Here is a 142743-nt window from a genome sequence, read left to right as displayed (position 1 = left end):
TAGTGATAGGACACTTTTTTTTTTTTTTAGTCAGTCTTGCTCCTTATGTAAAGAATGGCTTGTGGGGGGCTTAAGAGTGAAATAGGGATACGTTAGGAGACGGCTATAGTACTCAAAAGTGGGAGATGATAGTGGCCTAGCCCAAATAGCAGGGGAGATATTACTGGTTGAACTGTGCCCCCCCACAAATTCATGTTGGAGTTCTAACCCCCAGGACCTCAGAATGTGACCCTATCTGAAAATAGGGCTGTTGCAAATGTAATTACTTAAGTTGAGGTCATTACGGTTGGTGCGAAAGACTCCTTCTAGGAAGGGGAATCCTGGACACAGAGACATACACAACAAGTGTGCCCTGTGAAAATGAAAGCAGAGAGCAGGGTGACAGAAGCTCAGGAACGCCAAAGACGGTGAGCAAACCACCGGAGGCTAGGTGAGATTCTCAGAGCCTCAAAGAAACCAACGCCGCCAGCACTTCGATCTTGGACTTCGAATCTCCAGAACTATAAAAATAAATTTTGATTGTTTAAGCCACTCCGTTTGTAGTAATTTTATAATCAGCAGCCCTGGCAAACTAATAAAGAAGTTGAAGAAAAGTAGACTAAAGACAAATCTGAGAGCTCGAATTAACAGGACTTTGCTGTGGTCTGAATGTTTATGTCCCCCCACAAATTCACATGCTGGAGTCCTAGTGCCCGATGTGATAGTATTTGGAGGTGGGAACTTTGGAGATGATTAGGTCATGAGGGCAGAACTCTCATGAATGGGATTAGTCCCCTTATAAGAGATCCCACAGAGCTCCCTAACCCCTTCCACCGTGTGAGAATACAACATGAAGTCTACAACCCAGAAGAGGGCCTTCATCTGACCACACTGGTACTCTCATCTCCAACTTCTAGCCTCCAGAACCATGAGAAATAAATGTTCATTTATAAGCCACCCAGTCTGCCATATTTTCTTTCGGCAGCCTGAACAGACTGAGACAGACTTCCTCATGGTTTAGAAGTGAAAAGGGTGTGATGACGAAGAAAGAGAAATCAAGGAGGACTCTTACATTTCCGGCTTAAGCAACTAACTGGGTAGATAGTGGTATCAGCCACTGACATGGTGAAAACTTGGTATTAAGCATGTAAATCTCCCACAGGGCTTGTAAAAACAAATTGCAAGGCCCCAGTTTTTGATTTAGCAAATCGATGTGGCACTCAGAACCACTACTCTCAAGATATCCAAGTGGAAATGCCAAGTAGTCAACTGGATATGCCAAAATGGAGCTCGAGAAGAAAGAGTTCGATGGGAACATATGAGATCATTCGGGGGGGATGTAAAGAGAGGAGAAACACCAACATTCAAGGATTAAAAAGAGAAGCAGCAGCCAGCAAAAACTGAGGTGAGGTTGACAATATCCAGAGACATGAGTGTCACAGAAGCCAAGACGAATAAAACAGTGAATTTGTTCTCTTCCCCAACTACACGTGCCTGGTCTTTCTGACTGGAGTCCGTATCTCCCTTCTTTTTTTTTTTTTTTTTTAAAGATTTTATTTATTTGACAGAGAGAGAGACAGCCAGCGAGAGAGGGAACACAAGCAGGGGGAGTGGGAGAGGAAGAAGCAGGCTCATAGCGGAGGAGCCTGATGTGGGGCTCGATCCCAGAACGCTGGGATCACACCCTGAGCCGAAGGCAGACGCTTAACTGCTGTGCCACCCAGGTGCCCCCGTATCTCCCTTCTTAAATACATAATAAGGAAGTACTTGACTGTTCCACCTGGAACCTCCAGCAGAATACTCAGCCCTTGACACAGCCCTCAGAGAAGGGTAGTTCTCAACCAGGGCTGAATCTGTCCCTCCTCCCACCCCCCAGACTACACTGGACAATGCCTGGAGACATTTTCAGTTGTCATAACTAGAAGGGTACAACGATCTGCTGATGTAGAAGACCAGGGACGCTGCTAAAACCCCCTACAAGGCACAGGATGGCACTCAACAAAGAATTATCCAGTCCAAAATGTGAACAGTGCTAAGGCTGAGAAACCCCGACTCTTTTAAAACTTTTATTCTCATTTTATTTTATTTTAATTCCTTTTTTAACTATTTTTTTTTAAAGATTTTATTTATTTATTTGACAGAGAGAGAGAGGCAGTGAAAGAGGGAACACAAGCAAGGGGAGTGGGAGAGGGAGAAGCAGGCTTCCTGCTGAGCAGGGAGCCCAATGTGGGGCTCCATCCCAGGACCCTGGGATCACGCCCTGAGCTGAAGGCAGATGCTTAACCACTGAGCCACCCAGGAGCCCCTTAACTTCTGTTTTTTAAATAATACATCACAAATTTCTAATTCATATTTGGCCTTTCAAAAGAAAGAGAAAAAAATTCTGTAGATTTTCCAACGTCATTTCTAAAATTTTGGGGTTTTTTTCCTGTTTCTTTAACTTAAATTCAATTAATTACCATGTAATATATTATTGGTTTCAGAGGTAGAGGTCAGTGATTCATTAATCTTATGTAATACCCAGTGCTCATTACATTATGTGCCCTCCTTAATGCCCATCACCCAATTTTTAAAAGTGCATTTTAAAACACAAAAGTAGACGAAATAAGATTATGTATCCTTGTTGTTTTGGAAGGCTTTAAAATTTTTCTTTTAATTGGTAGACTGAAACTATCAAGTTAATGGCACAGTCCAGATACAAACTTTTTTCCCAAATAGAACAGTCCTCATTTTGTAATTTCCTCATGATCACACTGTGTTTACACATTCCCGGTCAGAACACAGGTGATACTGTGTCCTTCTCATAGTATCACACCAGCATGTGATGTCCATCTATCCCTCACTGGTAATATTAATTCTGGTCACTCAGTCAGGTGTTTTGCTTGATTTTTCTACTTTATAATTACAACCAGGAGCAGTTTGTAGGGAGACACTTTGACCACACAAATATCCTGCTCCTCATCTAGTTTCCCCTTGCATAATGGAAAAGCCCAGCAACAACCACCATTACCAAGTCATCAAAATTAGTAGCACCAGAAATGACACAGACATCATGAGCCCAGTGATACAATATACTGAAAAAGGCAAGGCGCCATTTCTGGGGTCCTTCTACCAGGAATGAATGACCTCAGTCCAATCATGAGACACACCAGACAGGCACCAACTGAGGGACATTCAGCAAAATAACTGATCAATACTCTTCAGGGTTATCAAGATCATGAGAAACAAGATAGACTGAGGAACTGTTGCAAACTGCAGAAGATTAGGGAAAAATAACAAGTGCAATGTACTATGCTGAGTGGGATTCTTGGGGGAAAAAATGACATCAGTGGAAAAACTGCCATTATAGAGTTTGAATAGGGTCTTTAGGTTTGCTAATGGTATTGTACCCATGTTAATTTCTCGATTCTTAAAATTCTGACTAAGGCTATGTAAGATGTTATGGGAGGGATACACAGACATTCTTTGTATTATTTTACAACTTTTCTGTAAGTCTAAAAGTAACTCAGAATAAAAAGAAAAAAAAAATCTCCCAGGATTTAGCATCCACCGGTTTCTTGCCTGATCCAACCTTCATCATGACAGCTGCAAAATGATGATTTTCTAACGCTAGCACAGTAAGCAAGAGACCTTCCTTCTCTCCATTTAGTTATCAGTTTGGAGTCACAGATTAATTTTTCAGTGGCTTATAATTCATAACTGAACTTAATTATTTTGATGTTCTAATGGCCCCAGATGTAGGCGATGGAAGCCCCTCCGAGCTAGCTCACATGTCCTTGTGACAGGCCCTCATCATTTTTTCTTTACTTTCTGGCCTAGCAAGATGTTCCAGGCTCATCTTGTATCTACCATGTCCACTCTTGAAATCAACCATTTCTCTGAAAAGCCCTGGTTCCTTTTAGGGAGGAATGATTATTAGAGACCAAAGATCTAAGTCATGACTGTGCTTGTTACTACTGTGGCATTTTTGTTGCCACATCTTAGCTCTTTCAGCGAACAGAGCTAAAATAATATATATGCGTGTACGTGCAAATACATACAAATACACGTGTGTGGAGATATGCACACACATACACATATGGGAGAAGTCATTAAGTTCATATCAACACTTACATTTCTAATTTATCCCCAGAAGGTTCTTTCTTGCCTTCCTATATCCTGTATTTGTCCCTTCTGCCACAGTAAAAATGCTGACTCCCAACGTCAATACATTTACTCATTTGCTGAACCCTGCAATACATCTACAGTCATTTCAGAATTGCTTTGCCCATATTACTACATTAAATAATCCTACTGAAAAAGTTCATGGTTTATTTGTATTTCTCCCTTCAATCCTCTGCCCAAGACTGAGGGTATATAGTCAAAACTTAGATTAATTCTTTTTTTCTCTCTACCCCTCCACCTTCAGTATGGTTATAGAATTCTTCAGGAGTTTCTTTCTTGTAAGGATACACAGATGTATGTATGCTTTATTGCCCTTCTTTCTTATATAAAAGGTGGAATAATACACATTTCTCATTTTGCCTTTTTAACTTAGTATCTCCTGGAAATCACTATCAGTACATAGTGAACTTCATTCTTTTTTTACAGATTCAAAGGACAACCCTGCGCATAATACAATTTCCTATTGTTGGAGGAAGATCTTTAGGGTATGCCTAGAAGTGGGATGAGTGGGTTGAGGGGAAAATGTATTTAAGTAGTTTTGTTAGATAGCATCAAATTCTAATCATGGTCTTACCATTTTTGCATTCCTACCAGCAATGTATGAGTGACTGTTTCCCCAATCTCACCAAGAGTGTATAGACACGGTGTTCATTTTTTTTCTACTCTGACAAATAAGAAATAGTAGCTATTTCAATTTAATTTGTATCGCTCTTACGACTGGAGCATCTTTTCTTATGGTTACAGCCATTTTTATGTCTTTTTGTGATTATCCTCTTCATTCCTTTTGCTCTTTTTCTATGGGATTTTTGGCCTCCCCCATTCAATTATTATTATTTATGAATTAGGTATATTAATCCTTTATCTGTGGTACATTGCAAATACCTTCTCCCAATCTCATTTCTGTTTTGATTCTGCGTATGGTGTTTTTGGTCATGTAAATTTTACTTATATGTAGGTAAATTTATCAATCTTTCAGTGTAACTAGATTTTGAGTCCTAGAAAACCCTTCTCTCACTGAAATTAAAAAGAGGAATCTCAACCGTTTTCTTCTAATATTTCAATTTAATTTTTTAAAAAGATTTTGAAAGAGAGATCGCACACACAAGGGGGGACAAGGGGGGGAGGGACAAGCAGACTCCCCACTGAGTACAGAGCCTGAAAGGGAGGGGGCAGGGCTTGATCCTAGGACCCTGAGATCATGACCTGAGGTGAAATCAGGTGCTTAACCAACTGAGTCACCCAGGCACCCTAGACTTTTTTTTTTTTTTAAACATTTAGACCCGATTCATGCGGAGCTTATTCTTGAACAGAATACGAAGAATAAATCTAATTTCATCTATTTTTTTCTAAATGGCTATCTAGTTGTCCCAACACCATTTATTAAATATAATCTTTGCCCCAATTATTTGGAATACCACTTTATCCTATACTAAATTTTACATGTAGTTGGGTCTATTTTGAGACTTTATTATTCCATTATCTGTTCTTCTCTTCATGTACCCATACCACACTGAATTAGAGAGGATTTTTGGTACATTCAGTAACTGGTAGGGCTGGTCCTTCCTCAGAGATCCATTTCAGTGTTTTCCTAGCTATTTTTGCCTATTTTTCTATATGAACGTTTCTACTATGTGTATGAAATGCTATTGATTTTTACATAATTCTATATTCTGCTACCTTGCTGACTTCTTGTTGTAGATGGTTTGATCACAGATTCTTTAGAGTTTTCCAAGTATACTAGTATGACATCTGCAAAGACAGATGGTTTTATATCTTTTCTTCTTATTCTTATGCCTTTCATTGTTTTCTCTAGTTTAACTGCATTGGCTAACAGACCAGGACAACATTAAATCACGGTGGAAAGAGTAGGCATGCTGCCTGGTTCCTGGTCTCATTACCATGCCTCTAGGGTTTCCCATTAAGATGCTGACTTTAGGATTTATACATACATTTTACCATGTTAAGGAAATAGGCACCCACTCCTATTTTCTCAAAGAGTTTTTATCAGGAATGGGTGAATTTTGTCAGAGGCTTTCTTAACTTATGAAGATAATCAACAGGGTCTTTGGAGTAATATACTTCTTTTTTAAAAAAAGATTTTATTTATTTGACAGAGATAGAGACAGCCAGTGAGAGAGGGAACACAAGCAGGGGGAGTGGGAGAGGAAGAAGCAGGCTCATAGCGGAGGAGCCTGATGTGGGGCTCGATCCCATAACGCCGGGATCACGCCCTGAGCCAAAGGCAGACGCTTAACCGCTGTGCCACCCAGGCACCCCGAGTAATATACTTTCTAACACTGAACCAACTTTGTATTTCTGGCATAAACTCCACTTGGTCATGATATATTTTCATCTGGTATTGGAATCTGTTCCCTAGTATTTAAGATTTTTGCATCAATGTTCATAACTGAAAATACCCTTTGATTTTCTTTTTCTATGCTATCTTTAAGATTTTATTTATTTGTCAGAGAGAGAGAGCGAGCAGCAGGTGGAGGGAGAAGCAGGCTCCCCGCTGAACAAGGAGCCCGATAAGGGACTCGATCCCAGGACCCTGGGATCATGACCTGAGCCGAAGGCAGATGCCCAACCGATTGAGCCACCCAGGCGTCCTATATGCTATCTTTATCAGATTTAGGGTATCAATGTTATGCTTTATAAAAGCATCCAGAAGTTTTCCCTATGTAAATTTTTTTGTGTTATATATGCTGTCAAAAAATGCGGTAGCATTGAGACTGTCTATTTCTAATCTCTGATTTCTAAGAGTTTGGTAGAAGTCTCCTGTGAAATTATCTGGGCCTGGTGTTTCTGTGTGAATTAACTGCTCAACTCTTTTTCTTCTATGTAAATTGGTCTGGTTAAGGTTTCCATCTCAAATTGGATCAATTTTATTAAACTTTATGTTAATTATCCATTTCCTCTAGATTTTCAAATTTATTTGAATAAATGTATACAAAGTAGTCTTAGTATTTTTGACATTTTCTCTTTATTAATAGTTATTTCTGGGGCGCCTGGGTGGCTCAACTGGTTAAATGTCTGACTTCAGCTCAGGTCACGATCTCTCGGGGTCCTGGGATCAAGCCCCACCTTGGGCTCTGGGAGGAGTCTGCTTGTCCCTCTCCCTCTGCCCCTCCCCCTGCTCATGCTGTCTCTCAAATAAATAAAAATCTTTTAGAAAAAGGTTATTTCCCCCTTCTCAGTCCTTATTTTGTATATTTGTGTTTACATTACTTTCTTGATTAGATAATAGTTTTATTTTTTTCAAAGAATCAAGATTTTGATGTATTAATTTGATCTACTGGTTTTCTATTCTCTACTTGATTAGTTTCCACTTTTATTTTAGTTTCTTCTTTATGTCTTTCTTTTGTTTACTGCTTTCAAAAATTTAATTCATTTATTTCTTCTTAGTTGATTTAGGTGATTTTTAAAAGCATTCCACAGACTGATATGTAGTGTTCTCATTATTTTTTAGAAATCTTGTAATTTCGGTTAGTATATTCCTTTTTATCAAAAAGTTGTTTAGAAGGTATTTTATTTCCAGGTAGAAAAACCTTTTTGGGGTACCTGGATGGCTCAGTCAGTTAAGTGTCAGCTCTTGATTTTGGCTCAGATCATGATCTCAGGATTGGGGATCAAGCCCTGCATTGGGCTCCACACTACATGCGGAATCTACTTAAGATTCTGTCTCTCCCTCTGCCCCTCCTCTCTCTCTCTCTCTTGCTCTCTCTCAAACAAAACAAACCACCTTTTTATTTTTTATTTCATTTCTCATTTCTAGTTTTTACTGAGTTGTGATCAAAGAGGGTGTTTTATATATTTCTACCTTATGGGACCTATCAATATTTTCTTTGTGCTCTAGTTAGGACACATGATCAATTTTTGTGAACATTTTACATGTTTAGAAAAATATATATATACAACACACACACGTATATATTTCTTTAAAGATTTTTTTAAGTAATCTCTATGCTCATTGCGGGGGGTCAGACTCACAACCCCAAGATCAAGAGTTGCACACTCTACTGACTGAGTCAGCCAGGCACCCCAAAGATATATTCTCTTATTAAAGTATTCTCCACATATTTTAAATACTCTTCATATTTTCCATCTCTTTACAATCTTTGCTTTGTTTAGGTATCCTGAGGTCTGTATTCTACTTTCACTAATTTCCTCTTTAGCAGTGTTTAGTCTACTGTTAACTATCAAGGTTTTCATTTCTACAAGTTTTCTGATTGTTTTCCAAATCTATCCCTTCTTACTTTATGGATTCTACTTCTTCATTGACATATTTGAATATGTTAAAAAAATCACATTAAATATTTGTGTGAAATATAAAGTCCCTTTTAGATTCCTCTAGTCTCTCTAAATCTTCAAATGTGAATTTTCCCATTGCTAGATATGTCAGTCTGTCTTGTCACAGACTTCTTTATGTGTTTTATACTTTCTTATTTTAAGCACATCTTCTTTGGACATTTTATTACATAAACTGAATGTATATATTGTTGGAATACTTAAATTTGTAGAAGAGATAAAAAAATGACTAATACACTGGTCAACAGAACCAAGATACACAAAGATCTTGATGGAGTGAAATGAATTTAAAAAGATAATTAACAGATATAAATGTAAAATTTTGTATACGAGTCCTGAAAAGTAACTACAGAAAGTCAGAGATGAAGGAAATAGCCTAATATCAACATGTGCTAAAATGGGGTTTTTGGTTGCTTGTAAAAGCAATGAGACAATAGAATGATATTGTGGCCAACAAGTTGATTCCGCATTAACGGAGAAATAAGAGACATGTTAGTCCATTTTACTCTAGTGGTAGAAAACATGTGCTCAATTTAAGGTATAAAACTTTTAAGGGGGGGCGCCTGGGTAGCGCAGTCGTTAAAGCGTCTGCCTTCGGCTCAGGGCGTGATCCTGGCGTACCGGGATCGAGTCCCACATCAGGCTCCTCCGCTAGGAGCCTGCTTCTTCCTCTCCCACTCCCCCTGCTGTGTTCCCTCTCTCACTGGCTGTCTCTCTGTCACATAAATAAATAAAATCTTAAAAAAAAAAAAAAAAAAAAAACCTTTTAAGGGAAATGTTAACAGAAATGTTCAGAAGACTGTCCATATTGGTGAAGGAACATTGCTAAATTTACTCAGTATCTATCAGATATTAGATGGTTTACATGCATTAACTCATCTCATCTTTACAAAAACCAAGCAAGAATCAGAGAAGTAATTCACAGCATCTATTTATATCGTGAATTTTGTTCTAGTTCTTAGTTTTACTTATAATGTTAAAGCCTCTTCACACTCCTTTTGGAAGCATATAAATTCTAAATATAAATTCTAAATCAATAACATTAATTAAAGCTGGTTTTAACCAAATCTTAAATGCCTATAGAAAGATTCCAGCTGAAACTCAGGCAATGGGCTGCTTCAAAAAGGTGCCACAAAAGCAATCCTGCGTAATTAAAAACAAACCAACCAACCAAAAACAGAGCCATAGCCTATCCCTACATCAATTCCCAATTAGTGTCACATATTAACAAAGATTACAAGCTAGATTATACTTAGCTTCAATGACCACAACACAAGCATGCAAAAATTCCTTTAAAAACCTAACACTCGAAGTCTTAACTTATTCAGACATATATACTAACGTTTAAGGTTAAATGTTAAGCAGGGATTCCTTTCCATGCAGGAATCTGAATAAGCTGAGATCACTTATGGAAAAAGGGAAGTATATCAGGAGAGTAAGACTCAAGTAATAACTTAAAAATATTTTACTGCTTATAAATTTATCTTTTTTAAGGGAAAATATTAATAAAGGAGTGTCAATAAGCAAAATGCCTCACATCAGTAATTATAGTCTGGATATCATCTTCAAATAGGATTGTTTGAAGAACCTTAAAAGTACACTAATTTGTTTAGATACATACAGTTGCATAAATGTTTAAATATTATATAGTTGTAGACAAACATTGTCTATTTCTTGTCTACTTCTCTTCCTCTCCCCCATTTCTTTATATCTGAGTTATTATCAAATAAATCCTTGTCTCCTAAGGAGAGTGGAGGTAGATGAAGTGGCAGAATAATTTTTCTAACATGTCCTTGGAATTTGTCATCATGCTTAACATTTGGTTTTAGCAGAACATGCTTCCTAATACTCACATCATCTTCTTTCAGGGTTTGAAGAAATTCCTGCAGTCTATCTGCTGTTTTTTCTGCTGCTAGAGATATTATTTTCTGGTCCATTGTTGCACATACCAGGGAACTGTAAGGGAAAGAGTCAGAGCTGGATGAAACTTTCAGAAGTAAACAAGCTTGATTATTTTCTTTCCCTGTTAACTATTTCATACATATTATAGACGAGGTACACAGTAGGCACTCATTAGTATGAGTAGGTGATTCTTATCCAAAATAATCTGGAGAATTTCCTGGAATTTCCATATTAGAAACTTGTATTTTTTTTTTTTTAAAGATTTTATTTATTTATTTGACAGAGAAAGAGACAGCCAGCAAGACAGGGAACACAAGCAGGGGGAGTGGGAGAGAAAGAAGCAGGCTCCCAGCGGAGGAGCCTGATGCGGGGATAGATCCCAGAACGCCGGGATCACGCCCTGAGCCGAAGGCAGACGCTCTACCGCTGTGCCACCCAGGCACCCCTAGAAACTTGTATTCTAAGCAAGCAGTTTCAAAAGTTTTGCCCACATTTTTATGTATTTTTTTTAACATCTATGTAGCACACTGCCTAGAACAAAGCTGCCACATAATAGTATATCAAATAATTATAAACATATACACAAGAACATGTATTATAAACTTATAATATTTGATAGATAAATCAGCAACACTGTAAATGCAAAGTGCCAATTAAATGGTATAAAAATGGCTCTGCCTGGGTGGCTCAGTTGGTTAAGCTCAGGTCAAGATTCCAGGGTCCAGAGATGAAGCCCTGCATCAGCTCCTTGCTCAGCGGGGAGTCTGCTTCTCCCTCTGCCCCTCCCCCCACCGCTTGCGCTCATGCGCTCTTTAAAAAATGAACATTTTGGGGGTGCCTGGGTGGCAGAGCGGTTAAGCGTCTGCCTTCGGCTCAGGGCGTGATCCCGGCGTTCTGGGATCGAGCCCCACATCAGGCTCTTCTGCTGTGAGCCTGCTTCTTCCTCTCCCACCCCCCCTGCTTGTGTTCCCTCTCTCACTGGCTGTCTCTATCTCTGTCGAATAAATAAATAAAATCTTTAAAAAAATAAAAAAATAATAAAAAATAATAAATGAACATTTTTAAAAAATGGTATAAGAACAAATGAGAAGCTAACAAGACTAATTAAATAAATGTGTGCCCAGAGGTCAAGAAGGCTTCCCAGCAGAGGGCTTGAATTGGAACTTAGAGATTAAATTCAGATAAAATAACCAGATGGGATGCTTTATACACTACTGGGAAGGAGAATGTTATGAACAAAGGCTTTCATATGAGAATTTGAAAAACCTGTTTAGGGAAAATGAGGGACAGAGGTACGAAGTTCAAGGAGGGGAGCAATGAGTATGAAGGCTAGAAAGACAGGCTGGGAATAAACTGTGCAAGATTTTTTTTTTTTTTTTTTTTTTTAAGATTTTAAGTAATCTCTACGCGCAAGGTGGGGCTCGAACTCACAATCCCAAGATCAAGCGTCGCATGCTCTACCAACTGATCCAGCCAGGTGCCCCTAAACTGTGCAAGATCTTAAATGCCAGATTAAGGGATTTAGACTTTATTCTGTAAATAACAACCAAAATTTTTGGATCAAAAGAAAATCTGCCTGATTCAGATTCTGCCTGTTTCAAACTAAACAAGTGTTTGAGCAAACGATCTGGCAGCGACACCTAGATTAAAGTGGGGAGAGAGTAAGGACAAAGAGCAGAGACTAGAAAGTTATGGAGGGCTATTTTAGTGATGGACACAAAGGTCTGTGTTAGGGTGGACTCTGGGGTGTGGAAAGGAAGAGATGAAACGCAAGACTACTGGGAGGCAGGATCGAGTGAGCAGCTATGGGAGTATTACCGGAAGGGAAATGTAGACTAGTGCAAAGACGACCTGCTCCCCCTCCTGTATTTCTTCTTGTTTCCCATCCCCATAAAATGTACCATCCTCCACTCAGCTACTGAAACCAGAAGCTTGGACAACATTCTTAATAATTTCACCTTCATCCTTCACATCCAGTGCAAGTCCTGGCAACGTCACCCCTAAACATCTCTCAAATCTGTCTACTTCTCAGATCCACTACTGCCACGTCACTCCACAGCCACCACCATCTCTCACTTGAACTACTACAAAAGCTTTCTAACTTGTCCCCAGGCAGCAACTAATCTTTTTGAAACACAAACCAGATTACCCGTCTTACACTCCTTCCACCTTCATCCTCACCTTTCGAGCCTTCCCCCTGCTCTCCTGTCAGTCCAATATCCAGAAGTCAGGATAAAAAATTCCTGCAGGGTCTGGCCTGCACCTAAATCCCCTTCATCAGTATATACTCCAGCCACAGTGAATTGCTTTCAGTCCTTCCAACCCCCAAGTTCTCCTACCACAGGCTCTTACACTTGACTTTTAGTCTGGAATTTCTATACATACCCCTCCTTTCATCCCCTGCCCCCCAATCTTTTAATTCCTACAAGCACTTCAGATCTCAGCTCAATCTACTTCCCCAGGAGCTCAGCTTAGGTTAAACACTCCCCTATTTTTTATTTATTTAGAAAGAAAGAGAGCGAGCGAGCAGGGGGAGAGGGAGTATCTCAAGCTGACCATCCGCTGAGCCCTACCGGGGCTCCATCTTATGACCCCGAGATCATGACCTGAGCAGAAACAGACTGAGCCACGCAGGCGCCCCTAAATACTCCCCTATTATACACTTTCGAGGCAACAGTAATTTCTCTTACCGTCACTACACCTTTAACAGGACATTTGTAATTACTAGATTAAGGACTGTTTCTTCCACTTGACTAAAACTCCATGAGGACGGGGCGAGGGGATGGGGGGCGGCATGTCTGGTTTTGTTTACCCACCGAACCTCCAGTACTTAATCACAGTACCTCCCTTGTAATAGGTGCCCAATAACTACTTGCTGAAAAAATGTAATGTAGGGAGTGTAAGACTCCCTACAATGAATGGCAAGCCCCTGGGCCTAGCCCTTTACATTCATTACCAGCTCCAGACCCCAAGATCCCATGCTCTTAATTACTACCCCCACCCTCGTCAAGGCCTGGGCGGGGGGGAGGGGGGCAGAGAAAATGCACAAAGGGGATACTGACCACGAGAGACGTGCAGCCAGAAGCGGAACACGCTGAAATCTATCTCACTAGGTGCATTTGCTAAATTCGGCCGAAAAACCAGAGACGAAGAACTACCAGGCGAGTGCGAGGCGCGCAGCACCTCCTTCGTCCAGAGGCTCTGAGAATAGCACGGCTCCGGGACTGGAAACGCCCGGGTTTTGGTGCCGGGGCTCCCCCGAGAGCAACACGTAAACACAAACTTGGAAGCGCGGCGGCTAGCGAGGCGGGCCGTGACCGGGCCAGACGTGAAACGGGATTAGATATCTCAGACGCAGGAGCTGAACCCTGACGGAGAGAAGACTCTACCAGGAGGGCGGAGAGTGTAGCCCGCGCGGGAGGACGGAGCTGCGGAAACCCAAGGACGCGGCGGCAGACAGGCCAGTGAAGACACCAGAACGCCAGCTCGCAACAGCAGTCCTCCCAGACCCGCTCCCTCCCTCTGGCGCTGAGTCCGTGCGCCGGTCAGCAAGCGAACCCGCTCCCCACCGTTACCTCGGTCTCACCGCCGCAACAACTTACAAAAAGCCCGCTCAACCGCACGCCGCCGCACTTCCGTCACGGGACACGACAGGCCCCGCCCCCGCGGCTTACTTCCGCTGTCCGGGCGCACGCGCATGGGGTGTACCATTAAGGCAGAGCGGCCGGGAGTCCTCGGACGTTTCCACTCCTATCACGGGGAGGCGCCGCAGATGGACTCGCATTCGGGACCGCAGAGAGCATGCGCAGTGTTGCCTGAATGTCCCTGGAGCGTGGTGTCGACTCATTAACACCAATCGGTTCCTGTTAGGGAAAGAGTGAGCGCGAGATGGGCAGGATCAAGAGAACTACAGGTCTTTGCATTGGAAGCACCTGCAAGGCAGATGAAGGTGTCCCACTCCTCGTGCTAGGGGAGGTGCCACTAACCCCCAAGATGTAAGTCCCATCGGGCCAGGGAGCTTTTTGTTCCCCCCCGCCCTTGCAAAACCTCAGCATTTAGCGCGTAGCCTGGCAAAGCAGTAAACGCTCAGTAAATGTTAATTGCACAACCGACAGTAGAGCAAAGAGCAATGGGGGGGGGGGACAGATCTAGAATCTTATTTTAGGTTGAAGGAACAGCTTGGGCAAAGGGCCTGAGAGCAACAAGCAAGCAAACAAGCCCTTGATTAGTTCAGGAGGTGAAGGTACTTGGGGTTGGGGTGAGAAAGCAGGGTCTGGGAAGTCCTTTTCACCTCAGGGGTTGTGTGGAATAGCTGAAGTGGAAGGACGTGACTGCATTCACACTGTAGAAAAATCTCTCTAGCAGATGAGTGCCGCAGAGATGGGGGTGGGGAGGACTGAAGGCAGGACCCTTTAGAGGCTATAAGTTGCCCTGGAAATAGGTTTTTAAGTGGGGTCAGGCGGAAAGGAGTGGACTGCATGTGAAAGAGATTAGGAAGTCCAGTGCACCGGCTTGGGGGGGATGGGGGAGGAGCTGAGGAATATCCAGGCTTGAGTGACAGGCGGGGGTGGATTGAGACTGCCAGAGAACTGACACAGAGAGAGCAAGGAAAGGTGCAGGTTTTGGGGAGGGGGTGATGAGGAGGCCTTCATGTGAAGGAATGCTAAGATCAGAGGCATTCAGTGTGGAGCCTGACACCCCCCCCACCCCCCCACCCCCCCACCCCGCCACACACACACACCCAGTCCCCAGGGGTGGGATGGGTCTACTTGGCCAGTATTGGAAGGAACAACTGCTACAATAGAGGGATACCTCTCAGCTGTCCAGGCCTGCTCCTTGCTTATGACCCTTCCTAAGCAACTTTCACTTCTCTCGTTTCTGGCCCAATATTGAGCTGCGATACCTGGCTAAAACACAGCAGCTGAGTTGGAAGATGATTCCTGAAAGGAATCCTTTAGCTTGCCAAGGTCACAGATGACTTTATCTCATCTTCTCCCCACAAAGCCTCCCTTCTGGGCTGCTTATGGGACTGGGCCGTACAGCCACAAATTTGTGTGGTTGTGTGGGGCAACAGGCTCATTTGCCGTTTTGAGCCGCCAGCTGTGCATTCCAGGTGCACTTACTTAACTGCCCATGTGCGTGACTACTCAGTGGCATTGACAGCTCACCGTCTTTCCTCCCCCTTGTTGCGTGAATGTATCGTCTGTGTTTTCCACTAGCACTAATGGGTGTTACACACGCAAAGGAAAAGAACAGACTCAAATGAATAACCAGTGTTTCCCACCCTGGGGCACGCTTCCTTACTAAGCAACAAATCTCATTCATCTGCTTCAACCAACTAGATTCCTACCCTGGGCAGCTGGTGATACATTGACTTTAGAAGCAAAGCCAATTAAAAACAGGTTTGCAATAGTGGAACTAAATGTTCTTCAGACCTTGTCAGCAGTTGCCATTTGTGTGATAACATTATAACTACTGATATTTGCAAAAGTCCAGAGAAAAAGGACAAATGGAGGCCCCTTCCATTCAGGATACTGGGTCCTGCAGTGTGAGGGGCTTCATATGTCTGCCTGAAGATCCACACCATGCCTCCGCCCTAGAGCTGCCGTTGGCTACCCTTTGGGCCTACGGTTGTGCACACCAGCAGGCTTACCCTGGAGAAGGTGGACCTAGGAAGGGGCCTCTATAGGCCAAGGAGCGAGTTTGGGGATGTTTGGGAAGGTACCCAGAGCTTGGTCTGAAGGAAGTCATGGTGGTTACACCCTCTAGGTTTCTTGATCTGCTCAGCACCTAGGAAGGGGGCTAATAAGGCAGCCACCCAGCCCAAGAGCTCCAGTTGCCTGGGTTTAAGGGCGACATTGTTTAAGAGAATAATCAAGGTAACACGTAGCAAAAGCCTAGCACTTAGAAACGCTTCATAGCGTTATTTCCCTCCAGCAATCCCACATTTGGGTCTATATACAGAAGAATTGAACTCAGGGCCTCAAACACAATATTTGTACACCCATGTTCACAACAGCATTGTTCACAGTAGCCAAAAGGGGGGAACAGCCCAAATCTTCAGGACAATGAATGGATACACAGAATGTGGTATATCCAGACAAAGGAATATCTTCAGCCTTTAAAAGACAGGAAACGCTGTCACTTACTACAACGTGGGTGAACCCAAAGGACATTCCGCTAAGTGAAATCAGCCTGTCACAAAAAGACAAGTACTGTATGATTCCATTCACAGGAGGTATCAAAAGGAGTGAAATTCATAGAAACACAATTAGCATCATGCTTGACCAGGGTCTGGGGAGGAGAAAAAAAAATAGGGAATTACTGTTTAATAGATACGGAATTTCCGTTTTGCAAGATTAACAAGTTCTGGAGATCTGTTTCACAATAATACGAATACTTAGCACTCTTGAAAATGGTTACATAATTAGCCAAAAGAAAAGAAAAGGACACTATTATCTGGGCAGCTCATAGGATTGTTAAGGAGGACCAGCCTGAGTCTGCCCTCAAGAAATTCCAGCTTGCTAGGGTTTGAGGTAGAGGTTTAACAGCTTACTGTGTGTACCCCCAGTGCCTAGAAAAGTGACACACAGGGTACTTCATAACTATTTATTAAATGGGTACAAAATCATGAACTCATCCTTAGAAAAACATGGTTTTAAATTATCTCAATGGAATGTTACATTTCAAACCCAAAATTTTGGCTTAAAAATATATTACTACTTTTAAAGCTTCTTGTGAATTTGCAATCATTTGAAGATTAAAAGCTCAAAACAGAGGCACCTGGGCGGGACACCCGGTTGAGCATCCCGCTCTTGGTTTTGGCTCAGGTCCTGATCTCGGGGTCATGAGATCGAGCCCTGTGATGGGCTCCACACTCAGGGGGGGAATCTACTTGGGACACTCTCTCCTTTTAGCTCTGCCCCTCCCTTTCTCTCTCAAATAGACCAATAAATCTTAAAAAAAAAAAGAAAGAAAAGAAAAGAAAAAGTTCAAAACAACAACAAACAAAAATGTTAGTTCCCTTCTCCTACTCAGTCTCTCTTTTTCTCAAGAGTCCTGGAAGATGGGGTGGGGGGTGGACAGTAATCCTTAAAAACTGGCCCCTCACAATTGGTGATATTTGATTAAGGCTTGTAGATTATCATAGTACACTGTATATTAACTAACGAATTTAAATAAAGGTTTGCAGATTATCCAATTGTATTATATCAACGTACCTTTTGTGATTTAGGTCATCGTACTGTGGTTCATTATGAGAATGTCCCTGTTTGGTTTTTTGTGGGGTTTTTGGTGGTGGGGGGAATACATCCTGTCTGTTTTTCCTCGTGTTGTTGAACCTTACCTAACCTAAAATAACCTTTGAGCAAGCATACCGATAGATTTTATTTATCCTCATTGCTCTCACCTCTGGTGCTGCCCACTCCCCCGCTGTCACAGGGCAGACCCTTCTCTGGGGCAGGAGCATGGCTCCATGTCACCTGCCGCTTTTTAGCTTTGTGGGGCAGCCCATGCTGCCCATGAGAGTCAGCGCACTCTCATTCCCACCGTGTAACTGTAAGGAAGGTACAGAATGTCCCTCCACCCGGGTTTTCCCATTTTCCAAAGGAGGGATGGAAGCCAGGGCATTCCTTAGGGTCCTTCCCCGCCAGGACAATTATTACTGGCCAAAAGGGAATGGCAGTAACCAGACTCTTGCCCCCAGGAAAGTGAGGTGGTGTCACCTTCCCCAGAAGCTAGGGGGCAGGTGTGACTTTCCTGAGCAGTCACACCTGTGTCGTTCTCACTTCTGGAGGAGGGAGCACCGCTTGTGTGTTGCATGGTAAGAGGGCTTTAGAGTGACCAGGACCCCACTCCCTACTGACTATGAGGCTTTGCGCAGGGCCTCCCACCTCTCTGACTCTCAGCTCCCTATTCCGTCAAAAAGGGGAAGATCCTTGGGGCGCCTGGGTGGCTCAGTCGTTAAGCGTCTGCCTTCAGCTCCGGTCATGATCCCAGGGTCCTGGGAACGAGCCCCGCATCGGGCTCCCTGCTTGGCGGGAAGCCTGCTTCTTCCTCTCCCACTCCCCCTGCTTGTGTTCCCTCTCTCGCTGCCTCTCTCTCTGTCAAATAAATAAATAAAATCTTTAAAAAAAAAAACCCAAAAAACAAAAACAAAAAAACAAAAAGGGGAAGATCCTCTCTACCTCACATCTGGAAGGACTGGATGAGATACTCAGGTAAGGTCCCTGTCACAGTCCAAAATGGGGGCACAGCCAATCCGAGTCCCCTCCCTGCCCGCCTCCAGCCTGGGAGAGGTAGCGGGGGAGCCCACGGTTGTCTGCCAACAGGGCCAGCACAGGTGTCTGGGCCAATGAGGGCAGCATCTCCCCTCACACAAGGGCACTATTGTTCAGCACAGAAGCTAGACAGGAACGTGACTCTTGGGGGTGGGGGGGGTGGGGGGAGGGCAGGGCAGAGGCAGGGCTGTGAGCAGAAAATAATGCCATGGGCAGCTCTGCTCCCTGAAAAGGGCCTCGTGGCCTGCTAACATCCTGAAAAGCTCTGTGTCGACCCCTCTTGCCTGGGTCTTCAACCCGCAAGTGTTCTTGGTGCACTGGAGTGTCCTTCACGGTACCCTCTATCAGCGGGCTCTGACTGAGGCTGTGCTGGGCCTTCCATCCTTCCTTCTGGAAGGGGAGCCAGAGCGCTCACCCACCCACCCTCATCTCCCACGAAGCTCACGCTCTGGGAAGTACCTGGGGAAAAGTCCCAAATCACATCTACGTTAGTCTGCTAAAGCCGCCAACAGAGTACTACAGACTGAGTGACTTACACAACAGAAGTGTATTTTCTCACAATTCTGGAGACTTCCGAGATCAAGGCATCGGCAGGACTGGTTTCTCCCGAGGCCTCTCCCCTTGGCCCGTAAATGGCTGTCTTCTCCCTGTGTCTTCCCATCGTCTTCCCTCTGTAACTGTCCATGTCTAAATTTCTTCTTCACATAAGGACACCAGTCATAGTAGATTAGGACCTACCCTGGTGGCCGCATTTTACCTTACTTACCCTTTAAAGACCTTATCTCCAAATACAGTCACATTCTGAGGGGGGATAATACTTCCCGTATGTGAATTTGGGAGAACACAATTCATCCTGTAACACCATTTTACGGGTGTCCAGCATGGATGTCCTCTGAGAGCAATAGTGGCCTGATTCCCCCTCCCTCCCCTGTCCTCCTTTCTCCACTTCCTGCACCCCCGACCCACGCCACCATTGGCCTGCCCCAAAGAGGAAGAGGATGGTGGCAAGAATAATCCTCAGTCTACTTCTCTACCAAGCCTCAGCGCTGGTGGATCGTGAGAGGTCAGGCAAGGTCGTGTGCTGGGCACAGGCAGGAAGGGAAGAGGGCCAGAAACTCTAGGGCAGTGGTTTTCAAACTTTTCTGTGCATAGGAATCACTGGGGGCCGGGGGGGTCCTTGTTAACCTGCAGATTCTGAGTCAGCCTGTCTGGGGAAGAGCCTAAGACTCTGCATTTCTAACAGGCTCTCAGATGATGCGGATGTTCTCGGTCTACAGGCCACACTCCAAGGAGTAGCAAGGTCTAGACTAGCACTGTCCATTAGAGATACAATGGGAGCCATTAAAATTAAATTAAAATTAGAAAATTTTAACCAAAAAAAAAAAAAAAAAGGAAAAAGAAACAAGTGAAATTAACTCATATATTTTCAACCTGATATAACCCAAAGTACTACCACTTCGGAACATCAAGTCATGTAAAAATCCTTAATAAGCAATTTTATGCTGGGGCACCTGGGTGGCTGAGTCGGTTAAGCATCTGACTCTTGATTTCAGCTCAGGTCATGATACGGTGGTCTTGAGGTCAAGCCCCTTGTCGGGCTCCATGCTCAGCAGGGAGAGTCAGCTTGAGATTCTCGCTCCCTCTCCCTCTGCCCCTCCCCCTGCTCATGCACACGTGTTCTCTCTCGCTCTCTCTCTCTAAAATAAATAAATAAAAATATTTAATTAAAAAAGAAGAAATTTTATGCTCTTTTTTGTACTCAAGTCTTCAAAATACAGTGGGTATTTTATGTTTCCGGCACATCTCACATTGGACTCCAAATACTTGATCGCAGAATTTACAGTTGAAAAAGTAGGATCACGCACTAAGTTATTCCAAACATACGTTACAGTTTTCCAATAACTGAATCTAGTGCCAACTTTTCAATTTAAAGTTAAGTTTGTTGGGGCGCCTGGGTGGCACAGCGGTTAAGCGTCTGCCTTCGGCTCAGGGCGTGATCCCGGCGTTGTGGGATCGAGCCCCACATCAGGCTCCTCCGCTATGAGTCTGCTTCTTCCTCTCCCACTCCCCCTGCTTGTGTTCCCTCTCTCGCTGGCTGTCTCTATCTCTGTCGAATAAATAAATAAAATCTTAAAAAAAAAATAAAAAATAAAGTTAAGTTTGTTAAAGTTACAATTCAGTTCTTTGGTGCCATTATTCCAATTTCAGGTGCTAAAAAGCTACGTGGGGCTAGCGGCTTCTGTATTGGACAGTGCGGGACGAGACCCCCAGGGAGCAGAATGATAGAAATGAGGGGTTCTCCAGCTCCAGGGAGGACTTGGGAGGAAACAAAGTCAGACAGCAGCCTGAGCAGGAGCCCAGGGGAGGGGCTGTCAGAAGGAAAGAGATTAAGGTTACTTAGCTGCACCCCAAGATCCAAGCCCAGGCATTGCAGTTTGCTCTAGAGAAAGGGATATAAAGAGACAAGTGGAGGTCAGGCACTGCTCCCACGGACTGCCCTTCCGTGACACTCTCATAAGCCCCAGGATGTCTGGAGAGGGCATAGGAAGGTGAAGGGCTCCCAAACCTATCCGAATAGGAATGGGTTGAGAACCAAGAGCTATTTCTGGGGAAAGCCGAAAAGCATTTCTGGGGATGGATTCTGGAGAATGTCCTGTGCACAGGACCCTGTCCCAGACACCCCCAGGAGGCAAAATCAGGACCGAGGGTGACATTATAGAAGGCTGTTTGGGGGTCAGACCAAGGATGAGTTTTAAAATAAGGAGGATCGCTCAGCAGTAAAAACAGGGAGCTCCCTGCCCTTGGAATCCCAGGGAAAGAATACTCTAAAGAAATCATCCCGTGCTCCCCCCTCCACCGCCCCCTCAGCAGTGAAATACCAAAGCAGAGACTGGGAAGCCACCTGCCGAGGGACAGCAGGGGGATTTCTTGTCTTACAGAGGGTTGGATAATGTGGGTCCCTCCACCCAGATGTGTACTGACTGGGTATTTGGAGTAACTGCCAGCATTTACTGCTCATTGACATTTACTAAGTGTCGGGCACTGAGCTAAGCACTTTCATCCTCACTAAAGCCACGAGCCTGTCCTCTAGTTATCCCAGCTTCTCGGAGGAGGACACTGAATCAGAGTGGTGAAGTTAATTCTCACAGCTAGGAGATGCTGGAGTAGGATTTCAAAGTGGGCAGCCTCATTCCAAAGCAGGCTCCTACCACTCGGCCATACTGCCTAGAAGGCGGCTCAGCCTGTCTTGCCCTCTTCCCGCTCTGCCTTAACCAACCGGCCCGCTCACTGCGGAGGTGACATCTGCCACACCCACGGGAGAGTGACAGGCCTGGATCTGTCACGCCTGCCACTGCACCCACAATCACATTTAAAATTTCCCTCCATCTCTTGCAGGTCTTACTCTGGGATGTGCTTTCTCAGAACCCCCTGCAATGAGAGAGAGAGCAAGGAGGAGGGAATGGGGCTGGCCCTGATCCCACCCCCACTGCCCAGCTTCCACATGGCTGAGCAGGAACTCAGGAGCAGAAGCACACAAAAGAGGGCTTTGAGGTGGCTGCAGCCAGGCCCAGGCCAATCCCCTCTCCCCCCTGGTGCTTCACTTGCCCCAATCTGGGCCTCCCTGTAAGCCTGATTTAACGGAAATTGTGGGCCTTGAGAAGTTCCTTGTGACACACTAATCCCAGCCTGCTGACTGGACCACGCCCCCAGTGGAGGCAACCTCCAGGCTCCCCGAGGAGGAGGAGGAGGACGCAGGCACCAGGTACCCCTAAGGAGAAGCTGGTAGGTAAGTCAGCAGCAGGGGTCTGGCTGGGCCAGGGAGCCCAGGACTGGGGTGAGGAGTCAGGGTGGGGAGACCTCATCCCTGGCTGCCTGTAAAACAGGTCTCCCCGTAAAACTGAAACCAACTGGCCATTCCCCAGGTGCTGCTAGATCAACCTGATGGCAGATTTAGCAAATAAAAATAAGGACACCCAGTTAAATGTGAATTTCAGATGAACAACAAAGACTTTTTGAGTGTAAGTATGTCCCAAATATTGCATGGGACATACTTATGCTTCAAAAGCCTTTGTTGTTCGTCTGAAATGGACGCAGAATTGGGCATTCTGTATTTTATCAGGCAACCCTAGATGGCAGGGAACAGCCTCTCCATGGAATGGGGGTGAATGTTTTTTCATTGTATACAGTTCATAAATCAGGATTTTAAAAAACTCAAAATTAATTAGATTGGGCATATTTTTTAAAAAATTGCTGTATTGATTTTAACCCTCTATTTTGAGGTTCTAGGATCTTGTCCTAATGATCCACTTAACTGGCTGGGGGTGTCCAGCCACTATCTCTCCTGTCTAAGCTCAATTCTATCAGCCTCTCCATTCCTGTTCCAGCAAAACCCAAGTGAGGGAGGCCACACCAGTATTTCAGTCTGTCTCTGCGTCCACACAGTTGGAAGTCTACCTGCCAGGGAGAAAGCTTAGATTTGGTTCCTGCTGGTGGGCTCCCTGCCCTGGCTGGGGCTGGGGAGTGGGAGAGGCAGGGAATTAGGAGATCCTCAGATATTCCCTGGGATCCTCCCTGTCTCTCTGGGCATACTAGGGCGATGATCAGTATGATGCTAGGAGAGGGAAGGGAAATCACGGTTTAGAGCAAAACACTGGGCTAGGTACCTTACAGAAATGACAGGCTCTTCACTACAACTCTCTTCGGTAGGTACAGTGATTATTCCCAATTTGCAGATGGGGAAACTGAGGCTAAGAATGGTTAAATAACTTGCCTAAGGTCATGCGGGTGGTAAATGACAACTCTCGGTTCAAACCCAGGTTTCTCTGACCCTAAAGGGTTTTCTGTAACTCCTAGGGAGCTTACCTGGAGAGGTCTTGGCTCTAGCTGTCAAAGCGATGGCTCAAGTCCCAGGTGACAGATGGCTCTTTTAAAGGCACTGGGGATGTTTAGGTGGGAGAGGAAAAATATCTGGACACGGGAGAGCTGTCTCCAAAAATACTCAGTGGGTTGAGCAGGTTGTCATGTGGGCAATGGATGAGATTTTTTCTGGTGGCCAAGCATTGCCTCTGTGCACGTCATTTAATTTAACCTTCATTACCCTCCCCCCACCTCACTTTTACAGGGGACAACCAAGACTCAGGTTAAATTACATAGCTTGCAGGTGGAAGAGACAGAATTTGAACCCAGGTCCAACTTTTGCCACAAGAGGCTGGGTCCCGGTGCTCATGGGAAGTCACAGCTTGGGCTCAAGACCTGATCCCTGGCTGTTTCTGGTTGTGTGACAGTGGACAAGCCACTTACTCTCCCCGGGGGTCTGCTTCTTCCCATGTAAGATGGGAAGACTAATGCCAGCTCTGGCTCTGAGAGATGGATTTGAAATTACTCAGTGCATCACAGAGCACAGAACACACACCCAGTATTCTGGTTACGTAACTAGTCATCACCCCTCCTGAGAATGAATGCACCGGAGAACGGGCCATCCACTAGGCTGGGAAGTTTCTGAGATCCCTCTTTGGGCTGGAGATGGAGGGCCACAGACAGGAGGAGGGATTGCCTTACTCTGCAGTGACCGTGTAACTTCAGAATGGAGGCCGAAGCCAGGTTTTTCCCTGGCTGGACCAACTCATCTTAAGATCTAAGGTTTGCGGTATTTTTGTGTATATTCCTTCTCAAAGAAGTCTTTCCTGATTGCAGCCCAAGGATCATTTTCTTCAGGGCCATGGGGGAGGGTGCTGCTTTAAAATGCAGATTCCCGGGCCCCAGCTCGGACTCTTGAGTCAGAATCACGGGGTGCAGGGCCCAGGCACCTGCATTTCTACCAGATTCCTCAGGTGATTCTTATGCACTCAGAAGTTTGAGATCTGCTGTTCTGAGACAGTAAGAGGACGGTCTGTCCAGACTATGCCCCCTTGACTTCCTGTCCTAGGGAGGAGGCCGCCTGGAGAGGCCAGGACAGAAGCGAGACCCTTATTTTTCTGAGGACTCTGAGCCTTCCAGAGGCAGCATGTCAGAGGGCGTGAGTACCCCTGTGCTTTGGTCTCCCCTCCATCTGCCTTTCCTCCTCCCTCTCTCCCACCCCGTTTCTCTATTGTTTGGTCCCCTCAGGACCCTTATGGGCACTCACCTGTAACCCTTTGGGGTCCATGACCCCACCCAAAGGGAGAAGGCCTAATAGTGATCTGTATGAAAGTATTAGCTTAGGGTCTGAGCAGACTCATTGCCCTGGCTTGCTCAGGCTGATGGGGGGGGGGGGGCTCTCCCTGCTTCTTCCTGACTTCTCTCTGCCTAGGTGGGCACTTTCCGCGTGGTCCCTGAAGAGGAACAGGAGCTCCGGGCCCAGCTGGAGCGGCTTACAACCAAGGATCATGGACCTGTCTTTGGCCCATGCAGCCAGCTCCCCCGCCACACCTTACAGAAGGTGAGGTGGCCCGGGGTGCAGGGTGGGGCAGGCTAGGGTGGGCTAACAATGGGGAATGTCGGACAGCATCCTTTCTCCTGTAGGACAGGTCCAGCCCCAGCTCTCCAGGCTATGCTGGACTGGCCTGTTCTAGGGGCCATCCTGGAGGTCGGGGCCATGGCAGCAACACTGGGCAGACCGGCATTCAGGCCAGCCTAATCCAAGACTACAGGACCCCCAGAGTCCCTTGATATCAATGCCAGGATCCCTCTAGGGATCATCCTAGACTCAGATATGAGGAACATTGGTTTGCAAGTGGCCCAGGGGAACAGGAATCCAATTGCTGCCCCCACTGGATAGGCAAGAGGCCTGAGTTCTAGAATTAGACCTAACTTTCAACTTGCTGTGTGAACTTGAGCAAGTTGCTTTCCCTCTCTGGGTCTTGCCTATTGTATCTCTGAAAGAAGGCTGTTGGACCAGCTCAGGGAGGATCAGACTGTGCTCTGTGGAAAGTGGCAGAGCTGTCTTAGGGTCGAGCTGAGCCTGGGCTCCTGGAAGCTTCCATCTCTGCTGGCCTAGGCATCTCAAGGGAAAGGTGCCCTGAGTTCCCCCAGACCTGAGTCCCCCTCCTTTGCTTTCCCTCTACTCCTGCTGTCCAAGGAGAGAGCTGCCTGAGGCCTGAGGAAGAGTTGTCCAGACGCAGCCAAGGGGAGGAATATGAAGATCTGGGGCAGGGAGGCAGGCTGTGGTGGGTGGGGTATCTTTGTTTTTGAAAAGATCAGGATCAAGCCTGGGAGACTGCAGAAAGAAGTGACTGAAAGCCCAGCCCGAGTGTGAGCCCCCCCCTTTCCTGCCTGGGTCACCTCTACCTCTAGGGGCCTCAGTCTGCTCATCCTGAGAAATGGAATGTGAAGACCCACTTCACGGCGATGGGTTGTGGCCTTCGGTATTTCAAGGCCTTAGCAGGGCGCTACGTAAGGGCTCCAGGAAGGGGAGGCTGCTGTCCTTAGAAACGTTGACCCCCTTGGCGGTCTCCTGCCCACACACCCGGGATGAGCAGCTTGACCCACGGCTCTGCGGAAGTAGCCGGCCGTCTCCCAGGTGCTGCCAGGGCAGGAGCTGCTCTTGGGGGCAGAGGAGCGATGGCCTCGGCGGCAGCCCCCCCAGCCCTCGGCAGGTCTGGCCCTGGTAGGACGCTCCTCGCGTGGGCTTCCTGCTCCGCACCCGCGCGCCTCTCTGTGACTTGCTGCCGCCACCCCACCCTGTTCCAGGCCAAGGACGAGCTGAACGAGAGGGAGGAGACCCGGGAGGAGGCGGTGCGAGAGCTGCAGGAGCTGGTGCAGGCGGAGGCGGCTTCTGGGCAGGAGCTGGCCCGGGCGGTGGCCGAGAGGGTGCAGGGAAGGGACAGCGCCTTCTTCCTGCGTTTCATCCGCGCGCGGAAGTTCCACGTGGGGCGCGCCTACGAGCTGCTCAGAGGTGAGACCCCGCCTGGGGGGACCGCCTCCCGAAGGCTGGGGCCTGGAGGTGGTGAGGGTGGCGTTGACTCTCACCCAGGCACTGAGGGGACTGTCCCCTGCATTCCCCACTCGTTCCCTGCCCTGTGAGTCACTCTCCCTGAGCCTCCTATCCTTACCCGGAAAATGAGGTGTGAACTCAACAGCCTCCACATTCCTCAAGGTCTGGCTCCCCCCTCCTCTCTCCCAGTCCTGGAGAGCCTTCCCCTCTCCCCCACCCCAGCCTAGGCTTTGGCAGCAGGAAGCGTGGGTGTGTGCCCGACGCCCGGCAGGTACCTAAGCTTCGTGCAGAGTGGGACTGGAGAGGGTGCCAGCCCTGGGAAGGAGCCCTGAGGACAGAACGGCCCAGGCCTGCTGGCTGGCTGAGGACAGGTTTCCCATGGAAATCCAATCAATCCTTGGCACTGGGAAAGATTCTCCTTTTCTTACCCCTCCATTCATTCCTCCCCTCCCCCTCCCTCCTTCCTTCCCCAAATGTGAATTCGTAGCCACGCTGGGCCAACCACTCTTTTAGGCCAAAGGATGCAGCGGAGAACGAAGCAGACACGAACTGCCTTCACAGACTTCATAAAGGCAGAAATAATAAACCCGAGAAATAAAGTTACATAGACTGTTTGGTAGTAAGAAAGAATAACGAGGAAAAATAAAGGAGGTGGACGTACAGACTCCAGGGCTGGAGTTCTAGGTAAAGTGCCCGAAGGCTCTAGGGCAAAGGGAACTTCTGAAGAAAAATGCAAAGGAAATGAGATACCTGGAGGGAAGAGTAATTGGGCAGCGGGAACAGCAAGGTGGTGGGGGTATACCTGGAGGGTGATAGGAAAGGTGAGGAGGTCAAGTGACATTCTCTAGGCAAATGTTCCCCGAGCACCTCTCCTGGGCCTGGGCCTTCTAGGGTTTGGTGGTTGAGAGGCGGGGGACTCGTTCAGGACGGGTAAAGGTGGGGTTTGTGGGTGGGAGAAGTGCTTCTGGAATCAGGAAGGGCATTTGGGTTCTGCGTGGGGTTGGGGTTTGATCTTGGGGTTTTTTCTACTCAGCTAACCCTGTGCCCAACTGGAAAGCTTGTACTTCTGCTCATGGGCAAGAGAAAATAACAAGTAATAATCGGCCTCAGATTCAGGATTACACCTCATGTTTGCACCATTTACAAGTTCATCCCTAGAATCTCGTTTGATTACTGCAGCACTTGGGTGAGATAGGCCATCGTATCCTCCTGTGTTTTGAAGAGGAGACAAGGGGCTCAGAAAGGTTGCGTGTCCTGCTTGATCACACACAGAACGTAGGCGGAGGGGTGGGGCAGGAGTCCAGGTCTCTGGAATCTTGCTGTGTGCCACGCCCCGAGGGGCTGGCTCCCTGAGGGGCTCCTCTGCTCTCCCTCCACCAGGCTACGTAAACTTCCGGCTGCAGTACCCCGAGCTCTTCGACAGCCTGTCCCTGGAGGCCGTCCGCTGCACCGTCGAGGCAGGCTACCCTGGTGTCCTCTCCACTCGGGACAAGTATGGCCGAGTGGTCATGCTCTTCAATATCGAGAACTGGGACTCCGAAGAAATCACCTTCGATGAGGTCAGTGGGGCCGACCTTCCCGGGCAGGGGAGAATTTGCAGGCAGGCCCACTGGCCCATACGTGGCTGCCCCCTGGTTCCCCTGCCAAGTAGCAGTGACAGCTGTGGGTCAGCCCTGCCAAATGCTGAAAGCTGAGAGTGACACAGAGCACGGGGATTAACAGACTGTGGGTTGGGAGAGATTCCGGAAAGCCCAAGTTTCAACCTATTAAGCAGCCAGAGTTCTCTGCATGTATTTATTTATTTAACCATATGACTTGAAGAGTATTCTTTGTTATTTCTTTTTTTTTTCTTGTGATTTTATTTTTTTCTTCATGGTACTCTGTAATCTCCATCACCTATTTCCCCATCCCCCCATCCACCTCCCCTCTGGGGACTATCAGTTTGCTCTCTATAGTTAAGAGTCTGTTTCTTGGTTCTCTCTCTTTTCCCTTTTGCTCGTTTGTTTCTTAAATTCCACATATGAGTGACATCGTATGGTGTTTGTCTTTCTCTGACGGACTTATTTCACTGAGCATCATACACTCTAGCTCCTTCCATGTCATCGCAAGTGGCAAGATTTCATTCCTTTCTATGACTGAGTGATAGTCCATTGTACATATGCACCGCATCTTCTCCATCCATTTCTCTGTCGATGGACACTTGGGCTGCTTCCCCAGTTTGGCTGTTGTAGATAATGTTGCAATAAACATAAGGGTGCATGTAGCCCTTCGAGTTCGTGCTTTTGTATTTTTTGGTCTCTGCATTCATATAGACGTGTGTGATTTTGCTTGTGGAGCCCTTACGACAGCTACCCTGAGTGGGGCAAGTAGTCACGGGAGAACTTTGCCATGTGCCTCCAAGCCTTAAAAAAAAATTGTACAGACTCGCTTTAGAAGATGCTGTCTCATCGTCCCAGCATCATTTATTGAGAGTTCCATCTTTTTTCCCAGTGACTTGAGATGCCATCTTTATCACTGTCTCTATTTTCATACATATTTGGGTCTATTGCTGGACTTGTATTCTGTGCCAACGGTCTCTGTCTATTCACGCTCCCATACCACACGGCTTTATTTACAGAGATTGTGTAGAATGTTTCATATGTTAGGGTTAGTTCTGTCCTCGTGGCTCCTCTTCTTCGGGGCTTTTCCAGCTAGTCGTATATGTCTACTTTGCCCTACAGACTTTAGAATTAACTGGTCGAGCTCCAGGAGAAATGTATTTTTACTGGGAACAAACTCGGGGAAAATGAGCATCGTTATGAATGCAAGATCCATCGGCTGCCATACGACCCACGAATGAGGGGTGCCCTCCCTTTTACATGCCTACTTTTGAACATTTATTTTTATTATTTTAATTAATTTAAGTAATCTCTGCACCCAATGTGGGGCTCAAACTCACAACCCCGAGATCAAGAGTTGCATGCTCTACCCACTAAGCCAGCCAGGTGCCCCCTACTTTTGGACTTTGAGGAGCCTTTTAAAGTTTTCCTCACAAACATTGTGCACATTTTCCCTTAAGCTCATCTTAAGTGTTGCTATAAACAGGGTTTTCTCTCCCATTATGTCTTCTGATTGGTTTTTGTTGGTATATATGAACATTGTTTTTGTATATTAATGTTATATCCTGAATTTTTAAATTTATGGTAGTTTTATAATTGATTCTCTCAGGTTTTCCAAGAATGCTATCATATTATTGTACACAGAAAAGATGGTTTTTCTTTTCCTTTTCTACTTATGCCCCTGATTTAAAAAAACAAAAACAAAAACTTGGTTGCATTGGCCAACACCTCCAACAGAGAGTTAAATGATACAGAGATAGGAGCAGCTATGGTGTCTTACACTAAGATACTGGCTTTAGGACTAAGGGGCACGTATGTGCATGTGTGTGTTTGGGCAAGAGATTTAAAAATATTTTTTCTTGGGGGCCTGGCTCAGTCGGTGAAGTGTGCACCTCTTGATTGTGGGGTTGTGAATTCGAGCCCCACAGTGGGTGTAGACACTACTTAAAAAATCTTTAGGGGGCCTAGGGTGGCTCAGTCACTTAAGCGTCTGACTCTTGGTTTTGGCTCAGGTCATGATCTCAGGGTTGTGGGATCGAGCCCCAAGTCAGGCTCTGCACTCAGTGTGGAGCCTGCTTCAGATTCTGTCTTCCTCCTGCTCATTCTTCTCTTTTTCAAATAAATAAATAAAATCTTTAAAAAAGAAATAAAATATTTTTTTATTTATGAGTTCAATGTGGGGCTTGAACTCATAACCCTGAGATCAAGACCCAGGCTGAGATCAAGAGTCAGACGCTTAACTGACTGAGCCACCCCACAAAAATAAAATCTTAAAAAAAAAAAAAAAACTATTTAAAAAATATTTTTTCTTATTACATAAGTGATATGTACTTATTAGGAAATGCGAAAGAATCATAAATTAAAAATGATCCACAATTCTCCCACCCAGAAATTTCTACCATTGACATCCTTCCAATCTACTTTTTCTAGAAACATGCACATAGATGCATACATACACATTTTTTTCTTGTACAAATGGGATCATATCGTACAATAATATATCATGAATGAATGTTTTCCTGTATCATCCTATAGATTATATATTTATTATAATATATATTATATATTTTATATATATATATTTTTAACTGCTCCAGAATATTCCATAGCATGAATGTACCACAATTTCAGCAGTCCCTTACTGTTGGGCATTTAGGTTGTTTCCAGTGTTTCTACTGTAAGGGTCCTGGGATAAACAGCCTAGCATCTAACCGTGGATATGACACTCAAGGTTATTTTCTTGGGACACATCCACAGAGGCGGAATGTGCCGGTTTAAAGCCTGTGACAAATTTCTTCTGGTAAAGGGTGTATTGGTTAGCTCTCCTCTCAGGACCTTAAGCCTTAATTATCTTTGCATGTTGGGTCTTATAGCCTGTCCGCTCTGTGTCCAAGATCTTGCAGGCGTATTGTTTCATCCTGGAGAAGCTACTAGAGAATGAGGAAACTCAGATTAATGGTTTCTGCATCATCGAGAACTTCAAGGGCTTTACCATGCAGCAGGCTGCCGGGCTTCGGGCTTCCGATCTCAGGAAGATGGTGGACATGCTCCAGGTAAGGCCTCCGCCCTCTGTCCTGCAGGAGCCTCTCACAGGTCGGGAGGCTGGGAAGCCGGGCCCAGGTGCCCAGCTTAGTGGTGCTGGCCAGGACCCGAGAAGACCACCTAGCGCCGTAATGAGGAATGCCAACCACAAAGGCTTGCGTGGTGATCGGCAGCGTGCCGAGCATTATTCACATTCACTCCTTAACTCCTTGAGAGCAGACCCTTCCTCCTCTCTGCTTCATTTTACAAACCTTGAAACCGAGGCTCAGAGACTTGAGTGACTTCTCAAGGTCATAAAACTCTAAAGTGGCAGAGGCCAGACTTGAACGTACACCTTCAGACCTGGAATCCCCTTCTCTGTCCGCATATGTCACACTGCTTCTCTTTGTGAATTTGTCCCGAGAAAGGGATGATCGCTGATGTCCCTGACAACTCACTCCTGTCTATACTGACGTGTCAGAAGTCCTTCCGAAATCTGCTTTACGTGTATCTGGGAAAGGAGGGGTGGGAGATGGGGGTCGTGGAGGGGGTGGGTGTTGAAGGACAGCGAGTGTCCCTGGGGTCTAGAATAGTTTTCAGTCCGCTCAGCAGGCAAGTGGGTTTGCAAAAGCTTGGTCACCTAAAAACCAAGCGAGGCTACCAGGTCATTCCCTCACTTCCCCTAATGGCACCTGATACGCATCGGCAGAGAGAGGGCTGGGCTGCACGGCCTCGGGGGCTCCCTCCTGCAGTCTGGAGCCTTCGTGAAGCGAGGCTCCCCAGTTGCTGGCCCAGGGCTGGAACCTTTAGTGGGCTGTCCTTTGGGGCAACCGTGTGATGAGACAAGTCTGTCCTGGAGCCGTGGGGGGAGGCAGTGGGGGAGTGAGTGGGAGCCTCCGAGGCCACTGGGGCCATGGGCTGGGGCCCTCTCTGTCACGGCAGGATTCCTTCCCGGCCCGGTTCAAAGCCGTCCACTTCATCCACCAGCCGTGGTACTTCACCACCACCTACAACGTGGTCAAGCCTTTTCTGAAGACCAAGCTACTCCAGAGGGTGAGTGCATGGCCACACAGGGAGGGGCTCACTCATGCCCCGGCCAGTGAGGGAATGGTGGCGGTGGCAGGAACGCGTTCATGGCACGGGACGGGGGATGAGGGTGGGAGGAGGAGGGGACCCCACCTGAGCCCTCGTCAGACTCTGGGCCGTGGTCCTGAGCTGAGTGACAGCACGACATGGAGGACTGTGGAGACGGACACCATCAGGCAGACATGGCGGGCTGTGCCTTTCTCCTCCTGTCCCTTTCCTCCCCTCCGTCCCCCATCCTGAGAGCACCCCCCACTCAGCTCTGTCTCCCCGGCTTCCCTGCAGGTCTATGTCCATGGAGACGACCTCTCTGGCTTCTTCCAGGAGTTTGATGAGGACATCCTGCCCTCTGACTTTGGGGGCACACTGCCCAAGTATGATGGCAAGGTCGTCGCTGAGCAGCTCTTTGGCCCCCGGGGCCAAGCTGAGAACACAGCCTTCTGAGGACGTCTCCTGCCGCCCACCTGTAGTTAGCATCCCTGGGCTCTCCTCAGCCGTCCTGGACCCAGAAGTTTGGGAAAAGGGCTGCCTGAGGTGGCTGTGGTCCCCCCTGAACCTCCCTCAGCTTAGATGAGTTCAGGTGTCACCCTCCTCCCAAGTGGGGGGGTCAATAAAGCAGGGGCAATTCCCTCGAACACGAAGAATTGGGGACAGTTATATTCCTACTGCCTCTGAAGCTTAGGACAGTGACTTGGGTGGGGTTGAATTTCAAAGACTCTAAGCTTCTCGATGATTTCTTTTCTAGCAGTTTTACCTCTTAGGGTCTGTGAAAGCAGGCAAAGAGGCTGGTTTAAAAGTCTCTCCCCTGCCAAAATAAAATACAATAAAATACAGTAAAAGGATAAAAGAGGGGAGATATAAAACAATCTGGCAAACACAGCAATTTTGGCGGCCGGTAGGCAGGAGACAGCTTTTTCACGTGGAATTCTGGGCTGGAAGCAGCCTTGAAGTGGCTCCATTTTGTGGTGGCTTTGTCCTCTCAGTTGGGCGCAGTGATGTGTGGATGGTCAGGAGCTGGGACCCCCTTCCAGGGTGGCCGTTGTGTCCCCTCCTATGTGGGGTCTCTCCACCCAAGGCTGTCTCCTCTGGACCCCTTGCCTTGACTGGTAGTTTGTGTTTTTTTTTTTAAGATTTTATTTATTTATTTGTCAGAGAGAGAGAGCGCCCCAGCAGGGGGAGCAGCAGGCAGAGGGAGAGGGAGAGGGAGAAGCAGGCTCTCCGCTGAGCAAGGAGCCTGATGCGGGACTCGATCCCAGGACCCTGGGATCATGACCTGAGCCGAAGACTGATGCTCAACCGACTGGGCCACCCAGGCGTCCCTTGACTGGTAGTCTTAGATGTACGGACGACACCTCCGAGTCCGCTCCTCCTAATGTCAGTGAAAGTTCTTGTCTTCGGTGTGAGGCACTTAACAGGGATAAGTTTTTGTTTTTTTTTTTTTTAAGATTTTATTTATTTATTCGACAGAGATAGAGACAGCCAGCGAGAGAGGGAACACAAGTAGGGGGAATGGGAGAGGAAGAAGCAGGCTCATGGCAGAAGAGCCTGATGTGGGGCTCGATCCCATAACGCTAGGATCACGCCCTGAGCCGAAGGCAGATGCTTAACCGCTGTGCCACCCAGGCGCCCCCAACAGGGATAAGCTTCTACTCTCCAGCTGTGCAGGTTTTGACACACGCACACACTTTCCTTCTGTAAAGTCCTCTTTCCTCAAGTGCGTGGCGATTTTTGAGCGTGCGGTGAGACTCCCCGTTAGAGGCCTCTGTGAGCTGAGCGTGCCACTCCCTCCTGGAGAAGGGCTAGCTGCGGGGCTCCCGGCTTGCAGGCATTGCCCGGGACTTCTCCCGAGATCCGTCACTGACTTTCCCACCTAGGGGCACACGCTTGTTCCTGTGGTCTGGCTAGTGTGGTGGCTGAGGGTCAGCTGGTCCGGCTGCACCCGCCCAGGTACCCCAGTAGCCCAGTGATCACCCCAGGGCTTTCCCACACTTGCCCCTCCTTCTGGGCGTGAAACACCCTGGGTACTGTGCCCACTTTTGGGGGCAGGACCTTCAGCGATTTCCTGGGCTGTAGGTTTAATCCAATCCCATCTGCTTCCACTCCTTCAGAAATTTTTCTGATCCACCGAGAGTCCTCGTTTTCCAGTGTGTGTGTATACGTGTACGTGTGAGTGTACATACACACGCAGTTATTTCTTATATCCTTTCTTTCATTTCTAGGGTGTGCAGGGTATGCCCGTCATCCCAGTAGCTTCCTTCTTTATTAATGATCACAGTTGAGTCCAAAGTCATAAGTGATATTTACATAGAACTTTGGAGCTGGAGGACGAATCATAGCAAGTTATCGTGGGTGGAGGGGTGGGAAGCTTGACCAGTGAGGATTTTCCCCAAACCCTTCAAAACCCCTTCGGAGGTGAGGGTCCCCTTTTCCAAATCAAATCTTACATGGGACTCTTGTATTTAAGCATAAAAGAGTGAGGGTACTCGGTTGCCCCTCGAGGGACCTCCTAGAACATCTGGAGCTAAGAAGGTATTTCAAGTATGAGGGCGTGAACCCCTGTGCAGTGGTGCCGAGGGGTCAAGTGATCAGAGAACGGAGACTCACACTCGCCAGGATGGGGAGCATTGGTGACCCTACGGTGGAGCTGTTGGTAGAGCAGACGTCGGGGTGAGGCTGAGTCAAAGAAATTTTTAAAACTTTCAGGATATATTTCTAATTGTCTTGTAAAAGAGTTGTGTCCCAGATCTGAGGGACACAGAGGCTGGTCCCTCTTGAATGACTTCTGTCTTTCCCTTGGTCCTCAACTGCCGGGAGCCCTTGTAAGTGCAGCCCAGGCCCACCCTCTGATTGATGGGGGCTCTGATTTACAAATGAGATCAGGATGTGGAGAAAACCGCAGGCAGAGGCTGACCTGGAGGCTCTCCCGTAGATCCAAACGGGACGCTGGGGTCTCCCCTACAGTCGGGAAGGCCAGCACCTCAGCTCAGGGGCGTGGTTTGCCAAGAAAGCCCTGGGGTTTTCTGAGGAAGAGGCTGTGGGGTTGCGACCCAGGGAGTCAGCTCTGACTGTGGGCTGGCACCGCCCCCTGCCGGTCATGTCCTGGTACTGCCCCTCCAGGCGCAGAGACAAGCCCGGCAGGGAAGAGGTGAGGGGATGGGCCTAGACCTTGTCCGGGAAGGGTGGTGCCACCTTTGGGAGAACGTATTTGAAGACCATAAATGTTAATGTCAAAATCAGCCATGCTCAGCGTCACAAAATCCCAGCTGCCTGCATGCTGGATTCCGTTAGGTGACCACCACTGCTGCGTTCGTGAGAGGAAGAGGGACAATAAAATCCTCTTTGGAAAGCCACCAAGTATGGGAAGGGGGACAACGAAACATGAATTTCATGACAGCCGTTTGCTGCTTGGAATGGCTTTCTTTCTGGAGACATCGGGATGAGGGTGGGATTCTGCTATGGAGAAGTAATTTGAACAAAGTGACTGCTGTCCTCACGTGGACCTTCGGGGAATGTTGTCAGTGAGCAGACGGAGGCAGTTTGTGAAGGTGTGGCTGGAGGTCTCAGGAGGGAGAGAGGCCAGCAGCTTCAGAGAGCCCTGAACGAGACTGGCCACACTGTTCAGTCCCTCTCGTTTACCCTAAGGGATGCTGGAGGGCTCTGATGCTACCTGGTGGTCTGCAGAGCTTCCTGGGAGAGGGAAGGCCGGGTCTTAAGCCAGCCGGGAAAAGGGCTGAAGAGCCACCTGAGGGGTGAGCTGGACCATCTTTCAATCCCACTTCCCATGGTGGGTGTGGCTCTGGTGTTGAGCAAACTTGGCAGTGCGGGGTCGAGAAGGAAGCTCACAGGATCCCCAGGAACCTCACTGGGGTCCCAGGACGGTGGTGTCTGTCCCACTGGGGAGCTTGCTAACAGGGCAGAATCTCGGGCCCCACCTCAGATCCGCTAAATTCGTATCTTCAGTTTAACGAGATCCCCGCAGGCTGGAAATCCCTGGGGAACTTTAAAACTGGGGGGCCTGGGGCCCATCCCCAGAGACTCTGCTGTGCTGGGGTGTGGCCTGGGCATCAAGAGCTTTCCAAGCTTCCCGGGTGGCCCAACTACGCGCCTGCTGCAAGTCCTGTGTGTTGACATACGGAGGGAGTGAGGATATGGGGGAAGCCACTCAGACCGGTTTTAATATCTAAGGATTTAAAAGCAAACTTTGCACGTGGCTCTTTTTCCTGAGCCGAGAGGGCAGAGCAGGGCTGCAAAAGCCCCTGTGGGAAGGCAGCAGCTGATGCTGGCTATCTGTCCCAGAATCAGAGCCACTTCCTCCCTGGGGCCTGTGCCCAGAAGCTGCCCTGTCTTTAGGCGGGTCCACTTGATTTCTGAAGGTGACCATATCAAGGACGGAAAGGATTGGGATCGGGGTTTGAGGGTGCATCTGTGTGGCTGGTCAGCACTGCCAAGCCCAGGAATGCTTTTGAAAACATATCCAGGCCCAACTCCGCTTTCCCCGTGGGCCCAGTAGTTAAGACACTCCAGTTGGAGCCGCACATTCTTTTCTTCTGGTTTCTATGCTGTCCCAGGAGATGATTTCTGAGTGGGAACCAGGCAGACGAAGCCAAAACCATTGCCCAAACTAACACTCAAACTTTGAAAAATATTCTTGTATTTGATCCTCTCAGTATCCGGAGATAGGCATTCTTATAATTTTTCCCATCTTACAGGTACAAACAACAACAACAACAACAACAAACACCCGAGGTTAAATTTGCTCAGGATCAGAGATCCGGGAAGTGACTAGGATGGGACCTTGACCAGCAACTCTGGCTCCAAATCCTTTCGGCCCTATCACTCCTCAGGCTTTGCATCAGAAGTTCATTTCTGGGGCTGGCGGAGGTGCGGGTAGGAAGGGGAAGAGGGACGATGACATAGAACTTCATTTACTCCCGGTCCGTTTCACCAACCATCATCAGATAGAGGAGGCAGTAACTCTAAGAGGAAACCAAACTGTCTTTGGTAGAGATGTTGGGCATTTCTAAATGGGGTAGAGAGCATGAATCGAAAGGAAGTTTCTGGGTGCGCACAGCCACAAGGAGAGGGGGGTTTAACTTAACCCCTTTGGGGTAGAGATTCCGCAGTTCAAGGCCAAACTGTATGGACTGTCTTCCTAACCGCACAAATACAGGTAAGCCCCTCAAAGCGGCATACCTGAGAGAGAAGTGAGGAGAGAGGCTGTCATTCACGTGGACACCCAGTTAAGTGTTTGGTCCTTACCATGGGCAGGTCTTCCCCCACAGGGCTAGAGCAGAGGGGCCCGCTGATGAAAGCTGTAATGAACTACAGCCCCGTTGGGATGGCGATTGATTGCAGGTGAATGTCACTGAGCCACAGACCTATAGGGTTGCCTCAGGAGAGGTTCAGCTAATGTGCCGACCACCTTGGCAAGCTGCCAGCATCGACCAACCCGACTTCCTGGACCTGAGATCCCTTCCGTATGGTACTTTTCATAGGTGGTGCTCTTTACAAGTTGGTTTTCTTGGATCAAAAGAATCTGGCTGTTTTGTGGGGGAAAGGAAGCCGGGGAAGCTTGCTTACTAGAGAGGGGTGCACTGGGGAATCTGAGAGTGGGCATTCTTAGGTCATGTTAATGCACATCCTCCAAAACCAACACTCCCCCCCCGCCCCGCCCACCCAACTGGTCAGAGGTTTTGCAGAGCCAAGGAGGGAAGAAAACTGCGTGCAAAGCTCTTGGGCGGGAGAGCATGGACTAGTATCTCTCTCCTGGTGGGGCCGGTCCCTGGCCCTGGAAGACCCTTAGCTTGGATTCAGACAGATACAAAGGAGAAGAAACCACCACCATCAATCAACCAACCCAACAGAATTTTTTTCCCAACCCAATATAATCTTTGTATTATTTATTTGAGAGAGAGAGTGAGCAGGGGCTCGATCCCAGGACCCCGCGATCATGACCTGAGCCGAAGGCAGATGCTTCGCCGACTAAGTTACCCAGGTGCCCCCAACCCAACAGAATCTTAATTTAGGCGATGTTCTCTCAGTCTTTTCAAAGAACGTTCTTAGAAAAAGCATGCAAATCACGCATGGCAACTACCATTTCTGCCTCACCTCACATTTCCTCTGCAAGGTTCACTTTGGAGAGTAGGTGATTCCAGTGGTGGGCGGTATCTCACGCTCTGGCTTTCTTGTCTGGAGAGGTTGCATGTGTGAAGACAGCTGCGGGCTGGTCATTTCTTTGGTATTTGCTTGCAAGGCTGGGATAAAATCAGTTGTGATTAAGAACTTGGTGTTGTGCCCGCTTCCTTCAAACTCACGTTCGGTGAAGGCACAGGAAGAATCCTTTTAGACAGAAACTCCCACTGTACAAAGGACACACAGCCACGCCACATTTTTAGCCTTTTATTTAAGTAAAGAAATTCCATTGAATCAAAGATAACAAAATTACAGTTTTTGTTTGTAATGATCTTCGTTTACCACCAACACACAGAATCAAAATAGAGCCAAAAGTCAAATGAGAACATAAAATGATCAAGGACACCGGTGTTTAGTATAATTTCTTAATAAAGGTAAATATCCTCATATTTAGAAAAAATTGCATTGCTAGTTGCAAATCTTAAATGCCCCTGTGCTGGAGGATCCTGTATTTCCCACCACCACCCCCCAAAATCCGGCGGCACGGAGGCTTTCAGAACACAAACTCAAAAACACGTGATTTTCAGGGCAGCATCGGATGTTTCAGAAAATCAAAGAAAACAAAATCAAGCTAAACAAAAACATGAGGAATGTGAGAGTGATGGGTCTCAAAAATCAATCTGGAAGCAGATCTGCCAACAGAAGAGTGCGGTTGAGCAAGTCCAAGCAGGGGAAGGAGAGATGAGCCGCCCCCACGCCACCCCCCAGCCCTGGTGTTGCTAAGGCAGCCGCAGTGGCAGAAGTCGAAAGCTCGAGTACAGTGAAGGTCTTCCTGAGGCAGCGGGAGAGACCCAGACCATCCGGAACTGGTGCGGAGAGGTGACAGGACTCTACGCGGACTTGTGCTTAGGACAACGGAAGAGGCCAGAACAAAGCCAGACAAAACCTAAGTCCTACCCTCAGGATGGACCAAGTCCCCGGGAATGGTCTGGGAGAGAAGTGGCTGGCACGGGGACCGAGGGGGTCAGCAATTCTTCTCGGTGACTGGGGACTCCTCAACGTGGGTGGTCGGGAAGGAGCTGGCCTTTGAGAAGAACGGTCTTTCTACAGGTGCTAGAAGTGGACTGTCCCCCATTTATGGCAATAGATTTCTTGGCTAGTGGGGACCAGAACGGGGAGAAGGTAGGCTCTAGATTTCCTTATTAACTGACCGGAGTCAAGGTAGAAGACTTAACCCACTGGTTAGAAACGGACTCCAGCTTGTTCATTAGATACACGAACGCTCCCCCCACCCCACATACATATCAGGAAAAACCGTTCAGGGGGGCAGGGGGAGGCTGACTCTTCCAGAAGGGGCAGCTGTCTACTGTCTGGGAGGCTGAGAATGGCTGGCAAGCCGGACTCTCCAGCCTGCCTGCCTCCCAGCGCCACTTGGGGGAGGATGCCTGGACTGCGGTGTCTGGAGGCCGCAGCAGCAGTGAGACAGGCAAGAGGGAGCATCGTTTGTTCTGGATAGCCTTCCGGTTCTCACGGCCAGCAGGGGCCCGCTCCCTTCCCCTTAGCTTCGAGGACAATTTGGCAAAAGCAATCCCACCTTATGAAGAAGGGGGTCCTTCCTTCTGCTTAGATAACAGCTTGGCCTCTAAATGCCACAGACAGGCCACATTTTGTGGCTTTTTGAAGCCTCCCAGTGATCCAAAGCGGCTGTGAACAACAGAGCGAGGCTGAGAAGGAAGAGAGGTGTCGGGGGACAAGACATTTGGCCAGTCCTGAATCACACGTACTGTTGGGGGGGTGGTGCCTGACGTAGCGAGGAGCACACAGGCCACATGAAGAGATTCTCTGGCTTTGCTGTGGCTTCGCTTCAAACTTCCACAGCAAGAGAACTTGAATTCCAGTGCCGCAACATCGTTGGGACACCTGGGGACACTCTAGGGGCAAGGTAAGGCTTTCTGGGCACAGAGAACAAAGCCAGATGATGCTGTGTGCGGTGCTCTGGTGGGAAATGCTCTTTCATAACTCTCCTGTCCTGCCTGGAGGACAAAGCCCTGAGTTCTCCTGACTCCACGTGACGTTTCAGGGATCTTTACTTGAGCTCTAAGAATCGATGGCACAGGCAAAGAAAAGCCCCTCACATCTCAGACATCTGCTTGCCTGGCAAACACAAACGAGAACACAGGCATTGTTTCTCTGGAGCTGGCAAAGGGGATCTCAAGTCACACAGTTACAAAGAGAGCTCTCATTCAGATGCCGGGCATCGAAGCTCAGCTATCCAGAAGGCTCGGCTCTAATGAAGACTGTGGTTTCAGAATGAAAGCCTGAGAGGGAAGGATTTCTGCCCTGGGAAATAGGACTGTGAATCTCAGTGCTCTGCCCGAGTCCCACGGAAGACTGGGGACATTCGCTTTGTTCCGAAGGTCAGCACCTGTCCCAGTCACAAGACCACCCTCGGGGAAGCAAGGCTATTGAGATGACAACAGAGATTCTAAAGAGAAGCCAGGCAAAGACACAGGGTTTTGGGTCATATCAAGGGTCTTCACTGGTAAAGGCTTAATGCAGAAGCTCCCTCTCTCCAAGTCCCCCCAGAGTGAGGCTTGACAGACCCGATACCACCCGTGAGGGCCCTGGAAGGCAGGTGGGAATGCCGAGGCAAACGATGTGCAAATAGATGGACGGTCTTCAAGATGGTCTAAGGTGAGGGCCCTGGGGCTCAAAGAGGTGAAGTGATTGCCTTCAATCCAATGTGAATTAGAGACGATGGGGATGAGAACCCAGGTCTCTTGGACCCTAGCTCCCTAACACCAGGTCAGGAAAGGAATGCTCCTCTTTCAGGCATATTTCCCTTACGGGATGTCACAGGGACCCCTGCCAGTGTGTCGTGCTGCAGAGGGGTTAAGAGAATCTAGTGACAGCAAACAACTTTCTTGCTTTCATTCTGCCCTGGAACCACTAGCGCAAACTCACAGCAGAGAAGAGAAGAGCTTTATCGTGGAGTCTGTTAAACTTCCTTCTAACGGGACGTATCAGGGAGACGTGACATCATTTTCTACATAGTCTGAATCTGGCTGGGGTCCGTTCCCCACTAGCTGTCTTCACATTGTTTGAGGTACAGGGAGCACGGCCAGAGGAAATGTGGGTGCTTTTCCTCTTTGGTTCTTCACATGTTACCCCTGCGATAGGATTGTCTAGGTCTACGCAACCTCTGTCTGTATTCTGATTTTTAAAATATTCCAATGCTCTTTGAGAATTCGGCCTTGTGTTAGGCCAGAGAGGACCTTCACAGCAAGAAGAGCGCTCCCATTATCATCAGAAATGAATGACTTCAGGAAGAAAAGCAAAGAAAGCTGGAGGAAGGAAAAAGCTGACCTACATATAAACACCGCTCCCTTGTTTATTAGGCAGGTTTGCATCTCTGTAAATTCAATGCCTCTGTGCTTTCATTCAGGGACAAACAAGAATTTTCCTGTAAGACCGCCATGGTCACATTCTCATTTCCATGCCTGAGAGCCTGAAGCCCGAACAAAGGACTTCAGTTGATTTCATGTGAGCCAAAATGGAATGTGAGTGCCATTCAGAGTCACACGCTAGAAAGATTTCAGCTGGGAAGTGGCCCCCACAGTCCCGTGGGGTAAATTCTGGTCGTGTGGCGACAAAGGCCAGGCCCCAGGCCCTGCCTCTCCTCCACCACTGGACCCCAGGGACTTCTGGTCACCCACCAGCCCCCCAGTGTGCGACAACAGGACTGGCTCTTCTCTTCCTGAATGGAGCTGGTACCTGGCCACTCCTCTGTCAGAACAGGTCAACAGATGTGACCTAAGGCAAAGCCAAGGCACCTCTTGCTTCCTGGGATGGTGATTCGGCCCCATTCAGTTATTGCTTCATTTACCTACTTTCACAAAGGGTCTGTAGGAAAGAAACAAGACTACGAATCTTCTAGATTACAGCTGTGCTATTGGGTGGAGGGAAGAGCAACGGCGGGGAGGGGACCAGCTTCCAAATTGAGGGGGTAGATGATAAAGTGCCAATTTGTGCTAAAAGAACATGGAAAGGAAATGCACTAGAAAAATAACAGCTGGGGGGGGAGTCACAACCATGAATTTGGTGTACATGAGAAATTACAACAAAGCAATGGCGGGGACCACGGAAGTCTCAATCTTTTGAGACGGCGGCTTTCTCAATGGTATTAATTAGGATGATCGGGCGATTGTCAGAACACAACTTCAGGTCATAGTCATAGTCACTTGGACCGTCATAGTCACTTGGCCCAACACTCAAACCACACCCACCTGCGGCCGTGAGGGGCATACTCTGGCCCTCAGGTGGCTCCCTTTACCCCTGAAACATCCACACAGACCCACTATTTCCAATCCTATCTGTCCTGGAGCAAAGGAGATGAAGCAAGGACATTAAAAAAAAAAAAAAAAAAGTGTATCCAGGCAATTTCATTCATAGTTCCGTTTAGTTCCAGAGAGCAACTGCTGATTTTTCAAAGTGCAGGGTTTTTAGATATTCGAGTACCACAGGATTGGAGAAAAGGAGTACTTGAAACCTCGAATAACATTTTCATTTGAAAAGACATACTTTGGAAAGATCTATCCAACAGACTATAAATATAGGCTATTAAATTAAAAATCTGGTTTCAAAATAATACCCTTTTCGGTTGGAAAGATCTTTCTCCAAACTCAGATCCAGCTTTTGAATTGTTTGGTTATCAAAAGCCAGGGCTAGAAAGACTTGGGTTAAAAAAGTAAAATTATCATTGAATGTTTAAAAACAAAACAAAACCACCCAAAACACCTCTATGAAAAGGAGGGGCAGGAAAAAAAAAAGGCAAACGATGACATCCACAGGTGTAGACAAGGAGAGTAACTCCCAGGCTTCCCTGGAGGGACGTTCTCTCAAACCTCAGCAAGCTGCGTTTGTCATGGATCTCTAGAACTGGCAGCGGTCTCGGCCATCCACCGGGTCCAAGTCCCCCCTTTTATCGGTGAAGAAACGGAAGTTCAGAGGGACCTGTCCAGGGTCATACAGCCAGGGAAAAGCAGAGTCCAGCATCGCCGGAACTCTTCACTCCCCATCAGGCCCTCTCCTGAGACATCACGCTGCGGCCACTCGAGGGCAGCTGGACAGGACAGACACTGCTGCTTTGGAGGCCCCTGGGAGCTAAGGGACACGCCTACCTATACATTTCCATAAAATGAGCTACCTCGATGTTTCTCACTGAAAGGCCCTGCAGCAGAACGGCGTTTCCCAGATCTGCCTGGTGATGAGGATCACCGGGGGCACTTGTCAAAAATTAAAATCCCCAGACCCCTTCCCAGACCCACTGAATCGGCCTCTCCCAGGGGAGAGACCCGGGAGGCTGAATTTTTAACAAGTGCCCCCAGTAACTCTCATCGTTGGCAAAGGTGTGGGGAGACTGTCTTAGAAGACTGTAAAGGAGGAACCTGGCTCCTGACTCCAGGGAACTTTCTTGGCCACGTGAGGAGGACACGGCCGCGTGGGAGGCCCAGGTGCTTAGGCTCCCATGCTGACCGGCCTCTTCGGCATCAGCCTGGATGGGCGAGGGCTCACCACGTTCTACGTAATGACGCACAGGACCACCACAAACAGCATACGTCCTTCACTGCTCTTGGGGACAAGCCTTTTGATTGGCAAAGCGAAACTGCTGTTCAGACACATTTTTAATAGGGAAACTAGATGTAATTGGCTTAAAAGCAATCAAATGCTGAAAGTGGACAGGAGGGTGAGAACCCTGTCTCTTGTCACCATGGATAACAATGCAATGGAGAAAACCAGTAACTAAGCACAAAAATAGCCTGGAGCTCCCAGGGACGGCAGCCTACTCCGGCAGGGGTGTGCCTGGTGGGTCATCCCTGCTGATGGCGTGAGGTCAGATCCAGGTCACTGAGGGAGATGGGGGACCTGAAACAGCCGGTGAGGGACGCGGGTTCCAGGGGAGGCGGCTGGACCGCGTCAGAGTCCGGGAGGCCTCACTCCAGCTCGGCCTCCACCTGCTCCGTGTCAGAGCACTGTGACTTGTTACGCTCCCACTGGCAGATGGCGTTGGCGTACTCCACCACCAGCTTATCCATCCACGTCAGGGGCTCAGGGAACAGCACGGAACCCTCAAAGAAGCCCAGGTGGCCTCCGTGCAGAGGCAGCACAAACATGACGTTCTCCCGTTTCTCTGCGGGGGAAAGGCAGCGGGTGAGTCACTGACTGGTTAGCTCCAGGGCAGGACTGTCCACGGCGAGCTGACCGGGGTGGCCCAGGCTTCCCCCACAGGTCCAGGTCAGCTAGAGGCCCTCTGACTCCTGCTCGGCCTTGTTCACCAAAGCGGGAGGGAGATCAGGTGGGCTGGGCAGGGCGGTGGGATCTAGCAGGTCCTGGAGCAGCAGCCTGGCTTTGGCACGGAGTGGGCACCAGCTTGAGAAATACTTAGAAATCTAAGTGGTTCTCAAACTTGGATGTATGTTACAGAGAGAGAGCGCGCACGAGCGAGCGAATCCAGGCACTGGTATTGCTAAAGTTCGCCAAGTCATTTCAATTATGTAGCCAGATGTTTCCCAAATTTCACTGCGCCTCCAACATCACGGGGCTAGCACCTTAAAATGCAGATTCTGCTTTAACAGCCCCAGAGAAGAAGCTGAGGTTTTGCATTTCTAACAAGCTCCCAGGTGAGGGCCATGCTAGAGGCTACGGGTGGGGGCCAGGCTTTGAGTACGGATTCCTCGAATTTACGCTTTTACTAGAGAACAAGGTCAATTGAGTGGAGTCGATGTTTTTTCCTCACAGACACTTATCTTTTAAGACTAAACCAGAACTTAAAGCTGCAGATTGTGTTTAAGATGCTTGACATATATGGAATGGCCATGCCGAGCGCCGCGAACCTGGGGCCTGACTTCGGAGTCCCTGTGTGGGTTAGCCCCGCATGGCTAGGAAAGGCCACTGTTGGAGATGTGGTCAAGTGGGCAGCTACGTGCGGCCGGGGAGCACCGGACACATCTGTCTTTCCAGGGGACAGACTGACAGGGGCCTGGCTGCTCCGGGCCTTGGAGGCGCCTCCTGGCACGCATGGTTCTGGCTCTGCGGGGCCCTTTTCTTGTCTGATCCCCCCCATTCTTCCTTTTCAGTTATTATATCATAAATTCTGCGGGACAGCATGAGAGCTACGGGTGTTGCTTTGGACCTCAGAAGGAAAGAGCGCGGCGGCTTTCTCTCACTGCTACGCGCGGCCGAGCGGGTTGCTTTTGAGCAGCCAGCCCACGGTTTGCTAGCGGGTTGACGAGAGCCGGCTTTTATCACCCAACACACCTGCATCTTATGCAACATCCACTCGGAGCAGGGCCCTGAGCTCCAGCTGGGCGTGGGGCTCTGCCTGCTGTATTACATAGTCCTCTAGCTTGGGGGAACCAGGAGTGCCCCCTGCTCTGGTTGATACAGGATATTTACAAGAGAAACGTAACCACAGAAGGCTACGGGGGGTATGGGGGGAGGAGAACGGGTCCCAGGGATCTGATTTGCAATGCAAGGTGCCCTTGGAATTCCCAAGTGTTTCCCTCTGCTGCCCACCCTTCTCATTCCCCCCTCAGCTCCTCTCCAGGGTGCAGCGAGACCCAGCCGGCCTGAAGCACAGCGACATTCCCATGAGCCATGTTCATGGGTTCTTTGCTTGTATTTTTATCCTCAAAGCAGATGGAGAGGCTATCCGTCAGAAGAAGTAGCAGAACTGGCTTTTTTTGTTTTGCTTTTCATGTCAGGTTTGAAGTCAAAATATCTCTTTAAGTCCAACTCTCAGACTTAATGGAACTCTAACCCTGAAACAATAACTTCAGAGAACACCAGGGGACTCCCCCAAACCCCTCCTGGCTATGGATATAAACTCTTTGGCATCTCTGGCAGCAGGACACGAGAAGGCTCTCTGCTCAAGCCCCATCACAGCCCCAGGACTATCAGGCCAGGCGGAAAGAGAACTCTGCCACGGGATGTCCTTCCCCATAGACGCCGGCCTCCGGGAGGTGACAGCGGGTGGAGGGGACAGAATTTACCATGGCAATGTGCTGAGTGGCTGAGGGAGCAGCAGGAAGGAACACTTACCTGAAAGAGATTTGGGAATGGTTAGGAGGCTTTCGTGCACCAAGGGGTCATCGGCTGCATTAACCAGCATGAGAGGCACATAAATCTGCAACAGGAAAATAAGGCAGAAATAAACGATCGAACCCCATTGATTCAAGGCTCAAATTCACTCCCGGCCATGTCTTTGAAGCAAAGGGAAGAGGGTCACTGCTCAGTTTGCTGCAAGGGTGGATTGAGGGTGCCTTGTCTTCCCGGGCAGCGGCATGAATCAGAGGCGCGCTCTCGTGGCAGCCTGGCAGGTGGACGCAGGAGCAAAGCTCCTGGTATTCTAGATGACCCCCACGCTCTGAGGGAGTGAGGGCAGGGCTCAATGGGGCTCACAGTATCTCAGGTTAGCCCATCTTTCAGAAAAATGATCTTACAAAGAGTTATGTAAATATTCATTCCGTTTATATGGTGGGGGAGGAAAAATGGGAGTGTGCTCCTCTCCAGACAAGGGAGACCTTCTAGAAGAATCTGAAGGTGAGAAACAGGAGGAAGCTGATGGATCCTGGGAAGCAGTCAACATCCATTTTAGTAAGACAGGCCTTTTCGCTTTAGTAGACGGGCTGATGGGGGGCACTCAGGCCCGGGCAGTGCAGCGGCTGGTTGTGCTGAGCTGGAGGCCTCTCCCGAACACCGGCTCTGGGCAGCTCAAGGGCTCTGTAGTGGCTTAAGGGAAGACGCCCAAAGCCCAAGGATGATGCTAACCGGGGGGCAGTATGACAGACGGCAGAACTGCAATTCACCATCACCTGCTTCTGCTGGGCGAGCGGAGGGCCCAACCACCAGGTGGACACTGATGGGGATAAATGCGAAGTCCTGTGTTTGAGTAAAAGGAGCGATGGTACAAAGACAGAATGATGAGAGACTGGTCTGGCGGCGGTGCAGGTGAAAACCACAGGGAGTTCAGGGTTGGCCGCAGGCTTCACTGACCCCACTCCGAGTTTACTGCAGCTGCTGAAAACTGCGCTCACATAAGCCGGTCTACCTGGTCAACAGACCTGTTCCTCATTTGGACACAGAAATACATCTGTTTTCCTCTGCGCTCACGATCGCGGCAGGAACCTTGAGATTAGTTCTAGCTGCTACACTAACGACATGCACAGGGGCCAAACACGGGGTCTAAGACCAGGACTGCAGGAAATCTACCAGATCTACGGGAGCCGAGCAGGAAGCGGGCAGAGGGCCGAGGGAAACATGGGTGTCGTGGTAATTTCGAGGGCTTTTACACAGACCCAGCAGCAGGCCGGTCCCGCTCTGCACCGAGGGGCGGCTCTGGGATTAATACACGGAGGTCACGCAGGGACAGAGTTTGGTTCAGAAACGAAACCCAAGCCAATAGCTGCCGGGGTCCGAGCCCGATTCTGGCTGAGTCTCCACCAAGGACGTTGTGGAGTGTGCTCGATGCACGTGTGCGAAGCTGGAGGAAGGGCCACTGGTTCGGAGAGGCTGCTCACTCCGAGTTCGCGCCGCCACTCACCCTGTGCAGGTATCGCATGCAGCTTTCCTCCTCGTAATATTCCTTCAGGGAGTTATAGCCGTGGAACTTCCTGCGAGACACACACACACGCGAAGGAGAAAGACAAAGCAATACTCGTCACGAGATCGGACGCTGAGCTGACTCGGCCACCTACAGGCTCTGTGACCTTAGCAAACTCTTTAACCCTCTGAGCTGCTCCCTCTGTAAAATGCAGCAAGAGACGGGAACCTTCCTTCATGGCACTGAGACTGGTGGCATTAAAGTGAAAGCCAGCACAGGGCCTGGCCCAGAGGCATTACTCGGTACGTGCTTTCCACAGTATTTATTAGCAGATGTTACACCCTTCGAGTCAGGATAAAACCAGATGTCACTGTAGACACTAGGAAACTGATATTCAAAGGCATTTACGGGAACTTTCTCCTCAACAGAATTCTTCCTGGCAGAGGAACCCCGACCACTGTGGACTGGAAAGTTAGCAATTCTGTCCACCCATGGAGCAGCAGTCAGAGATATTCAACAGAACCTTCCATGCTCCCGCACGCATGGAAGTCCAGCAATTCAGCTCTGCCCTGTGCTCTGTTCAGCCTGGAGCTCTGGAAACCTCTTTCTGACACACAATAGGGCCTCTGGTTTCTGTGTGGCGGTTTTGTTCTATTCTGACTGGGGTCTTCACAAGACCATGCCTCCCTGAAGCTGTGGATGTCGAGTGTCTCTGCCCAGGAAGGACCCAGAGAGCTCAGGCTGCACTGTGAGGGCCCCCTCGAGAGCAGCCATCAGCTCTGGGGCACCTGGGGCACCTGTCCTCATGAAATCAGTCCCTTGTGGTCTCAGTGGGCCGGGGAAGCGCTCCAGCCCTCCAGTATTCCTGGTGATGGGTTAATGAGGATCTGCCCAACTGGTCATGTTCATGGAAAATGCTACAATCCAGCACTATTCAAAAGGGGGGCTTTAGGGACAGTTGAGGAACTCTTCTCTTTGGGGCTTACACCAATTCAGAAGATGAATGGGGAATTTAAATGTTCCGTTTCTTATTAGATACCACAATAAAGTCGCACGATCCAGTGAGGGTGAGCAGAATCTAGTCTCACCTGCTGAATGTACCAGTGATTTTATGGCTTCTGTTTTCTTTGTGTAACTGTTAACAGGCATATTTCAAAGTCACCTGGTGTAAGAAAGCTACTAAAATCCCATCAGGAAGATAAGAACCCTCAGGTCAATATCTGCTTACCTATTGGATGGACCCTAGCTTGCTTTAGACCATGCCTGAATGTATCAAATGGTCATTAAGTCAAAAGAATGAGGTTTTTTCTTTTTTTAAAAAAAGATTTTATGTATTTATTTGATAGAGAGAGAGATAGTATGAGCAGGGGAGAGGGGGAGAAGCAGACTCCCTGCTAAGCAGGGAGCCCGACATGGGGCTTGATTCCAGGACTCTGGGATCATGACCTGAGCCGAAGTCAGATGCTTAACCGACTGAGCCACTCAGGCGCCCCAAGGATGAGGTTTTTAAAGAGAACAGTGAGGTCAGAGATCAACGGTCGCTTTTTCCAGCTGAGGCTAAGCTCAGTAAGCTCAATCAGAAAATATGTGTACCAGGAAAGAGGACATTGTCAGGGTCTCAGCCTCGGGTGGCTGAAGGGGGCGGGCAGGTGAAGGGTAAAGGGACAAAGTGGGCGGGATTTGCACAGGACACTCACAGGAGAGGCTTCCCGCCCCCAAAGAAAGACGCTCTTGTTTTCTTGCAACAGACAGCCTTCTTGGTCTATTTTTTGTTTTTTTATTTTTGATAGAGACATAGATCGAAGAAATATTTCCTTTTCCTGCCAATGCAGATTATGTGGCATCTGATCCCGGCCCCAGGGTCAGAGCACAGCAGGCAGGGTAAGGACTGTAGACCGTAGGGTGTATGCACCCCAGCTCCCCAGTTCTGGCTCAGGCCACACAAGAGTGCAGAATGAGTGGTGAGATCCTCTCCTTGTTTTCTAAGAGCAACTAGAAATTTGGATTTTTCTGTGCGAACTTCAGTTTTTAAACACTAGATACTTATTCAAAGAATAAAAAAAGCCCTGGTGGCACCTGGGTGGCACAGTCGGTTAAGCGACTGACTCTTGGTTTTGGCTCAGGTTATGATCTCGTCGTTCGCGGGATCAAGCCCCATGTCGGGCTCCACGCTCAGCAAGGAGTCTGCCTGAGTTTCTCTCTCCCTCTGCTTCTCCCCTCTCCCTCTGCTTCTCCCCCCGGGGTGCCCTCCCTCTCTCTCTCTCTCAATAAATAAATCTATAAAAACAAAAACAAAAAACCCCTTAACACTAAAGTGGGCGAAGAAAAACCTCGTGCTGGGCAGTGCTGGCCTGCAGCCTCCCGCCGGGCGCCCCGTCCCCGGGCATGTGCACACCTCATCACGTTGTCATCGATCTGCATCAGGGACGTGGCCGTGTAGAGGCGGCTTAGGTCTGTGTCCTCCAGGCTCTGGGGTTTCTTAACATGGTCTCCAAAAAGAGCTTGCCTAGAATGAGACACAACAGCAGACAGAAGGAAAAGCAGACGATAAAGCAAATCATCACGCTGTACACGTGAAACATCTGACGATTTTGTCAGTTATACCTCGATAAAGCCGAAAAACGTTTTAAAGAACAGAAGATAAACACCGACAGCAGAGCCTGCTTCCCAGCCCAGAGGCAAGCCGGGAGAGTCTCTGAGAAGGCATATGGAGGCGAGTTAGAAATAGGTCCCTTCAGCCTTCAGAACGTCCCAGAGGTTGAGCCTGTAATGTCGACTTTTGAGTAACTGCAGAAAGATGGTTGTCAAGATCTTATTTTCCTTTTCAGGGGCAGCTAGACAGAAATCGGGTTTGAGCCTAGGTGAATACAGTTGACCCCTGAACAATGTGGGGGTGGCACAGGCAAAAATCCATATGGGACTTCTGGCTCCCCCCAAACCTAACTACTAACAGCCCCCTGTCGACCCAAAGCCTTGCTGAGAACAGAGTCGAGTCACACATATTTCCTACGTGACATGTATCGTCTACGGTATTCCTACCATAAAGACAGCCAGAGAAAAGAAAATGTATGGAGAAAATCCTAAGGAAGAGAAAATACATTTACAGCACTGGCCTGAGAAAAATCTACATACACACGCACCCACATAGTTCAAAGCCGAATTGTTCAAGGGTCGACTGTATTACAAACCCTTCACAGCAGGGGAGGTCTTAGGATGGGCTCTGCGGTGAGGGGTAGGTGGTCAGCCAAACTGTGGGGGGTCCTTCATCTATGGTTGTGGGGGCCTGTCTGCACACCGGGGCTGACACTGCTCCTTTCTCTTTAGGAGCTGTTTCTGTCACTTCACAAGGAAGACAGCAGTAAACCCGTCGGGCGCTGGGGCAAGGCAATGGCTCTCCACGTCAGCTAAAAGGCTTACGTATACGCAGGAGAGTCATCGTTTCCCTTAAGAAAAAGATCCATCTTGAGAGGATGATAATAAAGGTAGAGATTTAAATGTGCACATTGAGACTTTCATTCCCTGCAAGGTCTCAGGCACACAGCTGAAGGAGGACTGGGTTTGCGCTCTGGCCCCTACGGTGAGAAAGGTCATCACGGAAGCTAAACGTTCTGGTATCTACTCACGGTCGCTCTCAAAGAGGAACACGTTTCTTTAGCATTTTTTTCCCTCAAAAGATTATTAGGAAGATTATAGACCTACAGTTTAGAATTCACAGTTTAAAGTGGACCTAAAATTTCTAAATGTTTGGCTTTCTGTAGTAAATTTTAAAAATGTAAATACACCTAGGAGCACATTCAGAGGACTCTCTCTATTTCTTAAGAATTACATGATGGACCCTCTGGACTAATTAATTAGTGGCAAGACTGGGCCCTGTACCAAAACAAACGTTCTCTGGGAGGAGTTGCTTCCCATTCCAGAGGTGTGGAGAGGCTGACAGAGGCACTTGGTGTCAGAGGCTTGGCTTTGTCCCTTCTGGAACGTCAGTAAACCACTAGCCCCATCTGAACCTCAGCTGAGCCACGCCTGACTCGGGGCCCAAACACCACGAAGACAGTTTGCATCCAGTCAGCCCAGGGGACAGAAGTCTCCTTCTGTCCTCCACCCACCCGTCACGAGGGCCCAGCAGCTTGGCAGCCTGAGGGGCCTGCGAGCACCAGCCTTGCCCAGACTCCCTGTGAACCCCGCCCACAGGAAGCCCAGTCTGGGGTGCTTTGCTGGGATAGGCAATACCCTGTTTTCTTTTAAGCACTGAAATAAAGAGAATAAGCAGCTGATCATTCAGTCAGATTGCCTTTCCTAGGATGACATCAACCCCCTCCCCCCACCGAAAATTGTATTGTTTGAGCGCCCATGATGTGCCAGGCTCTGGGGGACATCAAAACCAGCCCGAGCCCTCCAGTGCTTTACAGTTTAGTTCAAGATGCAGGATTCACACTGGGGAAGCGACAGAAAAACCACTTGGGGGTGGAAGAGTTGGCTTCACGGAGGAGACCTGAGATGGACAGACATGGGCAGACATGATGGGAAGGGCATTGTGGGCAAGGCCCCAGTGGTGTGAGAGAGGCCAGAGGGCACATGGGCCTCCACGTGGCCCAGTCCAGCTAGAGGGAAGGCAGGTGTGGGGGCAGAGGGAGGGATGGTATCCATAATAACAACCACAACAATAAAAGCATCGCTAATACTTATTGGCCTCTATCGCACGCCAGGCACCGCTCTAAGCGCTGGTCAGCGGCTACCCCACTGAAGCGTTCTGAGCAGGACTGAGGGAAGACGAGCATGGGAGCGGCCCAAGGAGAAAGGTTCCTAAACCGTGACAGGCCACCCTCAGGATTGCTCCAACTGGGGAAAGAAGGGTGTGGAAGGGTTCCTCGTCTTGGATCTATAGGGAATTGTGAAGGCAGAACTCGATTTGGTGAATCTGGCAGCTCGGGACAGGTCTGTTTCTAGGCAAGTCACGAAGCAACCGGCAGAGAAGCGGCAGCACCCCTGCCTTCATTATGTTTTTCTGGAGGAACCAGAGCTCTGGCTTTCAGTGCCCATCTCCCGGGGAGCGTGGAGGGCGCGGTACCTGTGCGAGAGGATGATCTTCTTCATGTTGTCGGCCATGAGGAAGTTGTAGAAGCGCCGGCACTGATCCCACTGCATGAAGGTCTCCTGCGCCCTGAAAGAACGGCAGGCCAGAGTGAGAGACTGCGCCTGGAGGGACGCGCTGGCGCCCCCACCCCGGAGAAGGTGCTCGAAGCACTTCTACCCCGGAACACGGGTCTCTGCACGTGGACTCAAACTCTCCGTAGAGAGACCGATGGCGACACCAAACAGCCTTGCTGAACGTGAGGCCCCAGCGAGAAAGTTCTCCAGGGGCATAGGCTTTGGGGGGTGACAGTCCCGACGCCCTCCTCCAGCACGGCGGCCTTCTCTTCATCACAGAAGCTGCCAGAACTGGCGTTTAGACACCTCTATGCGGCCTCCTACCCTGCAGGAGGGTTTTTCTGGCTTAATAATGGGAATGTGTAAGGGGGGTGGGTGGGTGTGGAGACGCACAGTACAGGGAAAAATCTAAAAGAACTTCTTTCGTTGCTGTTTGAGAAGCAAAGGGAAATCCTACCATTTGAGCTCTCTCTCTCTTTTTTAAAAAAAAGATATTTATTTATTTATTTGAAAGAGAGTGAGCGAGAGAGAGCATGAGCAGGGGGAGGGGGAGAAGCAGACTCCTCTGCTGAGCAGGGAGCCCAAAGTGGGACTCGGTCCCTGGACCCCGGGATCATGACCAGAGCCAAACGCAGTCCCTTAACTGACTGAGCCACCCAGGCACCCCATTTGAGCTCTCTTTTGATTAGCCTTAGAACATTCAAGGGGCAAGGAAATGGAAGAAGTAGAGCGGTGATCCACTCCTTCTGGGCATGGCTGCTGGGGCTGGCACGACTTGGCCTACCTGACATGAGGGTCACCGCCTGACCCCCCAGCAGAGGCACTAGGCAGGTAATATTCTCCCCACTCTAGATTAGGAGACCACCATGGACTCAGAGACAGGCTCCAGGTCACACTAGGGCAGTAAGGTGTGACCTTCTCTATGCACCAGCACGGCACATGACCTCGGCCACATGGCAGGTGAGCAAATGACAATGTGCTAACCCCCCCGCCTGGCTCGGCCCTTCCCGCTCAGCGCTTCTTCCCTGCGTGTGAACCCACGGAGTCCATGCTAACCCCCACCTTGCAGACGTCTGATCTCGAGGCCTGCTTCCACTCTGGGAATGAATCTGGGTGTCACCATTCCTCCACAGAACCCATCGGTTTCATATCCCAGATGGTCAAAGAGGGGACTGGGTGGTTCATACATTATTTTCTAAAAATCCAGGGAGTTTTATAAAGTCATTTCCCCAAGGCCGCCACATTTCAGCTTTGGAATGGCAAACATTTCCTGTAATATCGTGGTTAAAAAATAAGAGGTAGTGGGAGGTTAAAAGTGAAAGGGTTTGTGGCTTTAATGGTCTGTGACATGCTCCTAAACCATGGGCTAGGCTCAAAGGGAAGACTAAGACTGCCTTCAAAGGTCAAAAGGTCGTTCTATAAATGCATGAGGGACTCCCCCAACGCTGCAGAAACAGAAAGGATGGGCCAGGTCACCGGGGACAGGACCTGGACTGAGGCGCACACTTGCCTCATGGTCTGAGAGAGGAGGGAGGTGGGAAGTCACCTGATCCGAAACCTGCTTTCTCTGCTTGCAACCCCTCCTCTGACCCTGGACCCAGACTGCCCCTTCCTCAGGGAGCCAGCGGTCTCATTGTCCCAGCCTTCTTTGGCTCTTGGCCATTTCTGGCTTTGCTGACTTCCTAACTGCTTTGATCAGTATGTCCTGCTCCTGCGTATTGGAGGGGATGCAGAGGGAAGGAAGCAGGGGTGGGGGGAGGCGGTCATGCACGTAAGGCATGAAAGCATGTCCAGCACCACAGAGGATGTCGAGATTGAAGACACCGCAGGAGCCCCTCTGGGGACCCCCGGGGTGAGAATGCTGCGCCCACAGTCTCCCTCAATCAGCGCTGGCTGACACGGATTCCTAGCATGTCTGCTTTCCCACTCAGCATAGGCAGGGCTTTCACCACCTTTGGGTATAAAATTACGGAACAGAAACTTAATTTTATATTGGCTTAATAAAACCTAATCAAGAGTAATGTGCTGTAAATACATTCATTCCATATATCTTTTAAAAGGCCTGATTTCTTCAATACCAACAACAACAACATATGGAAGGAAATCAGGGAGGGGAATCTAGAGACTCAAAGAAACTTCGAGACAGATCAACAAATGCAATGCACAGGGATTATGTGGATCCTGATTCAAATAAGCCAACTGTTAAAATACTTCTGTGAGACAATCAAGGAAATGTGAACCCTGAGTAGAAATGGGATATTAGGGAATCATTCATTTCTCGGTATGATAACTCGGTACTGTGGTTATATTTAAGAAAAAGTCCTTAGAGTCCTTCAGTGCAAACTAATGACATATTTTCGGATGAAATGATACGATGCCTGCAATTTGCTTTAAAATAATTCAGTTTCTGGGAGAGTGGGGTGTGCATGAGGTGTAAAGGGAACAGAGCAAGAATCCGAAGCAGACTCCCCGCTGACCACGGAGCCCCATGCGGGGCTCAACCTCATGACCCTGAGATCACGACCTGAGCTGAAACCAAGAGTCAGACCTTCAACCAACTGAGCCACCCAGGCTCCCCAGGAGATGGATTTTTAAATCACTCAGACGAGGGTCCAAATGAAATGGGCATCTACAGTCACATTCAGGGCAATCCACTAGGGCAAGGAAGAGCCGAGCCAGCCGCTTCATGCCGCTGGGGGGCTGCTCAGAGAAAGCTCAACTTCTCAACTCATATTTTGCACAATGAGTGGACGAAGCATTGATTAAAAGGAACTGAAGTCAGAAGAGAATGAGCTGGGGAAAGAATTCAAATCTCCTGACTCGAGTAAGATCTCAGAGTGCTGAGGGGCTGTGAGAATGGCCAAATCGCTTTTCTGGGGTCTTCGAGAAGACACAGAGGGTGACAGTGGGAAAGAGGTTCTGTGAGACTGGGTGCCCGTGACTCACAGTCCAGAAAGGGACAAGAAGGCAGGCGTGCTGCAAATTAAGGCAGGTGATGACTTACAGGGTGTGGACGTAGGCAATATTAAAACACACCTTGAAAGTAATATGCTAATGACACTGCAAAACCATGGTACACTAAGTATTTTCCCAGAATTCTACCACACCAATGTAAGAAAACGATTTTTATTTGGGGAGGGGAGTTTCTCTTCCAGGCTTTGCTCATCTACAATCTTTTTTTTTTTTTTTTTTAGTTTTTAAAAATTTTTAATCATGGTGGTAAAAAACACATACAATTTACCTTCTTAGCCATTTTTAAGTATGCAGTTCAGTAGTGTTAAGTGTATGTACACTATTGTGTAATAGATCTCTGGAACTTTTCCATATTGCAAATCTGAAAGTATATAGCCATTAAAGCAGGACTTCCCATTTTCTCCACCCTACTAGCATAGTTTCACATAGTTGCCTTCCTCACTACATTTTTTCCCATCTTATTATCATTATTTTTAAGTAGGCTCCATGCCCAGCGTGGAGCCCAATGCAGAGTTTGAACTCACGACCCTGAGATCAAGACATAAGCTGAGATCAAGAGTCGGACGCTTAATCAACTGAGCCACCCAGGCGCTCCCCTCACCACTTTTAATATATACATTCTGTCATGTGACACATTTTCTTGATTGTTAAAAAATAAAATCTTCTTTGTTTGCCACTGTACCTTGTGGATCATAATTTGCGACCATCTCTCACGCTGGACATGGGCTGTTTATCTCTAGCTTGGCCCTACAAGAGAGTCATACCATAGTGGGGGCAAAACCAAGACCGGCCTTGAACAGTGTGGCTTCTGGGAGGAAGGACAGTGGAGCCTCTGGACCTGAGGGACCCAGGCAAGAGGGCTGTGGGGCAGAGAGGTCAGCTTGAGAGTACAGGCAAGAGAAAACCATCTCTGTACCCATCTCTGTACTGGGGAGCAGGCCCAGAATCCTTCACTGCAGCCTGGCTAGGCTTTGGGGCAGGATGGGGCATGGAGCTCAGACAAAGGTAGGGGTGGCCGCCTACTAATCCGTTCTCGGCCTGATCAGAATATTTTCCCTTAGGATGTACTTTAATAGGAATGCAATTACTAAATGAAAGGGTCTGTCGCACGCCCTCATTTTTCTGATAGAAAACAAATCAGCAATAAAAAACAAGCAAAAATCCCCAAGATGCCACGGGCAAGCCATTTGGTCAGCTTCACAGCCCACTGGTGGAAAAGCCAAGCTGTTTCCTAGGTTGGAGTTCTGCCCACAGAGTTTTGTCTACACTCAGCAGATTTTCCCCCTTGGCTTGGCTCTGATACAAAATTACTGATTGTTAAACTGTCATACAGCTCTTCCACTATAAACACAGATTTGATGAAGGGACAACTCTATAGAAGGACTTTATGAATGACATCTCTTGCTCTTGTCATAAATGCATCCACAGTCTGGAGTTTGTCCATTCAAAGCCAAAGAGAGAATATACACACCATTTGGCCAGAAACCTGGGGCCTGGCCTTCTCCATAACAGGAAAGCCTGCTAAAAACACTATGCTAAGACTCAGCGGCGCTCACACACCCACCCAGCCAGGAGCAGGACCACACTTAGGAAGATCTAGTAACTTCTCTATTGTCCTCGAAGGGGGTCCCTATCCCCCATCTGGGTCCTGTGCCACTGACCTCTCTACCTTCACTTCCTTTCCAAATCCCTCCCCACTGGCCTCCCTGCTGGACTGAGGACTCTCTCAGCATCATATGCCTAGTGTGTAAATATTTTATTTCATTTTATGAGTTTATTTGTTTATTTATTGAGAGATTGGTGGGGAAGGGCAGAGAGAGAGAATCCTAAGCAGGCTCCCTGCTGAGCGGGGAGCCCGATATGGGGCTCGACCCCATGACCCTGAGATCATGACCCGAGCCGAAATCAAGAGTCAGACACTCAAAAGACTGAGCCACCCAGGCGCCCCGCCTAGTGTGTAATCCCTTAGTGACGTGTACTCGGTTTGCTGCTTTGCAGACATCATTCCGTTGTCGGGAAGTACCACGAGGCCCTCAGACACAGACGATCTCCTACAGCAAAACTGCAATGAAATGCTGATATTTTGATATTTGGTCATTGGCAGATTCTGCAATGCAAGACTGTCGAGCCCATCCTTAGGAATGAAGAACTGATTTTACCTAAAACCGGTCCAAAAAAGCTTCCCTTCCCTTTTCTTTAAGCCCCCTGAGCGCAGGGAACTTTCCTGTCTTGTTGGCGATGTGTCCCCATTACCCAGAAGGGTGTCTAGCGGAAAGAACCAAATGAGTCACGGGATGGCTTAATCTGAGGTCATCTTCTGGGACCACTCCTTTTCCCTCCTGCCTGGCCACTACTCACTGGACGAATTCACAATCAAGAGCCTTCATAAGGAAGTTTCAAAGGATTACTTCGACCAGAGCTGGACTGAGTCTGAGCACACACATTTCCAGGCCTGCGGGCAGCGGTTCGAGCTGAGGGAACGAGGCGAGGTCCACTAGGGGCCCCGGACGCCCCTCTCAGTGGAGCAGCACGTCACGAACGTGAGCTTCTCTAGGCAGCGAGGCTTTGCTAACTACGGCAAGCGGGCGCTGGCTTCGGGGCCTCGGGTTGGCTCTGGCTAGAGGGCTGGCGCGCTACTGGGGTGAGAAGCCAGCGGGAGGGGATGGGTCACTGACAAGCGGTTCCCGGGACTCAGCTAAGAGAGATTTACCAGCAGCATGGACTCCCGTGCGGCCCCTGCTCCGCCTCGGCGAAAAGGAAGCCTGGCTGCCATCGTCCCAGTGCTGAAAAGGCTCATCGCCCTCAAGCCTTGGCAGGAAAAAAAGGTGACACTGGTTTACAGTAAGGCACTGTCCTTCGGTGAGAGGGTGTCGTTACGATGTTGAGGGCACCTGAGCCCCGGGCAGTGCCCGAGCGCACACACAGGGCGGTGGGGTCCCCCTGACCCGCGCCACCCCTTCTGGTGTGTTGGGCCACAGGACGTTAGTTCTCTGCGCTCCAGGGGACAAAGCTGCCTCTTTCTCTCCTCAGTGGACGAGGCTGATATGACAGTAGGTAATTCGGAGGCTGAAGATCTCTGAGGTCTCAAAGGGGGGTGGTGTGGACAGCGCCTCGTAGATTCTAGAGTCCGTGTTTCCTAACCTTAGTTCACCAAACGCGCATTTCACGCGCTCTTGTCAACAGCAGATGGCGCTCGCGCAGCAAAATGAAACGCAGTTGCTGTTGCTTAAGATTTTGTGCTTTGGGGGTTAAAAATAAAAACAAACTTGTCCCACATCCTCCTTCTTATCAAACGCTGTGTTCTCTGAACACAAATCTGTGCTCACAGTGACTTCACGCGACTGGGTTTAGGAAGGGACTTGAGTGATTCCAATTTTATAGGCGATAGCAGGCTCGCTGAAAACTGGACCATTTGTCAGGTGAGAGCAGGCAGGGTTCTCATGCCAGGCCCTGCTCCCCGGAATCCTGTGGTAGGCCCTTTACTATCCCAGCGACCGGGCAGGGTGGGACTTCGGTTAACTCCGGTTACATAATGGCTATGAGTTGGGAATCGGGCATTTCTAGTCAGGCCAAGATAAAGGGACGTGTCCTTTCAGCTGGCTCTCCAGACACAGAGGGGAACGAAGGGGAGGATTCCCAGCAGGAGGACGAGGGGACCAACCTCGTCCCGTGACAGCAGAGCTGGAAGGGCTGCGGAGGTCCCCAGGCCCAATGGCTGCTAATGTGACTACATATCAGAAGTGACTTGTGAAATGTGTCCAAATGCAGATTCCTGGCCCCATGCCCCAGGTTCTTGAGTCTGAATCTCCAGGGCTGGGGCCCAAGAAACTGAATTTATTTCTAAGATGATCCCCCAAGTGATTTTTAATGAAGTGAAATAGTCCCCAGTTCACCAGACTGGTCTTTGTGACCCACTGGCCTAACCTACACTTCTTGTCTCACAGTGACTGAGGATAATGACCAGTTATTGACTTTTTACACACCTGTCGCATACGCGTTCTCTCCTTTGACGCCCAAAATGGTGGTACCGGGTAGATACTATTATAGCATTACTGTCATCCCCACTGTGCAGGTGAGGAGACTGGAACCCAGGCCTCGGCCCTAGAACTCGGGAAAGGTTCCATCGGGGATGCGTTTCAAGTCTTCTTTGGGGCACATTTAAATCCTCGCTTTGGCCAGCTTGGCGCCTCGTGCGCACAGCCTGAATTCTGGGCCTGCATTTGCCCTTTGGATGTGCTGGCTTCAAATTCCTGCAATATATATATTTCTGGAACTAACAGGCAGCCTCTACCTCTCAGGAAACGCTGAAACAGGTTGCAACTACACGGTGAGAGATACAGGTGAGGCCAAAAGGCAGGAATCACTTATTAACTATAAGGACTATTTAGCATTAGGCTGGATCAATAGGGGAGACTTTTTTTTTTTTTACTTTTTTTTTTTTTTAAAGATTTTATTTATTTATTTGACAGAGATAGAGACAGCCAGCGAGAGAGGGAACACAAGCAGGGGGAGTGGGAGAGGAAGAAGCAGGCTCATAATGGAGGAGCCTGATGTGGGACTCGATCCCAGAACGCCGGGATCACGCCCTGAGCCGAAGGCAGGCGCTTAACCGCTGTGCCACCCAGGCGCCCCTTTTTTTTACTTTCTTATGCAATTCTGGATTTCTTCAAGAGATCTTTAATAACTGGTCATACTCATTTGAAATATAGAAGACGTTATCGTGAAGAGTGAGTACGGGAAAAATGTGAATGCATTTGAAGAGTCTGGAGAGGTGTGTGTGAATGAAGGGGTGTGTGTGTGTGCGCGTGTGTGCGGTGACTCTTGAGAGATCTGGGACAACACTGATCTCCACGGGGAGGCAGAGCAGATGACGATGCCCTCCTAGGGCTCATCCTGTGGGGCTCTGTTGGCAGGAGACTAAGGGGGTGAGGTAAACCTTTATTCGCCGCGTCATCTCCTTTGTGGTGATGTCTGGGATGGCTACAGGAGATGGACACTTGAAAGTGAGGGCACAGACTAAGTGGTTTCCACAGACCCCTTCCCCATGCCCTCGGAGACTCAACGCTCCTGCAGGCAGGGGAGCTCTGTGATAAGGCCCAGCTCTCAGATGCTGGCTCTAGCGTTCTTCCGTAAAACCACGGTCCTACAAAACTCCGGAGCATGAACAGACTGAGTCAGCTCACAGAGACTCCACAGGGAAACTGCAGCTGTTATGGGGGCCTTTGGCTTAGTCAGTTACAGATCAGACCCCCAAATACAGTGCAGATCGGCCTTAAGGAGTCTGGTAAGACAGCTCCAGTGTATGACATGAAAGCAAGACAGGGTGACTCCAGGACCCACACACCTCTGCTCAGTCCGCCACAGCGTTTCCTCCGGTCTTCAGAGATGTGTGCTGGTGTCCTGGGAGGGTGAGAGGTGGGGGCGCGGACATCACTCACCTTAGAGCGCTATACCCCTGGCACACGCTGACGCAGCACAGGACCTTCTCCTGGTTCGCCTGAGTCTCCCCCAAGTATTTGCACACGATGTTACCGCCCAGGCTGAAGCCCACGACGACCAGCTGGGTCTGGGGATACGTCTTCTTGATGTAGTTCACCATGGCTCCGAACTCCCAGGTGCAGCCTGTGGGCAGAGAGGTAAGGGCACACAATCATTTTAGGGGCAACAAAATGACTGAGCCGGAGAGAGAGCTGGAGGGTTCCTGAGTGAGTGCCAAGATGGTGAGAGAGAGAAGTGTGTGTGTGTATGGAGAGAGAGAGGGAGGGAGGGAGGGAGGCATATACACAGACAGACAGAAGACACTTCTCTTCGGTTGCCTGGAGAGAAGTTTCCAGATGCTCCTTGGTATAAGAGGACCCAGCCTTAGTGGTGCCCATGAGGGGTGGTACCATGTATCACACGTGTACGATGCTCTCCAAAGGTGGGTTGTGGAAAAACCTGTCTGGAGGGACACGGAAATCAAAACAGATACTCAGGGTGTACATGGGCACATTCGTTCGCACGCAGATGTGAACAGAAGCAACAGCAAAACCCTTTGAGATTAGTTTCTTTGGCTACAACACAGGATGCTATACCCCTGTGTACAATGACTCATGGTGTTAAGAAAAGAACCAAGTGGATGTTATTTACAGGACCTTCTTGTCAGCGTGGGGGAAGGAAGGAAAGACAAACTTCAGTCTGGAGGGACGGCCAGGATGCTCTATAGGATTAGGATAAAATGTCCTTGGTGACGTAAGGATAGAGCGCTGAGGGAGGCAGGCTCACTGAGACACACACAGAGGAGACCTCTGCGCGGAAAGGGCCTTGTTTGTCCAGGAGCATGATCTCAGTTGGTCCCGCTGGGAAACCCGCAAAGCCGTGTTCCGTTCTCTGCAGCTTTGCTAAGAGGAGGTTAGTGCCATCCAAGGGTGAAGGGATCTGTCACATTCTTCTAAGACCCACCCCAGGCTCCTCGGGGAGCCAACTTAAAATAAAACCTAACAGGGAAAGTTAGGGATGTTGGCAAGACATGTGCACGTGACAGACAGGCAATGAGGGACTATGGGTTTACAGTGGAAACAGGCTGTTGACCTCAGCACCGCGTCAGAGGTCTGGCCATCCCTCATGAGAGTTGAACAGCTCCTTCCCTAACCAGCAAGCCATGGGGGATGCTGCCTTTTGCGCCTGGGGCAAGCACCTCTTACAGCTTCCTCTCATGGAGGGACACAGCCTCGGCAGGGTCGGCACAACCCCAGGCGGGGGTGGGGGCTTGGTGGTTCTCAAACTACAGTGGATAGAGGACCTCCTGGAGAGGACGCTGGACATGGGCAGCCCTGGGCTTCACCCCCAGATGAGCTGATTCAGGAAGATGGGGGCCAGGCCCAGGAACCTGCATGACTAGTTGTTTTGACTAGGTAAAACACGCATATGACACAAAATTCAAATAACATTAGAGATGTGGTAACAGGTAATTTCTTATATTCTTTGAAAAAAAAAGTCAGTGGTAGCACACAGATTATTTCGTGCCTTGTTTACTTTTTCTTTTTTAACAATGTCTTAGAAACCACTGTGTAACAATACACAGAAATCTGCCCTATTCTTTTTTTTTAAAGTCCTCTCTACCCCCAATGTGGGGCTTGAACTCACAACCCCGAGATCAAGCATCGCACATTCCACCGACTGAGCTGGCCAGGCGCCCCCGCCCTATTCTTTTTTATTTTTATTTGACGAGGCATAACATAATACTCAGGAAAGTGCACGATGAATTTGTACACGCTTATAACCACATCAGCACTGCCCGAACCATGTAAACCATGGTTTAAATTACTTTAAACAAGTCGTTGTAGCTAAAGACTCGAAAAGGCCAATCTAGGTTTCTAGATTTTTCTCCAAAGCAGTGTTCTTCGACCCAATTGCACCAATCTGACAGCCCATTAAAATCACCCAGGGATCTTGTAAAACACCGACACTAATGCCTGGGCCCTCCCCAGACTCATTAAATCGAATCGTCCGGTGGGGGGAGCGGGTCTTTTACCAGACCTCCAGGTGCCTCCGAAGTACAGCCGCGGCTCAGAACCGCTGATGTAGGAAGAGGGACCGCTCCCGCTCCAGCAAATCTGGGAAAGGGGTTTCTGAAGCCTACTCCGGCTGGCCTCGAGGCCAACCCTGTGCACTTGCGGTAAGCAACCTTCCCATGGGGAGGCGTCACTCCGCCTTCTGGAAGCTTCCACAGCAGGGCTGTTGGCTTGGTAGCAACTTTCCGAGTATCTCCTCAAAGCCAAGTTTCTACAGGGGGAGAGTCCCCGCTCCACTCAACCAGGCATGTCCTCCAGGTCCACCAAACGCCCAATCTTTAAAGCCCCTAATACATACAAGAGCTTTCTGGTAACCTTTCTTGTGAAGAGTGAACCAGAAAAGCAGCATCAAGGTTAAGTCACGGTAAGACTGGAGAGCCAGCAGAGGCCCAGTGGTTCTCAAAGTATGGTCCCTGGGCCAGCAGCATCAGGCATGCAGAGCTGTTCAAAATGCACCTTCTGGTGTCACACCCCATCTACTGACTCAGAAACTCTAAGGGTGGGGCCTAAACAGAGGGTCAAACACAGACTGCTGGGCCCTACCTCCAGAATTTCTGACTCAGGAGGTCTGGTCTGGGTGGGCTGAGAATTTGCATTTCTAACAAGTTGCGGGGTGGGGGTGGGGGGCGATGCTGCTGCTGCTGGTCCAGGGACCACACTTTGAGAACCACTATCCTAGTTGACAAAAAAGGTGGAGGAAACCAATTTTCTGTTTCTTTTGTCTTTTAAAAGGACAGTTGTTCAAAAAGTTGCTTCCTGTCATTCAGACTTAAACACATGCAAATTCAAAATAGGAATCATTTCCCACTGCCCTTGCTCGAAAAGGTCGACTATGCCCCACACTGGATCTGAGGGGTGTGGGTAACAGACCCCCCAGCCGGCCCGCTGATGTGGGGGTGTACTCTGGCCCAGCCTCCAGAAGGCAACGTGGTAGCATCTATTAGTCCTGGTCCAAGCCCAAATCTCTGACCCAACAATTCCGCCTCTAGGGGCTTTACGCTGCAGGTGTGCAGAGGTATGTATGTATGTGCAAAGATACGTGAGCAAGAATGTTGATGGCATCACTGCTGGTCACAGCCAGGGAGTGGAAACTCCGTCAGCAGAAGCCCAGTGAAGTCGCTATGAAAAGGAACGAAGTTGAGTCCAACCCGAGGACAGGAAGTGACTTTGACCACCTCACGGACCAGGGCGGGAGATGGCACGATCTCGTGTGTGCTTGGGCTTTAAAGGGATTATATGCACACACCTCTCTGATTGAATAGTCACTGGAAAACCACAGCAGACAGTGACTTTCTGGAGGGGAGATTTGGGGACTGAGGGTGGGAGGGAGACACAGTTTGACTCACAGACTTTCGCCGTGCTGGAATGGTTTTATTACATACATACACTAGTTTTGCAGTAAAAATTCAGCTAGTAAAAAAACCCAGCGAAAATAAAGAATAAAAAAAATATGTTTCAATCCCTTTAGACCAGTTTCTGCTAGGCTCCAGATACCCAGCGTGTTCGTCACGCTGGAGCAAAGGTTTGTGGGGCTTGTGATGGGAACATTATTTGCCCACATGAGAAATGGTATCAAGGGACTTATTTTATTTTTATTTATTTTTAACAATTTTATTTATTTATTTGACAGAGAGAGAGGCAGCGAGAGAGAGAACACAAGCACGGGGAGTGGGAGAGGGAGAAGCAGGCTTCCTGCTGAGCAGGGAGCCCGATGAGGGGCTGGATCCCAGAACGTTGGGATCATGACCCGAGCCGAAGGCAGACGCTTAACCACTGAGCCACCCAGGCGGCCCAAGGGACTTATTTTAAATTGTTACTAAAATCTTTACTTTTCCACCATTTCCTTGGGGTTCTGCCTAATTTCATTCATCCCTTGATTATTTACAACTCTATGTTTTGTTCTAACATGGAAGGAACCTCTTCTAGGTGATGTGCTCCGTACGACAAAGATATTCTCAGTCTTGTTCCCCACTGTATCTGTGGGGCTAGGTGCTGGGTGGCCACTGGGTCAGAGTACCTAAATGAACGGATGAAAGCCTGGGTGCACTGTGTCCCAGGCCCTGTCCTAGGAACGTAAACACAGCGGAGCAAGCAGATCCGAAGGGATGAAATGACTTGCCCGACCTCACACAGTGAGCCGAGAGGGGAGCACTGGACTTTGCACCCACATCCAACCCCAAACCCAAGTCCTTTGCCTCATGGCACAAACCAACACAAGTAATGGTACCGTAGGGATTTATTTTTTTGTTATTAAAAGTCTTTGCTTTCTCATCATCTGATTCCTTTTAGACCTGTCTTTTCTTACAAATTGTATTTTTTAAAGATTTTTTAAAAAAAGTTTTAGTTATTTATGCAATCTCTACACCCAACATGGGGCTCAAACTCCAGACCCTGAGATCAAGAGTCACGTGCTCCCCCGAATGAGCCAGCCAGGCGCTCCTGGCCCCGTCTATCTTTACTCAGGTTTGAGACTAATTATTTGAGACCTAGAGCAGATGTTCAGATGTCACTGGGGCAGTTACAGAACTCAGATTTGCTACACTACCGAGAAGCAATTACAGCTAATCATGTAAGCACCTGGGGAGCCTCAATTTAATTAAATCCAAATACGCCTAATCTGGATAAAGGGCCAGCCGTGCCTCACGCTGGACAAGCTGTTGGGTGTTGTGGGAAGAGCTGCCATCTCTCCCAGGCAAGGGCACAGTGTCCACGCAGCTCCGGGATCCGCCTTCTGCGAGGCGCTGGGTCCTCCTGGGATTTCCACCTGATGAGTTTACCAAACACCCTCAGTGGCCAGGAGCCGCTCCCTGGACTATTCTACGAAAAGCTACCGCTATCTGTTTTCCATAAGAGAAGGATTTTAATGAGGCTCTGTGTATTTAATCCTTATCGGGATTAGCACCGGTAACAAGATTTGGGTATCTAATCTTGCTGCAGCTTTTAAAGGCAAGACGAAACCTGAGACGCTAACCTGGCTTTGGAGAGATGAGGACCACAGGGCCATCTTGGAAAGGCAACCTGCTGAGAACAGGAAAGACCTTTCCTTCAGCCTCACACCCCTCAAGAAAAATAAGGCTAAGGCTACCTGAAAGCTACTTTCACGAAAGCCTTTTCCCAGGGGCGCTAACATGACTAAGTCGGCTCGAATATGGGGATGCGGGCTCCGTGCTCCTTGTGGATGGAGACTCTGAGTCATCTCTATGTTCCCCGTGCCAGGCCCGGCCGGGAACGTGGTGGGTGTGCCACACGTTAGCCGCGTAAGAAGGAGGTGTGAATCATGCGGCACGAGGGCACACGACACTGGCCAGCATGACAGTGGTGTCTGTGCTGGGGACGGGAAAGAAGTAGCTCAGTATCTTTCCCACTAAGTGTAATCCAAGAGAATGATCTGGACAGGCTAACAACGTGGCTCCTGGCGGGCATCTGGGGGCCAGCAGCCCCCGTCATTTCTCAGAGCTGTGAAAGCCACTGCACAGCTGAGTCCCTCAAGAGGAAAACAGCTGCAGGAATAAAGCGAGAGCCCTCTTTGTGCAGCAGGTAAGCGGGTCTCGTTCTTATCTCTGAACCGGGTTTTCACAAACGAGCGTTTTTAGCTTCATTTACGCAGGTACAGAATACCTAACCTGCCCTCTTCGGGCTGGAAGTTAAGTATCCAGACCTGATCCTGGAAGCAGAACCTGTCCCTGCTTCTCCACAGTTCTCTGGATGTTTAACTGCCCCCCTCACATTCCCTAACGCTGGCCCCTTGTGATCATCTCAACGCGCAGTGACTCCCAGCATATGATCTCGCCAGATGGTTTACCAAGATGCTTGAGCTTCTGCAAATTCACCACCTTCACTGTCACGTTCTCTCTCGCTTCACCCATCTCCTCCTTCCTCCTATCTTCCCACCATGTCCTTCTGCCATCATAACACTCAACTGTTGCAGAGGCCACGCGACTCGTGATTGTCAATCTGGAATCACGAATACGACTCAAAATTGAGTCCACAATTCAAATGGTAGATACGAGAAGCTTATCGAAACATCTATGTTCATGATCTAATAAAAGATCTTCAGATGGACTGAGCAGTATAAAAACAAAATAGAAGTTCCTTAAAAAATCACTGTTTGCACCTCCTTAGGGCAAGATGTCTTGGATCGTGGGTGATCTCCACAGCATGCTAAGCAGGGTGGCCGTACCTCCTAGCTTGCCTGGGAGAGTCCTGGAGTTTGTCTGTCATTCTGATGCAGACATTAGTAAGGTCCTCTTTCACGCTCAGAAGTAACGCAGTTGGGGGGCGCCTGGGTGGCACAGCGGTTGAGCGTCTGCCTTTGGCTCAGGGCGTGATCCTGGCATTATGGGATCGAGCCCCACATCGGGCTCCTCCACTATGAGCCTGCTTCTTCCTCTCCCACTCCCCCTGCTTGTGTTCCCTCTCTTGCTGGCTGTCTCTCTCTCTGTCAAATAAATAAATAAATAAAATCTTTAAAAAAGAAGTAACGCAGTTGGGATGCTAAATTATGGGGTCACCCCAGGTCCAGAACCTCCCTCCCTTCTAAGACTGAAATGCTGCCTTTTTTTTTTTTTTAAAGATTATATTTATTTATTTGACAGAGAGAGAGACAGCCAGCAAGAGAGGGAACACAAGCAGGGGGAGTGGGAGAGGAAGAAGCAGGCTCCCAGTGGAGGAGCCTGATATGGGGCTCGATCCCAAGACTCTGGGATCACGCCCTGAGCCAAAGGCAGATGCTTAATGACTGAGCCACCCAGGTGCCCCTGAAATGCTGCCTTCTAAGCGAGGCAAAGTTTTCTGGCCTTCCCCTGTGCTTCCAAAAGATAGTTTACAAAACAAAAATTTCCAGTATTAAACTCAGTGGGACATTACAGAACTCCTCCTCCAAGCAACAGAAGACAGTGGTGGGATTTCAGACACCTCTTCTCAGCTTGACGTCTGAGGCCAGAAATTCAAGCGTTTAGACATAAGGAAAGGGTCCAGTCCTGTTTATAAACACCCAGGGAAGGCAATTTAAATCTTTTGAGACCATGTTCAATGTCACAATGCCCCAGCTCCGTGTTTGGTCAGAGATGGGTATTAAGTTCTCGGGAGGCTTGTGATCCTAAGGACTTGGTCACCTTGTGGGGGCCAATGCCAGGCTGTTTTAATTTCTTTCACCTGATACAAAAGTGATTTTCTCTTTTATCCTCAAGATCAGATTCATGGTCTCTTTGTCACTTGGCTCAACTTCAGGAGCCATCTTGGAAATGGAGGTCAGAATGACCACAGCTGGACGATGCTGGTTTTTAGTTCTTTCCCAGCTGGCGGACTGGACGCAGCTGTACTCTGCCCTGAACGTGAGTCCTGGACAACTGGGATAAGGCATTTAGCCAAAGACAGAAAGAGGAAACAAAATGTTTCCTACATTCACTGGTCTCCTGCATCACCACCGACAGAAATCCTTACATTCCAAACAGTGCCTGGGTTAGAAAATCAATTCAGTCAATAAAGAGTCAGCCAACATGTCCATTGCTATAGTGTTTCAACTAAAGATTAGGCTCTTTAGAATAAATACACTTCAAAAAACTCTTCAAGACTTCTACATCTTCTATCATTTTTAAGTGTTACTTATTGATCTCGTCCACATGATACGGTTGTGTACTTACTTGGGCTGATCCGGTACAGTTCCCAAGTTCAATAAGAAATCTAAAAGACTGATAAATTTCACTCTTGTGGGTTCCACTCTTGTCATCCTAATGATTTCACATTTTATTTATGGTCAGATCTGCTAATGTCATTTCATTTAATCCAACTTAGTTTGTCACAAAAGAAATATTCAATATTTTCTAGCTTAAAAAAAAAAATCTGTGAACTCTAGGGGTGCCTGGGTCAGCCGGTGAAGCGTCCAACTCTTGATTTTGGCTCAGGTCATGATCTCAGGGTCATGAGATCGAAACCTGCATCAGGCTCTGTGCTGGGTGTGCAGCCTGCTTAAGATTTTCTCTTTCTCCCTTTCCTTCTTCTGCACCTTCCCCCTGCTCTTTCTCTCTCTTAAAAAAATTATAAAAAAAAATATATATATATATATATGAACTATATGCAGCAAGTGGTGAGGAATTTTTTTTAAGAATGAAACGAATTTTTAGAAGGCTAAAATACAGTGAAAAGAGCATATGATACAATAAAAACAACTTCCCCATAGTGACCATGAGAGCTGGCTGTGCACCCAGTAGCGTTGAGCTGGAGGTGGGTGACCCCAGCCCCGGGGCCCAGCGCCCTGAGCAAGGCCACTGTGCCAGTTTCAAGGCTGTGCAGTCAGAAAGCACGAACTACATCCTTTGAGGTCATCGCCGGAGCCTGTCTCTTTACAGAGTCATAACTTACAGCAGCACTCTCAAGACAGAAAGAATTCTCTGCTCAGCAAGCACAGCTTCTCAACGGGTCCTTGCAGAAGTTCACATGCAGTCAGCTGCAAGAGGCTGAGGCTGAGGCAGAGGCGAGAGCATTTGACTGCTGAAGTCAACGTCCGCCTTTTCTCCTCTAAGTTGGTTCTCAGAAAACACAGAGCGGAAAGCAGAAAAAGTCATTGCTATTTACTGGTATATGCCGGACTCCGTGCTACACAATTTATATTAATGCTAACTTTCTCGACAACCTGTGTGAACTAGGTGTTCAAAGCCCCATCTGCTGGACTCTGAAACACAGGCTCTTTCCTTACGCGGGCATTTCCTGAGCATCTCTCCTCAAGTGACATACCACCTGCAGGAGACGAATGTAAAAAATCACATAAAAATTGAAAACTGCAATCTGGTCCCTATTCTTAAAAAAGACAATGGCTGGTCAACGTTCTTTTTAGACAGACCTAGCCAAGAAGCTCGGACTGCTTCTCCTGTGCTCTCCGCCTCCCCATCCCATGGCGAGCAGCTCCTCAGCAGCCTGGGCGCTTCGAGGCGGCAGGCACTCCTCTTGCTGCCTACGATCTCCTCACAGGGGCTGGCCCCACGAATGTCTCCTGGAAGCCGGATGAACAAAAGAGCGGAGCCCGAACCCACCAGGCCCATCACTGTGGCCCTGAGAAGCTCCCGGATGTGCTTTTGCCTTAACCTAAAATGTGTCTGAGCGGGAACTCTCCCCTCGCTCCTGAGAGGTACCAGCAGGATGTGGACTCTCACACGGAGAGCCGATGTAGCCCCTTGTTCAGAAGCACAGCCGCTCACCAGCTCTGTGACCTGGAGCAAGTCACGCAACCTTGCTGGGCCTCGGGTGCCTCGTCTGTAGAAGGGGGAAGGCTCATTTAGTACGTCCTACCAAGTACTCAGAACAGGGCCCGCCGCACAACGAATGCCAAGTAAGTGATAGCTGTTCAGATAAGCAGCAATGACCACTGCCACCGACGTGGGGGAAAAGTCTTTTGAAATGCTCAGCGGCCTCCCTGCTCCTGTCTAGTCCTTGTGAACAACACCCGGCATAGGAAACGTGCACCCCGGAGCCGGTGCCGACGGGGGTTGAGAACCGCACAGTCTGAAGGCTGGTTCTGCCACTTACGAGTGGTGGGCCCCGGGGAAGCCTGCGGAGTGGGGACGCTAGCGCCGACCTCCGGCTGTCAGCGGGGATTAGGCTCAGCGCGCCCTGGCCCTCGTCAGTCAGTGTGAGCTACACGGGAGCTGCTGTCATGCAGGATTTTCCTTAATGGCTTTATCCTTCAAAGGCAGCATGAAGGACTCTACGTCACGAGAACGCATAAGTATCCATTTAGGAATTTCTTCTGTTTGCGAGAGTTCTGTTTTTAACAATCTCTAATCACAGCAGCAGAGACGTTCAATGGCAAGAGACTGGTGCTGATGTGGTCTGGAACAATCAGTCTGATAAGAGGGGAAAGGTCCTCTAGGATGTTCTCGGAGAGATCTGAGGGGGGTGTGTAACAGGAAAAGAAGAATGGAAGGCTTCTTGTTAACACCCTCTTTAGTTTTCCTCTGGTCAAGGTCAGTCTCCAGTGGCCGTAAAGGCGTCTTTGCAGTGACTCAATGGCCCGCCATCTGCTCGAGAGCAGTGAGGCTTGCACAAGGGAAGGCTCTTGTGACCATCAGGGGCATGGGTTTGAGACGTGATTTGCCAAGATCACCTTACAGACAGTGTTTCATGGCCCTCAGCTCGGTCACCAGTCAGCACCGACGCAGCGAGCACGTTCTAGGGGCCGAGCAGCATTCTGGGCACGGGGAGCCACAGCAGGGAGTACAGGGGATTAGAGAATGATTGGGGAGTGAGGGCAGGGGACAAGGACTCTCTGGGAAGGTGACATGTTAGTTGAGACCCGAAGAACAATAAAAAGCTAAGTGAGGACTAGAGAAGAGCTATCCAGACAGACCTGGGGCAGACCTGTGATCAATCGGCAGCCCTCAGGCCAGGGCCTGGTGTCGGCGGACGCTCTGCATGTCCTGGGAACCAGAGCCCCCTTAACGTCACAACCAGTCCTCCCCCACGGACGAGGCTGACATGGCTGGGGGTCTAAGGAAAGTGAAGGGAAGGAGACTCAAAAGAGGCTTAAGATGGCTCTGCTTTCTTTTACCTTTTCCACTGAAAAGTAGGGAAGGAAGAAAGAGGGAGAGACAGTAATACTAAAAAAATAATAATGATGAAATAAATAAAAGAGGCTTAAGAAACCTGTTGTCCACCTGCAATGTATGGAACTGATTTGGATCCTGAATCAAGTACAAAGAAAGAAGTCAGGTGGGGAAGCTGAACTGTTATTAAGGAATGCTGGTGTCTTAGGTATGACGGTGGCCTTGTGCTTATGTTCTTTTATAAGCTGAACCTTGTCCTCCCCAATTCATATGTTGAAGTCCTCACCCCTGCTGCCTCAGAATATGACTGTATTTGGAGAAAGGGCCTTTATTTATCATTTATTTAAGATTTTATTTATTTTTTTAAGAGAGAGTAGGAGAGAGCACAAGCAGGGGGAGCAGCAGAGGGAGAGGGAGAAGCAGGCTCCCCGCTGAGCAGGGAGCCCAATGTGGGGCGCGATCCCAGGACCCCGAGATCATGACCTGAGACGAAGGCAGATGCTTCACCGACTGAGCCACCCGGGCGCCTCGATAAAGGGCCTTTAGAGAAATAATTAAGGTAAAACAGGGTCATTAGGGTTGAGCCCTAATCCAACCTGACTGGTGTCTTTATAAGAAGTGGAGAGACCAGGAGACAGACGGAGGGAAAAGCACACACGTCGATGCACAAGACAAGGAGAAGAAGGTCACCTACAAGCCTGGGAGAGAAGCTCAGGAGAAACCAAGCCCGCCCACACCTTGAACTTGAACTGCCGGCCTCCGGAACTGCGAGAAGATAAAGGTCTGTAGTTTAGGCCACCCAGATGGTGGTATTTTGTGAGGGCAGCGCTAGCAAACTAAAACAGTTTACAAAGAGCCTGTGTAGCTTAGCATCATACACTAAAATAATCACAGATGGAAGGAAGGGCTCTCCGGGACAAGCTCCCAAAATAATCTTCGAAAGGGAAGGAAAGGGCAGGAAGGGGGTTGTGGATGAAACGGGATTGGCCCTAAATTGAGTAACTGTTGAGGCTGAATGGTACGCACACAGAGGCTCATTTTACTACTCTCTCTACTTTTGTATATTTTGCATATTTCTCCAACAGAAAGGTTTTTTAAAAACTAAAGAGGAAACATCTTCTAGGTCATCTGCCTTTCTGGAAAACTACCGGAGTACAACAAACTACAGGAATTTACTTCTAAAATTCTGATGAAACAAACTGTAGCAACAACAAATGAACAGAAATGGTTAACTGACTTTGAAACCCTTGGGGGGCAGAGCTCTGCCTGGATGGGCTGACTCCGCCCTGTGGATTCTCGTTGTTGGGATCCACACTGCGCTCTTGCGAGGCATGCCATCTTCCCCCAGAGCCTGCTCCCTTCTGTTTATGAGCTCCAACCCTTGGGATCTGAGGACCCTGTTCAAAGGCTGCTCCTGGAAGAATCCTTCCTTCCGCAACACCACTGCTTGACTACGGAGGCAGGCTGGTTTCTCTCTGCTGCTGCCTCACCCATCACCCCGTGGCATGACGATTTACTAATGGAATGTATCTTGTTTATCTGGGCTGCAGAGAGCACGGCTAATCCCTCACTCGCGTGAACAGATCTTCAAGTCTTTGAATAAGAATGAACTGAACATTTAATGAACGGCTACGATGTTAGGCACTCAGCTGCCTCCTAAGTCCTTAGTAACCCATGTTTCATTGTACAGTTGGAACCCCCATTTGGGGCTATTGAAGAATCTGGAACTGAGGTTAAGTCAGTGGCAGGGCGGGGGAGGGGGGGACCGTCTCTGTGACCACATGCCACACTGAGCCTACTCCTCTCTGCTCCTTCAGCCAATGCCCCCAGCTTGTGTGCGAATGTCTCCCAATCAAGTGTCCCTTCCCCACGGCCCCAAGCACGGCGCTCCTGGGGCCAGGGGAACTGGTCCTCCCACACCCAGTGCTTTCACTGGCTCTGAGATGATCCTGGACCCCGGAGCAGCCAGACCAAGGCTCTTCTCTTAGCTCTCCTGCTTACTGGCTCTATGCCTTGCCCCAACTACTTAACCTTTCTGCGCCTCTGTGCACCGTTTCATCACAATTTCACTAAGTGTCCCGCTGGTTGCTGTGGAGATTCAAGGGATTGCATCTGTGTGAGACATCAGCACTGGGTCAGGACACGTTAAGTGCCCTCACTGGCATTTCTTGTCTTGTTTTTGGCAGACCGTGCGGTTAGATAGCACTCTCGAGTCTGTCTCTGTCTGGGGTCCTGAGTGAGGCCAAGCCATGCCTCGCCACCTTCAACCCGTGCAGACGGATTTTTATATCCAAGCACAGGACCTTATAATCATTCCCCGTTGTTTTCATTTTTGTAAGATTCTGCCTGTTTCTGCCTTTTGGATCCAACCCTGTCTCCCACATGCTCACTATTCTCCTGTATCTGAGTTATCTGTAAATCTGGATCTTCACCTACATCTTCAGGCCACCGACCAAGCTGTTGAACAGAAGAGTCTGTAACATGGTGTCTTTAGTCGTGGGAGTGAGTGCAGAGAAGCAGCAGGGCGCGGGGCAGCCAGGCTGGCACAGAGCAGGTGCCCCCGCTCACGCTTCCCTACCCGCGCCCTACGTACGCATCGCCAGTAGCAGCACAAACCAGAACAACCTTGCTGGAGGACAATCTGACGGTATACAAATAGGCATACAAAACGTCGACTCTGAAATTTTCTAGTCCTGGAAATTCAGCCCCAAGTAGTCATTAAAGAGAAAAACAAATTCTGTGCAAAAGATATTTATAGCATCATTATTTAAAATGCTGAAAAACTCTAAATAAGCTAAATGGACTACAAAGAGGAATGGTTAGATAAACAATAATGGAGTAATAACAGCAACGTGGCTCTTAAAAAGATTAAATGTAATGACTACACACGTTTATGTTAGTGAATATAAGATTATTTAAATTAAGTCACCACAGATATACACGCTCTGACTGCACCTAAATAAAAACAATACATACACAGATGAAAGAATGGGAAGATAAGCAAATAGAAAATTATAGCTATGGTGAGATCGTAGATGCAATTTTCAGTTGTTTCCCATTAAAACGCATAATAATTTATTTGGTTATAAACAATCCCAGTGTTTGTGCATATTCAAACACATACTTTATGTGTTTATTATTTATGTGAAGGGAGATTTAAATAAGATCAAGAGCGGGCAGTCTGGAAGACAGAGCCTTAGCTAACACAGGACTTCAATTAAAGGCAAGCATTTGTCTCAATATAAGATCCAGTTCCTCTCTTCAAGGAACTTGGAATCCAATGAGTTGTTGATGTGCCAGATTTCCTTCCCACAGACATGCATGTGCCTCATTGCAACCCTTTCCCGCCAGTCACAAGGGTCCTGAGGGATGGGCGTCAGGATGGCACAGGAGTGCAGGGCATGGGCTATGGGGCTCCTGGCCCTGCTCTGACACCTACCTACCAGCAGGGGGCCTCGGGGAAGCCCTGCCCCTGCGACTTTCACTCTGTCTCTAGGAGAGGGATGAGCTGGGGGTGGCTCGGGTGCCCATGTGATGCGTGGCATCATAAGTGCCCAGTCCACACCGGCTGCTGGTATAACCACGTGCCCCTCTGCCTCTCCAGACGGGCATCAATTCTGAACTCAGAAAGGTACAGCACAACAGAAGTAGCAGCACCCTTGCAGCGAGAACCATCAGGGGGATCCCACTTGGCCGCGCCGGGACTTACCGTAGGTGAACATGCGCGGTGAGGTCAGCTCAATGTTGGGCAAGGCGCCCAGGTGGTTGAGCACGGCGCACCGGTAGCCATTTTTCTGGGCATAGTCGACGAAGGTGCGGATGTACTGCTTCTCGCTGTGATTGGCAATTCCAGGGCAGATGACCATGGTCACGTCATCTACAGGGTGAAGAAAGAGATCCCGACATATCCCATGAATAGTGATGATACATGGCCACGATTACACATCACTGGCTTAGAAAACAGTAGCAGGGAACCTGACATACATCTTTTCACTCAGTTCTCTGGGAAGAATCGTCTTCCCTTCTAGCTGGAGTTGTCCGGATCAGTGCTTCCCAAACTATTTATGGTGAAGAGTCAGTTGTTAAAATTCCTGATCATGGACAGCTTGTTTTGAAAAATGTGATAAAAATTAATTACTAGAAAGATGAAAACAATTTAAATCTCAATTTTTTATTAGATTTAGCAGATACAAAATTACTCTGCCATACTTCTGTACAAGTTTCAAATCTCAGTCTTAATTTCTGTGTGAATGATGGGACGAATGAATAGAAAAATACAAGGTAGTGTTTGCACAGACTTCTTTTTTTTTTTTTTAAGATTTTTTTATTTATTTATGTGACAGAGAGACAGCCAGCGAGAGAGGGAACACAGCAGGGGGAGTGGGAGAGAAAGAAGCAGGCTCATAGTGGAGGAGCCCGATGTGGGACTCGATCCCGGAACGCCAGGATCACGCCCTGAGCCGAAGGCAGACGCTTTAACGACTGCGCTACCCAGGTGCCCCATGCACAGACTTCTTAGATCAAGGAGTTTTACTTCCAGGTATTTGCCTACAGATAGCCCTGCACATATGCAGGACAAGGTATGTACAGTAGAGGTGATAACGGCTACAGAATGAACACAAGCTAAATGCCCAGAATCAGACATCTGGTTAAATAAATTATTGCACAGCCAAGTAATGAAATGTTATGTAGCCCTTAAAAATAATGAGAGACATCTTTACATGTACTGATAGGGAGAGCGCTCCAATGTGTATTAAGTGGAAAAAAAATGCAAGGTGCACAAAAGGGTTATGATATGCTGCCGTTTGCATGGAGGGAAAAAAGACATCTATGTTTAGAAATGTATCCCCTAGCTCTGGAATCATACATGAGAAACCTAACGGTGGGTACCCCTGGGGAGGAGCAGGGGTGGGGAGTAGGAGTGGAAGAGAGACTTCTACTTTCTCCGTATAGCTTAAAGGTACCTTTTGAATTTTCTATCACGACCATGAATTCCCTGCTGAGGGAGTGGCGGGTACTCTGAAGGACAAGGCAGGAAGGTGTGCTGGATTTACTGGGAAGGGAACACTAGTGAAGGGAGGCAGGGGCCATCCCTCTGAGGAGGTGACATCTGAGTTGAGACCCGAATGATGAGGACGAGGCAGCCGTGGAGGGTCTGGGGATGAGTGTTCTGGACAAAGGGAACATCAGCTAAACCCTCACTAGCTTGTCAGCAGCGCTGGTTACTGCAAAGAACTGAAAGGTACAACAGGTTTTCTGGAATTTCCTCCCAAGTAGTTATCCAGCTCCTGTAAAAACCAAGGTGCCTTGGGTGCCTGGGTGGCTCAGTCTGTTGGGTGTCTGACTCTTGATTTCAGCTCAGGTCATGATCTCAGGGTCGTGAGATCAAGCCCCGCATTGGGCCCCACGCTCAGTGGGGAGGCTGCTTGGGATTTTCTCTCTTCTGCCCCTCCCCCACCACTTGTACGTGTGTGCTCTCTCTCTTTCTCTGAATAAATAGATAAAATCTTCTAAAAAACCCCACAGAAACCCCAAACCTAGGTGCCTTGCATACTACAAAACTGAAAAGACATATCCTCCTCTGCTAGGAGCAGCAGTCATCCTAACCGCCACCCCAACTCCACTCGCTCGTGAGTCCTCCCTGCGAAGCTCTCTATAACGGCTGCTCACTATGGGGGCTGAACAGAGCAACGCCGAATTCCAGCAGCGACAGCAGTCGGAGTGCTTTCTGACAGACAGGTATCCCAGACCCTTGCATAAACGGACCCGAATGTGTCTTTTTGTCCATGGCAACCTATGCAGAGAGTGCCCGAGAGCCTCTGCTACCTGCTATTACCCAACAAACAGGACCAGCTTATCCTGCATCTCTGAGTTTTAGTTTCTTCATCCGTACAGTGGGAATAATAAGGCACCGACCTCTCGGGGCTGCTCTAAGGCTTAACTGAACTAACAGTGTCCACAAAGCACTTAGCAGAGTCTGGCTTCTATTGCTGTCATCAAACCTGAGGCCTGGTCCTGAGGGGCCTGGGCTCCCTGTGCTCCCTCAGCCCCTTACACCGAGCTTCTGTATTTCACGAGAGGACTGACAACTGCGTCCAGCAACGCTGTCTGAGGGGCCCAACCTGATGACTGGCAAGCATGTGATAGCTTGCGGGCTGCCCCTGAGGGAGGTACTGCAGCGGGGTCCTCCCAGCCCCCGAGTGTGATGCTGAGTCGGCGGCGTAAGTGTGGACACCGTGCTCCCTCACTGCCCAGTGTTCCCTTTCCTGTTGTGGCCCCATCGTAGACCTACGCTAGCTCACCTCCAACACAGTGCTCTGCCAAGGGCTCGAAAAGGTCAAAGGTCGAAGTGGCTCCGTCGGACATGGTGATGAACTTGCGGTGCCCGTAGGGGTGTGGCGACCTCACCCTTCCCATCTTCCCATACAAGGCTGTTTGGATGTGTCCACTTTTCCCCCAGATCAACGGTGGAATGTATCTAAGAAAGCAGGAGAGGAGAGGTCAATTTCCGCCACACTCCCTCAACGACGCATGGGAAAATTTTTGAGCAAACGTCTTTCGACCTATTTAAGTTCTTTTCGTGACAAGTTCTGTATACTAAGCGTAAATGTAGGATTTTCTTTGCCTTACATCCATGCCATGATTGACCTCCTTCCCCCATTTACTAGTACATCCTGTATCAGATTAGCTTTAGAAATCACCCGGACATGCTTATACAGACAGGATTTCAAATTTACAGTGTTAAGTAATTCAATATGAGTTATTTCTGTAATGTAGATGAAAAAGAAAGCAACTAATACATCTTGAACACATGCTACGTGACAGAGTCAGCCTCATTATCAAATGAGCTAATGTATATAAAATAGCTAGCACACTGCCTACACTCACTAAATGCTCACTTCTGTGCCTTCCCCGAACAAGATCGGCCGCAGCTACAGCGGTTCCCCTGCTAACCAAACTTGTTGCTCGCTCGTAAGCGCCTGGTGCAGGTGTTGTGGGGTGCACTGTACGCTCTGGAGAACGTGCTGGAAAGTGTAAGTATTTGTTGGCTTAAATGAAGGATAAAGGCTTGTTAGCTGAAGCAAGTCATGACGCCACCCTAACAACCTTCCTTCGTGAAAACGTGGAGTGACTCTGGTCCCTAGGAGTAAATGCAAAAATCCCCAACTAGTTAATTACTGGGAAAACAAGGTACTCTGTTACAACTAAGAAATGATTATAGTTCACAACCACAGGGCAGGATGATCCCGCTTCCTGAAACTGCCGCTGGTTTCTCTTGCTCAGCTTTGAGCCCAGGCCTGGTGCTTGGCCAGGATTTGTGTTCTATGTAAACTAGAGTCATAGAACATCAAATATGGCAATGACATCCATCCTTCATCCCTGTATTATATCATGGTGGTGAGCATTTTTTTTAAGTTTTATTTATTTTGAGAGAGAGAGAGAGAGAGTGAGTAGGGGTAGGAGGAGAGGGAGACAAGCAGACTCCCTGCCGAGTGGGGAGCCTGACGTGGGGCTCAATCCCAGGACCCTGAGATCATGACCTGAGCTGAAACCAAGAGTCGGAGGCTTAAGTGACTAAGCCACCCAGGTGCCCCGGGGTGAGCATTTTCTTAAGGGTTTACCCTAACCTATTTCCCAACTCATGCCTATCATTTCTATCATACCAGTTGATCCTAAAAACCGTCTTTAAATTAAACCAGCTTTACTTTTTTTTTTTAAACTAATTCAATAAATCTCCACAAATTTAAGAGAAGTGAAGCTATCACCTTAAGCAAGCCAGTTCCCAGACAAACTTCCTCTGTATGGGTGGGGTGGAGAGGAAGATTATTTTAAGACCTTAGGACATGAAGCCATTTGCAAGCATGCCACCACAGGTGCAAATCTTAGTGCCGAGGCCACGGCATTTGGGAAGCAGACCGAAGCGTTTATAAGAGATGAGTGGATTATGACAGCAAAAAGAGTAAGCCTATAAAAATAACATCAACTGGACAACTCAGTATTACGCAAGATTTAGATACAGCATTTATAAAAGGTTTCAGACAATAAAGCATGCATAGGGGAAGAAGAGTGATCCAAGAGACCAGATTCCTGGTTGCTCCCTGAGGAAAATTCAGAGATAATTTTGTTTATAATATAAATTTAAAATAGAAACGTGCTGTGAAATATGAATTAAATTTCATACACTGATCTTCTGATCTTGTTCAGAATGCAGTATCATCTCAGAAAATGACGAAAGAATAAAATAAACTCTTCTCTTGGTTAGTCCCAGATTTCCCATATAATGATGACACCTGTGGTCATCCTGATGCTGCCCCTCCCCCGCCCAGATTCAGCGTCATGTCACCTCTCTGAGGTGGCCTCCAGCCTCCGCCTGCCCACGGAGGCAAAACAAAACACGTGAGCCCGGCCATCGCCGTCCACCGCACGGGTCCTAACTTGGCCTAGAAGGCCCTCCATGCCCTGCCCGCTTACATCTTTCTGGGTAAGTTCCGATAAACCTGAGCCACTGGCCGCCTGCACTCCAAAAAGGCACACCTCCTTCTGTGCTATTTTTATCCCAAGAGTCTTTGCTCAAGCTGTTGCTTCTGCCTGGAATATTCTCCTCTTCTCCTTGCACACCCAATTTTTCTGCTCCCCAGCTACTACCTGTCTTTCAAGACTCCCTTCCAGTTAGGCTGCTGGGGGAGCTGCCTTTCTCTATGCCCCCCGCAAAGCACCCTATGTATAGCTCCGTCCTGGGATCCAGGGGGCCTGATTGATTTGAGGGCTCTTTTCAAGCACATTCCTCCCCACCACATGCAGGAGCCAGGCTTGTTCATCTTTGTGTCTATCTCCAGGGTAAGCCACACACTGAGCCTGAAGGGAGGACTGCTGGATGAACAGAGAGCAGACCCACATACATCTCAGAAGGCACAGAAAAAATAATATGCACCCTAATGATGTGAGTTGGGCTGTAGCATGATTGGTGTTTGGTTACTGTCCCCTTTCCAGGCCACCCAGCACCATTCTCAGAGAAAATCCTGAGGGTGTGTATGTGCGCGTGTGTCCGTGTGTGTGCACGTGTGTCCGTGTGTGTGCACGTGTGTGCGGGAGAATACGTGACCACTTGGGGACTTTCTTGCTTCAGTGTGAGGTCAGTCGTGCACGTTGGGTGCCCCAAATCTTTCACTTTATGACGATACCACCTACCGATAAACCGCCATTTCAGAGAACGTCACAATAACACAACACCAGCGTTTACCAAATCGAATTTTTAGACAGCATTTACTGGGGCGAAGTTTTGCTGTGTGTTTTCATTTGTTTATATAAGTTATCCACAGGTCACATGAAAAAACAAAAATGAAAAACCAGAATGGGTGTAACTAGTAATATGGTTTGGGTCAAGGAGGAAACATGGACCAAAACAATAGAATAAACATAAAAGCACTTAAGAGATGCTGGAAAGTGTACACGGAGGAATCTGCTTTACTCTGGGTCTGGCCCTTCAGAGAGAAGCCTGGCAGCTTCTGCCTTTATCTCCTTGGAAACCTGGAGCCATGCTCTAGGGGAGCCGGGGCTTGACTGCCAGTGAGGAGAAGCATCCCCTAGGGGAGCCGGGGCTTGACTACCCAGCGAGGAGAAGCATCCCCTGGGGGGCTAGAGACACAGAACTGAGCGCTGGGTGTATTTTAAATCCTGAGCACCACCAAACTGTCTTCCAAAACAGATGGACCAATTTGCAACAGTTTTGCACGGAAGTACCTGTCTTCTTCACCCTCATCAATAATTAGCACTGTCAATCTTTCAAATTTTGGCCATCTTGATGGGCAAAAAATGGGTATTTAACTTCAATCTGTGTTTCTTAAGATGGATCCAATCTGTGGAAAACAAGTTTCTTATTTGAATTTGCATCTTCCTGATTCATATGTTAACTGGTCATTCCTATTTCTCTTATGTAAACTGAACCCTTTGTCCATTTTACTGTTATATTTTTTCTCTTTTTCCAATGGATTTGTAGGTACTGTTCTTATCACCTCTACACCATGGCATTTTCTATTATATGTTGCAAAGTTTTTCTCCCATTTTGTCGCATACTTTAATTTTATCTTATATAAATTCATATTTTGTGGTTAAATTTGTTAGTTATTTTTTTCTTAAAAAAAGAGAAATTTTTTAAAAGTAATCTCTCCACCCAGCATGGGGCTTGAACTAACGACCCCGAGATCAAGAGTCATACGCTTCTCTAACTGAACCGGCCTGGTGCCCCAAATTTGTTAGGTTTTTCTACTAAAACCTTTGTGTTTTGCATTTTGTTTTAAAAAGAGCTATTCTAGCACCCAATTTTAAATATATTCTCCAGTATCTCCTTCTATTATGCCTACAGTTTTAAAAATATATATATTACCCTTAAATCTGCTTATTTTTGTAAAGGACGTAAAGATCTAATTCATTTTTTCCTGACAGTTGGCTAATTAACTTTATACTGTAAATGGTTCATCCTTTCCCCACTGATTTTTAACTGTCATCTTTAATATACACCAAGTTCCCAATTAAATATTTGGATATTTTTCTGTATTTTCTGATTCATTGATCTATTTGTCTATCCTTGTGCCAATATGACTCTGCCTTAATTAATACAGCTTTATGGACTATTTCGAGTGTGGATAGTGCAAATTTTCACTTTTCTTTCTCAAAATTTTCTTGGCAGATTTTCGGCATTTTATTTTCCAGGTGAATTACAGGATTAGCTTGTTCCATGAAAATTTTGGAATTTCTAATTGTTAACACACCAAACTTATATATTACCTTGGGGAAAACTGACATCTTTACAGTTTTTACTTGTCCCATTAAAAAACATGTCGTATCTCTCTATTACTCGGGTATTTTTGTCCTACAGTAAAACTTTATAGCTTGCTTCATGTTGTAATACTCAGTTTTTATTACACTGATTTGCATGCATTTCTACATTTTTAAAAAAGCTATTCTTAGAGTTAGCATCTGGGCATGTTTTACTCCTAGCTCCCTGAAAGCAGGGGCGAAGTCTTTTGTACTAACACATATGCTAGTCTGTCCAATGTTGTGCTGTGGCCAGTGATTAATAAATGCTTGTTATAAATAAACGAATGTTACTAAGCAAGAAGCTAGACCACAAAAAATATAGAAGCCAGCATGTCCTGATCTTCTGAACCTATCTGTAAGCAACACCTGGCTATACTAACGGAATTGCCCGATGGGAATGCCCACAAGGGAAAATCAGGAACCCCCCCTCCCACCCATGTCCCTCCATATACACATACACAGTGCATTTGGGCAGATGGAGTTCACATCAGCAAGGACAGATGGTGGCTGGGCTGTTTTCAAAAATGCTGGAAAAAAAAAAAAGTTGACTAATGCTTATCTCTGCCCTCAATCTGAGTGACCAACCCATTCTTTCCTAGGGGACCCGGGTTCTTTGGTTGACATCAAACTACTTTGCAGCAGTTGGATCCAGACTTAGCTGTCATTCCCTCTGCTTCTCTCCAGCAGCCCTCTAGCACCCTGGCACAGGGCTGCCACACACATGGCATCTGAGACTGCGCCCCCACCCCCACTCCCCGCACACGGGTCCCTTTCAGTGAGCCAGACACTCAGCAGCAGCTACTCCTTGGCTAAAACTTTATGTTGGCTTCACACAAGATGCTAGGGTTAAGGTAACACAATGCAACCCCAACTAACTTAAGAAGGGACTGTGCTGGGCTGCTCACCGAACGGACAAGAGGCTGGAGGAGCAGGCTTGAAGAGGGCAGGTTCTAGGAAAGAAACTGGGGCTGCTATATGAATTGCTGGACCCCCCAGGAGGCAATGCCCCAGGAGTGGGGTGTCTCGAAGAAGGGAATTGGGGGGGCGGGGCATTACCTGCATGCAATGGGAGAGAAGGACTTCCCCAAGAGGAAACATGTGCCCCTGAAGAGGAAGAATGGATGCTGGGCAGCCAGAAAGTGACAAATGCTCCCCACGAGGTTTGGGACTAGACTTGTCTTTGCTTCAAGAGGCTGCTTTAGTGCCCCTGATATCCCACAGCCCTCTTCAAACCACCATGTTCCCATCTAATTCCTCCAAAGTCTCTTCTTTCTGTCCTTGTTCCCAACGTTGGTCCCGACTCAGCGTTTCCCGTTAATTCCCAAATGTATTTACTTTGAAGCGTCTGCTTCACCTGTAACACGGTGTCGATCAGAAGCAGGCCCCTCACTTGCTCATATGATTTCTCTCATCTATGGAACATAAGAACTAGGATGATCGGTACGGGAAGAAAGGGATAAAGAAAGGGGGGGTAATCAGAAGGGGGAATGAAACATGAGAGACTATGGACTCTGAGAAACAAACTGAGGGCCTCAGAGGGGAGGGGGGTGGGGGAATGGGATAGACCGGTGATGGGTAGTAAGGAGGGCACGTATTGCATGGTGCACTGGGTGTTATACGCAACTAATGAATCATCGAACTTTACTTCGGAACCCGGGGATGTACTGTACGGTGACTAACATAATATAATAAAAAAACATTAAAAAAAAAAAAAAAAGAAACAGGCCCCTCACTTGCTCAGGTGGTCTTTTTTCTCTCACACCCATCTTTCTGAAAGCAGACTTTATCACATACAACAGTTTGTGCTGTTTCCTTTAAAGGAGAAATCTAGAAAAGTAGAGTTTTTATGATTCCTGGGCAATGATCTTTACTGGTCTGAAAGTAGCACATTTCGTGCGACCCATCATTTTGCCCCGTTATTTCTTTGAGGTAAAATTCACAGAAGATGAAATTAACCACTTTAAAGCGCACGGTTCCCTGGCATTTGGTACATTCACAATACTGCACAATCGTTGCCTCTGTCTGGTTCCAGAACATCTCTTCGCTCCCAAAAGAGACCTCCTATGTGTTAAGCAGTCACTCCTCATTCTGCCCTCCCTCCCGCCCCTGGCAACCACTCATGTGCCTCCCGCCTCTATGGAATTACAAATTCTGGATATTTCACATAAATGGAATCACTGACTTTTTGTCTTGTGATTTTTCACTTGGCATAAAGTTTTTGAGGTTCTTCCATGACGTAAGATGGACCAGTACTTCATCCCTTTCTACGGCTGAATAATACTTCATCGTATGCACATACTGACCACATTTTCCGTATCCATTCATTAGCTGATGGACATTGGGTTGTTTCCACCTGTTGGCTATTGTGAACAGTGCTGCCCTGCACATTTGTATACAAGTTTTTGTTTGAATACCTGTTTTCAGTTCTTCTGGGTTTATCTAGGAGTAGAATTTCTGGGTCATATGGTCATTCTATGCTTAACTTTTTGTGCAACCTCCAAACTTTTTTCCATAGTGGCTGCACAATTTTACATTCCCGCCAGCAATACACGAGGGTTCCAATCTTTCCACATCCTCACCAACCTTTGTTTTTGTTTTTTTTAAATTGTTATAGCCATGCTAGCAATATTGAACATCTCTACTGTTTTGACTCTAGGCCATTTCCTTCCACTCTGTCTCTATTTCCATCTCTACTTTTAATATTTATCACAATTTAAAAAATGAATTTGTTGATAAATAAATACACACCATCAGTCTTGTTCACTTCACAATGGCTATTATCGGTAGAAAGGATTGAATTGGAATAAAATTGGCAACAGTCAAAACTGCATGCGGTATAATTTAGTACTGTCTAAAAATTGACAAAAGAATCCAGTCTTCAAAAAAATATTAGAATCCAGTTTTCATAAAAGCACTTAGACTTGCAAAATTTAACTTAGAGAATGGGACTTGGAAATAACAGCCATGAGAGAACTTGCTACAGCAGAAGCTATAGTCATAGCATATAATATGGACAAAAACCGATTCCAAGCTTTGTAGAAAAATTTAAATGGAAAACAAACCTGATGAAGATAAAATTTAACTGTATCATATTTAAAAAATCATCACGGGATCAAATTGTCTCAGTAGAATTTGTTCCAGAAAATAGCCTCTGAAGCGATTTAATGTTAGCCCAACTTTGATGAAAATATTTGTATTTTAAATGTCCTTGGGTTCAGCCCCTCCTGACTTTTCCTGACGGGAGTGCAGGTGGTTGTAACTTAGCTCACACTCTTTTCCTGCATGTTCCTCATTCCCGGGGCCAACTAAGGCAAGAGACTCAGGACCAACAAAGAAGATGATATGAGCTGGAGAGTAAGGAGTGGGTAGGAGAGAAGGTCTATAATGCAGGAGCCACTCAGGGTCTTTGGAAGGGTGGCTGGGCAGGCTACTTGCCGAGGAACTCCAGGGAGGCCACCTGAATGGTCTTGCTTTTACTCTATAAGAAGGAAACAAGAGAGCTCATGGTTTCATGGAGACAAAGGAAATGCAAGGGAAGAGTTACCATGCTCTAATGATCTGTAAGAATGAGATAGAGGCGAAGGCCAAGGCTGTTGGAATCTTACTACAGCATAGAAACATCACCTGGAGTGAAACGTGGACCTCTCCCTCATTAAGGATGTTCCCCCAGGCCCCTGAACAGAGGAAGTCAGGGGTGTTTGAGGTAGTAATTGTGGCTTTATCACCATGAATATATTGACCTCCTTCTATGAGCATGGAGCGTGATAAATTAAACTGCTATATTATTTCTCTGTAACACTTCACAATTTTTCAAAGTTTTTTTTTTTTTTGTCTGTGATCTCATTTGCCTTTGATTAAAGTTTGTGAAATGGCAGGTGTTGTTAGCCTCATTTTTCATGGGGACCCGAAGCCAGAGAGTTAATGGCTTGGCCCCGGTCACTATGCTAAACCAAGGGCAGAATTAAGACTTCACCTGGGTTCTTGCCCACTGTGTCCACAGTGATTACTTGGATGATAAAATAGGCACGATGAGGACAAGTAGATGTTGTCATTATAGAGGCTCCTATGACTCCATTAGTCATCCTTTAAAAATACTGGAGTTATCTAGAACCAAAGCACATGGGACTTCACCTATCTTAGTCAACAGCCAGCCTTCAGCTTTAAAAATATATCTAATAACATATGCATATTCTGTTGTCCATTTTTAAGGTCACTGCCAAGCAGGGACTTTTCAACAATATGGCAAGCCCTCGTTTCTTTTTTGTTTTTTGTTTTTTTTAGATTTTATTTATTTATTTGAGAGAGAGTGTGTGAGCAAGGGGAAGAGCAGACGGGGAAGGAGAGAGACAAGCAGACTCTGCGCTGAGCACGGAGCCCGATGTGGGGCTCGATCCCAGGACCCCGGGATCATGACTTGAGCCGAAACCTAGAGTCGGATGCTCAACTGACTGAGCCACCCAGGTGCCCCAAGGCCTGGTATTTATTTCTTTTTTTTTTTTTTTAAATGTATTTGACAGAGAGACAGCAAGAGAGGGAACATAAGCAAGGGGATTGGGAGAGGGAAAAGCAGGCTTCCCGCCAAGCAGGGAGCCCGATGCGGGGCTTGATCCCAGGACCTTGAGATCATGACCTGAGCCGAAGGCAGACGCTTAACGGCTGAGCCACCCAGGTGCCCCCCTGGTATTTATTCCGGATATAGATCTGCTTATTGAGAAACAATGAACAAGGGTTTCCGAGCCAGAAGCCGACAATAAACAGGAGAAAGGACAAACACTCGGACAAAGTTCTAGGGCTCCAGCAAGTACAAGACAACAACGGTCATGGTGAAGGAGACCGTTCGGGAGTGACCCCTTCCTCCACTGCAGTGCGGTGAGGACCGACAGCTTGGTCCTCAAGTTAAAAGGCGAAACTATCAACTACAGTCAAATCACCCTGAACATCCCTGAGGAAGGAACACACTATCTCAGTAAGTGGGGCTCAGGCGGCTCTCCTCCAGGGCTGGGCAGGTGGCTGGGCCGGACTAAGCACAGACGGCACCTGGGGCTTGAGGTCAGGGCCGTGCTATGGAACAAAAAACCACGTGTTTCAATGCAAGGACACAGCAAGATGTTCCCTTTTGCAGAGAGGCGCACAGGCCAGCGGGGACTCGTGCTTCCCTGAGGCGGGAGGCCTGCTGAGGGGCCAGCACGAACGAAGTAGAGTATGAGAGTGTGCGTGTGTGCGTGCGTGCACACACACGTTCCTCTCTCGCTCTCTCTTGGTGTACAGAGTTGAATCTGCATATGTGAAATGTCCATGTGATGCAACTGCACTATATACTAGAAAAAATACCAGGGTAATATTGGAATGTTGTAATGTAATGTTACAATACTGTAATATTGTAATGTTAAAAAAAAAGTAGTAAGGAATTCCTCTTTAATTTACACCCTGCCTAAATTCAAAGGCTTGGGGCAGAAGAAGGAACTCTCCACACAGAGCAATCTATCTGCAGGATTCCATGGGGCATCCACAGACACCTTGGCTGTTCCTCTAGAACTTACTGTCGAGGTTTAAAAGGTCACCCCACAAAATGAGGAGCCCTCTTCTCAAGTGTTTGTGACTTTAAAATGTCAGCATTTCTGACTGGAAGCCTCACACGTCCACAGGCCTTGACTTTGTTTCCTATGCAGGCTGCCCACTCTACAGAAAGGAGTCCGCCATTTTATAGTTGACCCTTCATGCTTCCTTCTCCTTCTGCAAGCCCGGACCAAAGGGACACTTCAGTGACTGGGCAAAAAGCAGAGGAGTTACACTGTCCTGGGAGCCTCACTTTCAGGCGGCTGATAGTGTCTTTGGCGCAGCCGCGGAGCAAGGAAGGCGCTGGCACTGGAGAGAAATGATCTCAGGACCCTTCCTCAGCTGCCAGAGAATATGCCCATCTCAAGAGGCCCTCCACGCTGCTCGGAGCACACACACAGATAAAGAAAAACAAATTTTCCATTTCAAGAAAAGTATCTGTCCACCGAGCAGAAAGACGACCTTTACTCTGACCAAGAAATTTGTTTTGAGAGTGACAACATGGACCAGAAAGGCCTCTAGGCTGGCATCGGGGACCAAACCAAAGACCTGTTATTGGGCCGGCCTGCCTTGGCCTATATGTTGTTCTGGCTCTTAGATATTGAGTCAGTCAAATTCAGAGATGAACAAGACACAGTGCCTGTCCTTGCTGGGTTCACATCTGGGGGCAGAAGCATGTGAGAAACACACAGACAACCACTGTCAGGGAGAGGAGTGGGCACTGGGGTCAGAAAGGCAGAAAGGGGTGATCTGATGGGGAGGTTCAGTCACATAGCTGAGAAGTACCAGTTTAACTCAGTGCATGACGGGGAGAGTTGAGGACTGAATGTCTGTGCCCCTCAACCTTCAACATTTGACGCCTTGCCCTGCGATGTGATGGTATGTGGAGGTGGGGCCTTGGGGGAGGTAAGCAGGTATAGATGACGTCGTGAGACTGGAGCCCCAAGAGGAGACTGGTGTCCCTATAAGAAGAGAGGGAGAGACCAGAGCTCTCCCTCTCTGCCATGTGAGGCCACGGCAAGAAGGCAGCCATCTGCAAGCCAGGAAGAGGGCCCTCACCAGGAACTGAATCTGTTGGCACCTTCTCTTGGACCTTCCAGCCTCCGACAACAGTGAAAAATGAATGTGTTGTTTAAGTCACCAATTTTACGGCATTCTGTTATAGCAGTCTGACTTGAGACAGGGCGTCTAAGGTCCTCAGAGAGCAGGGACGTTTCTGAGCATCCCATCTGTGTGTGTCAAGGACTGAACTAGTCCTGCCTCTCACGGAGTCCGCACAACAGCTCTGAGTGAGGACATCACCCCCATTGTACAGATGAGGAAAACACGGCCTTGACTTGCCTTGTGTCACAAGGTCCGGATTAGAGGACAGGTGTCTAGCTTCAGCTCAGAGTCTTTCTCACTGCGGCCCAGTCAAGACACATCAACTCCCTCAACCAGAGGCTCAAGTAATAAACATCTTTGCGCCTGGTTTTCTCTGTCTGATCATTTGTCTGAATGTTATATTAAATCGTGTTTCTCCCGACTGAGAATTGAATTTGTTGGAACCTCTCTTAGGTTTTCTTCACATACACTAAACAAAAGACCATTTCTTTGCTTTTACATGTTTTTCACAATTGTAACTGATTCCCTAATGTTAGTGAAGCTTTTTCGTGCGGGAGATCCATCTGGAGGGTAACTAATTTGAATATTCACATTTGATTATTTCTAAGACGAGGCCAGAATGTTAATAAAATCATACTGAGTATCTCCCCAAAGGTAATGAGACCCAGGAGAGAGGATGGGGGTGCTGTGGAAAGGCGAGGGGTGTCTGACTTGGGGAAGCATTTTTATCCGACATTAACGAGGGAGAATAAATTAATTAGGACGAGCATCAATGGGGGGTGGAGGGCGTGCACAGATGAAGGAAAGCTTTGTGGCAGCTCTGAAAGTCAGAAAACTGAGCTCCGGCCTTGTGTGTGTGTGTGTGTGTGTGTGTGTGTGTGTGTGTGCGTGCTTGTGTGTGCACAGGGGAGATAAGGAAGCAGGGAAGGTGTAGAACCCTTTTGAGGTCAGGGGGACATTTTATAGATACTTATCCTGGGTCCTAACCTGCCAGAGCTTCCCCTCCACAGGCCTTGAGCCCAGGACCTCCTGCTGCTCCCAGCACAGACCCCTCTGGTCCCTTGGTGGCCTCTCTGCCCTCATCCCGCCTGGCTGACGAAGCTAGCAGGTCTGTGTGAGCCCACCCCGGTGTGCCTCGGCCTTCTCCAGACGTGGAGCCGACCGCGCGCCACACCACCCCAGTCCTGCTGGGGAGGCCACGAAAGGGCTTCATCATTTGCTTCGGGCCTTTCATTTCAAAGTGGCAAGTGGCATAGTCAGCTTCCCAAACACCCATTAATAGGCTCATCAGAAATCTGCTTTGCACACAGCATTTTCCCCCACTGGAGGCAAATACTTCTTCACAGCTGTCACACGTTACATTTTCACTGTCGTTGCTAGATGTTCTATTCCTGAATTGCAGGATGATGCGCAGGAAAATTCCAATGCAGAGATGTTTTGTTTCTGCCTCAAATGACCAAAAGTGGCCTAAGGAAACGAGAGAAATCAGCTTCTCTTCCTGGAACTGGTTTCTGAACGTGGGACAGAGGCCACCAGGCTGCGGGGGCACGTCTATGACCCATCCTGTATTCTGTGGGAGCTATAAAACATGAATGTTAGGGCGACTGGGTGGCTCAGTCGTTAAGCATCTGCCTTTGGCTCAGGTCATGATCCCAGCGTCCTGGGATTGAGCCCCGCATCGGGCTCCCTGCTCGGCGGAAAGCCTGCTTCTCCCTCTCCCACTCCCCCTGCTTGTGTTCCCTCTCTCACTGTCTCTCTCTCTGTCAAATAAATAAATCTTAAAAAAAAAAAAAGAATGTTAGAGAGAACAGGCACAGGAGTTACAATAAAACCGCTTAAAAAGAAACCACACTCTTTTGCTTCAAGGAAAAATAAACTCAGTTTTAAAAAGTTCAAAGAAAACCAGTTAGAAATCCTCAGAATTGTATTCACATGTTAAATGCATCAGATCCTATTATCTTTTTGCTCCATGAACAGCTTTTTGGACCGGCCACACCCCTCGAGATGGAGGCGCGATCCTCTTCCCCGGCCTGGTCTTGACACTGCTTTCAGTAGGCTGGTAGCTTATTAAGAGGCGCCTCCAGGGTTCCACCTGACAAATGCCATCCATGAAAGAGCTAGTCCCGTGAAGGGCCAGTAGGAGACCGTAGTGTAAACTCGCTGGGCTCACCGACACTTTGCCCAGAACCCGCTCCTTCCAGATCTCATGCCTCCTGTTGCTAAATTATGGATTTGGAAAACCTGCTTGTGCTGGCAGAACAGGACGTGTGCGGACGCACAGCCCGCTGAACACCTCTGTTTTGTCCCCGTCTTCCCCGCAGGGACCCCCTCCCATCACCCACACAGATGTCAACTGCCTGCTTTTTGCCCAACCCATGACTGCGTTTTGTCCACTTCTCAGCCCAAGGCCACCTCAAAATCCATGCCCGGCCTGGGCAGGAGGGAAGATGGAAGCCAAAATATAGTTTGTTACTATTCCCAGCGGGGGAAACGCAGACTCTCTAGATGTGAAACTTCAGAGTTTCACCGGAAGATCCACCTGGAATGTCCTCTAGCAACCCTTAAATCAAGAGATGACTTCGAAGAGTTAAAATGTTGGCATGCAACATCAAGCACGTGTCCTGCTTTTCTTCCACGTGCAGAAAATAATTCACAAAACGGCAAGCCGTGAAGTTGGAAAAAAGAGGGGTCCTGAAAAGCCTTAACAAAAAAAATATGCTTCTTTTGTCAGTAATTATTGATATCATTACTAAAAACCCACATTCAAAACCTGACTCCGTTCCCGTTCCGAGTTTGCGATCACGAGAAGGTAAGAAGGAAATTGTACAAGGCTCCTTCAGGCTCTGGAGAGATTGGAACAAATCAGCTTGCACTGGAAAACCCACCACTACAAACATGTTAATTCTCCCTAAATTATCTATAAGTTTAACAGATACACAGTAAAAAAAAAATCATATTTGGAATCAAACAAGCATTCTTAAAAGTTCATATGGAAAACTGAACGGGCTATAACTGCCAAGGAAATCCTGAAAAAGCAGAGTAGCAAGGGGGATTAGCAGCACCCGAACTGCCTACAGTAAAACATAGTTAAAAACTACAAATCTGCGAATGGTATATATTCAGGATTATCGACAGAATGGAACAGACTGGAAACGAGCCTAAATACATCCAAGGAATTTAGTAGGAGAAAAAGATGGCATTTCAGTAATTGGGGTAAAGGTGGCTTGTTCAATGAAGGGTGTTGGGTAAAGGGCAGCCTCTGATGAAAAAGTTAAGTTGGAGCCACACTTCACGCCAGGATACATTCCAGAGAGACAGAGCACTTCAAAACAGAGACTAGTACATACGTGTGCTAGAAAAAAGTGTGGGATTAAAAAAAAAACAAAAACCGAAAACAATAGTACAATGAAGGAATTTCTGAGAAAAACAAATCTCTGAAGCCAAAAGAAATAATCAAAAGATTTGACTATGCAAACATTCTTTTTTTTTTTTTTTCTAAATCTGCATGGCAAATACCACCATGGGCAAAATCAAAAGGCAGAGGACAGAGAACAAATATTTGCAATTCAAACCACAAAAGGCTAATTTCCCCAGCACATAAAGAACTCTCCCAGGTGATTGGGAAAAAGACCAATGACCATCAAGAAAATGGGCAGGGGCTCCCAATAGGCAGTTAGTAGAAATGGAAATAAAAATAGTTCTTTAATGTAAAAAAGATGCACGGTCTCTTTCCTAAGAGGACATGCATGTAAAAATCACAGCAGGAAAATATTTTTTATCTACCAGATTGGCAAATATAAAACAGTAGGAGAACCCCTTCTGTTGGCAAGGGGTGGCAGGAAAGAGATGCTTCTAGTCTACTCTACACGGACACGTGCGCATCATAACGTAAATGCAAAATGACGTTACAGCATTGTGAAAGGAAAAGGCTCGGGGCAAGTGAGACCTCTGTCAGCAGACGGATGAAACTAAGGGCTCCCCACTGTGGAATACCGAGCAGCCAGGACGTCCGTGGCGGAAGCTCTTTGTACAGTCGTGTGCAAGGGCCCCTCGGTGATGCTTCATGAAGAACAGCAAGGGGCACAAGAGTGTGTTCACAGTACACTACTCTGTGCAATAAAAGGAAAAGCAACATGTGAGTGTGTATGTGTGTGTAAGTGCTGTTTTGGCGTGGAATGATCAAGAAACTGGGAACACCGGCTGGAGGCTTACACGGGCTGGTTATAAATTGACTCTGATAAGCGTGAGAGCCCGCTGATGGCGAGGACCACGCGGCTGGAGAGAACAAGGTCACACCCCCTGCTGCTTGGGACAGCTTCTGGGAAACAGCTACTGCTTCTTGAGCAAGGTGAGCCCTGGGCTCAACCTACAAAGAAGGAAATGATGCAGGTGCTCTGGAGCTTCTGATGAGAGGAACACAGTTCCAAAGAGCTGAAAGGAGCAACTGTTGGTGGCAGCTGTGGCTGAGCTCTGTTGAAATGGCCGCCCTTTCCCACAGCATGAGAATGCAGAAAAATATTTCCTCAGTCAACAACTCCACCCCTGTGAAGACTCACAGAAGCTCAGGCACCAACCCTTCAGTCTTGTCCACACGACAAGACACAGCGCCGCAAGACCACAGAGATAAGCATGTTCTAGAAAGTTCTGCTAAAGCAAAGTCTCTCTCTCTTTGCACGTGAAGGACAAACGCGAAAGGCAGCGAACGGCTGGTGTCCCTGCTGATACTTCTAACTAGCAACGAACTGCACACGACTGTCAAAACTATGAAGGCCAAAATGTATGTTCAGAAGCTTCTTGATTTTATTTCGCATCGATTTGAAACAGCTAGAAGAAAAAGTTTAAAATTCATCCAAATCCTCACAACCCTTAGGAAACTAGTTTCATTTTTGTTTCCTTTTTACCTGTGCCTATTTGAATACAGAGTATTTAACATAGTTATAATAATAATATACAGATATATAATTTTGTCTTGTGCTCCCTCCCACTCAGTCCCTGTTTTCTCATACACGTGGTCATCATACTAAGTTCTAGATGACCACACACAATTCTACCCTGCTTATCAGCTAGTTTAGGGAGCAAACATCTCTGCAGCACTTTCTATGCGTGCATTTCATAATCTGACTTACCCCTTACAGCAAGTGTTACTGCTGGGAAACCCCCTTCATTTACGGACTAGGAGACCGAGGGTCCAAAGATCTAGTTAGGAGCAGGCCCTGCCTTTGAACCCAGGTGTGTCTGACCTGACCGCCCCCATCCTCTCCCAAGCATCACACCGCCACTGCCTCCAGTGTGGGGTGCGTCTGTGCCCAGTGTCTACTACCAGACACAATGCCGGGGGAATAGCTTCCCATATTTCGTTTCTCCCTTTCTAGATTTTTTTTTTATTTCTGCCAACATTTGTGTCCAGAGTCCAACAAGATGCCTCCTCACCTTTCTCTACTCCCAGTTCCTGCTTCTGAGCAACAACTATTTTCAAGTCTTTTAGGGTCCCTGTCACCCCACACTTGTCTCCGTATTGCCATGCTTGGCCTGCTGGCTCTTCCACGCCAATTTCTGTGTCACCTACTGCATCACCGCTGGGGAGGCTGTCGGCTCTCTTCCACCACCCGGAACACACACACAGCGTCTCCTCCTCTGCTCTTTTCAACCTTGTTATAGCAATATTTCTGGTTACGTTAATTTTCAGTGTTCACATAATTATGTAAAAGTCACAACTAAGTCATGTATCCTTTTTTTTTTTTTTGTAAAGCTCTTTATTTCCCCCCCAGTTTTTGCTTTTGGCATTTCCTCATTAGCTGAGCGCACCAACCGCCAGCTTATTTCCGAACTCTGAGCGACACTGCGTTTCGGCACAAAGGCATCAGGCAATCACTGGTTTCACCTTCTCCTGGAGACACCATCTGGGGAGCCCTCCCTCCATCCTGAGAGGCCCCTCGTCTCCTTCCTGCATCTTGGGCCCCATAGCCACTCTTCCTTGGCTTCTTTCCTTCCTTTGGTGAAGGCTGGCTGGCTTTCACTAGCCCCTTGAGAAAAAATGAATTGGAGGAAAATTAAAAAAAAAAAAAAGGAAGCCTTTTTTTGAGACCAACTCTCCATGTCTGAAAGTGCCTTTATCTTACCCTCACACCAGGGTGAGTTTGGCCGGTACAGAATTCTGAGTTGGAATCCATTTTTACCTCAGGATTTTGAAGGCCTTGCTCCACTGTCATCCAGCGTGTGGTCTGCTGTTGACGTCTGGGGTCATTCTGACGCCTCATTCTCCTCCGTACGCTCTGTGAGCTTTGCAATCTTGCTTTGTTGCCAGGGTTCCAAAATGTCGTCAAGCGCCTCTGCTGGGTCCTTCTCATTCTCTGGGCTAGGATTTCAGAAGCTCTTTCAATCCGGAGTTTCAGGCTCTACACTCATGGGCCAGCGAGGGGATATTTCTCTGATAATTTCTTCCCTTGCGCTTTCTCTAGCCTTTCTCTGGAACTACTGTTATTTGGATATTAGATGTCTTAGGACTGATCCTCTGGTTTCTCTTCCACTTTCCATCCTTTGTCTATTTATTCTACTTTCTGGAAGAGATCCCTAATTTTCAACCTTGAATCCCTCTATCGACCTTCATTTGCGCTCCAAAAGCTCTTCCTGTTCTTGGAAGTTTCCAATTTTAGTCTCTTCCCGCCACACAGATGTGTGCCTTCTCTTCTTTCCAAGTATGCTCATTATGGGTTTTCTTTACTTTGGGCTCATTTCACTGTGTTTCCTCCACGTCCTTTCTTCTGCTTGCTTTCGATCTGTCTTTCGCGTTCAAGGCTTTCCTCCTAGGTCCAGCGACTCCTGGCTGTCTGCTCCTTCTGCAGGATGAGCTGCCAAAAAGCAGATGCCCACAGCCAGCTGACTACATGGGCAGACGTGCCCGCCTGTGGGTCCCAGCCTCCCTGGCAGAGGACCCTCCAATAATAGTATCTATGGGACTTTTCCCTGGGCCCGTCAGTTTCCCCCGAGGGGAAGCCTCCCCTCTCCTTGGGGAACCTGGTCAGGGCTGGGGCCTTCCATGTGCAGAATCTCCAGCCTGCTGTCTCAGTCTCTCTTTTTTTTTTTTTAAAGACTTTATTTACTTATTTGACAGAGACAGCCAGCGAGAGAGGGAACACAAGCAGGGGGAGTGGGAGAGGAAGAAGCAGTCTCCCAGCAGAGGAGCCTGATGTGGGACTCGATCCCAGAACGCCGGGATCACGCCCTGAGCTGAAGGCAGACGCTTAACCGCTGTGCCACCCAGGCGCCCCCTCAGTCTCACTCTTAACCTGCCAGCGTGGAGGCAGAGCTATCACCTGGCTGAGTGAGAGGGGAGGAGATGGGGGGGGAGCTTCCCACCTTCCCACCCTTCTGCCCGTTTTCAGCTGTGTTTCACAGCACATCCTCAGAGGTACTGGGGCCTCTCGTTCGTGAGCCTTCAACTCAGCCCCAATCTTGTAGGGTTCTCACTCTGCAGGTCTGGGTTTCTGCTTTCTCTGGTTTTCTCAGTTAGTTTCTGCTCATTCGTCTGCTCTCCACCCATCTGCTCCTATCTCCTCTCCTGTTCTCTATGCTTTTGAGAATTTGCCCCTTTTTACCCTTCAGTATCACTTTAGTGGGGATTCAGGAAGTGGTGAATACAAACGTGTTCAATCTACTACTTTTAATCAAGACTTTTTAGCTTTTCTCTGTCTTTAAATGATTTCTCTGGGTTCAATTCGTAATAATGGAATCAGCATTTTAAACTCCTTTATCATCTGTGATTCATGTGTTCACTCAGTAAACATTCACGGAGCACTGCTAGGTGCCAGATACTACACTGGGCAGTGAGGACACAAGGTACAGGGGAAAGAACTGACTATGGGGTCCGGGAGACCAGGATCCAGTCTCAATTCCGACACTCTGCGACTCTGGGCAGGTCAATCACCTTGCTGAGCCACATTTACTTATTAAAAACCCGTGTGGAGGTGGGACAAGGAATAACAATACCCATTGTGCAGACTGTTTAATCTGAAGATGAAAGGAAACACACTGAAATCACTGACCTTGGCAGCTAAAGGACAGGCGCCACCCAAGTAATGACAGTATTTGTTATTTGTGTTGTTGTGAACAGTAACTTATTTTACGACTTATCAAGGGAGACAGACTCATGGAAAATCTTTATGCAAACGAACATGCTTCTGTGACGGCAGACCAGGTGCTCTGAGACAACAGAGAGGAGACGCACTCGCTCCGGGTGTGGAGGAGGATATCCAGGGAGCCCTCCCCCAAGAGGGGCTAGCTGTGTTCTCGCACATAAGGAGGCTGTGCAAAGGTGTGGAAGGATCCCAGGTAGAAGGATAGGCAAGTGTGAGACCCAGGAAAGAAACGTAAGGGGACCCGATGTGTTTAGAACACAAGGCGCGAGGAGGAGCCAGGCTGATGCTGGACCTCACCCTATGGGCAGCTTAAAGCAGGGCCACGACACCATCAGATTCGTGCATCAGAGGGCAGCTGAATGGCCTGTGAGGTGAACTAGAAGGGGCAGAGAATAGAAATGCGGCTGTGGCATCAGTCCAAACGAAGGATGGAGGCAGAAGCAATAGAATGGGGAGGAGGGGCACACTGAGGGGGGTCAGCTTAGGAGGTGGTGACTTTTGTCACCATTCTGCCCCAGGCCCCTAGTATTTCCTCTTGTGAAAATTACCTAGGCATATCCTGTACCCACTTATCTATGCGGTCCACCAATGTTCTAGCTAATACTACTAGTATAAAAATAGCTCCAGAGGCACCTGGGGGGCTCAGTTGTTAAGCATCTGCCTTCAGCTCAGGGCATGATCCCAGGGTCCTGGGATCAAGCCCCGCATTGGGCTCCCTGCTCCGCTGGGAGCCTGCTTCTTCCTCTCCCACTCCCCCAGCTTGCGTTCCCTCTCTCACTGGCTGTCTCTCTCTCTAATAAATAAATAAAAGCTTTAAAAAAAAAAAAAAAAAGCTCCAGGAGCACCTGGAAGCCTCAGTTGGTTAAGCATCTGACTCTTGATCGGCTCCGGTCATGATCTTGGGGTCCTAGGATTGAGCTCCATGTCAGGTTCCCTGCTCGGGGCGGGGGGGGGAGTCTGTTTGAGATTCGCTCTCTCCCTCTGCCCCTCCCCCCTGTTCATGCTCACACACACACACACTCTCTCTCTAAATTAAATAAATATATCTTTAAAAAATAAATAAAAATAGCTCTGATAATAACAGCTATGCTTACTGAAGTCTTACGCATGCTAAGCACCCTATGAATCGTTTCACACGCTAGCTCTCCTTATCCTCATACCAAACCTATGAAGTACTATGACCCCCATTTTACAAGTGAAGAAGCAGAGACTCAGTGGGGTGGGGTGGCTTGGCCAGTGGGGGGCAGAGCGGGGCTCTGGGTGGCTAATGGCTAACTTCCCCCTCCCCCAGCACCTCTGCCCTCCCCCTTGCGACCATGGTGCAGACTTCATCCAGTCTGGTTTTCTTCTCAGCCAGTTTCCTGTCTTTCTCCTTCCTTTCTTAGCTTTTGTTCCCACACCCATTTCTTTGGTGGCTCTGAGCTGACTTCTTTCCTCGCCCTACTTCGAAACAGTCAGCCTCAAAATCCCCTCATCATTCTGGCCCAGCTCAGAGGCCTCTGGTCCGCCCTTGCCCTTCCTGACTTTTTGTGCTCAGTGCCTTCCTTCTCTGGCTTCCGTGACGCTCAAGGCTCCTGGTTCCCTTCCGAACCTGTCTTACTGCCTGTCTCTGGCTCCCTCGCAGGCTCTTCCTTTCACCCTAACCTGCCACAGCCACCAATCTGCAGTCTCTCTCTGCCCTCTGCCTTCCTCTCCCGGGCTGGGAGCTGGTCTGGAACCTGCATGTCTGGCCTTCAGCTCACACCTGAGCTCTGCTGCCACATTCACGCCTGCCCACCTACTCATCCCACGGAGTGCCTGCAACTAAACCACTTTCCCTCAGAAAGCAGCTTCCCTGCGACTTCTCTATTTCTGTTCACCAATCTATTCTCTCAGCTGCTCAGTAACCTTAACATTATCTGTGATTCAGCCCTCTTTGCCAACACCCAAGGACGTTCCATTAGCCACCACACCTATGGATTCCCATTCTTTCCTAATGCCACAAGTGCTCATGGGATGAAATCCAAACTCCTCCTTTCTGGAAATGTGAGACCCCATGTGATCTGACCTCTTTCTCCCCAAAAGACCTGGGACTCTCAGCTATAATCAGACAGCTCTTGTCACACCACATCATCACAGGGACTTGGCAAGGAGCTGGCCAGGAAGCAGCTGTGGAGACCAAACTGGTGATGGGCCAGAGCACATAAAAAAACAAAATCAAGGGCCCAGTGAGCAAAGGGCAGAGAGAGTGGCAGGTCCAAAGACCACACAAAGTGCACTGAGAAGATCTTTAGGAATCACAAGAGAGATGGTCTGAGTGCAGCCAAATGAAGATCCATGGATCTGGGGGCAGTGGGGGGAGGAGCAGAGTGGCTGTGGGGTCAGGGCAAACCAGTGACAAGGGGGAAATGTGCCAAAACATTCCCCAAGTAGGCTGGCTGGAAGGCTGACAGGACAAAGAAAGAGAGGAGTGCTGGCCTGGAGAGCCAAGCTGGTTTTCTACCGGAAGTGCTTGTTTAAATGATCGATTCTGCTGGTTCCTGCTCACACTGACCTCTCCATCTTCTCTCATATTGCCCCACTCATCCAAACCAACTCATCTCACAGTCACTCAAAACCTCAACAACGAAGCCTCCACAGTACTCCCTCCCTCTTTCTCTAAACTCCTTTAGCATTTAACTGAATTGCTCGTTCTGACACTTCATCACATGGGTTCCTTCCAAAACTATCTACAAACATCAGTGTGCACTGAATGTGTGCGACGTGGCGGCCATAAAGAGTTCAGAAGATTTTAAGAGAGTCGCTCTCCTTAAGCCTCTCAGAATAGAGTTGGCCTGAAGAGAGAGACACACATGGAAAGAGATGGTTTACCTTCCTGTCGTCAGGTGGGAGCCACAGGGGCAGCCCAGGGAAGGCCTAGAGAGTTCTGGAAGAGCCAGCATGTGAGGTGGCCTTGAAGGACGGACAGGATTTTGATGGACACGGAAGGTGGACGTACGAGAAAAAGGATTATGCGTGTATGAGAAGGGATGGGTGTGATCTCCACACGGTGAACGGGCTAGAACAGCAGGTTATGAAAGAGTGATTGACTGACCCCAAAAATATATACGTCTATTTGTTCACTGAGAGGACTCTTCCTTTATTGAAATGTCAAGACGGAAAAGTCCTAACTGCTATGGCTCAGCAGATTTCAAATTAAAATATATATATACTGTTTCTCAGTTCAGATTAGAAAGGAATTAGTGATCAAGCTTTTGTGATCTGGCCCAAAACACCAGTTCAGGGTCTTGCCAGCAGGAGAATCTGGTGCGACAAGTCACAGAGATGTCAGGCTGGTTGTGGCAACGACATTTGTAGTCCGTGGAAAGGGGGAGGAATACGTGACCTGCTGCTTCTCATGGATCTCTCCCCTCCCAGGAGGCCACAGCTGGTTCTGGATCAACCCCTGACCTTCAGGTGAGAAGGTTTCCCGAATGCTCTGGGTGATGGCCTCTTTTAATGGCTACCTCAGAGGGAAGCCGTCTGGCTCGATGCTGCGCACCGGTGCTGACCTAGAGCCCTCACTCCATGATTAGAAACCAGCATGGGCAGAGACTTAGGGTGGTTCCAAAGCTGCCATAAGGGCTGACTCACTTCCGTGGCTCATGGCAACACTGCACCGCAGGCAGCCACCTTGGGCAGATAAACAGCTCTGAGCAGCGCATGGCCCTGGAGGACAGTCATCTGGGGTGGCAACAGGGAGGGCATCGCATTCAATCACACGAAACATCAACCCGTCAAGGATTATAGCTTTCTGTAGCAGTAAAAGCTTCGTTTCCTAGGATTTCATGGAGGGGCAGATCTCCTTTAGAAACCCCGGAAAATTCCTTCCTTGAGTAAATATTCTGCCACCTGGTAGACAGTGATCCTAAGGCCCAGCGCCCCCCCCGCCCCCGGCCCCCGCCAGACTCCATCTGCAGGGAAGTTATTGTCCAGACTGTTGAGGAGGACCGGGCTTCCTGTGTTTGAGCTTCCGACCAAGTGCAAACTGCAATCAGCTCTTAACCCCACAGTGCTGCATGGAAGCAGTGATCCCACTCACTCACCCTCTAGAAAACACTGTCCACGTTCCTGTCTGCATTATACTTTACCAATAAAGTAGATACTGTTCTGGGGCGCCTGGGTGGCTCAGTCGGTTGAACATCCGACTCTTGATTTGGGCTCAGGTCTTGATCTGGGGGTCATGATCTCAAACCCGCAATGGGCTCCATACGGAGCCCACTTAAAAAAAATTTTTTTTTTTAAGTAGATACTGTTCTATAGTATGAAGCGTACTGTCTGTCCTAATGACGGGAGACGAGCTGGGCAGCAGGCAGAGAAAGAACAGTTTGAGATCAAAATTGGGAACCACTGAATTTACAGGGGCAATAGAACGTGAGAAGCTGGTAAAAGGTGGCCACTTTTAGAAAATAAAATCAGGTCCATTTCCTGCTCCTGGGTATTGGGCCAATTTTCAGCCCAAGTGAGAAGGACTGCATATTGAGAAGGACCACAATGGGTCTGATCCCTGGCAAGTCCTATAAAGTAAATTTGGTTTAGTAAATAGTTTATGTAAAGTTAAGGATGATTGGTGGACAAAGATGGACCCCGGATCAGGTCTGGGAAAGACTGGAAGGGGGGGGTGACTCAGCAATGGGACAGGTTTGCTCAGAGCAGAGGCCCATCTGCCCATCTGCAGGTGCGGGTCTAACTCCGTGTGATGGCGTCAGTGGTAGCACATGCCGCTTTTGCTTTTTATTTTTTATTTTTATTTTTTTATTTTATTTTATTTTATTTTTTTAAAGATTTTATTTATTTATTCGACAGAGATAGAGACAGCCAGCGAGAGAGGGAACACAAGCAGGGGGAGTGGGAGAGGAAGAAGCAGGCTCATAGCGGAAGAGCCTGATGTGGGGCTCGATCCCATAACACCGGGATCACGCCCTGAGCGGAAGGCAGACGCCTAACCGCTGTGCCACCCAGGCGCCCCCCGCTTTTGCTTTTTAAAAGACGTAGTAGAGCCCTGAAGAATAAACCCAGGCTAACAATAGGGCAATGCGTTGGTCATAAATTTTTGGAAACTGGACGTGATTGCTTTACGGAGGGCAAGACACCTGGAAGATGAGCCTCTTCCCAACTGAATTAAATCCAGGGAGTCTGGAATAGTTTCGATTCTGAATCTTTTAGATCTTTCAGCAATTCCTGCATGAAGGCACAGTCTCTAACAAAAACCTACAATCTCGGGGCACCTGGGTGACTTAGTCGGGTAAGCATCTGACTCTTGATCTCAGCTTAGGTCTTGATCTCAGCCTTGTGAGTTCAAACCCCACACTGGGCTCCACGCTGGGTTTGGAGACTACTTTAAAAAAAAAAAAAAAAGAAAAGAAGAAGAAAAAGCAGCAGCAGCAGCAGCAGCTACAGTCTCTACCCGGGTTAGAGAAAATGAATGAATTTCTCCATAGCTGCAGCTTCATCATCTTAATTCAATACAAGCGGCCTCAAGGAGGACAGCACTTTCCTCCTGGCCTCCTGATAGGTGACCTGCTAGGGCAGAGACAGTGCAGGTGGGCAGCATCTACGAGTTCAATTAAACCTGGCCACTGGTGAACCAGCCACCTGCTCCCAAATGCATACGCATTTACCAAAACCTCACTCTCCAATGGCAGAAGACAGCGAGTAACAAGGAGGGGGACCAACTTATCTCTGTTAGGTACTTCCCCGGTTTTAGCATTGAAAGCCCCATGTTCTGGGAAAACCGTCAGTCCTGGGAATACCGGGATGTTTGGTCAGCGTAGGCACAGAGGACGGTATCTCGGGCTTAGTGAGTCTCATCTTGACAGTTTGCATTTGGGTCATTTCATTAGAAACACAAGCGATTTTAAGATGAAGTCACCCGAAAACGTGACCTCACTGATGCTGACCATCAATAATAGGTCTCGGTAAAGATGATCTTGAGTCTTTCCTCTTCAGGTGCTCTTTTACAATGTAGACCGCAAATGTGCTCTGAAGGTCTGCTGCCTACAGAAGGGGCGCGTTGGGAGCGCCACAGATCGACTTATCAATAGTTAATGGTTCACTACAAGCAACTAAGGAAATATTTGCACAGTTCTTAAAATGGGTAAGGTCAGGTCAATGGAATTAAGTCACTTGGCAGTTAGGAGTTTATCCTATAAAAAGCACAAAGCTTTAGTGTTCAGCCAAGGAGGAAAGGATCTAAATCCGATCTGGAATGTCTCTGTGAACAAGAGGGAATTAAGAGGAATTTAAGCCCAAAATAATGAAATTCTTTTCAACTTGAACTCACTATAAATATGCTGTGCTGGCTGCAGAATTTCCACCCGGGGGAGGCCTCAGGGGCAGCAATCTGACTGGAAGGGAGTGTGCGAAGCTGCATTTACACGTGTTTTATCGAAGACTGCAAACATCAGGTGGCTGTACCCAAGCCCCTCGCCCTAACGTCTCCCCTGGCACTGCCGCTGCAGATAGACAGCCTTATAAGGAAGGAAAATGCAAAGAGTGGAGGGTCTTTAATACCTCCACGTATTGCACTATCAGAGTGATCTGAATTAGTGCTTTTCTCTGTAGCGTACTTTTAATTATTTATTTATTTGAGAGAGAGAGAGAGAGAGAATGTGCATGAGCAGAGGGAGGGGGAGAGTGAGAGAGAGAATCTCAAGCAGACTCCCAGCTAAGCACAGAACGCCACGTGAGGCTCTATCTCATGACCCTAAGATCATGACCTGAACTGAAATCAAGAGTCAGACTCTTAACCGACTGAGGCACCCAGGCACCCCTCTAATTATTTAAACGTCCCTGGTACACAAAAATCATGTGTCTTGCACATCTGTGACAAATACAGTGTCTTTATATATAGGATTAGGCTTCTATTGGGGGTAGATAAAAGAAAAACGAATATTTACTGTTAGGAAGTAGAAGATGTATGAAGCAATAGGGATGGAACTGATACTGTTTGAGAGAAAAATCAAAGGCAGATCTGCTCTGCTGTCTCGGAATAATTAGGAAGCATAGTTGTGCAGAAACCAAGTAAAAAAAAGTGCCTCTGGCAAGTTTCTACAATGAAAAAGTTTAAAAAATGATCCTCCATGGGACACCTGGGTGGCTCAGTTGGTTAAGCCTCTGACTCTTGATTCTGGCTCAGGTCATGATCTCAAGGTTGTGAGATTCAGCCCTGTGCTGGACTCCACACTGGGCGTGGAGCCTGCTTAAGATTCTCTCTCTCCCTCTACCCCTCTCCAACCCTCTCTAAAACAAACAAACAAACGAACAGTCAACACAAAAAACCCCCACACATCCTTCTTTAATACCTCCAACAATGGGATCGGAGGAGTAGATCCTCGGATGTTGGTTAACCAAGACTCATGGCAGGGAATCAAACATGGGGACTAATTATGAGGAGCACAACAGTTCAACAGGATTCTTGTTTGGAGTTTGCACTCCAGTGAGTGAGAAGAAACTGGGGAAAGCACAGAACACAAACCCCATGAACCGTCTCTGGAAGGGTCACGGTGTTTTTCTGCCATTCTCTTCCGAGTGTCTGAAGCAGCCTCAAAGAGGAAATGCCCAGGGAGGGGCACCACGCATGATCGGTTTGGAATGGGTGGGGCCCTCACCCCCATGTCTCAGGTACCTCTCACCCCCACGGAGAACAGTAACACCCAGCTCTTCTGAATACAGGCGGCAGCTGGTTGCAGATGACAGCTAGTACGGTTTATTCTCTAGGACAGAAAGGGCCCACAAGCATGTGGCTGGGGTTCTGATCCCACTGCTTCCCTTGCCCAGACCCTGCAGAGGCTCCTGGATGTCTCCTGTGCCCAGTGAAAGCACCTCACCGATCTGTTTCTCGGCTTGTCTATTAGGTAAGCACCCCACCACGCCCCTCCTAAATGCCCTCATCTTTAGCTAGACCATGACCCGCACACACAGGCTTGCTCAGGAGTGAAAAACCAGAAGCCTGGCTTCCCGCAGGGAATATATAAATTTCAACAGCAGGCTTCCAGAGATGGGGCACCTGCTTCCTATCTTCACTTCCTCACCAGGGCCTGGTGATGGAAGCTTCAACGAGGCCCAAGGGAAGGGTGGAGGCTGCAAACTGCCTTTGTGCATATCTGGGGTTGCCCTGCTTTCATTTAAGACCGAAACAACAATCCTGTGAGCGGGAGGGAGCAGTGCGGTTTAGGATGTGCTAAATGGACACAGAAGCCACAAGCTGGGGAAACACACAGGCAGGAAGAAGGAAGAGGGGCTCATTCTGACTTAAGAGGAAGGGGGAGAAATCAGGGACAGTTTCTCAGAATAGACGCTAAGGTTTTCTTACAGAAGAGGCACTTTTGTGGAGAGAGAAAGGAGGGGATTTGGGAATAGCCCGGGGCAGGAGCTCAGGAGGCCGGCACTCAATGGGCAGTGGGAGCAGGTGACCAGGCGGACAAGTAGGCTGGCGTCACCCTGCAGTGTGTGTTGGGTGCGGCCTGCTTGAGGAAGTCAATTCAAGTGGTATTGTGACACATGGGTGGGGTAGAGGCCGGGAGGTGACTCAGGACACTCCTGGAAAAGCCCGAGGGAGTGGTACTTACACAGGTACATACATATGCAAAAGGTCCTCAACTGTATACTTAAGGTTTGTGCATTGTACTATATGCAAATGATAGCTCAAAATACCCTTTGTATTTAGAGCACAGAAAGAGAGGGACCAGCCCATGCCCCTCCTTTAGATGACAAAACCCTTTGGGTTTTTCTGGGCCTCACACAGAGCAGGCTGGAAAATCTGGGAGGGGAGATGTGATTTCCAACTAATAAGGCATGCAGAGCTTTAAGGATAAAGTAGATTAATAAGAGATGTGATTGCAGAAGCTGACTTGTTGAGTGGGTCACAGTATCGCCTTTTCAGACTCTATCTCTTGTTTGTACTGAATGTAAAGTGATTGGCTCGTTGTCTAGCACAGAAGAAGTCAATGATGGAGGGGCAACTCCCAGAGAGTCTGAAGGAACACGGCAGGTTATTGGAAAAAAACTCCACCAGGACCTTGGAACTTCAAGCCTCTAATTCTTTATGTAAGCCATTTTCACAAAGTACGGCAATCTGTTTTCCCAACACGCCAGGAAGTGGGGAAGAATTGTATTACTATCATTATTCCTGTTTTGCAGATGAGAAAACACAGGCTAAAATATGAAGAAAAGAGAAACCAGCTACGCTGCTGAGATTATAACCTGTAAAGATTCCTCTGGAAAACAGTTCGGCAATATATATAAAATTCCTTAAACTGATCACATCTTTTTAAATAGCAAATATATTAACAAGAATTTACTCTAGGAAGCAATCACATCTATACAGGCCTCCACCACAGCAATGGTTATAATTACAAAGATGTAAAAATGGAAAAACAAATGCCCAATAAAATAGGAAAGTGGTTAAACATGTTATGATGCTTTATACGATGAAATGGCATTACAAGTTATCAATGGAATTTTTTACACGATATGTTTCTAATTGAAATTTTCAAGTTGCCAAACAGTTTGTATAGTATCAATCAATGTTGTTAAATAATAAACATGTATGTACAAAAGAGACCAGGGGAAAAAGGTTCTTTAAAAAACCCCGAAAGTCGAAGAGGGCTAGTGCCAGCTTGTCCTAGAACACGGGGGATGGAAACAGGAGAGGGAAGATACTCAAGGACCTTCTCTTCCGGTTCTTGTCCTTACTCTGTAGCCACGACCCCATCATCTAAGCAGACTTATCTGATGCTCGGTGATAACAGTGGTACTAGACTCAGGTTACTCGTGCTAATGGGCATCACGGGAGCTCTGCCTGTTTCAATTTACACAGGAGGAAACCAAGGGCCCGGAGGGCTGTCACTTGGTCCAGTTTTCCATGGCTAGTTTAGAAGTAGAAGGCCTAGGTTTCCATTCTAGTCCAGATTTCAATTCAAGGCTTTTTCTCTACACCGCTGCTGCCAAAAGCCATTAGGAAATTTGAATGGTTGACAGAATTCAGCAGCTATTAAAAACCAAATGTTAGAACATACATAGCACTGTGGGCAAGTGTCCACGGCATAGAGCAGGCCACCCAACACTATACAGACCCCTGATTTGGGCGGGTGAGAGGGAGTATCTGTAGAAGAAAAAGACCCAAAGGGATGATCACCTAAGTAATAATGGGATATATCTCTGAGTAGGAGAATTATAGATGATTTTCATGTGCTTTATTTTTCAGTTTTAGAAAATGAATATGCATTAAATTTTTAATTCAGAAAAAAGTGGGGATTTGTAGCATCATCTAGATTTTCTCATAATTTCTGAACCAAGCTTTAGTCTCCTTGTTCCACAGAAAGCAAACATGTCTTGAGAACAAAAAAAGTGAATCACTAGGTAAATATTGATCTGTTGCTAAGTGAACAAGAGACACATCATCCCATGGAAGCAAAGTTTTCCTCCAGACATTAAAAGATGCATTTCTAATGTATCTTTGGATAGATTATCTTAAAACAGAGTAAAAAACTAACTTTAATGCTGGAAGGGAGGGAAAAAATCTTTATTCTCATAACATGTTTTCAATCTTCACCTTTCATCGGCTTTTTCTATACCAGAACAGCAGGGGGATATGCTCTGATTCCACACATACGTCATAATAACAGGCAGCATTCAGTCAGGGTCATTGAGTAACACCATTAGCTTGCGGTAAATCAGTTAACTGAACTTTCTAGCCCAGACAATTGTTTGTGATGGCTGCAGACAGGCTTCCTCTAGGAAAAAAAATCTTCAGAGTCTCAGGAGAAGCACTTTTACCCATAACAGACATGTTTCCTGCCCTCGGCTTCAAATATATGGGAGGCTGTTACAGAAATGTGACACAGAGAAAGAACATCAAGGACAGTGGCTTCCGACAGAGTGATTAAAATAGAAAGAGGGTCACGTGGGAATTGGAAGGCCACTTTGGGGCTAGTCCTGCTAAAGACTCTCATCCCGGGCTGGCCCCTTACTGCTCTCTGCTCACTTCTCTCCTCTGCACCCTGAGAGGTGTCTGTCCACCTCCCCACGGGTAAGAGGGGGACGAATGCTGGGTTCCGTTACCCTCTCTGCTTCTGGGAAGTTTCCTCAAAATGAGAGGAAAAATGAGTCCAATCTCAAAGCCATTAAGAAGCTTAAATGAATAATGTCTACGAGAGACACGCAACAAATTTCAAATGCAGGAACGACAAGAAAAGAGGGTAACGTGAAAACATTCTGCTGATAGGCTAAATGAGTGCAGGATATAGTTATTCCTAAAATTAGAACCTAAAAAAAAAAAAAGAGGTTAGTTGGGGCGTCTGGGTGGCTCAGCTGGTTCAGCATCCAACTCTTGATCTCAGCTCAGGTCTTGAGCTCAGGGTCCTGAGTTTGAGCCCCATGCTGGGCTCCAGTGTGGACACTACTTAAAAAAAAAAATTAAAAAAAAAAAAAGAGGTTAGTTAAAAGATGGAGGGGAAAAAGTGAATCCTTTTGTCCTTTGATCATTTGTCATGTTCAAGTCAGAGCGCTTGGACATTTAGAATTTAGCTGTGTAAGTAATGTTCCAACATGCTCAAAGGAGGCTGGTCCTATTCTCAAAGGGATGGGTCTTGGAAGGAAATAGTTTCTAGGCAACTTGTCCCTTTGCACCTACTTTCAAACCATAGCTGAGGCTGATCTCCATCCTCCCCTAATTTGGGTTTTACCAGGAGGGAGCTGGTGACTGGTTAACGACAGGGGTGGTGCAGTGGTGGACACCACCACGAGGTTCCAGGAGATCTGTGGCCAGGGACACACTTCCACACCAGGACAGTGGGTGGGGCTGGGTGGGGCCATCTCAACAGAGTCATGTGGGGCCATACCTTAGGCTCAGGGAGAGAGTGTGCCAGGGAGGAAAAAGAGCAAAGAGAACTGTTAGATTTAATGTTTCTGAGTTTTTTTTTTTAAAGATTTTATTTATTTATTTGACAGAGATAGAGACAGCCAGCGAGAGAGGGAACACAAGCAGGGGGAGTGGGAGAGGAAGAAGCAGGCTCATAGCGGAGGAGCCTGATGTGGGGCTCGATCCCACAACGCCGGGATCACGCCCTGAGCCGAAGGCAGACGCTTAACCGCTGTGCCACCCAGGCACCCCTGCTGGGTTGTTTTTTAAAGGAAGACATGAAAAGAGGTAAAAACCTGCCATAATCAACTTTTTTTTTTTTTTTTACTTTGAACAATTAGTATGGGATCAAACCGTCCGTGACATTTATTTCTGGAGCCCAGACAACAGCAGCCCTTCCATGGCTTCTCCTAGTTACTCAGGAACCCATACTGGGTAGAACTTTGCATTTAGCTACATTATTAACTTACATATTGACCCAACACTTTCGCTTTGTTCTCTAAAAATGAGATAGCCAAGGAACTTGGGTCTAGCTGGGTCCCACTCAATATGAGAATAGGTGCAAATGTCACTTGCCCATCAGGACTAGTGAATTCTCTAAATTAAGTACTGAAGAAAGATGCCGGCCGATATGGAAAGCATACAGATTCTGTGAACCCCTGTTAGGTGAGGAGCTTTTTCAGTGCAAACACTGCTGAAGGAGAACGCTGGTCTAACGCCCGGTTGTGGGCTACTCTACCCCAGCGGTGACGTGAAGACCCCCCAGCACGGGCAGTTCCAAAGTCAACATGATGACATTTACACCGTACATGGCACTCCCCACAAGTATTAGGCAACGTGACAGAGTTAACACATCACTCTCCACTTGATAATAACTTTTGAGTCCCGGCATCGCTGTTAAAAGTAAACAAACTCCATGTGAACACCCCAAACACCCAAAGCAATGATGGCAGCTCTTTGCCCCTGGCTAAGAGCATGTAAAAATCAACTAGACAACGGCACAGGATAAAGCAAGAACCCAAACTCTCAGATGTGTCTGCTGCCCACTTGTCCACTCTTAGAAGAGAATCATTTACCTGATGTCACCAACCCCCTAGAGGGGGTGAAAGGTTATATCAGGAGAGGGGGAGAGCTCCTCCTACTCTCCACTGAGTTTAGTCCTCAGGCTGAAGGGACACTGCTTAGTAAGACAGTTCTAGAAGCGGCTCCCATCCTAAGCCACGCCCGCAGAATGGCATAAAGAGGCACAAACAGGGAAGCAGCAATAATGAGCAAGGAGGAAGGAATTCAGACCCAGGAGAGTAGGGAATGCTTCGTGCCCCAGGCTTGGCCTGAGCCCTGAGGGAAGACAGATTTATTCAAAGGACATCAACATGGAAAAATTTAACCACACACCTCTTGAAAACAGCGGTGACAGGGAGTGTAGATTCCCGTTACTTCACCACTATGTTTCCTCTCACAGAAACAGTGCCCACCCTCGCCACCTTGAAAATACAGTCCTGAGGCTTCGCAGGGAAACCCGGGTCACTCGCATTTCAAGTATTCTCTGAGCCGACGTTCAGTACATTTTTCAGTAACGCAGATGGAGAGTACCCAACCAGTACATCTGTGCTTTTTTTTGCGAATTAATTCTATTAGGTAAGGATGGTTCCTCTGCCCTAGGACTGGCAACAATACACTTGAGAAAGGGCTAGAACACAGCCTAAGTTTTCTGTATCTACCTAAAAATGACGACTGCTTTCTGCAAGGCCCATGCCATGGATGCTGACACCACCGTGTGGAGGAAGGGATGTTTCCAGGCAACAAAGAGCTCACCCTGTCCCCTACCCTCCAGGAGTCAAGCACCAGGTTTGCACTGAGACTGTGGCTATTTTAACGCCAGTGACTCGACTTTACATGGATGCCTTAAGGACACAACGTGGAGAAGATTCTTCTTTGAACACTGCACCAGCCCAGCAGATCGGCGGGTGGGCATAAGCAGGTGTGGGGTCTACTCACTCTTTGGTCAGAAGAGGACAGGACTTGAGCAGAAAGCGTGAGAGCCCCGAGTCCTGGAAGTAGAGGTCAGGCGGGGCTGTGGGGCTCTTCAGATTCAAACAGCGGACGATCACATACAACACGGCAGCCACGGCAGCCAGCTTCACCCCGTCAAACACGGCCGGGAGCTCGGGGGTCTCTAGCATGGCATTCATCTTGACCTGCGGAGCAAAAGCACACGTCTAGGGTTAGAAGTACAGTGAGGAGGGGTGGAGCCCCCCACACCAAGAGGCAAAGCCCATGGCGACATGTCGCAATTGGTGTATGTCCATAGGGCCACCCACAGGGTGATTCAAGCCCCCTCAGTGGACTGGCAACAACCCAAACCACGAACAGTCTCGTGCACTGGTAAACTGGGTAAGGTTTTGTTTTGTTTTAAACCGAATGAGCACTTCTAAGATAAGCAAATTAGAAAATGCTGAGCATAGCATCCTTCGGCAGCAGGAGAAAGAAGTCCAGCCAAAGAGGCTCAAGCTGGACTAGAGGTGGCCCACTGGCTTCCGTGGGCTGGCAGCCGGAAGTGGCTCTGCACCAGGTGTGTGTGAAGCATCATGTTTACAGCCCGGGACAGAGACGTGCGCGGGACCGCTACTGCCCGCAGGTGTGACCACACTGCCCACCGCAACCCCCCCCACCCCCCACTGTCAGAGCAGGAGGAGACAAAGCAAGCTGGGCCTGACTCTGCCATCTGCTCCTGGTGGCGGGGGAGAGGGCAGCCCCGGTGCTGGAGTCAAGTTCCAACTCAGCCCAAGGGACAGCGATCCTTGAGCCTGGGTTTCAGGCGGTGTGAAATGGAACTTGGCCAATTGCTTTCCTCACTGAAGGTACCTGACAATAACCATTAGTCCAAAATCCAGACCAAAATTAAAAATTGGGAGTGCAGAACACATGTATGCAGGCCTGGCTTTTCCCCAAGCTCTCCTGCTATTTGATCTTGTGAGGTAGCTTTACCTTATATACAACACACACACACACACACACACACACACAGCCCTACACACACCCCTTCCAAACACACAAAACCAAACATCAACAACAACAAAAGCAATAGCAACAAAAATCCAGTCTTTTCCTTGCTGCTTAGCAGCAAAACAGAACATTAGCTGTTACCTTAAAAATCAGCGAAACCACGAGCTTAACGCAAAGAAGAAAATGGTAACTCACAGCCAAGGTAGCTATGGCAACAGCTTCCCTGGAACGGTGTCAAGTAGCCTCTGCTAAAAACAGTCAGCATGAGAACTCTGGTGGCCCACAGTGCAGCCAGAACGGGCAAGACAAAACAATCTCCCAAAAACGTGTGTGGGGCATGACCAAATGAACTCTCTAGAGACCTTCAGCGAGGCCAGTGGGGTCCGAGAAACCCTTTCCTAAGGTCAAGGTGACGTTGGCAAACACGGGACCGAACACGCTGCCGATGACCTCTGGCAGATGTTCCAACTGAGTGAGGAAAGGCAATCAAAAATCAGGGCTCAGCTAGCCTTCCACCATCGGGGCAAGAAAATAATTTTAAAAATGTACCCAACTCGATTTTGAATCAAAATATACTTTCAACTATATCAACCTTTGAACCTTTATGATCTGACAATTGCCTTAACACCTAACTTCTGGAGACGTGTCACCGCACTCCTGGGGCCATGTCCCCTAAAGCCTGGCTACTTATAAACCCCCAAAACAGGATTCTTCACTTGGGGTCTGTGGGTTCCCTATGGAGTTCTAGGGTCCAGGAACCCCCCGAAATTATATGTGAAGGCTTGTGTGTATGTGGTTTTCTGTGGCAAATATCTGCAGATTTAAAGATTTATTTGAGAGGGAGAGAGAGCGAGCGCGCAAGCGAGCACATGTGCTCTGGGGAGGGGCAGAGGAAGAGAGAGAATCTCAAGCAGACTCCTCACTAAGCACAGAGCCCGACATGGGACTCTATCTCATGACCCTGTGATCGACAATCTGCAGATTTAATCAGGTTCTCCCAAGGGGCGTGTGGCCTAAAAATGTACACGGCACCCGAAGTATTCCATGGGTTTCCCCTACAGCTCTGGTCTCCCACCTTACGGGAGCCCTGCCACCTAAGCCAGTCAAACCGACAGAGATAAATATCCAAGATGCTGCTGTTCGTTAGTATGGATTTTTAAGTCTAGTGAGTGAAGGGCCCCAAACAAGATCCAGCAGGATTTCCAAATCTCTCTGACATGACTCTGGTAACCTGCTCTTTCCGTCCCCTTTGTTGGAAAGAGAACCGAGAAACGCAGCAGGTGGCTTTCCCAATTTCCTTGTTGGTCAAGAATTGAAATTTTATGGAATTAAAAAAAGAAGTCCCTCCCTCCCTCTCCACTTCCTCTCACTACTTCCTAACATAAGGGGAAGTGAGGAGGAGAAACAGAAATAAAAGTGTGGCCCATACATACCTATGTCCCTTGTTCCTCTGCTGCAAATACGAGCTGTCCTTGAAGGGTTGCACAGCCGGGCCGCTCAGGTCAGGTCTCTTATTCAAGTTAACCTAAAAGCTGAAAAGATCGGATGGTCACATTCTAAAGGATGAGAAAGAAGCAATTTAATTAAAATAAAAGCACAGTCTAAATGGCTCTTCATTTCCAGTCTTTGGGGAGAAAGACCATTTCTTTCATTAACACATAACGCCACACTCTTGGCCACTTGGCCATCTGAGCAAAGCTGCCGGGGGACGTCTTGTGGAGCCATACACTGACAGGCTCTCCGCTTTCCAGGATGAGTTATCTGCGGCGTTCAGAACTCTGGCTAACGCAAACCCATAGGGCTTTCACACTTTATCTTATAACGTCATCTCCAGAAACGCCTGAGCGGTATCATCTGGGCGATGGAGGAAATAACTTATTAGCAAGGCCTGAGGTCAAGACAGCAGTGGGGGACGCACACCTAGTCTCCCAAACACAGAGCAGTGACAGATGAAATGTGAGCTGGAGAGAGAAGGATGTGAGCACGGACGGGCTCGGAAGCCCGGCCCTGGGAGCAGAACAGCGCTGAAAGCCTGGAGTGGGAAGCCACAGTGCCTGCCAGGTCCGGATTGGGGCTGGGGGCCGGGGGCTGGCTGTGGAGGGGGTGCCAGGAGCTAAAAGTGCTCTCTGTGAGTGGGGACCCAGAGCCGGGCCCACTGTGGTGCAAATGCATGGCTTCCAAAGCAGAAAACAGAAAGGGGTGGGGGTGGAGGGGACAGCTGGTGTTTATACAGCACTACCTGTATGCACCAAGCCCTGTCTGTGCTATTTTGCCCATGCCATCCTTACTGCACCCTGTGGAGCCAGCACTAGCATTATCCCCATTTCACAGACGAGGAAACTGAGGCATAGGAAATCCGAGGGACTTGCCCAAGGCCACCCAGCTAGTAGGTCGAGAAACCAGGATTCATATCTGGCTTCAGAAGCCCTCCTCTTCACCACCATGCTGTGCTATTTGTTAAGGAGGAAAAGTAAAGAGAGAGAGAGAGAAGCAGGCAAGAAAGAAAACCGATGGGACAGAAGACACAGAGGAGACACGAGCGCCTCGCCCAAAGTCACACAGTGGTGAGAGCAGAGCTGGGATCCGGGCCCGGCATTCTCTGCTTCCGCCACATCAAAACGACTCAAAAGGAAAGGAAAGCCACTCGAAGGGGAGACACAAATAACCCTCAGAGTACTCTTGTTCAACCCCAAACTTTTATTATTTCTTCATATGCAGAGCCAAATTAGCCACAGAAGACCAGGCTTTGTTGAGGTGGGGACCAAAGAGCAAAGTCTCCAGCCACATCACAAGGCACTTGACCTTTCCGGGGCTCGGCTGCCAACTGGAAAACAAGGACTGAACAGCCCAAAGACCCTAAATCAGCAGCCCATGGGATAGCATTGTGCTTGACTAGCATTTAAAAAAATTAAGTTCATTAGCTGCCAAGTTATAAACACCACGGGACTTCAGATAAAAATCTGAATTTCTGGTTTCTCTTGAAAAAAAAAATCGGAAGATTTGGCAACACGGAACTTGCGTTCTCACTTGGCAACAATGGATGGAGCTGAGAGGCGGCTGCCCCCTCCAGACTGGGCCTGCGACCTTTGCACTGCCACAGTCCCCACCACTCCCTATCGTGGTCCGCAACAGCAAAAGCTCCCCTCCAATCATTCATGGTGCTGGAGTGGTTCCTGCGGCCATCGAATATGCGACCCTTGGAGAAGCCTGTGTTAAGATCCCTCTGGCCCTGAATAAGCCTGTACTGACCGAATATTCAAAACATATACTAATCAGCATATTTATAAATGCTAAATTCACAGAAAAAATTATGGAAAGACAGAGTGGTACATAAAATGGGATACGTTTTGTTGTTATTCACGCTGATGTTTATCTACACCTTGAGTTTTTCCACAAACCATTTGAGACGGTTTCAACAAAACGCTGAATGGATATGCATGTAGAACAACCCAGAAACGTGGCAGATGGCTGACTGCTTCCCAAAAGTCTCTCCTTCTTCCTAGTAACAGAGACCTGTAAAATGGGCCTGCCTCACTGGAAAAAACTATAGCTCCCAGCTGCCCTTGCAGGTAGATGAGTCCATGTGACCAAATTCTAACCAATTCTGAAGGTGCTGGTCTGATTTCTCTGAAGCCTCCTTAAAAGGCAGGAGGTTAACTCTTCCTCCACTCTTTTCCCTTCATGTATCCCTGGAATGCAGATGATGTCGCTGCAACCCCAGCAGCGATCTTGGGCCATGAAGTGACCTTGAGTTTGCTCTAGGAGTCACATTAAGAGGACTGCATAGTAGAAAGACAGAAGTCTGGGGTCCCTGATGATTTCATGGGACCACCATGTCAGACCCAGACTGCCTGCCTACCTCTGGGTGTCTTTTATGGGAGAAAATAATCCTTTGCATGTGTAAGCCACTGTTACCTCTAGACTCTTCTAGTCTGCAATTTTTTTAAAAAGCTATTATTTATTTATTTATTTATTCATTTATTTATTTGAGAGAGAGCGAGCGTGTGAGTGGGGAGAGAAGCAGAGGAAGGGGGACAAGCAGACTCTGCACTGAGTGCAGAGCCTGATGTGGGGCTTGACCCCGAGACCACAACCTGAGCTGAAACCACGAGATGGACGCTTAACTGACTGAGCCACCCAGGCGCCCCTAGTCTGTAATTTCTAACGATACAGATGGAAATATTATATACTCAAATCTTTCTGGATGCTACAATCACTGGGTCATTAGAGGACAGGTAATTTTTCTTTTTTCTTTCTTTCCCAAAATTCATACTGATAATACCGTTCTTAGAAAACAAGCCTTGGGGGCGCCTGGGTGGCACAGCGGTTAGGCGTCTGCCTTCGGCTCAGGGCGTGATCCCGGCGTTATGGGATCGAGCCCCACATCAGGCTCTTCCGCTATGAGCCTGCTTCTTCCTCCCCCACTCCCCCTGCTTGTGTTCCCTCTCTCGATGGCTGTCTCTATCTCTGTCGAATAAATAAATAAAATCTTTAAAAAAAAAAAAAAGCCTTAAAATAGCAACTAACAAAATCTAAGAAGGAATTATGAACATCTAGACAAGAAAAATACCTCTGTCAACACACACAACAATTATGGATGTGAGTAAGCCTAGAACGGACCTGAGCTTTCTGACTACAAAAGCAAAGAGGGAAACCCAGTCAAACCCCTGGCTCTCCAAAGTGGAAAGAAAGGTAACGTGTATTGTGCTCTTATCCCAGAAAGCATGAAGATACGAAGGGGAAGCAGGGCTTTTCTGGCACAGAATCACTAAAAAAAAAAAAAAAAAAAAAAAAAACCAAACACGGCTGCGGGACTTTATATAAGGGGACCTTGAGTGATGTGATAGGCAATGTCCTCCTACAACGTTTTTTAATAGCAAATGCAGTAGAGAATTAATTTCCTCAACCCTCAAAAAACGCCAAGGGTTTTAAATTGAATTCAGTTCAGCGAAGGCAATCCTATGACAGATTTGTAATTATTACTGTCCAAATACGCACCCTTGATCCGAGGCTTGAACCTCAAGTCCCAAGAAGCAGAGCAGTTCTACCACATGTCCCAGGGCCACCTCCCGTCACCTTCAGTAGCTCAAGAACCCAGCCACCTACTATGTGCCCAGCACTAGGCTACATACTGAGTTGGACCACAATGAAGTAGATTTCTCATTTTAACTGGGGAGAAAAGAAGTTAATTTTTAAAAAAAATTTTATTTTAATTTCAGTATAGTTCACATACAGTGTGATATTAGTTTCAGGTGTACAATATAGTGACTCAACACTTCCCTACAACACCCAGTGCTCATCACAAGTGCCCTCCTTGGTCCCTATCCCCTATTTCACCCAGCCAACCGCCCACCTCCCTGCTGGTCACCGTCACTGTGTTCTCTACAATTAAGAGTCTGTTTCTTGGTTTGTCTCTTTCTTTTTTTTCTTTGTTTGTTTGTTTTGTTTCTTAAATTCCACACGAGTGAAGTCATATGGTATTTGTGTTTCTCTGACTGACCTTTCACTTAGCATAATACTCTCTAGCTCCATTCATGTCGTTGCAAATGGCCAGAGTTCATTCTTTTCAATGGCTGAGTAATATTTCATTGTATATACATCTATACCACATGTTCTTTATCCATTCAACTACTGATGGACACTTGGGCTGCTTCCATATCTTGGCTATTACAGATAATGTTGCAATAAACAAAGGGGTGCGTGTATCCCTTTGAATTAGTGTTTTTGTATTTTGGGGTTAAATAGTAGGGCGATTAGTGGATCATAGGGTAGTTCTATTTTTAACTTTTTGTGGAAGCTCCATACTGTTTTCCACAGTGGCTGCACCAGTTTGCATTCCTGCCAACACTGCATGAGGGTTCGAAAAGAAGTTTATCTTAAGGCTATTTCTACTTTACAAACTTGGGGACAAGAATAAATTTGTCTAGGAAAAAATTAAGCTGGGAAAGACTTATGGAGCAGCTAGGTCTACAACTGGGACTTGAGTATAGGATTTAGAAGAAACGTGTAAGTGTGAGAAAGAGTGTGTACGTGTGTATGTACAGTTTATATGAATTACAAATACATATTTAATACATATATTAAATACATATATGTGTGTGTGTGTGTATAAAACCAGGCATTAATTAACTGGCAATTTCAGAACAAAACCCTTGACATTCATTTTAATTTATCTTGCTGCATTTGATTTTATGGTGTTCTCTCTTTCCAAGTTCGACCTGCCACAAAATATTAATATTCTGAACTTGTTCCAGACGTAACAAAGTAAGCTGCCATTGTACTATTTTGTGTGCCCCCTCTCCCTTTTCTGGGCTGGCAAAATCCGGTTAATATGAACATCAGGCAGCCCAGGTGGGGAAGAGAAGGCACACAGAATAGCAGGGGGGCTGGGTGTGTGCAAGACGGAAAGGAAGCATTGCCCCAACCCCCACCCCACCTCCACGTCCTCGAAAGGAAGGGCTGGGCTCACCGCATACCAGAGAGCCGCACACCTCTCCTTCTCCCACCGGTCATTTTATAAGTGGATGTACTCATAACATGCTGTGATTGATAGTTAAAATTCCACGTGTAGTCTCGCATTAACAAGGAAACCCAAGGTGCAAGGTGCCGCAAATGCCCACCCATAAAGGAACCTTCAGCAGTGCCTTAGTCTCTAGGACGTGCTGGACTAGTCTTTCCACCAATGCGAGGGCCCAGGCGTCCCACTGCTCTCCCATGGCTAAGGGTATTATTTTGAGATGGAGACACAGATGCAGGGAGAGATGGGGCCCCTGGGCTGGGAGAAGCTCCAGCCTTCGGGTTCTGAGACCTGGCCTGCCCTGCTCCTTCCTAGCCAGTGACCTTGAATAAGTCACTTAACCTCTCTGGGCCCTAAAGCCCTCACCAGTAAAATGAGAGGATTAGGTTAGAAGTAGATGATGCCAAAGGTCTCCTACAGCTCAAAATTTCTGAGATTCTAGGGATAGAATTGCAGTCCTTGGCTAGAGAGCACAGGAAAAACTCTGTGTGCTCCGTAACAAGAGACAGCCCCCCGCCTGCCAGCTTACTTTGTGGCCCATTAACAACCAACCTCCCAAGAACGACAACCCTCATGGCCTTGGTTCTTCCTTCAAGTAAGTTAAACAGTTATACATTTTCAGCTGTGCCATTTATGCCAATGATTCTGTCAAATTCCTTCCACCTGCATGGGTGAGCGATGATTTCAGCCTCAGAATATTAATGTTCACTGACGATACAAAACTTACAGTAAGGAAAGAAAGAAAAAACCGAGCAGAGACCTCAAACACAGAAAATTCATTACATGGTGTAATGGGATGCACGGTGTCCCCCCCAAAATTTACATCCTCCTGGGACCTGTGAATGTGACCTCCTTTGGAAATCAGTCCTTGGCACATGTAATTAAGTTACGATGGGGTCACACTGATTAGAGTTGGCCCTAACCCCCTGACTGGTGTCCTTGTAAGGACCGGGAAGTTTAAACAGAGTCACAGACATGCAGGGAAGAACTTTTAAAGGTGGAAGTAGAGACTGGGGCGGAGCATCGCCCAGACAAGGAATGCCATGCATTGCCACCGACCCAGAGAAATGAGGAACAAGGCATGGAACAGACTGTCCCTCCGAGCCCTCGGGAAGGAACCCACCTTGACGACACCTTGATTTCAGCCTTGCTCAGAACTGTGAGAGAATATGCCCAAATTACCTCTCAGGACTCCGTAGCTCCCCCCCTCTGTCTTTCCAGGCCGAAGAGACCCTCTGCCACGTCCTCTTGAAAGGTTCCTTGTTACCCAGACAAGCTCCAGCCAATTCGGACCCCAAGCAGCTAACTGACGAGAACACTCACAGGCTACTTTATTGACACAATACAAATGGATTCTGTGCACAAATATTTATTGGCTTGGCTTCTTTGCCTCTGTGATTCAGCTGTCAGACCTCCCTTTCCTCTCCTAGTACCAGTGACTTCTGGAAGCCCTGAGACAGGCATCTGGGGAGGGGGTGTCTCCCACCCCTGGAACCCAAGAGGACCTGACGAATAAGCTTCAGTACTTCTGTGGGTCCCACGGCAAAAACCTCTTAAGGAAAACCAAACCGAAGCAAACTCCTCAAGAATTCCTCTATTCCCATTGGACTCTGGTGTGCGTGGGGATTTCGTTTAGCACCGGGCCCCGCAGTGAGATGGCCCAGTGTCAGATCCTGGCCCCACCAGTTGCGGAGCTTGTCCTTGCTGCAGGCTGACCGCGTTGACACAGAGATGGTATTTTATAACACTCCTGGCAGACGGTAAGTGCCCCCAAATATTTGCTGTGCCATCAGCACTACTAAGCTCTCCTCCAGTTTTCCTTAGTAAACTCCCCGATCTGGCAGAGGTTACCCCAAACGATATTCTTCCCCACCTGACACAGAGGTACAGTGAGGGGTTACTTCGATGACAACAAAGTAACTGGCTGGCTGACTGGGTGGGCCTCCTCCAACAAGTCTGAAATTACCCCCAGGACACACTCTTCTTGATTCTTCTAACCCGGAACCATGTTAAACTTAGTGAATCACTGGATAGTAAATGTTCTTCACCAAGTTTTGTTAACAGTTCCAAGATGCGTTCTTGTTTCTGTGCTAAAAGGGGTTCTGGCAGTGCACAGCCCGGAGCCCTCGCTCTCGGGCTGGTGTGTGTGGGGGTCCCTCCTTTCCCACAAAAGGGGCTGTCTCCTCACCCCCACCCCTTCCTGCAGGTAAACCTACTCTTGCCTGGCTTGGCTCTGCTGACACACCTCTTCAATGCCCTGAAATAAGAACCTAGGCCAGCCCTGGAAACCTCTGACAGGCTCTGCTCCTCAAAACAGCCCCGTGAGTAGTGTCAGGAGGACAGCAGAAGGCCACAGCACACTGGTGACGAAAACCTCACGTCACCCCAATCCGTTGGCCTTGGTGGTGGCAGCTTAGAAAAATGTAGTTGACCCTAGATGGAGAAAGCAGGGAAGAAGAGGGCCAGTTTCTCCCCCACTTTATGTGCCATTTAACTGAAGAAGTCAGAGCAGTTAGAGAAGAAAAAAATAATAAAATAAAATAAAATAAAATAAAATAAAATAAAATAAAATAAAATAAATGAAAAGCAACTCCACGAAAATAAAATAAAATAAAATAAAATAAAATAAAATAAAATAAAATAAAATAAAATAAAATAAAATAAAATAAAATAAAATAAAATAAAATAAAAAATAATAAAATAAAATAAAATAAAATAAAATAAAATAAAATAAAATAAAATAAAATAAATGAAAAGCAACTCCACAGCAGGAGAGAAACAAGCCCAGAGCAGAGAAAAACCCAGCCATCCACTCACTGCCACGGGGCTGGGACGAGTCAGAGGCATGGCCAGAAGGCACCAAGGGACATCCGGGTCTACCCAGAACTGTGCCCTTCAGACAGCCTGGGCTGACTCAGGCCCCGTTCTCGCTCACAGTGAGGTTTCAATGCCTTGGGTGAGCCCCTCTGCCAGCACCTCACAGAACCACCTCTCAGCATGTGCCTATTCTCCCAAGGAAGGTTCTGTTGGAGGAGACCTCAGGGTAACCACCTCAAGCCCGAAGTGATGGAGAGCCCCGGCAATGATGGGGCCAATCCTGTTTCCAACAGATGGCACGAGAAGTTTACTTATTTCTGAATAGTGAGCACTGCAGACCTCGACTCGATGTCCTTCACAAATCAGACAGGGTGGCTGTTTGGCACGCTGTGTGATGGCGCTGGGAAGTGGCTGAAGGGAGGGACACAAGGCCGCAAGGAAGGAGAAAGCCCCTTGGTGATCTAGTGAACAGCTCTCACAAACCAGGTGTTACGAAATGAAGGGCCTATCTGAAGTCACACACAATTTGAAAAAAGAGAAGGGGAGGAATTTACAGATAACTCAATACATTTATGTTAACATTGTTCTCAGTCACGGCCACAATTCAGGCCTTGAGACTGCCTCTTTGTGTAAACTCACTCATGTGTTAACTGTTCAATTTAACCATATTCTTCCACAAAGTCATAGGGTCGCACACGCAACCTGCTGAAATTTTGGAAAATGTCCTACAAGTTCCTGGTAAGAGGAAAGTTACCCTATGCGAGCAAATGCGAACCTCACATTTAAATGTCAGGAATGGCTACTAACCCACGAGTTTTCCCGAAAGAAAATCACTAACCTAAAAATAGCTGGAGATTGAGTCACAGTTAAGCACGCACATTTAACTGAGCACTTTTACAGGTCCTTACTCAAATACAGACAGGAGGCTGGCCTCTCCCCTTAGTGAGCAACCCTGCTGAAACAGTGCCCTCCTTCCCACTGGGGACGAAGGGGTAAAGCACTTGGGAAAATCGCCAGCAAAACTGTTTTCTCTCCCACAGGGAAGCCGTTCAATCCTTACCTGAGAACAAACAAAAAATCATAATCCAGGTGTTTCCTCTATGGAGAGACTAGAATTTCCTAAAAGGACAGACACTTTAATGAAGATATCCGATAGCTGTATGCATCGTGTTAAAACACCTATACTCTAGGGCGCCTGGGTGGCTCGGTCGGTTAAGCGTCTGACTCTTGATCTCGGCTCAGGTTTTGATCTCAGGGTCATGAGTTAAAAAACAAAACAAAACAAAACAAAAACTTACGCTGTAAGTAAATTCTGTAACATCAAAAGCAAATCTCAGTTTGCCAGAACCCAAGAAACATAAGCGCCCAGTTTCCTGGAGTTTTTAAGAGAAGGGTACAATTGAAGAGCCTCTCTGGATTTATTACACAAAAGAAATTTCCTGGGAACAGTACGGCTCCTGCCCAGTCTTCTATGTCTGCAAACAAACTACCAGAAGAAGGAAACTGGAGAAAATGGCGGGAGGGCAAGACCTAACTTGTGCCTGGCACTGGCCTTGACTGAAGAGGGAAGTTTCACCCAGAGCTAAAACAGGAGACTTACAAGCTACCCTCAGACAGAAAATAAAAGTAACTGGGAATCCCCATTTCTGAACATTCTGGATTCCCAAGGCCCCTAGGGCCAGAGCAGAGCACAACTACCTGGCTAAGACATCCAGACTGCACACCCCACAATGAAAGCATCACACATGCAGCCCACGGTACCTCTGGCATTAGCCCTTCACCATGCAAGTGTCAAGAAGTAGACGTGTGAGAAGACCTGACCAGCAGGTCAAGCCCCTTGCCCCTAGGGCCCCAAGGGAGAGAGACTTTGCCCACTGGGCTACCTCACCAGCCCTCCAGCTCCTCCTGGCTCTGTTTTGATGATGAATTCGGTTAGTTGTGGGAGTGAGAGCTCCTCTCGGGGCTCAGCCACCAGACCCTTTAACACAGGCCTAGAAAGCAGGAAAGGTTCTGGGATCTTTGCCCTTCCAAGGCCAAAAAGGTTCTGGAGGCAAGGGTATACAATGTGCATGCATCTTAAAGCATGCTTAACTTATTTCTGTTTTATAAATACCTCAGATGCTGTGAGTAGAAACAGGATCTCATGGCAGCTTAAAGCAGCAGGCCTAAAGGTCACATGGATTTCATTGTGACAAATGCCCAAGGCTTAGAAGACAAACTCCACTGGTTAAATGCTAATATGAAGGACTGACTCACACTCAGGCCCTCGGGCTAAAAATGAAAGAAAGGATATTGTGAGAGAGTCACCACCTGGTACTAAACAAGCCAGCCCCTCCATGGAGGCCCTACCTAGCTTCTGCCACTCAACGGAGCCTCGTCCCCAGCTTCTAGGTCACAACCCAAGTAGAAGGACCCAGAGGTGCTGGATTCTGGCTGCGAGAAGAGGGAAGGGATTCCATTTGTGTCTCCAGACCAGTGGCTTCCAGTGGCATCTGGAGTTATTCTCTCCTCTAAACATGCTGTGCTGTGCAACTCCGGGCAGATCACTTGCCCTCTCTGGGCATTTTGAAGCTTACCCTAGGAGCTCATGAGCTATAATCAAACAACAGATTTTAGAATCGGACAACCTGGGTTTGAGTTCAGATTCTGCCAAATGACCTTGGGTGACCCTGAGTGAATGATCTAAGTTTTATGAAAGTTTGGTTTTTCTTCTATAAAATGGGAGAGGGGAGGTTAAACACTACAGGTTATTAAGGGAAAGTAATTAATGAAATTAAGTAGGTTAAAAAAAGCTTTATGATTATGAAATATCCACAGATATACTCAAGATAAAGTTTGTAAAATGTCTTGAGCTTTTTAGAGGAAAGCTGCCTTATTAAATATTTCAAGATTATAAAAATGTTAGTTTTAAAGCAATAGCTAGGGACTTTAGATACATGAAGAGCATGGAATTGGTCCCCCAGGCTGTCCTGAGCTTGGCTTTATCAGATCCTTTACCGATGACACTGAAATAGCTAGAAAAATAAAAATTCAAAAGTTCTAAGACAGGAAGAGTTGATATACTTTGAGGTCTCTGCTAAATAGATCACTTTTCGAAGTAAACAGACAGAAGTGGGTTCACACCCTCCCATGTTCTGTCTCCTCCTGCATCCAACACAAACATCTCACTATTGTTCAGGCCTCTCCCAGTCTTGCCTCCTCCTTGGGAAGCAAGCTTTCTCAGCCTTCTTTAAGGCCCAAAGGCAAGTCCCAACGCTACCGCGTCACCCAGCCGCCTCCTCTGGTTTTTGTCTAAAGCTTACCCGTATCAGCCACGCATCATCTCAAACTCCACCTTGGGCTACCACCACCCCACGCCACAGGAGAGGTCCACACAACACTGTGTACCGTAAGGCACGTGCGTCTCAGCCACTAGCTCACTTTACAGGGAGGAAGCTCCTCTCCTGGGCTTCCCCCATGCGCACGTGTCTCCTGAGAGACGAGGAACCAGCCATCAAGGAAGATTCTTTCATCAGAAATGAGGGAACTGCTTCTCCATAAATGGAAAAGAGAGTGATCCCGTTTCTCAAAAACTGATTTATCTGTAAATTGGAAGCACCCTCATGGATAAAGCGGTGGCTTGTAAGTGAAAAGGACAAAACTATCCCCCTCCCCCACCAAAAAAAAAGTGTGTTGATACCACGGGGGTGGGGAGGATGTTATGCAAATCCACACCCCTCTTTTGACCTTCCACCCTACGCCCCAAGGGTACCGAAGGCATTAGCTTCATTCTCAGCTCGGTGCGGACTGCAAGGGCAGTATAAAACACGGCATTCAGGGAATAATTGGGAAATACTGCAACTCCGTGCGTATTTAATTAAGTACGGGATCCTAAAGAGCCAACCACAAATACTAGAGGAATCCAAACAAAGGAAGGAGAAGGAAGGAGGTGGGCTCAGATAGCGAGGGACCCATGGGAAGAGGGGGGACATGAGAGAAGATGAGAAGCAGGGTCGGGCGCAGACATCAGGTTGGGCTCTTGGGCTGAGCCAGCCAACGTCCAAGAATGCCGGACAGTCAGGAGACAGGCAGACAGGGCAAGAGGGACGGGTTTGGGAGCAGAGGGAGTGAGTCATTGTGGAATGAAGCTTCGGGGCTTTACTTACAAGGAGAAGATGGTGCCACACATATCTGGCTGTGGCCGCGTGCGCTGCGTGGGCACACTGAGGGTCTGGGGGCACGTGGCAGGAGGTGTGAGAAGCCTTTATTTAGTTGGCTCCATGTCACCCAATCCAAGGGACGTTGGACAAGCATTGTCATTTGCCATCTGACTATCACTGCAAGCCCTCGATGGCATCCAAATCGTTTTTCTTTTGTTAAGAATAGTTAACACACAGGGGCGCCTGGGTGGCGCAGTCGTTAAGCGTCTGCCTTTGGCTCAGGGCGTGATCCCAGCGTTCTGGGATCGAGCCCCACATCAGGCTCCTCCGCTAGGAGGCTACTTCTTCCTCTCCCACTCCCCCTGCTTGCGTTCCCTCTCTGCTGGCTGTCCCTGTCAAATAAATAAATAAAATCTTTAAAAAAAAAAAAAAGAGTTAACACACAGTGTTAACCACGCAAAGAGTTTTGTATGACCTGCTGAACTACACAGGAACCTTCATTTTGGGAGCCTTCATAAGGCCCTAAAAATCATACCGTTTCCCACCTTTGCATTTTGCAAACACCCTTTCATAACTAGAAGATTTCGTAACTAGCCTCATCTCCCCATAAAAGTAATGATTCATATTCCTTTTGTCTCTGTTGGGGACTCTGGTCCATGCCCTTCTAATTCAATCCTCATGGAAATTCTACACAAGTTTAAATGTAAAGGCGTTGAGCATGCGGTGGGGCACTCCGTACATATGCACTGACTGAGTCCGTGGGAAGGCCTAACGCCTCACCATTCTGATCCCTCGAGCAGAATTTTCTCACGAGGAGATTATTACACTAGGCTGAAAGGTACAGGTCCTCGTGAGTAACTGCCACATTACTGTGGAGCAAAAGAGAAAGCTCAACGTGACCCGGGCTGTCAGCAGCTTTTGGATATTTTAAAGAACATCTTGGAGTTCAGGCAAATAATTATCCATCTAAATGAAAGTTTTCCCCTTTCCATCACTCAGAGAAGCTACTGTGTGATACCATATTTCTTTTACCGTTTCCCCTTGTTTGTCTAAAGCATATCTTAGTAGGTTCAAAGAGCGATAAATCAATCTACTTCAAAAACTGGTCACACATAAAGAAAGAGAATCCAAAGCCCCAAACAGGCTGTTTTAGGTAGCAGAAGGAAAGGTACCCAGAGAAAAGGCAGACAGAAAGCTACTCGTTGATTGCTGGCAATCAGCTAAGTACCGAAATACCATTAGAAGACTCACAATTTCTGCTAATTCTTCCAAAACACCCAATGCAAAACTGTCTATGGTATTTTCCAACACACATGAGCTTATGACATAATCCAGAAAATACAAACTTGAAAACAATTAATCCTAGGTTAACCTAGATTGAAATGTTGGTGGATTTTTTTTTTTAAGATTTTATTTGTTTAGGGGCGCCTGGGTGGCTCAGTTGTTAAGCGTCTGCCTTGGGCTCAGGGTGTGATCCCAGGGTCCTGGGATCGAGCCCTGCATCGGGCTCCCTGCTCCACTGGGAAGCCTGCTTCTTCCTATCCCACTCACCCTACTTGTGTTCCCTCTCTCGCTGGCTGTCTCTCTCTGTTAAATAAATAAATAAAAGCTTAAAAAAAAAAAGATTTTATTTGTTTATTAGAGAGAGCGCACAAGCAGGGGGAGCAGCAGAGGGAGGGAGAAGGAGAGTATTCACTGAGCAGTGGACATGGGGCTCCATTCCCAGGACCCAGGATCCAAAGGCAGACGCTTAACCGACTGAGCCACCCAGGCGCCCCGGAACGTTGGTGGAATTGTAACACAGGGATCCTTTCTGGCATCGATGGAAAATGGTGAAATCCCTCCTCAAATATCTATGGTGTCTGAAACAAGTCTGTGTAAATAGGTCAGGACGATTGTTGTGACAAAGATTTCTACTTCATCGAGATGCTTTCTGTGGGTGTGCACTGACGTCGGGGTAGAGGCCACTCACAGCAGGGTGGAGAAATTCACAGGCTTGGGGGCCAGACAGACCCGGCCTGAAGGGCAACTGTCCCACTTACTGATGGTGTGACTTCGGGCAAGCCTCTTAACCTCTCTGCATCTCAGTGTCCTTACCCATTAAAATGGGGTAATAAGAGTGTCCTGCTATTACCATAAAAACTAAAAAGGCAAACACAGTGCTAACTCCGCAGTGGTGTCCTCACCAGAGAAAGCAGAGGAGGAGGGGCTGGCTTCATCTAACAAGCTAGAGAATCACAGTCCGGAGCCCCACGTCTGGGGCGTCAAGCCTGGTAAGTCCAGCTCCCAGACTTGCCTGTGAGCGATCATGACCGATCCAATCTAACCATCTCCTACGGGGACAAGTGGGTCCCACGTGTACACACTCCTGTCCCCTTTCCAAACCATGCGCTTCTCTGTCGGCCACCCAGAGAAAAGATTAAGTTTGCAAACCACAAGTTAGGGTTTGAAGACCCTCACCCCAGGACCCGGTAGTGCACTCTGGCTGGTGTTAAGTCACTGCACCTTGAAAATGAAGGGGCAGAACCAGATGATAGGAAAAATGCCTACTTGCGTAGCTCTACGGTTTATCAAACACTTGTGATTTAAATACCTTACCTCAGTTATTCCTCAAACATGTCACGAAATACCCCGAAGTTGACAGTAGAGACCAATTACATAATGTGCTGTTTACAAAGTGCGTCCTCAGACATTACCTCATTTAGTATTCGCAATAGTTCTGTGAGTTATTATTAGTGTATGCAAGGAAACTGAGGCCCAGGGACCCTCCCTGTTCCAGGCCTGGGTAAGGTTCCAGGAATATACAGGAATATAGAGAGGCGAGGCACCTATCCACCCCAGAGGCCCTTTGAGGAGCTGAATGGATCCTGACTACTTCAGCCCCATTGATGGATGCTCTCTGAGCCCTCTCCCATCCAAAGAGAGCCTTAAAAAAAAATCTGCTGGGGCGCCTGGGTGGCACAGCAGTTGGGCGTCTGCCTTCGGCTCAGGGCGTGATCCCGGCGTTCTGGGATCGAGCCCCACATCGGGCTCTTCCGCCATGAGCCTGCTTCTTCCTCTCCCGCTCCCCCTGCTTGTGTTCCCTCTCTCGCTGGCTGTCTCTATCTCTGTTGAATAAATAAATAAAATCTTTAAAAAAAAAAAAATCTGCCTTCCTCTTAGGAGCTCTTTGGTGGCAAAGATAAGATTTCTCTGGCAACATCCAGCTTTCTATGTAGAGTCAATAAATAGACTGATGAGTGATATTAATGATAGACCCAAGAAAGGGGCTGTGTTTTCCAAATTGGGGAAAATATCCTCGGCTATAAGCTACTTGGCATTTCCCATCATCCTATTTAGAAGGGCACGTTTTTCAATGTCATTGACAAGAGAGGGTGACCGTCTTATTTACACGACCAGAATAGAGAAGAGCATAGCAGCCAAGGCATCTGGAAGCGGAGAAGCTGAAGTCCACGGTGGGAACACAGTGCAGGCCACACAGGGAGCCCGCTGTGAGGAGCCGGAAGCTCAGCAGGCATTGATGGACCGTGGCCTCGGGGCCAAGCGTGGGCTGATGGTGGGGAAGAGGGTGCGCAGGCCCCAGGAAGGGCTCGATAAATGTTTGCTGACCAAATGAAACCCTCGAGTACAATCACACGCTCCTAGGAATATTGTGTTTCCCTCAATTTTTAGGGAGAATAATGTCATAATTAGATCCCTGAGAAAGTTGATAGGATGAAGCACGATGCATGTGGAAATTTGCTAAAACACATCATTCCACAAGAAGTGAACAGAAGCAAGGATCAAGACAACATACACAAAATGCTGCCTGTTATATAAAAAAGAAAGAGGGGGGGCGCCTGGGTGGCACAGCGTTTAAGCGTCTGCCTTCGGCTCAGGGCGTGATCCCGGCGTTATGGGATCGAGCCCCACATCAGGCTCCTCTGCTATGAGCCGCTTCTTCCTCTCCCACTCCCCCTGCTTGTGTTCCCTCTCTCACTGGCTGTCTCTATCTCTGTCGAATAAATAAATAAAATATAAAAAAAAAAAAAAGAGGGGCGCCTGGGTGGCACCCAGTCCGTTGAGCACCTGACTCTTAATTTTGGCTCAGGTCATGATCTCAGGGTCATGAGATATGAGCCCCCCTTGAAGCAAGGATCAAGACAACATACACAACCCTCTCCTTCTGCCCCTCCCTCCCTGCTCGCACTCTCTCTCTCAAAATAATAATAATAATAATAACAATAATAATAAAATCTTTAAAAGAAGAAGAAAAGCATTTCTGACATTTTAAAACAATCGGGAATTTGACCTATCTGTTCAAATAGACGAACCAAATGATAGTTGATTGTAAAGAATCACTGTTACTCTTTAAAGTGTAATAATAGTTTTATAATCATGTTTAATAAAGGGACCCTTATTTTTAGGTGGTATCATGGAAATATTTATAGATACAACAACATGATGTTTGGGATCTACTTCCAAATTAACACGGGCTGGGGAGTGGCTAGGAGAACAGAGGAGTCAGGGGGGGGTCCTGAGTTGATCACTGTTGAAGCAGGTGATGGCACGTGGGGGTTCACTATATGATTCTAGTTCTATATATCTTTCAAATTCCCATAACAAAAGCTAATGAATGAATGAATGATTATTTAGCTACACTACAAATAGTCTCCCATAGTCACTGAGGCTCAAGTGCGTGCCCAACTTCAGAGACCGTCAAGACTCCTTTGTCCTGGGACGCCTGGGTGGCTCAGTCGTGAAGTGTCTGCCTTCAGCTCAGGTCATGATCCCAGGGTGCTGGGATCAAGCCCCGCATAGGGCTCCCTGTTCAGTGGGAAGCCTGCTTCTCCCTCTGCCCCTCCCCCTGCTTGTGTTCCCTCTCTCGCTGCCTCTCTCTGGCAAATAAATAAATAAAATCTTAAAAAAAAAAAAAAAGACTCCTTTGTCCTTGGGATGATTATGGTAAATAACAGTCATTCCCAGTAAACAGTCGCAGGCTGCTCCCACTACAGTGAGCAGGTCGTGCAAATCTCAACAGGAAATAAACTCCAAATTTAACTCCACAACTCAACCAGCAAAAAAAACCAATGAAATCACCTCTGGAGGGCTCCCTTCTACTAGTGTGGACGCTCAGTGCCAGCTACACGTACAGACAGGCTCTCATTGAGGCAGGACACCAATGAGGCAAACTAGCTCCGCATTTCAACCCAATTAATATTTCCAAAGTGCTCCGCGCATGGAAAGAGCTGCGCATGACACAAACGTGACTGGCAACCTCAGTCTGCTCCACAGAGCTTAGGGCTCCTACGTTGGAGCCTCCCCTCTGAGGGGAAAAAAAAATAGTCCTGCCAGCTCCCCTGAGGGCTTTTAATTCAATTCTTAAATCTGAGTTAGTTCTATTCTATTATTCTTTATCATACTATTTCTTAAAATGTACAAACATAAAACTCGGCACAAACTTCTTTCTGCACTTTTACAATGATGGGGACCGAGACATATGTACAAATAAATACAAATAATATTGTTCAAACGGTAAAGATCAGATTAACTGCACTAATACAATGAGGCTGATGCCATTTTTTAAAAACTTTTTAAGTTTCTTTATTTTTAAGTAATCTCTACACTCCCCGTGGGGCTCAAACTCACACGAGTCTGAGATGGAGAGGCACAAGCCCTTCTGACTGAGCCAGCCAGGGGACCCTGATGCCATTTTTCAGACTGGAAATCCCACGACCATGTCACCGTGTTCCTGGCCCCTCCTGGGCAGGTCCTGTGGGTGAGCACCAGGCACAGTGTGACAGCTGCATTCTTGGGTCCCCCCCTCTCTGCTGGGAGCGCTGCTGCAGCCTTCATTGGCACCGGGCTTTGTGCTATCCCCTGGCTGCTCTGGACACTACTTATCTTCTCCACCCTAAGTCCTTCTATCCTCTTCTCTGTAGCAGTTTACCTGGCTCCAACTCACGGGAAATTCACACACAAATGGGGGGCACTGAAGCCATATGGCTAGGCCCAGATACAATAAGGGATAACCCAATGATCCAGGACAGGCTTTTGAAATGCTTCCAATTATTGTTAACATGAAACCAAAAAGTCTGAATGTTCTTAATTTAAGGAGAACCCAGCGGATCTCTAGGACATATCCTTGACTTGGGATGGAATGGTACGGTGTTAGAGTAGAGCAAAAAGTGCCGTGGGGACGCAGATGAGAAGTCACAATCTATCTCAGAAACAATATGAGCCACCACCTGACATGGTAACTCGAGAATTTAATAAGTTTAAGCGGATGCTTCAAAAGACTGACGTGTAAATTCACTGGAGGGTCTCAATTCCAATGAGTGGCTGGCATCCTGTCCCAGCCTCCCCCTCTCCTTGTCCTTAAGAACCGCAACCTGGCACCGTAGACATGAACAAATCAAGACCCCACGGCGCACTGGCTCATATCACTCTGAGGTGCTCCGACTACAGATCAACAGGTGTGGTCCAAACCACCTGAAAACACCGGGCACAAACCCACACCAAACACTGCCGCGACTAGGCCAGCTGTGGTCTGGTATCCCAGCAAGATAACAGCCAGCACTGCTTAAGGAAACCAAAAAAGTAGAAACTTCCTTGAACAGAATCCTCTTCTTCAGCAGCCCCCCGCCACAGCACCATGACTCCATCGCCACCTGCTCAACCTTTTGATCAATTAACACATGTTTGGTGTTAAGACATCTTTTCCCAAAAGATGGCAACAACAGGGGCACCTGGCTGGCTCAGCTGGTGGAGCCTGCGACCCTTGATCTCGACGAGGTCGTGAGTGTGAGCTCCACGTTGGGCGCGGGGCTTACTTAAAAATAAACAAACCGGGGGCACCTGGCTGGCTCCGTCGGTTAAGCATCCGACTCTTGATTTCAGCTCAGGTCATGATCTCAGGGTCGTGAGATCCAGCCCCAAGTCAGGCTCTGTGCTCAGTGTGGAGTCTGCTTGTCCCTTTCCCTCTGCTCCTCCTTGTTCTTTCTTTCTTTCTCTCTCTCTCTCTCTAAGATAAATAAATAAGATCTTTAAAAAAAAAAAAAACAAATAAATAAAAAGATGGCAACACAGGAGATGACAGGGCTTTTTTATTTCCTTCTCTGAAAAGGGGAAAATTTGGCAATCCCATGTTGGACTTCCTTTTTTTTCATGCTCTGACATGACTAAGGGAACAGTACATGAATACATGTTTGGACTGACTGTGCACAAATGGGGCGATTTTCAAAGCTTCTGTTTTACCCCCAGGACACCGGGAAAGGCATAACTGATAAGGCCACTTCCCTCTCCTATCACATAGCACAGTATCCATGGTACAACTGGTTGATAATGTGGACACCCAGCACTGAGCAAAGACCAGAAAGCAGTGACTCCAGATTAGACTGGCTAAGACCTTGGTGGTTCAATTTGATTTCAAGGTGACTCTTTTTTTTCTTTTTTAAAGATTTTATCTATTTATTTGACAGAGAGAAAAGGAACACAAGCAGGGGAAGTGGAGGAAAGAGAAGTGGGCTTCCCGCTGAGCAGGAAGCCTGATTCAGGGCTCGATCCCGGGACCCTGGGATCATGACCTGAGCTGAAGGCAGACACTTAACGTCTGAGCCACCCAGGCGCCCTCAAGGTGACTCTAAATTAGACTCGGAGGTAAATGAAAGCACGATGAAGATTAAGGCACATTTCAAGAAAAGAGGGAAGCAGAACAACAGGCAAGATCTGGGGGCCACAGAAGACCACAAGACCATGTTTAATTCTGTGCAGTTATATAAAACATGAATGCAGCCATAGAAAATTCAAATAGGAAGAACCCCGAAACTCTCTTCTTCGAGTCACCGTCACAGAAAGCTTGGCCAGGCCATATTGGGTTCAGACCTTGGAAATGGTAAAGTGGTTTAGAGAATTTGGGAAACACTCCTAAGAACAACCAAAATCACATTCCCAAATGTTGCTTTAGGAAAGATGCTTCACAGAGGCGCAGGTGGGAGAGCTGGTTTTTCCTGGAGGAAAGGGGTGGGGCACTGAACAAAGCTACCCAAACAGGAAGGGCAGTGGTGAGGTGCAGGGTTCCTTCCCAATGCTCTGGGGCAAGGACCAACGGAGCCAGCCCCACGGTGCAGGAGCCGGGGTTGATGTGACAGACGTGCTGGCAATTCTAGTACATTCTGCCCAGCGGGCAAGGTGAAGGGCCCGAGGGCCACTGCTCCTCATTCTCCAATGCTCCCACTCTCCCCCTAGGATGACCTTTAAGAGGAGCGCTCCACCTCACCTGGCCTCTTCTCAGGCTTACAGCGACGATGGGATATAGGGAAGAAACAGAGTTGCCCCTAAATATCCATAAAATGCTTTAGGATCTCCATGCGAGGCTGATGCCTAAGTAAGACTGGTTCTTAGCATCCTTAGAAACGGAAAGCAGACATCCAAAACAGACCACCTTCATAAAAAACGACACCGGAGCTCTCTTTCCATACTGCCAAGAAACATTAAGTGAAAAAAAAAAAAAAGCAAGGTTCCAAATAGCATGTATAACATGCTACCATGTGTGTGAAAGGGAAGGGGATGATAGTGATGAATTCGCTAATGGATATATATAACGTCCTAGCTGTGCACGGAACACCCCTGGAGGATGCGGAAATCAGGATCATGGTCGCCCCTTAAGGAACAGAAGTAGGTAGCCGGAGTCAGGGGCGGACGGAGATGTGTTTACTGTCTCGCCTTTTGTGCCTTTCGAATGTTGTCATTCGTCGTGTAAATGCATCACCCATTTTTAAAAATTTGAATGAAAAACATGAAAAACGTGTTCAATGTAAAGGAAAAACAGAACAGTCCTTATGCAGCAAACGGAACACACCTGTTCATCCGGACAGCTGTTTTCCTGGCGCACACCAGATGCCCCGTTTGTTGAACTTAATGAACCTCTACTTAAAGGCAACAAAAGAAAATCAGAAACAGGGCAAACCCAAGGGTATCGATGTTCCAGTTCTCTAGTAAGCTCTTTACCTGTCTGCTATTTCACTATTACAAAAGATCAGAAAAGGGGACCTTGCAACGGGGTCCAGTGCCCAAGCTTCACGGATAACAACAGGCGTAATCATCTGTCCACACCAGCCATTTTATAAAAAGAACACGTTTAATCCAAAAAACATGATGCCCTGGAACCCAGACCACAAAAATAAATATGCAGATATGAAAAATGATCCTTCGGGGAGGTGACATCAGCACGCACACAGCGTTGACACAAAAATAGCAGCACAGGGGTTAAAAATGTCCTTGCCTGGCCCAAGAGGTTGGGACGCAGAAAACTGGTATATAAAATTCTCAAGCCAGACCACATCCAGAGGCAGCCTGAACCCCTTGGGCTTTGTTTCTGGGGACAGTTTAGTCCAAAATGGAACAGAAAGGCTTCAACACCTCATGCTCGAGTCATCCACACTCTCAAATTGGTCCAGGAGTACTCAAAACCCAGGCTGCAATAAACAGCGGGCTACTGCGAGCAGAAGACNNNAGCAGGAATTCTGCCACACGAAATTCTATTATTTTGGAAGTCTCCCTGCTAGGGTTTTTCAAAGAACCAGGATTTAGGCAAAAAAATAAGACTCCACCCCTGTCTCCCATAGGACCAAAGAAATGATCTTGTGTTCTGGGCAAGGGGAACCACTAGACTCTTTGCGGGCTCTGTTGGAGATGACCAGGACAAAGGTTTAAGTGGAAGAATTAAGGAATAGCAGCAAACGAGAAGCAAGATGTTAAGGAAAAGAAAGCGAGGTAGAGAGAAAGGGGCCCATATTAACACACAAAGAAACTAAAACAATTATTCTAAAATGGCTGAGCTCTATAGGATGTCCAGAAACAAAACCCCCAAACTCAGAATCAACTCTCAAGAAGGTGCCATCAATGAATCTGACCGTCTGTGGTTCATCCTAGGAAACTCACAAAAACAGATAAGGGAAACCAAAGGCTGGAAACAAAGGTGACAGGTATCTTCCAATTAAAAGGGAACTGGCTGGCAACCCGAGAGAAGGTATTTACCAAAGCCGTGAAGACAATAAAGGAAACGAAGCTGTAAGGAAAAAAGAAAAGAAAGGGAACTTTTCCAACTACAGCGAGAGGAAAAGCTGTTCCATTGTACTTGCCATCTCGTTTATTTCAAGCTCGAGAAGAGAACAGACAAACCGGTGAAGAAGCTACATTCCCAGCGGAAATCAGTCACACACTTGTGTTCCTGCCAGGCAACGTGGGCGCTCCTGGTGCTCCCCCTGCTCGAATGACTAAGTAACTTGCTTAAATGCATTTGACACACGATCCTTGAACTTCCGAAAAGCACTTAATACAGTGGCTCATGAAATCTTAATCTAAAAATGTTCACCCATTTATAATCAAGCTGCATCACACTGACAAATGGGCAGGAGGGCCAAACAGAGGGAACTGATATTTGGAAGGGTGCTGTGAAGACTGGTATTATCAGGGACTTTGTTTATCACTTTGGAGGATTTCTTTCCCTCTTTTTAAAGGGAATAAGAGAGATTTGTCGTCTGAAAGCAGTGCAATTACAAGGAGAGGACTAACAGAGAAAATGAAGGACATGATTCAATAAAAGAAAAATTTTTTTAAAATGCAGTGTGGCTTAGACAACTCCACAGACGTTTGTGCGACAATGAAATCTGGAATATGTTTAATGAATTGGGGGCAGGAGACAGGAAAAAAAATTAGTTCTTGATAGAAAATATTGCGCGATAGATGTGGGGGGAAAAAGCATAAAAAGGCAACAGAACATCCTATTTGGCAAATCGATAGTGGTTACTATGTGCCAGATATAATAACTCATGCAATCCTCAAAACAACCTTCCAATCTAAGTACCATCATCATTCTTGTTTGATAGGGTGAGCAAACAGATGCATGGAGAGGTTAGCTAACTTGCCCAAGGTTACAGCTTTAAGAAGTAAGGTTAGGATTCCAATCTGAGCACTCACACCAAAATCTGTGCTCCTAAACTCTCTGGACTCCCCTAGAATTTAAATACCAAGAATGCAAGTAAAATACGAGTCACGCACTGGCTAAATCCAGGGTCAACAGACCATCCCTTAGTCATGGCTCTGCAATGACCAGTCAGCCCTGTGACCTCTGCAGGCCTTAGTTTTCTCATCTGTGCACTGAGAAGATGGATTAGGTGAGTTCAGGGATCTTCAGCTCTAAAACGCCCCCAAGTCCCTGCTGACCATCCACAGTCTACGGCCTGGTCTGCTTTCTGACTGGTTATTCAAAGATTAATTCGTCCTGAAACAAGCAGCAAGTTATGTTCAGGTTCTTTCTCTGCCTCCTGACCTTCAGAAGATTACTATGTCCTCTCCATTCAGGCGAATGACAGGGAGTAATGAAAGGGGTACTGTATGGTTTCTCCTTTGGACTCGACTTAATGCGGTTGTAACGAAATGGCCCTGGAAAAGCTCGGGGAGCAGACCACATTAACTGTGCCAAACCTACAGTCTCCCAGGCCCCTCTCTTGAGCCTATTCTTGGAACCTGCCCTTGGATCTGGTTACCGGAATGCAGGTGAAACTGACCCACCTGGAGAGGGGCAACCAAAAGAGGAATTTGGGGGAGATTAAGAAATGCAGTCCAGGGTAGTTCTAAATACAGAGTTTCATGATGGCCAAATATACCTTATCTTCTTCGTATACTCCATTCTCTTTGCTGACACTCAGTCTTCAGAGTTGAGACCACAAAATTCATTATGGTGAATTCAACCCCCAGCTCCCAACTAACAGACCCCCAGAAACAGCCTTCTTAAGCTAGTCATTAAAGGTCACCCAGAGTGCATCTGTAAGCGGAGAAGGGCCTTACAGGTGGGTCATGCAGCCCTCCTGTGAGAGTCTTTTCTAAGCATCCCTGACAGGTGGCTGTCATCTGGCCTCAGCCTGGACACCTCCAAGGTCAAGACACCGGCTGCCTCGCTGGACAGGCAGCCGCTTACACTGCTGGACAGCTCTCTGTGGGTAAAGCCCACGAAGCGCCTAGAACAGTGCTTGGCGTGGGGCCAAGCTCAATAAGTGCGCTTCCGACTGGGTCAAAAGCTGCCTCCTTACAACTTGAACCCATCGGTCCTTGGTGCGCCCCTGGAGCTCTGAAACGCAGAGGTACCCCCGGATACCCGGAGCTGTAATCAGGCCCCTCGGCACTCTCCTTCCAGGTGCGGATCCCAGATCTCCATCATCAGGCCTGGGTCAGCAAAACCCCCTCCTCAGACCCCAGAGGTCCCAAGAGTGAGCACCGATGGAGGGATGGCTGGCAGGGAGGCCGCAATCAAGAATGTCCCCATCCTCGGTACCCGGGGTAGGAGGGGACAAAGGGCTTTCAGAAAGGCGTATCCCACCCGCTGCGGTCCAGGCTGCCTCCCTCTCCACCACTAAGCGAGCGGGCCCTCGGGACCCCTGAGGCGCCAGGTGACAGGCCCCGGAGGATCAGAGGCGCAGGCAGCAGCGCGATGGGCCGAGCCACGACGGGAACCTCGGGGCTCATCGGTTTGGCCGGACGGATACCGGGCGCGATCCCGGCTAAGCGGAGTTCGCTCCGCCGTGGTTTTACCTGCGCGTGGTTGACTACCGCGGCCCAGCTTGCTCCCAGCCCGGTTCCTGCACCTCCGCGGCTGCCGGCGGCGCTCATGGAAATGCAGCCGGAACCCCTGGCCAGTGCAGCTCCCGCCGCTACCGGCCCCGCCCAAGCAACTGCCGCCACGCCCCTGACGACCGCTTCTGCCACGCCCCTGATACAGAACCCGACCGCTCATTGGGCGGCCCAGCCGCTGCTCTGCGAGCCCCGCGAGCTCATTGCACCCGGTGGGCAGCTCATTGGTTAGCGGAGATGCTCCTCAGAGTGGAGGCGGCACCCTCGGCAAAGAAGTCCTCCACAGTTGGTTACCTTTGACGTCTTTAGCCCGTGGGCTGAGACGCTATTGGATAAGGCCGGCCCGGAGGGGGCGGGGAAAAGGGAGGTGGGCGAAAGGATGGGTCGTGTTTGATGTTGATGGGGGCGGGGTGCGCAGAGAGAAGCAATTGTGACTGCGAGCTTGTTTTGGGGGCTGGGTAAAGGCAGGTGTCTTGTGAAGTTGAGAGGAGGGAGGCCGACTAGGTAGCTCAGCTGCGAAGTCCGCCGGCTCCAGGCGGACCCACTAACTCACCTGTAGCCAAGGATACAGCGCACAACACCGGTCATGATCGGGAGAGAGGAGGGGGGGATAGTGAGTCACCGAGCCGCATGGAGAGGAAAGGATGTGGAGACAGCAGCCTCTGGCTCCTTCCAGCTGGGTTAGGGTGATGGGGACATGCAGGGCTGTGTGGACCTGTCACTGTCCCACGGCCCTTCCAGCCTTCAAGATAACCCTAGTCCAGTGGACGCAGCCTGGAGGAAAGTAGCCTTTAGAGTCAGACCTGCTGTTGACTTAGACTGGTTGCATGGTCTTGAGGAAGTCACTTAACCCTTCTGCATGCACCCTGATTTCTTTGGCAACTGGGAGTAACAATAGTAGTTGACAAAGAGATTAAGTAAACCTGGTAAGCACTACTAGTGCCTGGCACTCCGCAGGCGTTAAATCAAGACTGGTTCGCCATCCACTCACCTCCAGGGGTCCATGGAACTCGGCCCAGTTCTAAAATTCTATGAGCCTGAAACTGCTTTTGCAGTGGCATGTGCTTTACCAAGAATAGAGCACTTGACTGACTTGAAATGCAACCCCTTTTAAGGGTGGACAGAGCCAACCTACCAGGGCACCATAGGGCTGGAAGAGAGAGAGAGGGGATGAGATGGGAGGAGCATTTAGTGAGAGAAGGGAAGTATTTGTAGCAATGTTAAATTTTTTTCCAGCACATTTCAGGATTATGACAAGGAAAAAATGGAATTTTCCTCCTCCTGTTCAGCCTTCCAAGTGTCCAGTGGCTCAAGTTTCATGGAGGATGACCAAATAACCCTTCGAAGGCTGATAAGCACTGAGCCAGAAACCACTGCATAAAATCTTTCAGGGACTCCTGAAGCCCATCCCCATTCTGAAGGCGTGGAAGTCCTAGAGTGTGAACAGAAACAGCCTCTTTGGCCTGAATTTAGCCCCAGACCCTTTAGGTCTGCCTTTGAGAGAACCCACACCCAAGGTGTTCCAGGGCGAAGGAGGAGAAAGAATCTTTTGCCAATGCTGTATTTTTCAGTCAGTTGCCACCTTACCATAAAAAAAAAAAAGTTTCACTTCAGTAATTATTTATTCCTCTATATTCTCTTCCAGCTTGGAAAAGAAAAACCCAGGCTTCAGTAGGACCCCCAGGGTTCTGACTCTTGTGTAACACAGCTTGGGCTACCAGAAAAGAACTTTAAATCTGTCGCCAGTTGTGTGTGTGTGCGCATGCGCGGGCACGCACACACGCGCATGAAGGCACACTTGTTTCTGCTCCATTTTTCCAGTTCTCCTGTCTTTAAATAGTACTGCTTGGTGGTCATACCATGTCTGCACACGTGCTGGGGAAACTGGCCTGTCCCAATGCCGGTCTACTCCTGCTTCTGTCTGCTAAAGGAGACTGAGATGTCTCGTTAGGTCCGGCAAGGCATTCAAGTGGCTCCCAAGATCAGGGAAGATTTCTCTGGCTTGATTCAGAGCCACAGAAAGCATCTGTTAGGGGTAGATTGCTCTACTGGTTGGACTTTTTCCCCCAGGTCAGGGGCACAGCTTCAGCCAACAGTTCCAGAAAGGGACATCCATCCAGTTCAGGAATTCTAAAACACAACTGCATCACAAAGGCTCAAAAAGTTGCACGGGGGCAGGGGTGGGGGGAGCGCCTGAGTGGCTTAGCCAGTTAAGCTTTGGATTCCTATTTCGGCTCAGGTTATGATCTTAGGGCCATGAGGTCAAGCTCTGGGCTGGGCATAGAGCCTGCTTAAAATTCTCTCTCTCGCTCTCCCCCCTCTTAAAAAAAAAAAAAAAGATGCCCAGAATGAGCCCACTTAAGACCCTTTCTCTAAGGTGATCATTTTTTAAGTCCCTCAGAAGCGGGGATCACTCAGAAGTGGGGATCACAGAATTCAGGATTTGTTTTCATCTACACTTCATTTTTGAAAATAGTTGTAGATTCGGGTCGCCTGACTGGCTCAGTCAGAAGAGCGTGCAACTCTTGATCTCAGGATGGTGAGTTCGAGCCCCACATTGGGTGTAGAGATCATTTAAGTAAATAAAATTATATAAATAAATAAATAGTTTAAGATTCACAGCAAAATTGGGTAGAAAGTACAGAAAGTTCCCATTTATCCATCCCCCAACATAGGCAGGATTTTTTTTTAAGATTTTATTTATTTCAGAGAGAGAGAGCACATGAGTGGGAAAAGGGACAGAAGGAAAACGAGAGACTTTTAAAAACTCAGACTCCGAGCTGAGCACAGACCTGAGGTGGGGTTTGATCTCACAACCCTGAGATCATGACCTGAGCTGAAATCAAGAGTTGGAAGCTCAACCAACTGAACCACCCAGGCGCCCAGAATTTTTTTTTTTAAGATATATTTATTTATTTGAGAGAGAGTGTGTGTGAGCGTGCATGTGCCAGTGGGGAGAGAGGGAGAGAGAGAATCTCAAGCAGGCTCCCCACTGGGTGTGGAGCAGATGTGGGGCTTGATCCTACAACCCCAAGATCACGACCTGAGCCAAAACCAAGAGTCCGATGCTCAACCGACTGAGCCACCCAGATGCCCCACAGGCAGGATTATTTTTTACTAGCAATATCTACCAGCCGGTGAAACTTTTCCTTTACAATATCCTTACCAAAAGAGGGTTCCCAGGACTGGGTTAAGGTTTTTGAGACTAGACCTCATCACCATAATCAGTGAGAGGGAAATGGGAAAGGATGTGCCGAAAATGACAAAACAGTGCTAAAATCTGCAGCGTGGATGCTCATGGAATTTCTCAAAGGCCCTGAGAGCATCAGCTCTCAGGAGTCAAAAATTACTACATTCTTTTCACAATCAGCGCTGCCTGTGTAAAGTCTAGGAAGGGAGGTCAGAGTTCTCCATGGCCAGACTTCCTGGCTAGCTTCTCACTGATAATGGAGATGAAATGTGTTTAGAAGTTCTAAGTCCCAGTATGCAGTCGTTGCATGAGGACAAACTATGATGAAATTCAAGGGTTTGGCTTGTTTTGTTATTGGAAAAAGCTTCCCACTCACTGTTTAAAACTGATGAATAGCCAGTTTATGTTTTACGTACCTTCCTTAAACCTGCATGTAAAGTTGTCTATAAAAAAATGCATAGGGTGGTTTTATGCCCAGGACAGTCTTGGTTTAGGCCTATTGCGCTGGAAAATTTTTAATAGTGCCTCCCCTTTCGTTTTAAATGGTCTCAGTTTGGATGATAAATGATACGGTAGTACTTACATACATAGCACCTAGCACTGAAAATGCTCATAAAACACACTCTCACACACACACAGGTGAAAAGCTGTTCCAGCCTTATAATCAGCTACAGACTATCAGACAGGTGTTTGGCTAAAGATGACTTCTTAGTCACCATGCATTCCTCTTCTTGACGTCATCTTTAATTACAGTAATAAAAATTGAGTTCCTTATGCTATT

General features: G+C 47.8%; 3 protein-coding genes and 2 long non-coding RNA genes across 7 annotated transcripts in view; 2 read left to right on the top strand and 3 right to left on the bottom strand.

Annotated features, from left to right (window-relative positions):
- The window catches only part of FANCI (FA complementation group I), a 77765-nt gene extending 63755 nt beyond the window's left edge, over nucleotides 1-14010 (bottom strand). The window contains exons 1-2 of the mRNA XM_008687773.2: nucleotides 13956-14010; nucleotides 10305-10407 (exon numbers count right to left, since the gene is read on the bottom strand). Of these exons, the coding sequence (XP_008685995.2) occupies nucleotides 10305-10388 (84 nt within the window). The 5' untranslated portion in view covers nucleotides 10389-10407; nucleotides 13956-14010. The remainder of the gene's footprint in view (nucleotides 1-10304; nucleotides 10408-13955) is intronic.
- Nucleotides 14011-24636: 10626 nt separating this feature from the next.
- Nucleotides 24637-33369, top strand: RLBP1 (retinaldehyde binding protein 1). The gene is made up of 7 exons (XM_008687772.2): nucleotides 24637-24648; nucleotides 24922-25050; nucleotides 26301-26505; nucleotides 27925-28103; nucleotides 31037-31195; nucleotides 32106-32216; nucleotides 32532-33369. Exons 1-7 carry the CDS (start codon nucleotides 24637-24639, stop codon nucleotides 32688-32690), a joined length of 954 nt encoding a protein of 317 aa, XP_008685994.2. The 3' UTR covers nucleotides 32691-33369.
- Nucleotides 33370-34458: 1089 nt separating this feature from the next.
- On the bottom strand, nucleotides 34459-138882 carry ABHD2 (abhydrolase domain containing 2, acylglycerol lipase). 3 transcript variants are annotated; one of them, XM_008687771.2, is made up of 12 exons: nucleotides 138734-138882; nucleotides 114124-114222; nucleotides 111683-111882; nucleotides 78493-78668; nucleotides 75900-76067; nucleotides 61539-61722; nucleotides 53048-53140; nucleotides 50375-50485; nucleotides 47980-48049; nucleotides 46479-46563; nucleotides 38355-38500; nucleotides 34459-37439 (listed from the first exon to the last, which is right to left on the bottom strand). In XM_008687771.2, exons 3-11 carry the CDS (start codon nucleotides 111874-111876, stop codon nucleotides 38376-38378), a joined length of 1206 nt encoding a protein of 401 aa, XP_008685993.1. In that variant the 5' UTR covers nucleotides 111877-111882; nucleotides 114124-114222; nucleotides 138734-138882; the 3' UTR covers nucleotides 34459-37439; nucleotides 38355-38375. The 3 variants fall into 3 exon arrangements, with proteins under 3 accessions (XP_008685993.1, XP_040498719.1, XP_008685992.1); XM_040642785.1 differs by having other exon boundaries at nucleotides 34459-37222; XM_008687770.2 differs by lacking the exons at nucleotides 34459-37439; nucleotides 38355-38500 and adding an exon at nucleotides 38633-44568.
- Nucleotides 95053-98538, bottom strand: LOC121105521. Its single transcript, XR_005838065.1, has 2 exons — nucleotides 95845-98538; nucleotides 95053-95691 (listed from the first exon to the last, which is right to left on the bottom strand). It is a non-coding gene; the product is annotated as an uncharacterized LOC121105521 (long non-coding RNA).
- Nucleotides 105003-107382, top strand: LOC103660174. The gene is made up of 2 exons (XR_005838064.1): nucleotides 105003-106869; nucleotides 106963-107382. It is a non-coding gene; the product is annotated as an uncharacterized LOC103660174 (long non-coding RNA).
- Nucleotides 138883-142743: the final 3861 nt, after the last annotated feature.

Source organism: Ursus maritimus, unplaced genomic scaffold, assembly GCF_017311325.1.
Source record: "Ursus maritimus isolate PB19 unplaced genomic scaffold, ASM1731132v1 scaffold_27, whole genome shotgun sequence".
Taxonomy (NCBI): domain Eukaryota; kingdom Metazoa; phylum Chordata; class Mammalia; order Carnivora; family Ursidae; genus Ursus; species Ursus maritimus.
The sequence above is the reverse complement of the archived record's forward strand: the minus strand, read 5'-3'. Positions and strand labels throughout refer to the sequence as shown.

Excerpts from the sequence above, each read along its gene's own strand:
- RLBP1 (XM_008687772.2), top strand. Across the intron at positions 31,196-32,105 it reads AGATGGTGGACATGCTCCAG|GATTCCTTCCCGGCCCGGTT; the intron begins GTAAGGCCTCCG and ends CTGTCACGGCAG. Across the intron at positions 32,217-32,531 it reads AGACCAAGCTACTCCAGAGG|GTCTATGTCCATGGAGACGA; the intron begins GTGAGTGCATGG and ends GCTTCCCTGCAG.
- ABHD2 (XM_008687770.2), bottom strand. The coding sequence starts at position 111,876 with ATGAATGCCATGCTAGAGACCCCCGAGCTCCCGGCCGTGTTTGACGGG. Across the intron at positions 50,486-53,047 it reads AAGATCATCCTCTCGCACAG|GCAAGCTCTTTTTGGAGACC; the intron begins GTACCGCGCCCT and ends GTCTCATTCTAG. Across the intron at positions 44,569-46,478 it reads CATTCCCAAATCTCTTTCAG|AGAAACGGGAGAACGTCATG; the intron begins GTAAGTGTTCCT and ends TTTCCCCCGCAG.